This window comes from Cuculus canorus, chromosome W, assembly GCF_017976375.1.
Source record: "Cuculus canorus isolate bCucCan1 chromosome W, bCucCan1.pri, whole genome shotgun sequence".
NCBI classification, from domain to species: domain Eukaryota; kingdom Metazoa; phylum Chordata; class Aves; order Cuculiformes; family Cuculidae; genus Cuculus; species Cuculus canorus.
In genome coordinates, this window is record NC_071440.1 from 7,839,779 (window position 1) to 7,947,964 (window position 108,186).

At 41.5% G+C, this 108,186-nt stretch overlaps 1 protein-coding gene and 2 non-coding genes across 4 annotated transcripts; all 3 read left to right on the top strand.

Moving 5' to 3' along the window:
• Positions 1-24,591: 24,591 nt before the first annotated feature.
• LOC128850258 (ubiquitin-associated protein 2-like) lies at positions 24,592-103,433 on the top strand. Of its 2 annotated transcripts, none has more exons than XM_054053261.1 (27): positions 24,592-24,690; positions 40,182-40,259; positions 41,883-41,993; positions 45,769-45,922; positions 47,667-47,744; positions 56,302-56,356; positions 57,533-57,636; positions 63,045-63,097; positions 68,543-68,610; positions 70,385-70,574; positions 71,289-71,502; positions 72,387-72,661; positions 73,801-73,973; positions 75,054-75,261; positions 76,404-76,443; positions 81,634-81,817; positions 84,328-84,394; positions 85,716-85,911; positions 87,166-87,257; positions 88,139-88,186; positions 91,315-91,393; positions 96,080-96,294; positions 97,671-97,770; positions 97,854-97,961; positions 99,392-99,459; positions 101,114-101,305; positions 103,338-103,433. In XM_054053261.1, the coding sequence occupies exons 1-27, from the start codon at positions 24,592-24,594 to the stop codon at positions 103,431-103,433; spliced, it is 3,345 nt and encodes a 1,114-aa protein (XP_053909236.1). The 2 variants fall into 2 exon arrangements, with proteins under 2 accessions (XP_053909236.1, XP_053909238.1); XM_054053263.1 differs by having other exon boundaries at positions 81,646-81,817.
• LOC128850311 (small nucleolar RNA SNORD121A) lies at positions 70,894-70,976 on the top strand. The gene has a single exon (XR_008447609.1). It is a non-coding gene; the product is annotated as a small nucleolar RNA SNORD121A (small nucleolar RNA).
• LOC128850310 (small nucleolar RNA SNORD121A) lies at positions 73,408-73,489 on the top strand. The gene has a single exon (XR_008447608.1). It is a non-coding gene; the product is annotated as a small nucleolar RNA SNORD121A (small nucleolar RNA).
• Positions 103,434-108,186: the final 4,753 nt, after the last annotated feature.

Consider the following 108,186-nt stretch of genomic DNA (forward strand, 5'->3'; position numbering starts at 1 on the left):
GGCAGATACAAAGTTCTGGTCGGCTTCACGACACGACTCTTCGGGACTTTCCAGCGCTGAGTTCCGCATTCTTGTATTCTGCTCCCTTTTAGCTTTATCTCAAGGTCAGGCCTAGCCACAGACAGCAAACCCTGGATTGTTCACTGCTATTAAATCATGCCCTCGTTCACCAAGCCATTCTTCCACAGTGGCAGGTCAATAATTCCCTGAATTCTCTCAGGATTTATTCTACGCCTTCCCTCTGAAATAGGGCGTCCCAAATACTTGACTTCTTTTTCTACATGCTGAAGCTTTGGTTTTGATACTTGCAGGCCCTGTTTCCCTAAAAAGTTTAAAAGCAGATCTGTGGCTTTTTTTACTGTTTTTTGTTCTGCTCTGGAAAATAAAAGGTCATCTACATACTGTAACAACAGAACCCCTGAGGGTGGTTTAAATTGCTCTAGAATTCCCTCTAACACTTGCCCAAATAGATTAGGTGATTCAGTAAACCCTTGGGGTAGGACAGTCCATCTAAGTTTTGCTTGTCTCTGCCTGAGAGTCCTCCCATTCAAAAGCAAACAATTCTCTGCTCTCTGGGTCTAGGGGGCCGGCCCAGAAAGCATCCTTAAGGTCTATAACACTGAACCATCTATGCTCATGTGGTATTTTGCTCATTGATGTATATGGGTTAGGAACTACAGGGTGTCAGATTTTTACAATTTTATCGATTTTCCGTAAATCTTGCACTAGTTGATAGGATCCATCTGATTTCCATATGGGCAAAATGGGCATATTAAAAGGGACATACAGGGCTCTAGTATTTTATCTAAGTAAAGTTTCGATTCCTGACTGAAGACCCCTCTGCCCTTTGACAGAGATAGGGTACTGGTTTTGACTTACTACTTCATGTTCTTCCTGCAAATCTATCTTCAAAGTGGCCTCATCGATTACCCTCTCTGACCCACACTACAGGGTCTATGTCCATTTCATCCTTTTCCGTTAGTACATTCATGATAATTGTCATACGTTCTGTGCGAGTCTTAATTTGTAGCCCTAGTTGTATAATCAAGTCCCTACCCAATAGATTACTGCCTGCTTCAGGTATGTACAGCAACTGTCCTTGAACATTCTTGTCTCCAAGTTTCGACACTGTAACCTTAAAGACAGGGACTGTAAATTCTTCTCCTTCTGTTCCTGAAACTGACACTCATTGTTTGGATAATTCTAATCCTAAAGGAATATAGTTTAGGGAGGTCCTAGCAGCTCCTGTATATACTAAAAAGACAACATTCTCTTCTTGGGGTCCCACCTTTATGTTTATCAAGGGCTCTGGGTGGGACCGATAGTTAAAGAACCCCTGGCCCCCCTATTCCAGACCTTCAAAATTCATTATCGGAATCACCCTCTCCTTCCTCCTTAAGCGTGGACATTCTCTTTTAAAATGTCCCAGCTTGCCTCAGTTATAGCACTGTCACACCCCGAGGAAGACAGAGTAGGACCCAGAACTGCATTTAAAAATTTAGTTTATTACCTATAATGTTACAATTCTAAGTCAAGAATATAAGCTTAAGTCTAGACCAATATTAGCATCCTATGAGGGTTTGTGAGGGACTATACGACCTGTCTGGAGTTCAGTGATAAAGTCTTTTTAGATGTTTCCACAAAGTTGCTGCACGTGAAGTTTTGCAGATTCTCCAGTGCTTGGAGGGATTGGATCCATGATGTTAATGTTGACGTCGGTGGGGGTCTCGGACCAGCTGAGAGGGAGCTCCGATTAAGGCTTGCTCCTCTCATTCTCTTATAGTCCATTCTGGAGTGAGAACATCTAGGGTATCAGTCAGCCCAGCTCCTTATCTTCTTTACTTTTGGCCAGTGGTGCCGCTGGTAAGGGACACAGCAGGTTGCTTTAGTCCCCCTGCCAGTGCAACCTCCACCAATGCGTAGGTATCGGAAAAACTCCAGGATCATACATCAAGCCATTTCCAACACACAAAACTCACGGTTTCCACATCCATAAGTCATCCAAGTACGACATATATTAGTTTCTATTCATAAATCATATTAATATTTCTGTGTTCGTGATCATCTCTCATTCTTTGTTCTGTGGCTATGGTGTAACTCTACATACCTACGTTGATATGCGGGAGGGGGTGACCAGGGGCCAATTTGGTCATCCTGATAGGCAAACGAGTGGTGGAGACATAATGGCTAGCTCATTCTCCCGGACTCATCCTTGCTCCTCTCCACCCTGCAACTCAGCAAAGCAGCAGCCCTCTTCAGCAGCTTCAAGGAGGGGAGGGATATGTCAAGCACCCAGCTGACGGAGGATGAGTGGATGACCCTTGACATGGTTGTCCCTTATCCCATCCCATGGTTCTCCCTCTCACTCCTCATCCTCCCCTCCCCTGGCCTAGACTCCAGTCCCCCTGTCTTTGTTGCATTATTGATTTACCTACAGACCATAATTTTAACTTTCTACTTCTGCTTTTCTTCTTCCCTCTTCACATACACCTTCTGGGCTTCTCGAAATAAGTCCTCTATTGGTCTTTCACTTCAACCTTCTATCTTTTGTATGTTTTTCTGAATATCTGGCCAAGCTTTGGTGACAAAATGCACCTTTAACAACAATAGTCCTATTAACCATTCGGCATCCTACTTTGATTTCTCCTCTTACAGTCCCCTGAAGTTGCCAAATCCCCTGTTCTCTATCTGCATTCCATTCTTGCCTTACATATACTTGATTTTCATGCATAACCACAGTTGATAGATTTAAACCCTTTCGATCAGAATATTTCCCAGGGCTCCAGTATATTCAATAAAAGCTTGGGACCAAGGCTGCTCAGTATTCTTTTGGCTAGAGGTGCTCTCCCCTCCCTGGATTATAACTATGATCGTGAGAAAAATAATTTTCGTGGTTGGATTTGCGTGACCCTCCATGGAGATTTATGTGCCTTTTTCACTCAGGTGCGATGGATCCATGCACTCTGCTCCTTGATTTTGATTGCTATGAAGGAGGTAAGGAGCACCTGGAATGGTCATTCCCACTGTGGTTCCAGAGTCCTCTCTGCAAGGGACTTTACATATACATAATCTCCAGATTGTATATTATGCACAGGTTCATCCAAAACCCTACTTCGCATCTCAACCATGTGTTTTTCAATCTTTTTTGAGTTCTTTCTCCAATGCCACCGTGTAGGAGGTCATGAATTTATACCCAAGTAGTGACTGATCTGTTGTACTACTTTTGAGATAAAATGTGGTCCCCTATCAGGAGACATGGATGCTGGAACCACAAAGTGTGGTATTTTCTCCTATATTAATGTTCTGGTTATCTCCTGAGCCTTAGCTGTTCTAGTAGGGAATGCCTTCGGCCAACCTGAAAATGTACCAGTTAATACCAATAAGTATCAATATCTCCCTCCTTTTCTTGGGAGTTCCAAAAAATCAATCTGCCATTGTTGCCCAGGCCCGTTGCCTCTTCCAATTTGGCCCATTTCTGGCAGGGGTAATTTTGGGATTAGTCTGGAGGCAAAGGTCACATTGCTGAGTCACTTGTCTCACAGTGGTGTATAAATTTCTTGCTGCAATATACAGTAAATTACCATAAAAGTGATTTTTTGTCAATTTTTTTGCGTTGTCTGAGACCAATACATAACAAGGGGTAAGGGAGAAGGATGCACCTAAATTAAAGGTGGCTTAAGTGCTTATTGAATCAAAGGATAAGCAACAAATGCTTAAAAAGAAGCATTTAAAGAAATAAATGTGAGAGTTCCATTTCAGGATGTGAAATCAGTGCCAGTTCTACACCAATGCCACCATCTCACCTCTCCCACGGCCACGTTTCCCACGGTCTGAAGGTCTGTCTCCTTGACTGTTGTCCACGCCATTCTCTTCAGCTCTGACTGTGGAGAGAGGACGGCTTAAGAGAAACTTTAGAGACTCGTACATGAGACAATATAATAGCCATCTGCTTAACCTGAACCCCTCCAAAAAAGGCAAGATTGTAAAGTGGGCTTGTCAAAACACCTCAGTCATACCTCTTCTTTGGGGGCCTAGTTAAAAGCAAGTAATGTTTACTTTGCACTGGACAATTAAGAAGCAAAATATCTTATAAGAGGTTTTTTTGTTTTTGTTCAAAAAGTGCAGTGTTTCTCAGCCTACACTATTAAATTATCGACTCACCTCTTTAGCAAGGTTGGAAATACAGCTGCCTCATACTACACTTTCTTGGTAACGCACTGGGTGGCAACAGTGAAAGAATAAGGAATAACCAAGAACACCAACTCTTCTCCTGTCTGCCCATACCACATCCCTGTACAACCAGGGAAACTTAAAATGACTCTCCTCTGTATTTAAATCAGAAGGGATGACAGCTGGGTAAAGGTGAGGCATTAGAAAGGCACTGCAACTTAACTGTTGTGTGGAAAACTCCTGAGAAGGCACTCTGAAAGATGGATGGCTCCTTGAAGAAAAAAAAAATAAATATATAAAATAAAAAAATGACTGGCCACTTAAAATGCTGCTGAGATTTTGTACTGCACAACTTCTCCTAATGGCAGCAAGAAAATCATTAACGCTTGGACATACAGCTGGAAAGAGAATATCCAGATATGGTAACCATCTGAAAAATCTTTAATTCCAGTTTACAAAAAGAGATAAGCAGCATCTGGCTCTGGCAAAAATTTTTCCCTTCACTTTCATTTTGATGGATCTGATTTCAATTTGTTCTAAGCACAGCTGCAAGTTTTATCGGTATTTTTTCCTGTCTTGACGTTACTCTGTTCTAAAAAGATTCACAATGTCTTCACTGGCACAATATTTGAATATACTCCAATAATGAATTCGAAGAGCTGGCTAATATTGTAAATATTTTTCCTGCTTGTAAGTAAAAAGTTAAACATATTTTTTTCATTCTGGTTTCTCTGCTCATCTATAGGTGTTGTCTATGGCCCTTACAGGCAATGTATACAGCTTTGATACTGCTCATAAAACTTAGAGGAAAAAAAGCAATGTATATCAAATGGTGACCTAATGTGATGCTACCAAACTTCGAAATATCAGTTTGCTTTTGCACAATGTATTATTGCATCTGTATAAACTGCAGCAAATTTTCAAATGTTTCAACTCACAAAGAATTATCTCTGTTGTAGAAACTCACCTTTGGTTGGCTTATGTGAGTAATATATGCTAGAGGTTAAGAATGATCCCAGTCTTTTCATTCCCCTTATGAGAAGATGAGAACACCTTCAGGTTCTCCCACTCATAAAAGGAGATGGGAGTCAAAGATGGATATTTTGTTCATTAAAAGAAACAAAAAAGTGTATCAGCTGTGCAGCGACGTACTTGCTCTCAAGACCCAATTCTGAAACTTACATAAAGAACAGCAATTTGTACAAGATCAATTAATCAAAAAGGACAGAAATTTAAATTATATTGAGTGTCTCTGAACAAGAACAGCACAGACCATCTCAAAACCAAGTCACGTAGACAGATCAAGCATACCTGTCACACAAAGAAGTTATGATCCCTTCAGCACTGAGCTATAGCTCAGATACGCTTAATGGAGTAAAGTCTTCACTCTCAACTCACTCAGTTTCAGTGGCAAGAAAAGTGTCTGAATCTTTAAAAATTAATCCCTGTACATACACTCTCGGCCATGGCTGCCTCCTCTTCCCCGTCTGTTGGAACTTCCCCGTCCGCGACTCACTTCTCTGTCCCCTCGTTTTTCTCTGTTTTCTTTGTTTTCTGAACTTTCCTTTCCAAGGCTTTTCTTCTTTCCCCCTACAGTCTCCCAAGAAGTCTATTTGGGTAGAAAAGAATTAGATGCAAAAGTGAAAAAGGAAGAGACAGCTCTCAATGCATACTTCCACCTCACATCCCTCCAGTTTGTGGAAAAAGAAAAGGTATTTGCATAACGTAATATAATGCCTACTGTAACCACACTGAAACAAATGGAAATGCAGGCTGTTATTTTTTGGGGAAGAGATGAGAAAGAAAAAGTTTTAGAAGTTGGATTGTCTTATGGAATGTGAGAATTGCAAATATTCTGGCTATAATGGGTTTTCACAAGTTCAAGGAAGCCTAGATATGACCACAACACAGAAAATCTGTGAAGCAAGCAATAGTTTTCCTCTCAACTACTTCCATAAATCTAGCAAGGAAGCATGTACAGAGTTATCTTTTTCTCCCAAAGAAATGAAAAAAAAAATACTTATAAGCATCATCAATCAAGAGACTGATGAGAATAAATATGTGGCCTAAGGGGAGGGAAGAAGAAAACATTATCCACACGTACTAGAACTCAAGCATCGAAAGAGAATGGCAGAACAACAACTGGGAAACTGGGGCCGTGATAAGCCAGACCATCCACTCTTAACAGCTACGGCTCATCACACACAACAAAATGCAGGAAAAAACTATGTTTAAACAAGACAAGGGATCAAAGTCCAAACATCAGGCTTCAGCTTTAAGGTTAAACTCCATCTTTAAAATAAATTCAGGGATCATAGCGGCTCCATATCCATATCCATAGGAGTTGAAATTGCTTTTCAATACCATCTCCAGTATAAAAGACTACACTGCCTTAAGCCAACTTAGGTGAAGCACAGACAGCGCTCATTAGAAGTACAAAACTACACTTTGAGCAACACCATGTTATTTGTGCAACAGAAAAAATAGTTGTCTCCAGTAACTATTGCATGGCTTCACCTGCCATAGCCTGTGTAACTACATTACACACTAAACCACTCCTAGAGCTTTAGAGACATTTCATAGGAGGAAAGATAACTGCACTGACAACTGAAGAACCAAGTCTATATAGTTCAGAATGCACTATTTCACTGATGGGCATGGTGCCAAAAGATCTTTGACCATTTTAAGAAATACCCAAAACTGGATGATCCTGCAAACCTTAAGAGGAAGCAGTCTCTCCTTAGTAAGGTTTTACATGACTTTGAAAGAATCAGTAAAAGGACAACAATGAAAGCATCAGATCCATGCTTTCCCACAATATAACTTTGAGGAAAGCCTTGAGAAGTTGGGCGTGTCCTTAAAGATAGAGGATGGTGCTACCTCCGGGCATGTGAATCTATCACAGACTATCAGTTACCTTTTTTTGTAAAGGAGCTAACTGATTACAGTTTCAGCTGAGGATGCCTGCTGAGGCAATCCAAAACACAGTTGTGGGCCTGACCTTCAAAAACAGGTAAAAGAAGCCTTTTTGCTAACCTGCTCTTAGATGAAAAGAAGAATAATCTGAAAGGTCCCCTTCGTTCTATCTTCAGAGGTTTAGGAAGTAAAACATGGTCAGGCCTAAAATGAATCTTAAGCCTGTAGGAAGTTAAATGAATAGAAGTCTTGGGCAAAGAACCATGCCCTTCTCTACTTTCATGCATAAGCCTCTAACTATCCAAAGTCAGACTGTCACAACTGTTGCAAGTGAAACGTCTTCATAGAGACTAACAGTCATACAGCATAAAGCCTTAAGGATCATAGCATTATAAAAAAAAAAGAAAAAAAAAGAAAAAAAAAGAAAAAAAAAGAAAAAAAAAGAAAAAAAAAGAAAAAAAAGGCAAAACTGACAGAGCCTCAACGAAATTATCATAGAACAGTTTGGATTGGAAGGGACCTTAAAGATCATCCAGTTCCAACCCTCCTGCCATGGGCAGGGGCACCTCCCATTGGATCAGGCTGCTCAAGGCCCCATCCAACCTGGGGGAGATCCACAACTTCCCTGGGCAACCTGTTCCAGTGCCTCACCACCCTCATGGTGAAGAAATTCCTCCTTATGTCTAAGTCTAAATCTGCCCCTCTCCAATTTAAAGCCATTGCCCCTCATCCTATCACTACATGCCCTTGTAAAAAGTCCCTCCCCAGCTTTCTTGTAGGCCCCCTTCAGGTGCAGGAAGGTCACTATAAGGTGTCCTCGGAGCCTTCTCTTCTCCAGGCTGAACAACCCCAACTCTCTCAGCCTCTCCTCATAGCAGAGGTGCCCTCTGATCATCTTTGTGGCCCTCCTCTGGACCCATTCCAACAGCTCCATATCCTTCTTATGTTGAGGATTCCAGAACTGGGCACAATACCCCAGGTGAGGTTTCACAAGAGAGGAGCAGAGGGGCAGAATCACCTCCCTTGCCCTGCTGGCCATGCTTCTTTTGATGCAGTCCAGGATACAGTTGGCCTTCTGGGCTGCGAGCACACATTGCTGGCTCATGTCAAGCTTCTCATCGAGCAGCACCCCCAAGTCCTCTGCAGGGCTGCTCTCAACCACGTCATCCTCCAGCCTGTGTAAACCACAGATTGCCCAGACCCAGGTGTAGGACCTTCCACTTGGCCTTGTTGAACCTCATGAGGTTTACACAGGCCCACTTCTCCAGCTTGTCCAGGTCCCTCTGGATGACGACCCAGAAAACTGTCAACCAGAAAACTATTTTGAACTAGAAAATGGCAAATACGAGAAGTACAAGAGAACACAAAACCAGCACATTACCAAGACAGATGTAATCAAGGTGAGATGCTCTCTTCTACTCCCAACTTGCCAGCTTGTTCAGTATTATATACTTCTGTGTTTTAGATGACCTCATCTCTTATAAACAAACAGGGAATAGAAAATAAAGTCCCCTCAGTCAGAATGGTATGTGTCCTAGATTTAGGGGTGGGGTGGGTTGTGAGTTTCCTCATTAACAATAAGTCAAGAGTACACATCCTGACAAATCACAGGAAATATTGTATGTTCAGCATTAAGAAAGGAAGTCCAGGTTTCTTTCCCAATTTAGATGAGATGTAATCTAGTTTACTGCCTTGGATAAACTGTAAAAAGTCCCTCCAGCAAAAACTTCAATCAGAACAAGCCATATTTTGCTGATATAGAATCACAGAATTGTTTAGGTTGGAAAAGACCTTAAGATCCTCAAGCCCATATCTCTTGGGATAAAAAAAGTGCTCCATGCAACATTATAAGAGACATTATTTGTTGTTATATACACATTGTTTAGTCATCTCTTTCTATTTTTCAATAAAGTCATGCAAATAAGCAACACGGTGAAAGGAGCAACTACTTGCTGTATCCTCTTCTGCCATTAGTAGTGTTGCCAAGGTAACTTTCAGATGTGGAAACCTCCTCCAACTTAAATACCGGCAGTGCACACCTACAGAAATTGCATGACTTCAAATATCTGTCTGCCCTTCAGGTTTATAAAGATTGCCCTTCATAGCAAACATTTAGACACAAGTCTCAGGGTTGTGGAGGTGCTACAGGGTAACTACAAACTCTGAAGCAAAAACCAGGCCTGTGTTCGACAGAGCACTGCTGCAGTTAAAATTGCTGCATATAAATGTAAGCCAGAAGACTCTGCAAGAGACCAGCTGAACACCCACAACATTTTCAAGGTTCAGCCTACTCTAAGATATGCATGCAGTAGAGAAGCTGCCCCAGTCTCCATTTCCTTCAAAAGAATTTGAATGGAGACATGGAAATCAAACACTTCCAAAATATGACTTTCCCAACCACTTCTTAGAAGTAGAAAGATGCAGCAAACGTAAAGAGTGGTTTAATATGAAAGTAAAACCTTACCGTGTCTGAACTTCCTTCCAGCAGTATGTTGATTGCTCTGTTCACGTCCCCATTACAATCATGTAGTGCCACTATGCACTCATCCTGGTTTTTCCCCGTCACTTCCATAAGCTGGCAGTAAAAGTCAGACATGTTAAAATATCTAAATTATCATCATAAGAGAAAAAGAGTTAGTATCACCACAGATTGCAAGAAAGTGCATAACTACTATGTCAGAGCAAACTAAAATCCTAGATAAAGGTATCTGCATTTTACACATCTGCTTGGATTTAAACGAGTGACAGGATGAAACACAAATTAAATGGTAAACAAGAAAGCACTCATGCCTTTTTTTTCCTTTATTGTTGCAGCAAATGCTGTCACCCCAGAGACAGCAGTATATGAGGGTACAGTTGTAAAAAGACCAGGATGACTCTAGTATTGTCCTCTTTCCCTCCCTCCCTCCCCATCAAACATCTCCCTCTTTATCCCACTGTGTGAAAACAGACATAAGATAAGCCACAGCAGAGAACAGATCCACCTGGAAAAACATCCAGACTAAGAAAAAGGTTATTTTTCAGCCAGATCAGCTCCCTCAATCCATTTCAGCATAAGGCCGCACAAAAGGCATAAGTGATGGCTGATTAAGGAGATCTAGTACTCAATTATGTTCCGTGGACCTGCAGTGCACTTCCTGAGGAGTGTGGGATGGAAATAATCACAGTCTGTCATGGGACACATCCAGCAACTTCACTCAAAGAAAAAAACCTACATGAGCTAGAAATACACATGCACAATATAAAATATTGGAGATTTCCTATACAGAATTTAATTCTTATCCTTCCCATCAGCAGAGCTACAGGCACTACTGATGAGGGTCCTTTGGCTTCAGGAAGTACAGGACCTCACCTCTGGCACACCAACAGAACAAGTTTATAACAAGAACAACAAAAAGCACTTAACGATGCTCCAGAGGAGGTTTCACAACAGAAAAGAAATCAAGAAATCTGTATTAATGCATTCATGCTAATTGTTTTCTCCTTATGGGTTCTCCATGAGTTATAGTGTCTTCACTACGACATAATCACTGATACCCACAGCAGAACAGGGACTCAGATTCTCAGTACTGCTCAAATTAATGGTCTTGGCTATAACTCAGTAATGGAAGCTCAAGTATCTACACTCGAAACTCAGCATGGTAGAGGAAATGGTATGAGATTTCATTTTCACAGTGTAATTCTATCATTTTTATGCATACACAGATCCAGGAGGTCAGATTATTATTTTTTTTTTTTTAATAACACTTCAATTCACCTTTAAGCTATTAGATTTTTACTTTCACTGAAAAACAGCCAAGATAAGAAAATTCAGTTTACACAGGTGACATATTTTTCCCATGTACATGTGCACATGGACAAGTTGAATGCAATCTGTATTCTGACAATCATTAAGCATCAGGACCATACTAGAGAAAGATATAGCCTAGAAGAGACATCAGCACAGATGAGCTTTGGCTTAAAGGCTTGTCTACAAAGGAAAATATATTGGTGTAACTACGCAGCCAGAGCTGTATTACCACAGTTTCTTGAAAACAGACTTTACAGTGCAATAAGAGCACCTTTTCCTAGTTAAGCTTACGTCCTTCTGAAAAAGGTTACATCTAAATCAGAAAAAGGCACTCTAGCTCCAAGGTATAAACCAGCTTTAGAGCACTTTATTGCAGGGCATAACAACTCCATACTGTAAGAAACATACTTGTTTCACTTTATCTTCAAAATCTGCGTCGTTCTTATCGTAGATCATCTGAGCAAGTCGAATCTGTTCTGCTGTTGCCTGAAAAACGCAAACATCCAATAAAATGCACAAAAGGCAGCAATATATTTTTTAAAAGTATCGCCAAGTGTCACTATATTTTTGTCTCCAGATTCTCAAAAAGGACATACAAAACAAGCACAGAGGTGCTATGGGGAAGGGATTAACATTTCCTACATGCCCATTTTATAGTTAAAAAGTTAGCTAGGACAGAAGCAATTTCGACCCATTCTAATCTGTTTGAATATGTGGATAGAGTGTGAAGAGCTGTCTTTGAAGAGTAGCCACGAACAGGTTGAAAGTTTGTGGCCACAAGGCATTTTTAATGTTTTTTTGGGTGCATGCAGAGGGCCTGACCAGGATAGGATCAAGTCTTGCTATAGTGGATACTAGGAAAACAAAATGTGAAACTTCACATTTTACCTATGTTATAATGGTGCATGGCTGCTGAAAGGCAAGTTCCCTCTTTCCTCATGAATTTGATCCCTATCCCTCATGTCAGATTCAGCAGTTATATAACCACATAGTTTTCCACTGGATAAGCTTATTCAACTGACTCACCATTTTTTTTTTTTTTTCAGAGCGTTTAGTCTGCTCTTGGTTCAGCTCATTGAACTGACTCCCTCTGCAGCTGCGCAATCGTTAGCCTGATTGATGGGAAGCAGCAATATTATGTGGTTAAGGAGTAGGGGAGCAGGAATGCCATTTCTGGTGGCAACTCGCAGTTATGTGGTATTAGATGTGAGCTGAAACTTGATTGTAATGGAATAAACTGGGTTCTACTTGCCCTATGAACTGAATGTTGAATGGATATACAACCAGATCCCAAATGGGAACTAAAAATCTAGTCATGTTTTTTTTTTTTGTCCCAAACTCTGCTCAGCCATCCTCAGCTGAAATAAACAGTTCCTTTTTGTGAAGTACTAGGTAATGATATTTACAAGCCTCCTAGTTAATGCATTGTATGATTCACTCTGAGTATTTGTTGCAGGGGGTGACAAGGCTCTAGTTCTGTTAGCTGCTGCTTTTTTTTGGAAGTTGAGGACACTAGTGTCCTTTCACTATATGCTAGTGAGGAAATCTTAGGAGGGAAAACACTGTTTTTCTTTGATTGTTCCATTTTTGCGCGAGAGATGAACCCAGAGGAACAGGTATGAAGAGAAGATTTGCAGTACTGATGGTTCTTCACCACTGAATGTAGCAGTGATGGAATAAACAGTGAGTATACTGTGTATTGACTTGGCTAGTATTTTCTTTTATCTCCTTCGGCTCAAAAATAAGAGAGCAGAGGACTTGGTAATGGAGGTGTTCCTTTCCTCCCATAGCAAGAGGAAGTAGAGTGTGTGCTTGGCTATGCAAGCACCAGGAACCACCTCTGAGCCACTGTGGTGTCTGTATGCTTCCTGACCTGAGATACTGAGCCAGTTGACAGTTCAGAATGGCATACAGTGTGGTCAGTGCTGAAAATACTTTCACTCTTTTACTTTGGTAGCTTTTAGAAGGAGGGTTTGCATGATAAAAGCTTTTTCTATGACAGAGGGCCTTTCCATCAAAGATGACAGGAACACATATGTATTTTTTCCTTCGGGTCTTAGACTATCAGGACAGGCCAGAGTTTTTCTTATAATATTCTTCAGCAGAGAAACAAACTTTTTTTTTTTTTTTTTTTTGTCTAGTTCATGGCAACAACTGTGACCTGGCCTGCATTATGGTCCAGTAAGGTCCTCTAGTTCTCATATTCCTGAGGATGGCGCTTAGACAGAAAATAATATGCAGTTAGTCCAACTGGATCTCTTTTACTTAAAGTTTCATTACAGTCATTGGTAAGTGCTGGTAACCAGTGCATTTTGCAGGTCCTTGCAAATGTGGGGCTTATAATTAGTTAGGACAGGGAGCAGGACTTTATTCTTTTTGCATGTGGAAGTCCAGCCAGTTGCTATCTAAAATAGTAGTGTTCTTGGAGGAAGGCAGCAAAAGATGAGCATAGTGTCTCTGTAGGTACTGATGTCTGAAACATAAAGTCAGGTCCTCTGAATATTCTAGGACATTTGCTGCCTTTTGATTGTCCAGAATCACTTGGGAATGTTGTCTTCTGACAGCAGCAGAGCTGGGTGGGTTTTGCTAGCCAAGTTTCTAGCAGTCTGAAGATTGCCTTGGTTGTGTGAAAAATAAAGCCCTAGGTAGAAGTCAGTTAGGCTTCTCTGTTTGCAGTGCAATTATCTTTATCTTTATCTAATACCAGGGAAAGTTGAATTTGGGCTAATTTTGATTCCTCCTTCAGAAATTTCTGTATGAGTAAGGGCACTTGTTGGAGGGGGCGCAGTTGCGGGGGGAGCTGTCTCTGTGCTCAGGAGGTGAGTTCAGTTGGTGAGAGGGAGCCCAGCTATGGTGTCCACTTCCAACTCAAACCATTCTATGACTTTATGATTCTAATATTTAGAAAGAAAAGATGATGGCAAGTCCATTGGATGTTTATTGGGTGTAGTTGGCAGTTTTTTATTAAAGTTAGGATAATCACCATTATATACTCAAATGTAAAACATGTCTGTTAGGCAGAGACACTGGGTTAATGGCAAAGGTAGATTTTGTTTGATCAGAAGATATTTTTTAAATTACGTTAGTGGTATTACTTAACTTTCATAACTGAAATCTGCTCTACTAGTGGGAAACATGCACCTTTCAGTCCCCCTTCTACATCATGCTTTTGAGTGGGGCTCTGGATATGTGACCAGCCTTTGCCCAACTCCATCTTTAAAGGACTGAACATTTCTTTCTCTTCCAAAACAATGGTGTATTTTCTTTTATTTGTGAGGTCTATTTGCATATTTCTTTGTCTTCCTTTGTATAACATTTGCTTAGGAATACTAATTCTTGAAATGAGCTTTCAGATTGACTTGTCAGAATAATAATTTCAACTAACAACTCAGTGGGTTTTAAGTAAGTTGAGTAAGAGTATTCACTTGTTTATTCAGTACACTTTGCTAGCACAACTGGAATAATATATATTAGTTTATGTTTGTGCTGGTACTCGGGCTACTCCCAGTAGTCCTCTTTTCTTGGTAAAACATAGGAGCATACAGATAGTAAAATTTGTCTCTTCTGTGGTGTCTTGCCAGTGATGCAAATCTACTTCTGTCCATCAATATTTTTTCTTTTTACTGTAGAAGACTAAGATGAGACATGAATCCTCCCCAGATCTATAAGCTCAGGTTGTGTATTGTAGGCTTGGGGCAGTACAGACACTGAGTAGCCATCACTGCTTGTTGGGGGAGGGGAGCCCCGGAGTCAAAGAAGGAGTCCTCCTAGAGGTATGAATCAATGCTCGTTTATTCTAACATCTGAGGGTCTATTTATACAGATAATCAGAGTGCATGTTTCCATGGAATCAGAATATTTACAACATATTCTAATCGTAAAGTCACACTGTTGAACTACACACCCGGTTCCCATGCCTGGTTCTGACTTTATCAAGCCAGCCTCCTCATTCTCATGAGACAGCAAAGCTCTCAGAAAACATCACAACCTTGAAACCTTATACTAAGGCTTTGTATCTAAGAACTGACTATAGGCCTTTGTGTCTAAACATTGATACTTTAGCACATTCCTTTCTACTGATCGTCATAGGCAGGCTTGTGCAAGCAGGCTTCTAGGATTACAGCATGTCCAGTTTGTTCCGATATATTTTCTACAACTGCTCCTGAGGAACATCTGACTCTTGCAAACTCTTTTCCCCTTTCAAGCAGTAATAAAGGTGGTTAGATTCTTTCAACAACAGCACTTGAGGGAAATGCATTGCATCAATGCTTTGCGCACATAATTTTTTTTTCCTCCACTCTTTTTCCTCATGCTCATGTCACTCTACTGCCATTGCAGTAAAATCTAGACTCATTGTACATGTTTAGTAGTCATGCCATCATGAAGGAGTGTCCTGCAGCCTTTTCCCAGCGGTGTTATTGTGAGAAATCCTTGACTGAGTAGCTTTGTGATTAGAATATGAAAAAGCAATCACACTTTTAAGATGTTCACAGAGATTTCTGCACAGTGTTCTTTATCACAGCTCTTTGTCGAGAAAGCAAGAAAATAACTTTATTGAGACTGCCTCTGGAAAAGAATTGAAACTGCAAATGTTTTGTTCAGCCTATAGAAGTGAATATTTAACTTCAGAAATATTCTTGAAAGTCAGGTGGTATTGCAGTGCATGGTCTTTCCCTGGAAGTTCAGCAATAGATTAGCTGTGTCAAGTTGATTTGTATTCTGTATATCTCCAGCTTTTCTGATTTCTTTGAGTCTTAAAAAGAAGTAGGCTTCTTGCCAAAGAAAAGTGGAACAAAATATCAAAGAAAGCATTGTAATCATTATGATAGCTTGTAAAACCTGCTTTTTGTGTTGATATGCATTCAATTACTCTTCAGTTCTTTGCTTTCCTCTTTTCCTTCTAAAATCTAAAGCAAAAACCAAACTATGTGTTGAATAAGACTTAAGATATGGAGACTTAGGAGGGGATGAGATTTGGTCTCTTTGGGAAAGTTCGATGTTGAGATACCAATACTTAGGTACTGCATTTGGAAACTAGAACAATTGTTGCCATTCAATCACCATTCTGGTGACAGTTTATTATACAATACTGTACCTGCTGTTGTAGTGTAGGTCCTTAGGCTAAACTTGCTGTACAGACAGAAACAGTAAAGCAAGCCAAACACTGAGATTTGGTATGACTGTCCTCTTAAATGCCTCTGCTTTCCATTTTTAAGTAATTTGCTTTATGAGAGCATGCTGAAATTTGAATTCCTTAGTACTTGAGAAGCTAAGCATACTTGAAATGAGCAATTTTCTCTACTACTGATTAAGGGGTTTTTTTTTGTTTTGCTTGGATTTTTGGGTTTTTTTTGGTTTTTTTTTTTTGAAGTAGAAGTAGACAACCTTCCCCTGGAGGTACCAGACTATGTCAGTGAGAAAAGATTTACAGCAAACCTGTGATTCTTTTTTTTGTCATGAAAGAAAGTATGACCACCTTATTAACACAACAGTTTTGGGAAGTCCAGTCTCTTTCTTTAATGCTTTCTCCTCCTTTTTAGCTAGTGCTCTGGGGAGCATTCATTTAATGTGTATCTATTTCTTCAAAATACAGCTGTTTTGGCTGCTTACTAGAGTTGCAATTTGTCTACAAGATCAAGTATCAACTGTTCTTGAGGGACTTATGCACTGAGCCAGACCCTGACATGGAAAGTGAAACATATGATTGCCTGAATTTATTTTTTTTTAACTTCATTAAATAGATTTTAATTAAGAGTTGTCCTCCAGTTTCAAGTCTTCTTTCTAATACCAAGGAAAGTTGAATTTGGGCTAATTTTGAATCCTCCTTCAGAAATTTCTGTATGAGTAAGGGCACTTGTTGCCTATGATGTTTGAATCAGTGTCACATGGCAGCAGACACTGTAAGTGCTGCTGCCAGGCGCTAGATCTCTGTGGAGCGAGGGAACCCCCCCAACAGGGAGCAAGGAGTGGGCGGCTCCTGACCCTCGGTCGCACCAGTCTCCATGCTCAGGAGGCAAGTTCAGTTGGTGAGAGAGCCCAGCCATGGTGTCCACCCGGCGAGAGGCTGCATCCTCTGCACCTGCCGGAAGGGATGCATCAGTTCAGACTGAGCGCCCAGGAAAACACACAGCTCTCCAGGTTTCAGGCTGCAGGGAGTGCCATCAGCTTGCACTGGAAACAGAGGGCAGCAGGGGCAAGAGCTGTGTGAGGTGTGAGCAGGTGGAAGGTCTCCTCAGCCTGGTGGCAGAGCTGTGAGAGGAAGCAGAGAGGCTAAGGAGCATCAGGGAGCCTGAGCAAGAGATAGACTGGTGGAACCACACCCTGAGCTCCCTGATACAGGAACAGAGATAGCCACTAGAAAAAGTGCCTGATCAAAGGGATTCAGTATCCTCGCCCCACCGGGATGTAGGCAGGGACTTAAAGGGATTTAGTGAGTGGAAGCACGGCGAGCTATAAGCAATCCAGGAGGCTCCTAGAGTGCATTGGAGGTAATTTCTTAACCCAGCTAATAAAGAATCCCACCCGAGGGGATGTGATACTGGACCTGATGATCACCAATACGAGTGAGCTTATCACTGACGTCAAGATCAGAGGCAGCCTGGGCTGCAGTGATCGTGCACTGTTGGAGACAGGCGAGGAGTATAGTCAGGACACTAAATTTCAGAAAAGCAGACTTCCATCTCTTCAAGGAGTTACTCAGTAGGACCCCCTGCGACATGGTCCTTGGGAACAAGGGAGCAGAACAGAGCTGGCGAATATTTAAAGATTCTTTCCATAAAGTGCAAGAGCGCTCAGTCCCCAGATGTAGAAAACAAGGCAGGAAAGGGAAGAGACCAGCATGGCTGAGTTGAGACCTGCTGGTCAAACTGAAGGTCAAGAGTGAACTGCACAGGCAGTGCAAGCAGGGACAGGGAGTCTGGGAAGTGTATAGGGACACTGCCCGGTTGTGTAGGGATGTGGTCAGGAAGGCCAAGGCACAGCTGGAGCCGAACTTGGCAAGGAAAGTAAAGACTAACAAGAAAGGTCTCTACGGGTACGTCAAATAGAAGACAAAGGTTAAAGAGAACGTACCCCCACTGATGGTTGGGAATGGTGACCTCGTATCAACAGATGAGGAGAAGGCTGAGGTACTTAACTTTTTTGCCTCAGTCTTCACTGATAAACTCTCTCCTCACCTCTCCTGGGTAATGGGACAATAAGATGAAGCCCAAGGGGATAAAGTCCCTCCCACTGTAAAGGAGGATCAGGTTCATGATCACCTGAGGAACCTGAACATTTATAAGTCTGTGGGACCTAATGAGATGCATCCCAGAGTCCTGAGGGAATTGACAGACGTGGTGGCCAAGCCACTCTCCATATTTGAAAAGACATGGCAGTCAGAAGTCCCTGGTGACTGGAAGAAGGGTAACATTGTCCCCATTTTTTAAAAGGGTAGAAAAGATGACCCTGGGAACTATCAACCTGTCAGCCTCACCTCTGTGCCTGGGAAGATCATGGAACACATCCTCCTAGAAGCCATGCTAAAGCACATGGAGGACAGGGAGGTGATTAATGGCAGCCAGCATGGCTTCACCCGGGGCAAATCCTGTATGACCAACTTAGTGGTTTTCTGTGATGGGGTAACCATAGTGGTGGACATGGGAAAACTGATGGATGTGATCTATCTGGACTTCTGTAAAGCCTTTGACATGGTCGCCCACAACATCCTCCTCTCTAAATTGGAGAGACATGGATTTGATGGGTGGACAGTTTGGTGGATAAAGAACTGGTTGGATGGTCACATTCAGAGGGTAGTGGTCAATGGCTCGAAGTCCAAATGGAGATCCATGATGAGTGGTGTCCCTCAGGGGTCCGTACCAGGACCAGTGCTGTTCAATATCTTCATCAATGATATAGACAGTGAGATTGAGTGCACCCTCAGCAAGTTTGCAGATGACACCAAGCTGAGTGGTGCAGTTGTCACACCAGAAGGATGGGATGTCATCCAGAGGGACCTGGACAAACTGGAGAAGTGGGCATGTGAGAACCTCATGACATTCAACAAGGCCAAGTGTAAGGTCCTACACCTGGGTCTGGGCAATCTGCAGTTTCAGTACAGACTGGGGGATCATGTGATTGAGAGCAGCCCTGCAGAGAAGAACTTGGGGGTGCTGGTCGATGAGAAGCTTGACATGAGCCAGCAATGTGTGCCTGCAGCCTAGAAGGCCAACCGTATCCTGGGCTGCATCAAAAGAAGCATGGCCAGCAGGGCAAGGGAGGTGATTCTGCCCCTCTGCTCCTCTCTTGTGAGACCTCACCTGGAGTATTGTGTCCAGTTCTGGAATCCTCAACATAAGAAGGATATGGAGCTGTTGGAATGGGTCCAGAGGAGGGCCATGAAGATGATCAGAGGGCTGGAGCACCTCTGCTATGAGGACAGGCTGAGAGAATTGGGGGTTGTTCAGCCTGGAGAAGAGAAGGCTCCAAGGAGACCTTATAGCAACCTTCCTGTACCTGTAGGGGGCCTACAAGAAAGCTGGGGAGGGACTTTTTACTAGGGCATGTAGTGATAGGAAGAGGGGGAATGGCTTTCAATTGGAAGGGGGAAGATTTAAACTAGACATTAGGAAGAAATTCTTCAACATGAGGGTGGTGAGGCATTGGAACAGGTTGCTCAGGGAAGTGGTGTCCACCCCCACCAGAAAAAGTGCCTGATCAAAGGGCCCCTGATCATTCACTTAAGGCTTAAATTGTAGTCACTATGGTAATTTGAAGGTAGTGGCTATCTGTGTCCCTTCTGCCTGCTGCTTGAGTACTCTAAAGAGTAGGTGTGGAAGGCTGCAAAGCCTCAGTCCGATGTTGTGAAGGCATGCCCATCCCCAGGAGGTGCACCTTTTCCCTGGTCGGTGCACCGTCAGCAATACAGGAGAGCTCTTCAGCTGAGCTGCTTGCTGTGTCTGGACACTGCCTGTAGATAGTGGGAGCCAGCAAAGAGGAAAAGAATAGCTTTATTTTGAAAGCTCTCTGTATCAAGCTGCTAATTGTGCTTTTAAAAAGGCTTGATGGTGTCTGAAATGGATTATAACTTGTCCCTGTTGGCTTGATGGGGAATGTCAGACCGAGGATGTGTTTCCACACTTCTCTGAAGCAAATACAATTCCATACCGCTGCCAAGAAGAGTCTCTTGCCTTTGCTGTTTTTCTGCTTCAAACCTGTTGCGAAATTGTGCTGCTCATGGACTTACACAGTTGGCAAGATGAGGGTCTTCTCTAAAGATCCCATTATACTGCTGAGGTTGTTTGGCTCTGTTCCCACCAGCAGGCTGATCTTGCTCTGCTGCTTCATCCCTCAGGAGTGTTTAAAACATTTGTGTGCCTGCCTTTTTTCTTCAAGTATCCATTCATCCTGAAAAACAAACATGACAGGCAGCTGTGGCACAGAGGCACTGTAAAATACACATTAGGAAAGGAAGAACAGACACGGTCTTCTTCAGGTACCTGGCTATCAGAAGTGTAGGCTATAGATTAGCTTGTGCTTTACAATCTGAAAACTCTTTGTTTTGATGTGTGTGTACTGCTGTCATATCCAAATCATGGATTGCAAGATTTTGAGTAGCTTTGGTGCAATTAGAGAAAATAGCAGTGAAACATATGTCAGAATTTCTAGGCACCAGAATATGTGTGAGCATGATGTTAATACAGAAATGATGAACAGATTGAGACCCAATGGCGTTATAATTTCTCAAAATTACCTTAAATCATCGTGGACTAATTACAACCATATTTGAAACTATTAGCTTGTCTTTCAGAGAGGTTAGTGCTCTCTGTCGTGTTCTCTGTTCAGGGCTTTTTCTCATTGCTTATTGTGCTAAGTTCAAATTGTTTGGCATTATTAGTATATATTATCATAAGTTTTTGGACATTGGCAGTGCAATCAGCAAGGCTTATAAAAGCAGATTTTGATGTGAAGAGCAAAAGTAGTTTTTTTACTGCAAACTTAACTGAAGACTGTTCCTGATGTGTTTGAAATATCAGTGGATAGCCATGACCAGATAGTCATGAATAATATGATAATAATAATATGAGAATAACCTCTGTTATAACTGTATCTGGCTCTTAGGGTGTCAAGGGCAGAGCTCTGAAAGCCTGTGTGTTCCAGGGCTTAGAAGACAATGAAGTTAGACTACCTTAAGAGGCTGGGAAACTGGTTGGCTTTGGTGAATATATTCATAAAACTGGTGAAATACAGTGTTCCAGTTTGACTGATACTGCAGTCACTTCCTTGTAAAGGCAGGCCTTTTGTTAAATATGTAAGAATATATGGAAATATACTTTCTCCTCAGACTTAATTGAATGCACAATTGAATTTTAGCACATAAAGAAGTTCAATGTCAGGGTTCAATTTTGGCCAACAAAAATGTATTTCTAAAATGAAGAAGATATTTAGATGATAATGAGGTTGTCTTTTTTATTCTAGATGAGGCTCCTGAGCATAGTGAATCAATGTTTAAACTGAAGCATCTCATTGCAACTTTAATTGTTGAGTGCCCATTACTTGTTAATGCTAGTGAGCAGTTGGATATTGAACAGATTGTCGTCCATGCAATCACAGCAGTTTGCTCAGTTTTCATCTGAGCATTATTGTGCATTAAACATTTTGCTAGCTGTCTTGTACCAAAGCTGCTGCCTTGATAAGTTGCATGCTGAGGCATGTTCATACATTGGGGCTGCACTAAAAGCACTTTGCTGCTTGTTTGCACGTTATTCCATTTGTGGTCCTTGTGGAATCAAGGACAGACGACATGGGAGGACTACAGAGATGCTGTTTGCCACTGTAGGGAAGAAATTTGTGTGCCCAAAGCTCAATTAGAGTTGAAACTGGCCAGCACTGTGAAGGAAAATAAAAATAGCTTTTTAAAATATGTTAATAACAAAAGGCAGGCCAGAAATAACATTGGCCCATTACTTGATGACCATTGACACCTCACAAACGGGGGGTACAGACAAAGCAGAGATGTTTAATGCTTTTTTCGCCTCTGTCTTCAACACTGATGCTGGGCTCAGTCATCCCCAGAGCCCTGGGCTAGAGGGCCAAGATTGTGCAAATGATAAACTCCTGATCAACCCCGAACTTGTGCAGGATTTGCTGCTCCAGCTGGATCCCTATAAGTTGATGCGGCCTGATGGGATTCATCTGAGCATGCTTAAAGACCTGGCTGATGCCATAGTGAGACATCTCAATGATTTTCCAGTGCTCTTGGGAATCTGGAGAGGTACCAGTTGACTGGAAGCTGGCAAATGTTGCCCCAGTCTTCAAGAAGGGGAGCAGGAATGACACTGGTAACTACAGTCCAGTTAGTCTCACTTCAGTGCCTGGTAAGATCATGGAGAAGATTATTCTGGGAGCTACTGAAAAACACCTGAAAGACAACACAGTCAGTGGTCCCAGCCAGCATGGGTTCATAAGGGAAACTCCTGCCTGACAAACTTAATTTCTTTCTATGTCAAGGTTACCCACCTAGTTGACCAAGGGAAACCAGTTGATGTAATCTTTCTGGATTTCAGCAAAGCCTTCAATACTGTCTCTCACAGTATCTCTCTGGACAAAATGTCCAGCATTCAGCTGTATAAACACATAATGCAGTAGGTGAACAGTTGGCTGACGGGCTGGGCTCAAAGGGTCATAGTGAATGGGGTTACATCAGGCTGGCGACCAGTCACTAGTGGGGTTCCACAGGGATCCATCTTAGGACCAGTACTCTTTAATATCTTCATAAATGACCTGGATGCAGGACTTGAAGGTTTACTAACCAGATTCACTAATGACACAAGAGTGGAGGGAGCCGTTGACACTCTTGAGGGCAGAGAGGCCCTGCAGAGGGATCTGGACAAATTGGAGAGCTGGGCAATCGCCGGTCACATGAAGTTTAACAAGGGCAAGTGCCAGGTTTTGCACCTGGGACACGGCAACCCTGGATATACATACAGACTTGGGAGTGAGAGGCTGGAGAGCAGCCCTGTGGAAAGGGATCTGGAGGTTCTGGTTGACAACAAGTTGAACATAAGCCAATGGTGTGCCCTGGCAGCCAAGAGGGCCAGCTGTGTCCTGGGGTGCATCAAGCACGGCACTGTTAGCCAGCTGATCAAGAGAGGTGATTGCCCTGCTCTGTTCTGCACTGGTGCGGATCCACCTTGAGTATTGTGTGCAGTTTTGAGTGCCACAGTATAAAAAGGATATCAAGCTACTGGAGAGTGTCCAGAGGAGGCCACAAAGTTGGTGAAGGGTTTAGAGGGGAAGCCATATGAGGAGCGGCTGAAGTCACTTGGTCTGTTCAGTCTGGAGAAGAGGAGACTGAGGGGTGTCCTCATAGCAGTTCATCGCTTCCTCACAAGGGGAGGAAGAGGAGCAGACGCTGATCTCTTCTCTCTGGTGACCAATGATAGGACCTGAGGGAATGGCAGGAAGATGTGCCAGGAGAGGTTTAGGTTGGATATTAGGAAAAGGTTCTTGACTCAGAGGGTGGTGGAGCACTGGAATAGTCTCCCCAGGTCATGGTGCCAAGCCTGACAATATTCAAGAAGCATTTGGATAATGCCCTCAGACACATGGTGTGAATTTTGGGGTTGCCCTATGCAGGGACAGGAGCTGGACTCAATGATCCTTGTGGGTCCATTCCAACTCAGGACATTCTGTGATTATCTTCTGCCCAGAAGAAGACAGCCCACTTGCACGTTGTCCTTAGTTTCCTAAATCTGCAGTTTTACTTCCCAGTGTCATGGGAACAGAAATCGGGCAGTTGACTGTGACTGTTCTGACCAGTTGAGAGATCTGTTTCCAATTATTATAGCTACTTTAAACTATGCTCATCAATTAGCGGTGTTAGATGCTGTATAAATACAGGGGAAATAAATTCCTTGTTTCAAAGTACAATAATTTGAATGCTGGAGGATGAATGAGAATGAAACTTGACTGCTGCAAATGAGATAGCAGTGATGTGCATGTGTGTGGTTTGGGTTTTCTTTTAGATTTCTTTGTCATACAACAAAGAGATGTTTCAAGCAGAGTAACAGGTAATTTTGTAAATAATTCCTGTAAGTATGAGGGAGAAAAAACCCAAAAATACTGGCTACAGAGGTTGGATTTAAAGGCAAGGATCACCATTCCTCTTACAAATGAGAGGTGAAAAGTAGAGTGGGTATTGGCCATGACTTCCATATATATACAGGAAAGCAGTTTAATGATAGACGAGAGTAACTGCCTAGTTTGTGAATGTGATTTTTGTGTTAGCTTTCTGAGTGCGTATGAGAGTGGTTAAATTCCAGGCATCAAAACAAGAGAACAGATGTTACAGAAATTCAAGGAGTAATACAGCTGGAGCTGAAATTTCAGCCGAGTAGCAGATAAAGTCTCTATGTTAAATAACTGGAAAAATACTGCGAGATTTAGATGTTGCCTGGAAGTACAGATCTAGACAGATCCCAATCAGCTCACAAAAATACTTTTTATCCATTGCATTTTCCCTTTACTGTAAAGACTGCGATAAATCCAGTAATAGTGTATTATAGCTGCTTCCTCAGGAATTGTCTATATAGAATTCATGGTAAAGGCAGGAGGAGTTCAAGCTGCTGCAGTTGTATATTATCTGGTTATTGAATCAATACCCTGCCTTAACTAATGCTTTTTCTTTTCTTGCAGATTTTCTGTTTTGTATATACACTGTTTTGTATATACTGTATATGATGACTTCAGTGGGCAGTGAACGTACTCGGGGCACTCGGGACAAAACACAACTTTCAGCCACGCAGCCAACACAACTACAGAAACAAGTAGTACAGGTATGTGCTACTATACGATCTTCTTTGAGTTGAAAGTGAGTGTGTAATGATATGCATTTCTTCCCTTAGTCAGTAAATACAGAAAAGACAGGAGCAAAACTGGTCTGTTTTGGAAAAGTATGTTTGATATCTCACCTTAATTACTCAGTAATCCAGCACAGCATTAACTTGTTCCTGTATTCCTGTCTCTAAAGGAGCTTTGTGTTCTTTAGCAACTTTCCATCAGTGAGGAATTCAGTGTCTATGCCTGTGTCAGGATTTCTGCCCTGTGAACTTGGTGTCCTCAGATCTTAGCTTTTCCATATGTCAGCCTCCTGATGCTGGAAGATTTCTGGTTGATAGAGAGGACTTTGTGTGGGTGGGAGAAGCTTTGTTCGATGCATGCTGTCTTCTACAGTATGATTCAGCATATCTGTAAGTCACAATCCTAAACTTCTTGTGCAGTGTCCCGACAAAGTCAAACGAAGATGGTTGTCCACTAATAGACTACAATTATTTTGAGTATCTGTGAGACTGAAATTAAGCTCTTGACTGCTCCGCTGCTGAGAATCAAGACAGTGGGTTAAGTTGTGTTACAGAGAGAGCAAAATGTTTCTGCTCTTGGCAACTCATTATTCTCTTGTCAGGTATTTCTCAAAATTAGACTCAATTCAAGAATTGCTTCAGTTGCTGGCAGAGAGTGCATCAATCTAGAGGTGCTCCCCTGGGAACTTGTCTTTTATTGTTTTCTAGAACAATCTTTAACATGGAGGGGGTCTTGTTCTTTTTTGTATAGTATTAATTATAGAAGCTCAAGCTCTTATCTCCTTGCACTGCAGCACTTTGCATAGTGGTGATTCATGCTAATGTGTTGTTTTGTGGAATCAAATCCTATAACCCAAAATGAGTTATAAAGCAGGTATGTTTATTTCCAGTGCTGAGGTATAACTTAACAAGCAGCTACTTATAGTGTAAAGATATGCATAGGTATAAGTGCCTACTACATAGTCATAACCTTTCCCCACTTTGTATTATAATTAGATCTGGAAAGTTCACTCCAGTCTTGTGCCTGCGTAGTGCCTCCTGATGGTCGTGGGCCGGGGTCTTAGGGATGAAGTAGGAAGTCTTCCTTGGGATGAATATATTTCTTTTTGAACTTTGCGCAGACTCAGTCTCCTCTGGCTGTTTTCAAATGCCTGAGGCAAATGCAGCCAGCTTTCTGCATTCCAATGCCTACTTATCAGTAAACTTCTAGCTGGCTCCTTCATTATCAACTTCCAAGGTCTTCAAGGCGAACAATGCCAAGCTGTAACGAACGCTCCCAGCCCCCCTTGTCTGTTTTCTCACATCAGCGTGAACTTAGAAAGTGACTTTAAACAGTTGAATTTGGTTTTGTTTTATAACAAATAAGACTGCAGGAATATAGTGAGCAGGTTGACAGAAGTGGTGGTTTCCTCTTTTTTGACATTTGCAATGCAGTAGTGGAGTACTCTGCCCAGTTTTGGGTTTCCTGGCACAAGACAGACATTGGAGATGGGAACAAGTACAGCAAAGAGCTGTGAAGATGGCTGAGAGGCTGGAGCACGGGATGAATGAGGTGTGGCTGAGGGAGCTGGATTTGTTCAGCCCTAAGAAGGCAAGGCAAGGTTGTATCTTCTATTCAGATACATCATGAAAGGATATTGAAAAGGTGAAGCTAGACTCTTCTCAGAGACACAATGGCACAAGTTGGAACACTGGAAATTCCAGCTGTTAAAAGGAAAAAAAAAATGTTTACCAGGAACATGACCATGAATTAGAGATGTTGTAGGATCTCTGTCTGGTCCCAAGTAGCCCCTCTGATGGGAAATGCTTTCAGTGGGAGGTTGCACTGAGTATCACTGGAGGACCCTTCCAACCTGTGATTCATTGATTTTAGGTGTTAGGTCTTATTGACCTTTTTCTGCATTTTGTCATTTATTCTACTTCTTGCATAGTAGATACTGGTTTGGTCAATTCAGTGGAAAGCATGTTTATTTAATATATAGCAATTATGTTTTAGTGCACCATTTTTTTTTATTGTTTAGCTATCAGATGGACCTTCCTGCTTAGTCAGGCTTTATAGATCAACAGAAATGTGTGGGATTTTACTGTTTAATCACTACTATTTCATTTTTCTGAACGTAGAATAATGTTGACTTCCCAAATGAAGATTTCATCTTCATAATATTACATTGATCATCATTTAAGTTATTTAAGAAATTACATCACAGTTCTTTTGCATTGCTTCTGAATAATAAATATACCATTTTATTATAAGATCTGAGCCTGTTACTGTCACTTAATTTTGTGTTTTGCACACTTCTGTTTTCTGGTAGTTCAAAGTACTTAATTAAAAATTTCTTTCAATATTATGCTGCAGTGATAATATTACGTTGGTGCAAAAATAATTGCTGTTTTTAACCATCAACTTTAAAGCTGTATGTCTCAGGTTAGAAAAAATTTATTAAATGAAATAAGAACCATTAGAATCTATGGATTTTTGCCAACAAGAAACAAGTCTGTTCCAGTAGCACAGAATTCTGGAACTGATGAATTCTTCAAAGGCATTTTGAGCTGCTGCTTGGTTGTGGAAAACCTTCTCTCATAGGAAGCTGTTGAGCTGCTTGAAAATGTGGTAATCGGTGAGAGAGAGATCTGATGAGGAAGCTGGTTGAGGTAGTATTTCATAGCCAGTTCGTGCAGCTTCTGCTGAGTCATTTGTGAAACATGCTGTGAGAGACTAATTCTGTGATGGAAAAGGTATGCCTTAAACCAATAGTTTCAGTCCGTTTATCTGCAGAAAGAAGCAAGTCATGTGGAGGTGGGGTAGTACCTCTGTCTGTGCCAGCTTCCCTGTCTTGCAGGCAGCACAGCTGCGCCTGCATGTCGAAAAAGGTCATACTGTGGTCCTGCCGGTAGAGGGAGCAAGAAGATCGCCTAAGACCCCAGACTCATTTCCAGAATCTCCAGAACCTCCCAGAAAGGGCGCTGTGCAAGTGCACCAAAGCTCCTGCCATGAAGGACCCTCATTTATAAATAACACTCTCGAGATAGTGCACCTGCCATTCTGGGATCCTGGAAGACAACGCTGGAACCTGGGGTGGTGATATCTTACTCTTTTCTCTCCTCCTCTCCTTTCCTTGCTACAGATTAAACAAGCCAATGTCTATCTTATTCCTAGGACCTTACCTGTGTAAATACATTTTTTTAAAGTCAATTGTTTGGTGTCACTTTACCCTAATTTAGCCTGAGGGGAATCCACAAATTTTAGAGGCTCAGGCCCCTCCCAAGTGACGCCTGGACAGTCCAGTTTGGGTCATAATACATATGGTCAGGTGTTGGATGTAAACGTTGCAGTTCTTGGTGCATTTTGTTGATTTCCTGGCAATACTTCTCTGCTGTGATGATTTTGTCAGGATTCAAGAAGTTGTAGTGGATGATCGCACTTCACCACCACCAGTGACCATAGCCTTCTTTTGATACAACTTTGGTTTGGGGAAGTGTCTTGGTGCTTCACCTTGGTCCAGATACTGCGCAGAGCGCCATCAGTTGTCATATAGCATCCATTTTTCATCACATGTCACAATGTGATCAAGAAATGTATCAGTTTCATTGTGCAAAAAAAAAACAGAGCAGGCTTCGTAACAGTGATTTTTTTTTGTTTTTTCTTCAGCTCATGTGGCGTCTATTTGTCAAGCTTTTTTGCTTTTCCAATGTAATGCAAATGTTGAACAACTGTTGAATGGTCAACATTTAGTTCTTCTGCAACCTCTCACTGTTTTACATGGGTCCACTTCAATACTATCCCTTAATTGGCCGTCACAGAAGGACATCTGCAGCCCTCCTCATCTTCAAGGCTATCATTTCCATTACAAAATTCTTGGAACCAATGTCGAGCTGAGCTGTACGTTCATTGATGGTCCCCATGCCAAATTCTTGTTTGATATTGCTGGCAGTTTCTGCTGCTTGACATGTCGTCGTCCCCCATTTTTTTACAAGAGAATTGCTTGAATTTGCTTTTTTCCATCTTTAATTTGACAGTGTAATACAAAAAAAGAACAAATGGTGAAAACAAAACCATTAGCATAAATTAGTAGAGTGAATTTCATGCTTTAAAATGCTGTACTACATGAACACAATTAAATAAAAATTTAATCCAAAATAAGCATCTCTGTTATTAATGAGAAAAATGGCAATTAATTTTGCACCAACCTAATATATCTTGTAAGGTTAAGTAAAGTTTTAGCTGTCTTCAGATACAACTATTTTCTTAGTTGCAGTTAAAACTTAACTATGTTCTTTTATAGAACATAGTTCTATATGTTTTTATATGTTCTACAATGTTACTCGTAATAATGATGCCTTAAAAATAAAGAACTACCTGTTGCTGGGGAAAAAACCAAAACTTTTTGTGGCACTGATTTGGTGTTTGTGTAGTAAACACATCTTTGTTTTGTTGGTTTTTCTTCTGAATTTCACTTCTACCTAGGTGTGATCCACTGGCATAAATATTAACAATATTGCACCTACTTCTGTTTCTTATCTCTCTGCTTACACAGGGAAACTGAAGATACGCTCACATGTGATATTGTTATAAAAGTGGTATATTTTTGTTTAATTCATGGAAAAAAATAACCTTAATGCCTTCCTCTTTCTGGTCAAATATGCTGACATGTCTCTACAGAAATTACATTGAATGTTTTTACTCTGGATATCTCTAAAGGAAATCTCTTCACTAGCTTAAAAATTGTAGTGGGCCTGAGGAGGCTGGAGTCAGAGCAAGAAGATGGATCAACAAGGCTTAATTCCTGAAACAAGCAGACCTTTTGTTTTTGCTCTCTGCTGAGCTCTCGGCAGACACCAAAGTGAGCTCCTTTGCACGGAGCACTGCACTGACTGGAAGGCTTTCATGGAGGGTGGCACCAGGGCTGGCAGGAGAAATTCCAGAGTAGGCTCTCCTCTGTTATTGACTGATGTATTAAGCTGTCAGCGTGACACTTTGAAAATGTGAAGTAGCGCAGAGTACTTAACTCTGTTACAACTTGGAATGTTGCCTCTCTTGCTTCCCTCAAGAAACTGGGATAGCTGCAGTAACCTCTCAGAAAATAAGCAGCTGGTGGTAGGTATATAGTGGAGTAATTTTTAGGCTCTTCTCAGCATTTACACTTGGCAACCTCCTCTAGAGCTTGTATTTGTGTTAAACTCCAAAAATGAAGCCGTTTGAGGCTAATAAAGTCTGAACTTGTGAGGCACAACATTACATCTGGGTATCCTGTGACGTGTGACTTTGAAAGGTGAGCTTCAACCAGCTGCCCAGGATGAATCCTTTCAGTCAAAAATTTCAGGAGATGAGGTGGTCTCCTCAATGTATGAGTTTTTTGCAGCACATCAACTTGCATTTTGGGTCCTGGCTGTCTTCAGTATCAGCCTTCTCCAGCATGAGATGGAAGCCTCTTCTGTTTGAGCAGAAATCAAATTAGGATCAGAACCACGTAGCATAGAGTTATCTTTGGTATATTCATGGGAGTGCAGTTCAGGTAGGCTGCAAATGCCACACTATGAAGAGTTGCCTGTGTAATGCAGCACTAGTGTTCTTGAGTTACTTTCTCTCTGAGGCAGCCACAGCCTATTTGGATTTATGGCATTTTACTGCATCCATTCATTTTAGTCTTTCAGCTTTTGGAGAAGTTGCCAGCATGGATTTGTGGTCCAGAAACGTTACAGAAGCACCAAATATTTCATCAATAGAAAGATCCTTTAGCAGTTTTCAGAGACCACTATTTACTTATGAAGGAAAGTGCAGCTGTTCAGAGGTAAAATCTTGAGACATGACTCAGTCTCTTTTGAAGTGCTCAGAGTCAGGTTGTTGGGCAAGTCGTGGAAGGCGATGTGAACAGGAATCATCAGAGATGTGGTAATTTAGAAATACTGTTGCCAGTTTGTTACAATAAAACTCTAACTCTGGAGTGTCAGTGTAGTGGGTTGACCCTGGCTGGATACTAGGTGCCCACCAAAGCTGCTCTATCACCTCCCTCCTCAGCTGGAGAGAAAATACAATGAAAGACTTGTGGGTTGAGATAAGGATAGGGAGAGATAATTCACTAATTATTGTCATGTGCAAAACAGACTAGACTTTAGTATTAAATTAAACTAATTTCACTATCAAATTGGAGTATGATAATGAGAAATAAAAACAAACCTTAAAAACACCTTCCCACTGCTCTTCAATTTCAGTCCTGATTTCTCTACTTCCTTCCCAACAGCAGTGCAGGGAATGGGAAATGGGGATTGTGGTCAGTTCATCACATGTTTGTGCTGCTGCTTCCTCCTCCGGGGGAGGACTTCTCATGATCTTCCCATGCTCCACATGATGTCCCTCCCATGAGAGACAGTCTTCTATGAACTTCTCCAATGTGAGTCCTTCCTGCGGGCTTCAGTTCTTCATGAACTACTTCAGCATGGGTCCTTTCCAATAGGTGCCATCCTTCAGGAACAGACTGCTCCAGCATAGGTTCCCTGCAGGGTCACAGGTCCTGCCAGGAGCCTGCTCCAGTGTGGGGTTCCCATGGGGTCACAGCCTCCTTTGAGCGTCCATCTGCTACAGTGTGGGGCGCTCCATGGGCTGCAAATGAATATCTGCTCCACCATTAACCTCCATGGGCTGCAGGGGGATAACCTGCCTCACCATGGTCTTCACCACAGGCTGCAGGAGAATCTCTCCTCTGGTGTCTGGAGTACCTCCTCCCTCTCTTTCCCTGACCTTGATGTCTGCATAGTTGTTTCTTTCACATATTCTCACTCCTCTCTCTGACTACTCTTGCTGTTGTGGCAGCAACTTCTTTCCTCCTTCTTAAATAAGTTGTACCAGAGGCACTAGCACCATTCCTGATGGGCTTGGCCTTGGCCAGCAGCAGATCCGTCTTGGATGCGACTGGCACTGGCTCTATCAGACATAGGGGAAGCTTCTAGCAACTTCTAACAGAAGCCACTCCATAGCCTCCTGCTGCTAAAACCTGGCCACGCAAATCTAATATAGATAGTTATTAAATTAAAGTAGGAATAATAATAATGAAGTGTAGGCTTCTACGGTAAATTCTATTTTATTATATGGTTTTCTTGTGTATGTGGCGACCTTTAACTATGCTTCAAACACATTAGAATACATTGAAACTGCTTCTTTCGTAGAATCATACAATGGTTTGAGTTGGAAGGGACCTCAAAGATCATCTAGTTCCAACCCCCCTGCCATGGGCAGGGACACTTTCAACAACATCGAACCTGGCCTTGAACACTGCCAGGGAGGGGGTGGACACCACTTCCCTGAGCAACCTGTTCCAATGCCTCACCACCCTCATGTTGAAGAATTTCTTCCTAATGTCTAGTTTAAATCTTCCCCCTTCCAATTGAAAGCCATTCCCCCTCTTCCTATCACTACAAGCCTTTGTGAACAGTCCCTCCCCAGCTTTCTTGTAGGCCCCCTACAGGTACAGGAAGGTTGCTATAAGGTCTCCTTGGAGCCTTCTCTTCTCCAGGCTGAACAACCCCCAATTCTCTCAGCCTGTCCTCATAGCAGAGGTGCTCCAGCCCTCTGATCATCTTCATGGCCCTCCTCTAGACCCATTCCAACAGCTCCATATCCTTCTTATGTTGAGGATTCCAGAACTGGACACAATACTCCAGGTGAGGTCTCACAAGAGAGGAGCAGAGGGGCAGAATCACCTCCCTTGCCCTGCTGGCCATGCTTCTTTTGATGCAGCCCAGGATACGGTTGGCCTTCTAGGCTGCAGGCACACATTGCTGGCTCATGTCAAGCTTCTCATCGACCAGCACCCCCAAGTTCTTCTCTGCAGGGCTGCTCTCAATCACATGATCCCCCAGTCTGTACTGAAACTGCAGATTGCCCAGACCCAGGTGTAGGACCTTACACTTGGCCTTGTTGAATGTCATGAGGTTCTCACATGCCCACTTCTCCAGTTTGTCCAGGTCCCTCTGGATGACATCCCATCCTTCTGGTGTGACAACTGCACCACTCAGCTTGGTGTCATCTGCAAACTTGCTGAGGGTGCACTCAATCTCACTGTCTATATCATTGATGAAGATATTGAACAGCACTGGTCCTGGTACGGACCCCTGAGGGACACCACTCATCATGGATCTCCATTTGGACTTCGAGCCATTGACCACTACCCTCTGAATGTGACCATCCAACCAGTTCTTTATCCACCAAACTGTCCACCCATCAAATCCATGTCTCTCCAATTTAGAGAGGAGGATGTTGTGGGCGACCATGTCAAAGGCTTTACAGAAGTCCAGATAGATCACATCCATCAGTTTTCCCATGTCCACCACTATGGTTACCCCATCACAGAAAACCACTAAGTTGGTCATACAGGATTTGCCCCGGGTGAAGCCATGCTGGCTGCCATTAATCACCTCCCTGTCCTCCATGTGCTTTAGCATGGCTTCTAGGAGGATGTGTTCCATGATCTTCCCAGGCACAGAGGTGAGGCTGACAGGTTGATAGTTCCCAGGGTCATCTTTTCTACCCTTTTAAAAAATGGGGACAATGTTACCCTTCTTCCAGTCACCAGGGACTTCTGACTGCCATGTCTTTTCAAATATGGAGAGTGGCTTGGCCACCACGTCTGTCAATTCCCTCAGGACTCTGGGATGCATCTCATTAGGTCCCACAGACTTATAAATGTTCAGGTTCCTCAGGTGATCATGAACCTGATCCTCCTTTACAGTGGGAGGGACTTTATCCCCTTGGGCTTCATCTTATTGTCCCATTACCCAGGAGAGGTGAGGAGAGAGTTTATCAGTGAAGACTGAGGCAAAAAAGTTAAGTACCTCAGCCTTCTCCTCATCTGTTGATACGAGGTCACCATTCCCAACCATCAGTGGGGGTACGTTCTCTTTAACCTTTGTCTTCTATTTGACGTACCCGTAGAGACCTTTCTTGTTAGTCTTTACTTTCCTTGCCAAGTTCGGCTCCAGCTGTGCCTTGGCCTTCCTGACTCCATCCCTACACAATCGGGCAGTGTCCCTATAAACTTCCCAGGTTTCCTGTCCGTGCTTGCACTGCCTGTGCAGTTGCCTCTTGTTCTTGCGTTTGACCAGCAGGTCTCAACTCAGCCATGCTGTTCTCTTTCCTTCCCTGCATTGTTTTCTACATCTGGGGACTGAGCGCTCTTGCACTTTATGGAAAGAATCTTTAAATATTCGCCAGCTCTGTTCTGCTCCCTTGTTCCCAAGGACCATGTCGCAGGGGGTCCTACTGAGTAACTCCTTGAAGAGATGGAAGTCTGCTTTTCTGAAATTTAGTGTCCTGACTATACTCCTCGCCTGTCTCCAACAGTGCACGATCACTGCAGCCCAGGCTGCCTCTGATCTTGACGTCAGTGATAAGCTCACTCGTATTGGTGATCATCAGGTCCAGTATCACATCCCCTCGGGTGGGATTCTTTATTAGCTGGGTTAAGAAATTACCTCCAATGCACTCTAGGAGCCTCCTGGATTGCTTATAGCTCGCCGTGCTTCCACTCACTAAATCCCTTTAAGTCCCTGCCTACATCCCGGTGGGGCGAGGATACTGAATCCCTTTGATCAGGCACTTTTTCTAGTGGCTATCTCTGTTCCTGTATCAGGGAGCTCAGGGTGTGGTTCCACCAGTCTATCTCTTGCTCAGGCTCCCTGATGCTCCTTAGCCTCTCTGCTTCCTCTCACAGCTCTGCCACCAGGCTGAGGAGACCTTCCACCTGCTCACACCTCACACAGCTCTTGCCCCTGCTGCCCTCTGTTTCCAGTGCAAGCTGATGGCACTCCCTGCAGCCTGAAACCTGGAGAGCTGTGTGTTTTCCTGGGCGCTCAGTCTGAACTGATGCATCCCTTCCGGCAGGTGCAGAGGATGCAGCCTCTCGCCGGGTGGACACCATGGCTGGGCTCTCTCACCAACTGAACTTGCCTCCTGAGCATGGAGACTGGTGCGACCGAGGGTCAGGAGCCGCCCACTCCTTGCTCCCTGTTGGGGGGGTTCCCTCGCTCCACAGAGATCTAGCGCCTGGCAGCAGCACTTACAGTGTCTGCTGCCATGTGACACTGATTCAAACATCATAGGCAACAAGTGCCCTTACTCATACAGAAATTTCTGAAGGAGGATTCAAAATTAGCCCAAATTCAACTTTCCTTGGTATTAGAAAGAAGACTTGAAACTGGAGGACAACTCTTAATTAAAATCTATTTAATGAAGTTAAAAAAAAATAAATTCAGGCAATCATATGTTTCACTTTCCATGTCAGGGTCTGGCTCAGTGCATAAGTCCCTCAAGAACAGTTGATACTTGATCTTGTAGACAAATTGCAACTCTAGTAAGCAGCCAAAACAGCTGTATTTTGAAGAAATAGATACACATTAAATGAATGCTCCCCAGAGCACTAGCTAAAAAGGAGGAGAAAGCATTAAAGAAAGAGACTGGACTTCCCAAAACTGTTGTGTTAATAAGGTGGTCATACTTTCTTTCATGACAAAAAAAAGAATCACAGGTTTGCTGTAAATCTTTTCTCACTGACATAGTCTGGTACCTCCAGGGGAAGGTTGTCTACTTCTACTTCAAAAAAAAAAAACCAAAAAAAACCCAAAAATCCAAGCAAAACAAAAAAAAACCCCTTAATCAGTAGTAGAGAAAATTGCTCATTTCAAGTATGCTTAGCTTCTCAAGTACTAAGGAATTCAAATTTCAGCATGCTCTCATAAAGCAAATTACTTAAAAATGGAAAGCAGAGGCATTTAAGAGGACAGTCATACCAAATCTCAGTGTTTGGCTTGCTTTACTGTTTCTGTCTGTACAGCAAGTTTAGCCTAAGGACCTACACTACAACAGCAGGTACAGTATTGTATAATAAACTGTCACCAGAATGGTGATTGAATGGCAACAATTGTTCTAGTTTCCAAATGCAGTACCTAAGTATTGGTATCTCAACATCGAACTTTCCCAAAGAGACCAAATCTCATCCCCTCCTAAGTCTCCATATCTTAAGTCTTATTCAACACATAGTTTGGTTTTTGCTTTAGATTTTAGAAGGAAAAGAGGAAAGCAAAGAACTGAAGAGTAATTGAATGCATATCAACACAAAAAGCAGGTTTTACAAGCTATCATAATGATTACAATGCTTTCTTTGATATTTTGTTCCACTTTTCTTTGGCAAGAAGCCTACTTCTTTTTAAGACTCAAAGAAATCAGAAAAGCTGGAGATATACAGAATACAAATCAACTTGACACAGCTAATCTATTGCTGAACTTCCAGGGAAAGACCATGCACTGCAATACCACCTGACTTTCAAGAATATTTCTGAAGTTAAATATTCACTTCTATAGGCTGAACAAAACATTTGCAGTTTCAATTCTTTTCCAGAGGCAGTCTCAATAAAGTTATTTTCTTGCTTTCTCGACAAAGAGCTGTGATAAAGAACACTGTGCAGAAATCTCTGTGAACATCTTAAAAGTGTGATTGCTTTTTCATATTCTAATCACAAAGCTACTCAGTCAAGGATTTCTCACAATAACACCGCTGGGAAAAGGCTGCAGGACACTCCTTCATGATGGCATGACTACTAAACATGTACAATGAGTCTAGATTTTACTGCAATGGCAGTAGAGTGACATGAGCATGAGGAAAAAGAGTGGAGGAAAAAAAAATTATGTGCGCAAAGCATTGATGCAATGCATTTCCCTCAAGTGCTGTTGTTGAAAGAATCTAACCACCTTTATTACTGCTTGAAAGGGGAAAAGAGTTTGCAAGAGTCAGATGTTCCTCAGGAGCAGTTGTAGAAAATATATCGGAACAAACTGGACATGCTGTAATCCTAGAAGCCTGCTTGCACAAGCCTGCCTATGACGATCAGTAGAAAGGAATGTGCTGAAGTATCAATGTTTAGACACAAAGGCCTATAGTCAGTTCTTAGATACAAAGCCTTAGTATAAGGTTTCAAGGTTGTGATGTTTTCTGAGAGCTTTGCTGTCTCATGAGAATGAGGAGGCTGGCTTGATAAAGTCAGAACCAGGCATGGGAACCGGGTGTGTAGTTCAACAGTGTGACTTTACGATTAGAATATGTTGTAAATATTCTGATTCCATGGAAACATGCACTCTGATTATCTGTATAAATAGACCCTCAGATGTTAGAATAAACGAGCATTGATTCATACCTCTAGGAGGACTCCTTCTTTGACTCCGGGGCTCCCCTCCCCCAACAAGCAGTGATGGCTACTCAGTGTCTGTACTGCCCCAAGCCTACAATACACAACCTGAGCTTATAGATCTGGGGAGGATTCATGTCTCATCTTAGTCTTCTACAGTAAAAAGAAAAAATATTGATGGACAGAAGTAGATTTGCATCACTGGCAAGACACCACAGAAGAGACAAATTTTACTATCTGTATGCTCCTATGTTTTACCAAGAAAAGAGGACTACTGGGAGTAGCCCGAGTACCAGCACAAACATAAACTAATATATATTATTCCAGTTGTGCTAGCAAAGTGTACTGAATAAACAAGTGAATACTCTTACTCAACTTACTTAAAACCCACTGAGTTGTTAGTTGAAATTATTATTCTGACAAGTCAATCTGAAAGCTCATTTCAAGAATTAGTATTCCTAAGCAAATGTTATACAAAGGAAGACAAAGAAATATGCAAATAGACCTCACAAATAAAAGAAAATACACCATTGTTTTGGAAGAGAAAGAAATGTTCAGTCCTTTAAAGATGGAGTTGGGCAAAGGCTGGTCACATATCCAGAGCCCCACTCAAAAGCATGATGTAGAAGGGGGACTGAAAGGTGCATGTTTCCCACTAGTAGAGCAGATTTCAGTTATGAAAGTTAAGTAATACCACTAACGTAATTTAAAAAATATCTTCTGATCAAACAAAATCTACCTTTGCCATTAACCCAGTGTCTCTGCCTAACAGACATGTTTTACATTTGAGTATATAATGGTGATTATCCTAACTTTAATAAAAAACTGCCAACTACACCCAATAAACATCCAATGGACTTGCCATCATCTTTTCTTTCTAAATATTAGAATCATAAAGTCATAGAATGGTTTGAGTTGGAAGTGGACACCATAGCTGGGCTCCCTCTCACCAACTGAACTCACCTCCTGAGCACAGAGACAGCTCCCCCCGCAACTGCGCCCCCTCCAACAAGTGCCCTTACTCATACAGAAATTTCTGAAGGAGGAATCAAAATTAGCCCAAATTCAACTTTCCCTGGTATTAGATAAAGATAAAGATAATTGCACTGCAAACAGAGAAGCCTAACTGACTTCTACCTAGGGCTTTATTTTTCACACAACCAAGGCAATCTTCAGACTGCTAGAAACTTGGCTAGCAAAACCCACCCAGCTCTGCTGCTGTCAGAAGACAACATTCCCAAGTGATTCTGGACAATCAAAAGGCAGCAAATGTCCTAGAATATTCAGAGGACCTGACTTTATGTTTCAGACATCAGTACCTACAGAGACACTATGCTCATCTTTTGCTGCCTTCCTCCAAGAACACTACTATTTTAGATAGCAACTGGCTGGACTTCCACATGCAAAAAGAATAAAGTCCTGCTCCCTGTCCTAACTAATTATAAGCCCCACATTTGCAAGGACCTGCAAAATGCACTGGTTACCAGCACTTACCAATGACTGTAATGAAACTTTAAGTAAAAGAGATCCAGTTGGACTAACTGCATATTATTTTCTGTCTAAGCGCCATCCTCAGGAATATGAGAACTAGAGGACCTTACTGGACCATAATGCAGGCCAGGTCACAGTTGTTGCCATGAACTAGACAAAAAAAAAAAAAAAAAAAGTTTGTTTCTCTGCTGAAGAATATTATAAGAAAAACTCTGGCCTGTCCTGATAGTCTAAGACCCGAAGGAAAAAATACATATGTGTTCCTGTCATCTTTGATGGAAAGGCCCTCTGTCATAGAAAAAGCTTTTATCATGCAAACCCTCCTTCTAAAAGCTACCAAAGTAAAAGAGTGAAAGTATTTTCAGCACTGACCACACTGTATGCCATTCTGAACTGTCAACTGGCTCAGTATCTCAGGTCAGGAAGCATACAGACACCACAGTGGCTCAGAGGTGGTTCCTGGTGCTTGCATAGCCAAGCACACACTCTACTTCCTCTTGCTATGGGAGGAAAGGAACACCTCCATTACCAAGTCCTCTGCTCTCTTATTTTTGAGCCGAAGGAGATAAAAGAAAATACTAGCCAAGTCAATACACAGTATACTCACTGTTTATTCCATCACTGCTACATTCAGTGGTGAAGAACCATCAGTACTGCAAATCTTCTCTTCATACCTGTTCCTCTGGGTTCATCTCTCGCGCAAAAATGGAACAATCAAAGAAAAACAGTGTTTTCCCTCCTAAGATTTCCTCACTAGCATATAGTGAAAGGACACTAGTGTCCTCAACTTCCAAAAAAAAAGCAGCAGCTAACAGAACTAGAGCCTTGTCACCCCCTGCAACAAATACTCAGAGTGAATCATACAATGCATTAACTAGGAGGCTTGTAAATATCATTACCTAGTACTTCACAAAAAGGAACTGTTTATTTCAGCTGAGGATGGCTGAGCAGAGTTTGGGACAAAAAAAAAAAACATGACTAGATTTTTAGTTCCCATTTGGGATCTGGTTGTATATCCATTCAACATTCAGTTCATAGGGCAAGTAGAACCCAGTTTATTCCATTACAATCAAGTTTCAGCTCACATCTAATACCACATAACTGCGAGTTGCCACCAGAAATGGCATTCCTGCTCCCCTACTCCTTAACCACATAATATTGCTGCTTCCCATCAATCAGGCTAACGATTGCGCAGCTGCAGAGGGAGTCAGTTCAATGAGCTGAACCAAGAGCAGACTAAACGCTCTGAAAAAAAAAAAAAAATGGTGAGTCAGTTGAATAAGCTTATCCAGTGGAAAACTATGTGGTTATATAACTGCTGAATCTGACATGAGGGATAGGGATCAAATTCATGAGGAAAGAGGGAACTTGCCTTTCAGCAGCCATGCACCATTATAACATAGGTAAAATGTGAAGTTTCACATTTTGTTTTCCTAGTATCCACTATAGCAAGACTTGATCCTATCCTGGTCAGGCCCTCTGCATGCACCCAAAAAAACATTAAAAATGCCTTGTGGCCACAAACTTTCAACCTGTTCGTGGCTACTCTTCAAAGACAGCTCTTCACACTCTATCCACATATTCAAACAGATTAGAATGGGTCGAAATTGCTTCTGTCCTAGCTAACTTTTTAACTATAAAATGGGCATGTAGGAAATGTTAATCCCTTCCCCATAGCACCTCTGTGCTTGTTTTGTATGTCCTTTTTGAGAATCTGGAGACAAAAATATAGTGACACTTGGCGATACTTTTAAAAAATATATTGCTGCCTTTTGTGCATTTTATTGGATGTTTGCGTTTTTCAGGCAACAGCAGAACAGATTCGACTTGCTCAGATGATCTACGATAAGAACGACGCAGATTTTGAAGATAAAGTGAAACAAGTATGTTTCTTACAGTATGGAGTTGTTATGCCCTGCAATAAAGTGCTCTAAAGCTGGTTTATACCTTGGAGCTAGAGTGCCTTTTTCTGATTTAGATGTAACCTTTTTCAGAAGGACGTAAGCTTAACTAGGAAAAGGTGCTCTTATTGCACTGTAAAGTCTGTTTTCAAGAAACTGTGGTAATACAGCTCTGGCTGCGTAGTTACACCAATATATTTTCCTTTGTAGACAAGCCTTTAAGCCAAAGCTCATCTGTGCTGATGTCTCTTCTAGGCTATATCTTTCTCTAGTATGGTCCTGATGCTTAATGATTGTCAGAATACAGATTGCATTCAACTTGTCCATGTGCACATGTACATGGGAAAAATATGTCACCTGTGTAAACTGAATTTTCTTATCTTGGCTGTTTTTCAGTGAAAGTAAAAATCTAATAGCTTAAAGGTGAATTGAAGTGTTATTAAAAAAAAAAAAATAATAATCTGACCTCCTGGATCTGTGTATGCATAAAAATGATAGAATTACACTGTGAAAATGAAATCTCATACCATTTCCTCTACCATGCTGAGTTTCGAGTGTAGATACTTGAGCTTCCATTACTGAGTTATAGCCAAGACCATTAATTTGAGCAGTACTGAGAATCTGAGTCCCTGTTCTGCTGTGGGTATCAGTGATTATGTCGTAGTGAAGACACTATAACTCATGGAGAACCCATAAGGAGAAAACAATTAGCATGAATGCATTAATACAGATTTCTTGATTTCTTTTCTGTTGTGAAACCTCCTCTGGAGCATCGTTAAGTGCTTTTTGTTGTTCTTGTTATAAACTTGTTCTGTTGGTGTGCCAGAGGTGAGGTCCTGTACTTCCTGAAGCCAAAGGACCCTCATCAGTAGTGCCTGTAGCTCTGCTGATGGGAAGGATAAGAATTAAATTCTGTATAGGAAATCTCCAATATTTTATATTGTGCATGTGTATTTCTAGCTCATGTAGGTTTTTTTCTTTGAGTGAAGTTGCTGGATGTGTCCCATGACAGACTGTGATTATTTCCATCCCACACTCCTCAGGAAGTGCACTGCAGGTCCACGGAACATAATTGAGTACTAGATCTCCTTAATCAGCCATCACTTATGCCTTTTGTGCGGCCTTATGCTGAAATGGATTGAGGGAGCTGATCTGGCTGAAAAATAACCTTTTTCTTAGTCTGGATGTTTTTCCAGGTGGATCTGTTCTCTGCTGTGGCTTATCTTATGTCTGTTTTCACACAGTGGGATAAAGAGGGAGATGTTTGATGGGGAGGGAGGGAGGGAAAGAGGACAATACTAGAGTCATCCTGGTCTTTTTACAACTGTACCCTCATATACTGCTGTCTCTGGGGTGACAGCATTTGCTGCAACAATAAAGGAAAAAAAAGGCATGAGTGCTTTCTTGTTTACCATTTAATTTGTGTTTCATCCTGTCACTCGTTTAAATCCAAGCAGATGTGTAAAATGCAGATACCTTTATCTAGGATTTTAGTTTGCTCTGACATAGTAGTTATGCACTTTCTTGCAATCTGTGGTGATACTAACTCTTTTTCTCTTATGATGATAATTTAGATATTTTAACATGTCTGACTTTTACTGCCAGCTTATGGAAGTGACGGGGAAAAACCAGGATGAGTGCATAGTGGCACTACATGATTGTAATGGGGACGTGAACAGAGCAATCAACATACTGCTGGAAGGAAGTTCAGACACGGTAAGGTTTTACTTTCATATTAAACCACTCTTTACGTTTGCTGCATCTTTCTACTTCTAAGAAGTGGTTGGGAAAGTCATATTTTGGAAGTGTTTGATTTCCATGTCTCCATTCAAATTCTTTTGAAGGAAATGGAGACTGGGGCAGCTTCTCTACTGCATGCATATCTTAGAGTAGGCTGAACCTTGAAAATGTTGTGGGTGTTCAGCTGGTCTCTTGCAGAGTCTTCTGGCTTACATTTATATGCAGCAATTTTAACTGCAGCAGTGCTCTGTCGAACACAGGCCTGGTTTTTGCTTCAGAGTTTGTAGTTACCCTGTAGCACCTCCACAACCCTGAGACTTGTGTCTAAATGTTTGCTATGAAGGGCAATCTTTATAAACCTGAAGGGCAGACAGATATTTGAAGTCATGCAATTTCTGTAGGTGTGCACTGCCGGTATTTAAGTTGGAGGAGGTTTCCACATCTGAAAGTTACCTTGGCAACACTACTAATGGCAGAAGAGGATACAGCAAGTAGTTGCTCCTTTCACCGTGTTGCTTATTTGCATGACTTTATTGAAAAATAGAAAGAGATGACTAAACAATGTGTATATAACAACAAATAATGTCTCTTATAATGTTGCATGGAGCACTTTTTTTATCCCAAGAGATATGGGCTTGAGGATCTTAAGGTCTTTTCCAACCTAAACAATTCTGTGATTCTATATCAGCAAAATATGGCTTGTTCTGATTGAAGTTTTTGCTGGAGGGACTTTTTACAGTTTATCCAAGGCAGTAAACTAGATTACATCTCATCTAAATTGGGAAAGAAACCTGGACTTCCTTTCTTAATGCTGAACATACAATATTTCCTGTGATTTGTCAGGATGTGTACTCTTGACTTATTGTTAATGAGGAAACTCACAACCCACCCCACCCCTAAATCTAGGACACATACCATTCTGACTGAGGGGACTTTATTTTCTATTCCCTGTTTGTTTATAAGAGATGAGGTCATCTAAAACACAGAAGTATATAATACTGAACAAGCTGGCAAGTTGGGAGTAGAAGAGAGCATCTCACCTTGATTACATCTGTCTTGGTAATGTGCTGGTTTTGTGTTCTCTTGTACTTCTCGTATTTGCCATTTTCTAGTTCAAAATAGTTTTCTGGTTGACAGTTTTCTGGGTCGTCATCCAGAGGGACCTGGACAAGCTGGAGAAGTGGGCCTGTGTAAACCTCATGAGGTTCAACAAGGCCAAGTGGAAGGTCCTACACCTGGGTCTGGGCAATCTGTGGTTTACACAGGCTGGAGGATGACGTGGTTGAGAGCAGCCCTGCAGAGGACTTGGGGGTGCTGCTCGATGAGAAGCTTGACATGAGCCAGCAATGTGTGCTCGCAGCCCAGAAGGCCAACTGTATCCTGGACTGCATCAAAAGAAGCATGGCCAGCAGGGCAAGGGAGGTGATTCTGCCCCTCTGCTCCTCTCTTGTGAAACCTCACCTGGGGTATTGTGCCCAGTTCTGGAATCCTCAACATAAGAAGGATATGGAGCTGTTGGAATGGGTCCAGAGGAGGGCCACAAAGATGATCAGAGGGCACCTCTGCTATGAGGAGAGGCTGAGAGAGTTGGGGTTGTTCAGCCTGGAGAAGAGAAGGCTCCGAGGACACCTTATAGTGACCTTCCTGCACCTGAAGGGGGCCTACAAGAAAGCTGGGGAGGGACTTTTTACAAGGGCATGTAGTGATAGGATGAGGGGCAATGGCTTTAAATTGGAGAGGGGCAGATTTAGACTTAGACATAAGGAGGAATTTCTTCACCATGAGGGTGGTGAGGCACTGGAACAGGTTGCCCAGGGAAGTTGTGGATCTCCCCCAGGTTGGATGGGGCCTTGAGCAGCCTGATCCAATGGGAGGTGCCCCTGCCCATGGCAGGAGGGTTGGAACTGGATGATCTTTAAGGTCCCTTCCAATCCAAACTGTTCTATGATAATTTCGTTGAGGCTCTGTCAGTTTTGCCTTTTTTTTCTTTTTTTTTTCTTTTTTTTTTCTTTTTTTTTTCTTTTTTTTTTCTTTTTTTTTCTTTTTTTTTTATAATGCTATGATCCTTAAGGCTTTATGCTGTATGACTGTTAGTCTCTATGAAGACGTTTCACTTGCAACAGTTGTGACAGTCTGACTTTGGATAGTTAGAGGCTTATGCATGAAAGTAGAGAAGGGCATGGTTCTTTGCCCAAGACTTCTATTCATTTAACTTCCTACAGGCTTAAGATTCATTTTAGGCCTGACCATGTTTTACTTCCTAAACCTCTGAAGATAGAACGAAGGGGACCTTTCAGATTATTCTTCTTTTCATCTAAGAGCAGGTTAGCAAAAAGGCTTCTTTTACCTGTTTTTGAAGGTCAGGCCCACAACTGTGTTTTGGATTGCCTCAGCAGGCATCCTCAGCTGAAACTGTAATCAGTTAGCTCCTTTACAAAAAAAGGTAACTGATAGTCTGTGATAGATTCACATGCCCGGAGGTAGCACCATCCTCTATCTTTAAGGACACGCCCAACTTCTCAAGGCTTTCCTCAAAGTTATATTGTGGGAAAGCATGGATCTGATGCTTTCATTGTTGTCCTTTTACTGATTCTTTCAAAGTCATGTAAAACCTTACTAAGGAGAGACTGCTTCCTCTTAAGGTTTGCAGGATCATCCAGTTTTGGGTATTTCTTAAAATGGTCAAAGATCTTTTGGCACCATGCCCATCAGTGAAATAGTGCATTCTGAACTATATAGACTTGGTTCTTCAGTTGTCAGTGCAGTTATCTTTCCTCCTATGAAATGTCTCTAAAGCTCTAGGAGTGGTTTAGTGTGTAATGTAGTTACACAGGCTATGGCAGGTGAAGCCATGCAATAGTTACTGGAGACAACTATTTTTTCTGTTGCACAAATAACATGGTGTTGCTCAAAGTGTAGTTTTGTACTTCTAATGAGCGCTGTCTGTGCTTCACCTAAGTTGGCTTAAGGCAGTGTAGTCTTTTATACTGGAGATGGTATTGAAAAGCAATTTCAACTCCTATGGATATGGATATGGAGCCGCTATGATCCCTGAATTTATTTTAAAGATGGAGTTTAACCTTAAAGCTGAAGCCTGATGTTTGGACTTTGATCCCTTGTCTTGTTTAAACATAGTTTTTTCCTGCATTTTGTTGTGTGTGATGAGCCGTAGCTGTTAAGAGTGGATGGTCTGGCTTATCACGGCCCCAGTTTCCCAGTTGTTGTTCTGCCATTCTCTTTCGATGCTTGAGTTCTAGTACGTGTGGATAATGTTTTCTTCTTCCCTCCCCTTAGGCCACATATTTATTCTCATCAGTCTCTTGATTGATGATGCTTATAAGTATTTTTTTTTTCATTTCTTTGGGAGAAAAAGATAACTCTGTACATGCTTCCTTGCTAGATTTATGGAAGTAGTTGAGAGGAAAACTATTGCTTGCTTCACAGATTTTCTGTGTTGTGGTCATATCTAGGCTTCCTTGAACTTGTGAAAACCCATTATAGCCAGAATATTTGCAATTCTCACATTCCATAAGACAATCCAACTTCTAAAACTTTTTCTTTCTCATCTCTTCCCCAAAAAATAACAGCCTGCATTTCCATTTGTTTCAGTGTGGTTACAGTAGGCATTATATTACGTTATGCAAATACCTTTTCTTTTTCCACAAACTGGAGGGATGTGAGGTGGAAGTATGCATTGAGAGCTGTCTCTTCCTTTTTCACTTTTGCATCTAATTCTTTTCTACCCAAATAGACTTCTTGGGAGACTGTAGGGGGAAAGAAGAAAAGCCTTGGAAAGGAAAGTTCAGAAAACAAAGAAAACAGAGAAAAACGAGGGGACAGAGAAGTGAGTCGCGGACGGGGAAGTTCCAACAGACGGGGAAGAGGAGGCAGCCATGGCCGAGAGTGTATGTACAGGGATTAATTTTTAAAGATTCAGACACTTTTCTTGCCACTGAAACTGAGTGAGTTGAGAGTGAAGACTTTACTCCATTAAGCGTATCTGAGCTATAGCTCAGTGCTGAAGGGATCATAACTTCTTTGTGTGACAGGTATGCTTGATCTGTCTACGTGACTTGGTTTTGAGATGGTCTGTGCTGTTCTTGTTCAGAGACACTCAATATAATTTAAATTTCTGTCCTTTTTGATTAATTGATCTTGTACAAATTGCTGTTCTTTATGTAAGTTTCAGAATTGGGTCTTGAGAGCAAGTACGTCGCTGCACAGCTGATACACTTTTTTGTTTCTTTTAATGAACAAAATATCCATCTTTGACTCCCATCTCCTTTTATGAGTGGGAGAACCTGAAGGTGTTCTCATCTTCTCATAAGGGGAATGAAAAGACTGGGATCATTCTTAACCTCTAGCATATATTACTCACATAAGCCAACCAAAGGTGAGTTTCTACAACAGAGATAATTCTTTGTGAGTTGAAACATTTGAAAATTTGCTGCAGTTTATACAGATGCAATAATACATTGTGCAAAAGCAAACTGATATTTCGAAGTTTGGTAGCATCACATTAGGTCACCATTTGATATACATTGCTTTTTTTCCTCTAAGTTTTATGAGCAGTATCAAAGCTGTATACATTGCCTGTAAGGGCCATAGACAACACCTATAGATGAGCAGAGAAACCAGAATGAAAAAAATATGTTTAACTTTTTACTTACAAGCAGGAAAAATATTTACAATATTAGCCAGCTCTTCGAATTCATTATTGGAGTATATTCAAATATTGTGCCAGTGAAGACATTGTGAATCTTTTTAGAACAGAGTAACGTCAAGACAGGAAAAAATACCGATAAAACTTGCAGCTGTGCTTAGAACAAATTGAAATCAGATCCATCAAAATGAAAGTGAAGGGAAAAATTTTTGCCAGAGCCAGATGCTGCTTATCTCTTTTTGTAAACTGGAATTAAAGATTTTTCAGATGGTTACCATATCTGGATATTCTCTTTCCAGCTGTATGTCCAAGCGTTAATGATTTTCTTGCTGCCATTAGGAGAAGTTGTGCAGTACAAAATCTCAGCAGCATTTTAAGTGGCCAGTCATTTTTTTATTTTATATATTTATTTTTTTTTTCTTCAAGGAGCCATCCATCTTTCAGAGTGCCTTCTCAGGAGTTTTCCACACAACAGTTAAGTTGCAGTGCCTTTCTAATGCCTCACCTTTACCCAGCTGTCATCCCTTCTGATTTAAATACAGAGGAGAGTCATTTTAAGTTTCCCTGGTTGTACAGGGATGTGGTATGGGCAGACAGGAGAAGAGTTGGTGTTCTTGGTTATTCCTTATTCTTTCACTGTTGCCACCCAGTGCGTTACCAAGAAAGTGTAGTATGAGGCAGCTGTATTTCCAACCTTGCTAAAGAGGTGAGTCGATAATTTAATAGTGTAGGCTGAGAAACACTGCACTTTTTGAACAAAAACAAAAAAACCTCTTATAAGATATTTTGCTTCTTAATTGTCCAGTGCAAAGTAAACATTACTTGCTTTTAACTAGGCCCCCAAAGAAGAGGTATGACTGAGGTGTTTTGACAAGCCCACTTTACAATCTTGCCTTTTTTGGAGGGGTTCAGGTTAAGCAGATGGCTATTATATTGTCTCATGTACGAGTCTCTAAAGTTTCTCTTAAGCCGTCCTCTCTCCACAGTCAGAGCTGAAGAGAATGGCGTGGACAACAGTCAAGGAGACAGACCTTCAGACCGTGGGAAACGTGGCCGTGGGAGAGGTGAGATGGTGGCATTGGTGTAGAACTGGCACTGATTTCACATCCTGAAATGGAACTCTCACATTTATTTCTTTAAATGCTTCTTTTTAAGCATTTGTTGCTTATCCTTTGATTCAATAAGCACTTAAGCCACCTTTAATTTAGGTGCATCCTTCTCCCTTACCCCTTGTTATGTATTGGTCTCAGACAACGCAAAAAAATTGACAAAAAATCACTTTTATGGTAATTTACTGTATATTGCAGCAAGAAATTTATACACCACTGTGAGACAAGTGACTCAGCAATGTGACCTTTGCCTCCAGACTAATCCCAAAATTACCCCTGCCAGAAATGGGCCAAATTGGAAGAGGCAACGGGCCTGGGCAACAATGGCAGATTGATTTTTTGGAACTCCCAAGAAAAGGAGGGAGATATTGATACTTATTGGTATTAACTGGTACATTTTAATTTAGGTGCATCCTTCTCCCTTACCCCTTGTTATGTATTGGTCTCAGACAACGCAAAAAAATTGACAAAAAATCACCTTTATGGTAATTTCCTGTGTAGCAGGCTGGTGTCATCTGGCTATGGAGAGCTGTTTTCCCAGAGTGACTCATGCCAGCCTCCTGTTAGTGGGAATGCACTAAGCTCCTCCAGATATACTATGGCAGCAGGAGAGTTCAAGATTCCAGCTGTAGGGCTCCTGGGGAGGAATTTGATGTGTACTCATGCCGTTTCTTTGAGGTGGATCAGGGATCCAGGTTTGCATTCTGGTTTTGGTACCCAGTCAAAGAAAGTACAAGCCACTTTAGAGGCTTTATGGTAAGAAAAGGAATTTGGCATGGAAGAAAGGTGAATACTGTAGAGTCTTTGGTACAACTCTGATCCTATTGTGTAGAAGAGATAGGAAAGATGTTGATGATGGATTTGATGTAGAATCAAGGGATGTTTGGTTGGTTTGGATTTTTACAAGTTGGAGTGGGAAGAGTCTTGTTTTTTCTTAGAGAAGGAGGAATGACAATGAGTAAAATAAATACAGCACAGATTGTGTGGGGAAGTGGATATTAAATGAGTTAAATTGAGAAGTGCACAGCAGAGCTAATGTACTTCGTAAGTAATGTCTGACTTGTAGAAAATTCTGCCTTCAGAAGACTTTCTTCTCTTTGGAATATCCAGTAATGAAGCATTCAGAGGCAGGCACATCCAACTTTATTGTCTCCAAATCTGCATCTTGAAGGAGTGGAAAGATGCAAAGACATGTAGCTTCCAGAGGGTCCAAGAATGACTTGGTTGTGCATGTGAATCAGCAAATACCAAATGGTGTGTGCAGACAGGTTAATTTCAAATGCAGTCTATTTTTTTTGCTTTGTAACCTTATGAGAAATACACCGCTTTTCTTGTCAGTCCTGTAGGCCTCTTGTCTGAAAAGTTGGATTCGTTACCCAGTGTGCAATAAGCCAATAACTACATCGCAAAGAGAGAAATTGTTTATTCAGATTTGTGTAAATCCCAGGTGCTTGGAGGTTTTTCCTCAAATCAAGCACGACTCAAGGGGTTGATTGCCTTCATTTATACACAACATTACACAAAGCCATGCGTTATTTATCATGCATGTGATCACATACTTACATGTAATTATAATAAATGCCAAATCATTCCTTGCACCTTCTGGGCATAATCCAAGGGAGTCTTTAGGGGTGTCTGGTGGTCAGTACCCCACAGATTACCTGCCAAATTCACCCATGGGCCGACTCCTCCAAATCTCCTCCCAATCTCCTCCCAGTTATTGGCTGATTATGTCCATACTGCTGGCTTGGAACTTTTTAATTTGCTTAAGTTCCCAATTCTCCATTCAAAATTCATGCTAATAAATTGCACTATTATTTCCCAAAGCCTAGTCTCTCTTATCTATAGAAAACCATATGGCCGAACAGACTTTAGTCCTATACCACAGAAATTACAAAAGATAATCATTAACTGGGACCCATCTTATATATGTCTCCTGCCTGTCTGATGATCCTAAGATATTTTTAAGATATTAAAATAATTATGGGCTTTTACCAACACTCTAAATGAATATCATATGTCTGAAGCCAAAGCACTTAATCATCAGATCAAACTGACATATCTGACTGAAGAAATGGGAACAACTTCAACCAATTTATATTCACTGGCTTAGCATACATAGTATTACTGTATCTCTCTATCAAATATTTTAGACTGTTGATTCATGTGAACAAAGTATATTAATGAAGTTTTCTCAACTGTCTGTGATAAACCCATTGAACAACTTCAGGATCATTATAACTGTATGTATTTTGTGGCAGGAAATACCTAATTTAATTTTATAACACAAGCCCTTGAAATCTGCAGGGACTTGTATAAAGCTGTGCAATTCGCTTCTCAGTATTTCAGGGATGCATGACCTTCTTTCTTTGGATATTAGTAGAAATAATTAAAAAAAGCTTTCTGCCATTTCATTCAGTAGTCTTTTCTGTTATACAGAATAGTCAAATGTGGGATCAAGTACTTCAGCTGAAAGTAAATAGATTGCTGGTAATCACCACCGAACTCTTAGAAATGTTTTGTGCAGTGTGTTTGTAGGAATCTAGGCACTGGATGCAAAAATAGGAGTCAGCTAATATCTGAGCAATGCACTCTCTCTATTTTAAGCTACCCTCTTAGGCTGGAGTTATCTTACTGGCTGTTTTCTAGGGGATGTTTTGCTGGGCCATTGTATTACTGCTTCAGTGTAGAACAGCCTAATTTTAAGAAATTATATGCGCTGAAAACAGCAGAAATGGGATTGACACTGGAGTGATAATGTGCTGTTTACTGAGGGGGAAAACCCCTGATACTGAGTATTTCAGCCTTGATGCTGTAGACACTAGCTTCCTTGTACAGTAGATCTTCCATTAATGACTGTGTGACATTCCTTGCAACTTTATAGTGTAGTAGGTATACAGTGTACAAACACCACTGGTTGATGGTTTGCAGGAGATCAGGGATTTGAAGTAGATATGCATTATTGTCTGATTAACAGAAAGCAAGAACGCATCACGGGATGTGTTTCAGGACATGTCCCAGCTGGAATTGCTCTGCCCTTAATCTTTGTTTGCTAAACTGAGGGTGCAAACTTTGGCTTGGAAAGGAGTCAAGGAATTCCCATCCACCTTTCTTTTCAGAACTGAATTTCTTGAATGAGCTTAATTTAGATATCAAAAATGCTGTAATGGTGATGGAGAGTAATTGCATCAAAGTGATTATATTTGTGTAGTCAATATTGCAAGGGTTTTTAACTGTCTGGAATAGAATCTTGTGAAGTAATTATAGAGAAAGATGGTTATGTCTTTAGGATTGTCATCTCTAGAAACGTTTCTTCATTTGTGCTTTAATCAGCTGCAGTGTTATAGACAAATTGACAAACGTTACAGGCACACTTTTTTTGTGCTGCTGTACAGTTTTGTACTGTTCTCACATCTTCAGTTTTGAAGTGCAGGTCTGGTTCTCCCACTGTCTTCAACCCCATGTTGAAAAGGATGTGGTAGAGCTAGAAAAGGCTTTTGAAGGTACTGGATAGACTGCATTTATGAGGTGTGAAGAACAAGCAGAGTAGGATTTCTCCACCTGTAAAAGAGAGGGCCAAGTGGGTGTATGGTAGAGATCTGTAAAATTTTTTTAGGGAAGGCTCTGTGGGGAAATCAATTCATTGCTTCAAGCAAGTATACAAATAAGGGAGTATTAAATGAAATCAGTAGGTTCAAAATTAACTTACAGAGGTGGTTCGTCATACATGTAGTTAACCTGAGGAGTTCCTTTCAATAAGATGTTGTGGGTGCTGAAAATTTACACAGAGAAGACTTGACAATTTCATCCTGAAGAAGAACCACGTCAAGGAAATGAAAAACCACTGAGAGTTTTGATGTATATAAATTATCTTTGGCTGAGGAAGCCTGAGCCACAAATGGCTAAAGATCAGGAGTGTCCAGAGAAACTGTGCTGTGGTTTCAGTTCTTGGTACTCTTCCTTAGATATCTATTTGACCATAGCTGATAATGAGGTAGCAGGTAGATGAACTTTGGGACTTGATTCAACATAGAAATTGTTACAGATTCATGTGTAGCAATTCTCCTGGTTTGCAAAGTGAAAACGGATTTATCCCTTTTACTTCTGTTGCTCTGTTCTCTTCCTCTCCATTGTTCCAGAGCAACACGAGCATGCCATAAATGTGGAAGCTGACAATTTTTTTTTTTTCTAGCAAAACAGAGATAAAAATAAAGGAGAAAAACATTATGTTTTAATTTTGGACGTAAACATCGTGACAAGGAGCCTTTCAAACTTCTTTGTTTTTTCTTCTGGCTGTATAAAAAAACAAAGAAGCTTACCCTTTTTGTAAATATATGACTATAGTCCAGCTTGTATTCTTGTTTTTTAGATAAGAAGTATGCTTTCCTTGAAAAAAATTGAGCTTCTGTAGCCAGAATTGCTTGTCTAAACATTTTCTTGTTTCAAAAGCTTAGCACAGTTGACACAGGGTATATTTTGGATTTCCTTTTCTGGAATAAGTAAGGATCTTGATTTTTCTAAAATGTGAATGTAGAGCAGACCTTCTGGAGGTCACAATCTAAAGTCTGTTTAATTTTGCTGTAGTTGGTTCTGCATTAGTTAAGAAGCTGTAAATTTTTTTTTGAGATTACTCAGAACTTAACTTTAACATAAGTTACTTATTTTCTTTTAAACATAACTTTAGAGTTGAAAGTTTTCTGCACGTACTTCTAAAAGTGCTTACTAGAGTACATGCAGTATATAAAACGGATCCAATGCTGCTAGCTTTATGATGACTAGTAAGACAAAACTGATTTGAATTATTAAATATAACTTCAGTGTTAGATTTGGTAGTGTGGAATACCTAGAATACAAATTTTTTATACTTAGCCTCCTTATCTCTTCATAAGACCTAAGCCTCTGTCACCTTGGTGTCTGCTGGGAGGCTGGCTGGCTCTGCATTTCCAGAGTTATGTTACAAGGCTTTATATGAGGCAGGGCAGTAATTTTGTTCTTTGCCTGATCTCCATCATTTGCTTTTGTGCTCAACATGCTGACTGATTGCAAGAAAATCTATTCCTTTAGACTCACTAGAAGATTTAATGAGTTACTGCCAAGTAATTTGTTCTCTTTTTCTGGGTAGGTAAAAATGTAGACAGTAGAATTGCTGATTGTGAATTACCACAGGAAAAATATTTAAACATTGACCATTACAATCTAAACCACATATACACATCTTTTTAGAGTAGTGTTAAAGCTATACTTTTTACATTACAAGCATGACCTGGCATTGCTACTGGGAGGAACTGGTCCTGTCTGTCTCTTGGTGCATTTTAACTGTATCAGAAGATTAATCAAAGTTGAAAACTAACCAAGACAAAAAAGGAAAAAGGGAGCAGGCAGCATGGTAGCTGGAGACAACAGGCATTTTTGGTTCCTTATCCTGATGTAAAGGTGACTAGTTTTCTGGCATTTAACAAACAGGCAACTGGTTCAGAGAGCCGATTCAACAGTGAACAAATAATTTTGTTTTCTGATGGTGGTTTTGTGCTCACTCACTGGTACGTGCAAAACTGTAAGTGCAGGAAAGAGAGCAGAGTTTGTGGTCACTGATGAGGAAGACCTCGGTTGTAGTAGTTCTGATTTAAATGGGTATAAGTTACTATGGGATTGCATGCTCAGAATTTGGGTCCCTGATCTGAATTACAGTGTGAGGCTCCATTTGCTCACTGACCTTTTAGTCACTGGTAAAAAGCATCAAAAGTTTGCAAATACCTAATGGGCATTCATAGTTACTTCATGACTAACTTCTCTGTGTTAGAAGACCATGCCTTCTAATTGTTTTAAGGCCATGTTTTAGTTCTCACAACTGAGAGAGGTAACTTTTTTAGCATGAGAACTTCAGAATATATTAGTGACCCGATTGTGTCACTAATCACGATTGTGATTAAACTTAATTTAATTCAATTTTGACAGAAAGCATACACACAGTTTTATGAAGTTAAGGGAATCTACTTGAAATTCAAGTTCAGGATTAACTTTCAAAGTGATCTGGTATAAAAAAACACCTTGCTGGCTAGGAGTCAGCAAGACTGTGTGTGGAACTTCAGGATCAACATGATTTCTTTCTAGCAATTTCTAAAATTTTTAGAGGTTCTTACTGCTGGTTTTAGCCAGTAGTTTATTGTGTCCATACTGGTATGGCATCTTACATGTGCCTCACTTGCTAAAACTTCAACTGTTTAATATGCTAGGGTTATTCTTTCAGGCTTTTGTACTTGGGAGGCGGGGGGGGACTTACCTTCTTTTCTAAAATCTATTTGTATTTTCATGCTAGCTGTTCCAGCTAATCTCTCTGTACATAATGTCCGCCTCGCTCAAAAATATTTCTGCTTGACTGTTTCTGCCATTTGCAGCTCCAAATTAGTCTTGTATCTGAGCTTGCAAAAAAACCCTGTTGATCTCTCTTCTGTGCATCATTAGTAAATGGTGTTTAATGCTGTATTGATAGCTGTAGGAAGTAAATTTATTACATATATGGCCCGTACAGTGTCCCCAAGTAAACTTGTTTAGCTGGTTCTACTCTTAAAGAAAATAATTTACTAGGTGGAAAGATAATGATAATCTGGAGTGCACTGATTTCTGTACATCTGAGAGATGTGACCTCGTTATGCTGTGGATCAGCTTCCCAGATTGGGGATTTTAGGTGGGTGAAGGAGAAAAGAGCAGTAGAATAGGTAGACTGAGCAAGAAGGTTCAGAGGCCAAGTTACAATCAGTTGGGTACAGCAGGGTCTGGAGCACTGTTTTTAATGGCAGAGCAAAGAGTGCAGCTCGATGTGTGGGCTCAGTGAAGAAGGGTGGCGATTGCTGGGTTGCAGCTGCTGTTACCCCTTTCCTAACCTCTGTCTGTCTTTTCTCCAACTGATTGTGAAAAGAGAGCAAAGAGGGGAAAATGTAGAGATATAGCAGGCCTGGCCTAGTGTCAGACTTCAGTTCTTCTGTGTTCTTGTTCCACCAAAATTCTTCATGTTGCTGGATGGGAATCCTTTCTCTGCAGGTTTCCATGGTTCCTTTGTAACTAGCAGTTGTCAGCTTATGTAAGATATGGGTAAACTCTTTGATAAAAATGTGGGTAAAGCTATCCTGCTATTTTAATGTTTCTAAGAAGATCTTGGAAATGTATGCAGTACATACATTTCCATTTTAGAGGTTCAGAAATTCTTTTAAAACTTGGACAGTGAACTAGGGCAAAGGGAAGAATGCATGCTGAGGTCGGGGGGGGGGGGGGGGGGGGGGGGGAAGAAAGTCATTAAAATAGGAATTTCCTAAACTGGTTTTACCAAGTCCTAGAGGTACTGCTCTTACTCAGTTTAGATGGTCCCCTGAAAATAAGGGATAATTTTGATCCAAATTGGAACAGCCTATTGTAGGTAACTATGATATTTGGACAACCAGTGTATTGGTGTTTTAGGATTATAACTTTTGTGCTCTGGTAATCTTGTAGTTGCTTGCTGACTTAGAATTACCACGTAGTTTTGTCATTAAAATAAACATTACTTTGTTCTCAGTCTGCAGCTCTTGACCTCCTCCTGTTCTTGTAATACAAAATAATATTCATAGTCTTCCTTAAAAAACCCCAACAAACTGGAAAAGCCTTAGATATTGAGGTCCTAAGAAAGGAAAAAAAAATCTATGTAGAAATATGCTGCATGTAAGAAATAGTTTTTAACAGTTCATGAAGACGTGCTTTATGGATGGTTAAGTAATAAAAAATTTTTCACACCTTGTTGGTGCTATGCAACCTGCAAAGTAAAGCCATTTACTGTTTCAAGAAGCTTGTAAACTGAAGCTGGTAACCAAAACTGGAGGCAACGATTATTTGTTGTTAAAATAGAAATTAATATTCTTGTGGGTGATAACAAGGAAGTTGTTTGAGTAATTTGAATTGGATAATTTTCATGTCAGTAACTATGATTAAGGAGGAAGCAGAAGGAATAAGTGGTCACAGGTTGGCAAAAGCAGAGGAGGGTAGAGGTGGACAGGTGGGCTGAGTCAGAGAAGGAAACAACTGGAGTATTTAAACTTCCTTCTCACAGACAAGGAGTGACAGGGAATTTTTTGAGAGATTGGGGTATGTAGGAGGCTGGGATTCTAGAGCATCTTAGGCAAAAGTGAGAAAGTAAAGAAAAAAAATTTTGAATGATTTCTAATGATTTGGCAATAGTAGTCTTGGGGGATGGGTCTTTAGATAAGTTGATAAGTCCTTTTCTTGGCATTTGGGGCCACTTCACTAGATACAGAAAAGATGGCAAAGAATTGCAAGTTGTACTGAAACATAAAGTCTTAGATAAACTGTAGCTTACTTGTGTGTTTTAGGGAAACAAATTATCCTGTGAGGAAATCTGGGAAGTAAAGAATATTTAACTTTAACTATGGTAGTTTTCTTCTTCAACAAAGGTATTTTCTAATGTGACAGACTAGTGATTGGTGGCTCCTCTGCTGTTGCTGTTAAAAGGTGTTTTCTCTCCTAGGGTTTGGACGTGGCAGAGGGAGAGGAGCAGGGAGGTTTTCAGTCCAAGGCATGGGGTAAGAAACATGCAGAGCACAGATTTTTGGCAAGGATCAAACTCAGTGGCAATATTAATTGACAATATTAAAGTATTAATATTACTTTATACTTGATAAACCAATATGGATGCAAAAATTCACAGGTCTGTTACATGATTAATGGTTATTTTTGTCTTAAACCAGTATTTCTAACTAGACACCCCTATACAAACCTAATGTAAGTTCCCTTTATGTTAATTTCTCAAACTTGGAGAAGCTATTTGTACTTATCAGTAGCAGAAATATAGTGCCTGGGAGGCTGAAAGTTCTGTGTGGTGTGTATAGTCCTAGGTCAATTTAAATATAGACTTGTTTTGGTGTAATGCAGAACGTGCAAGTTCTATATAAAACCAGAAAGACCAGTGCTTATTAAGTTTCTCCCACTTCTGAGGTTTCATGCTTTAGCTGTTTGGATATACACGGACCATAAAACAGAATCAAAAGAAATTACTCAGCAGTTCTAAAGTTTGTTCTCAGCTTTGTTGGAATAACTTGCTTCATAGGTGTAGCCTCCACTACTTTCACTCATTGTTTACCTTTAATGACTTTTCACGTAATATTAGTGATTTCACGATGAACAGAAGGCTCATTCTACTTCTCTAATAATCCTTCTTGTTCATACTTGATAAACTGAAAAGAGGTTTTTCTTCAGTAGTCCTTTTTTACCTTTTAGCTGCATCTATGTGTTCTGGCATTGGTGTCAGGAGTGAGTGCGTTCTGAAATCTTATGGATGTTCTGACTCCTGTCCTGCACGGTTCTGGTGCTCTGAAAGGATGTGATACTCATTTCTCATCAGTCAGCCACCTGCTGAGAAACTATCAGCTGAAAGGGGCTTATCATTGTGCATATAAACTAATGCTTTATAAGACTGGGAAGAGTAGGTATGCTGATAACTGCTTTTTCAGGAACTGCTGTTTTGGTTCAGTTTCTCTACATTAATGTTTTTTTCATTGTCCTCACTTTTTCTTCTCTTACTTCTTTTCTCCCGTTTTATCTGCTCATAGAGGAAAAAATTTTGAAACCAAAACTATCAAGATAAATTATATGGAAATTGAGATGTTAAATCTAATACAACTTCAGCTAAAAATTATGACGCTTGTGTTCATTGAATGACCCATGTGTTCTCTTCCATTTCTTAACTTTTAAAACTCTAGGACATTTAACCCTGCAGACTATAAGGAGTCTTCTGCCACAGATGGCTTTGGGACAAAATCAGATATTTGGGAGACTGGTCAGAATGATGCAGATGATGGAACGGGTAAGATACTTCAAGAAGTGGAAGGATTGGAATGAAGACCTGTTGCAAATTGCAGTTAAAATAACCATTCTGTTAGTGTTCAGTTAAGTTCTGAAAATGTGGGTACATCTCACATGACACATTAGTTTATTTTTATATCTTAACTGCTACTAATGTGCAGAGTATATGTTGTAGCCTGAATGACTATATGGTTAGAATGAAGGGAAGGCAATTTGCAACTTTTTTTTAGTACTAACAATCCCTTGAGAGACAAAGTTACTGGAAGAACCTTGTATGTGAAGAACTGTTTAGATATCTAAAGTACTGCTTAAGAGCTCACCTAATGTAGTTAAAGAGTAGAAGCCCACAGGCATTGGGCATTAGGGTGTGACTCTCTAAGTAGAATAAGAAAAATAAAAGAAAAACTTTACAAATATTAATCCACTCGGTGACACTGGGGTGGCTTTAGAAACCCCAGCTGTGTGGTGAAGGAATGTAAGGATGAGAGTCTCTGGGATGGAGAAGAGTTCCAAGATCTGCCACCTTTGAAGAGAAAAACTATTAACTAAGGCATGAGTAGGCATTTGAATGGAAGCCAAAAGAGCAGTCTACCTCTCTGAAGATAGAGGCAGCTCTGAGTTTCTTTATGAAGTCTCAGGTGTGAAATATGGCCTGTCAGCTAAAAGCAAGAGACAGATCTAGTTTGGAAATGAACTGCTTACAGTGGTCTCATGGTGATTAAGACATGAAGAATGTGACCTGCTTGTCTATGATTGGGAAAACAGGTTATCTTGCTGCTTCCAATATTCTGTGACAGGAGGTGAAGGCAAAGGAAACCCAGGGTTAAGATGTCCACTATTGTCCATACTTGGGAACCACTGAGTGATAGGACAGATTTCTTTTATTTTTTTTTAACTCCAGCAAAGGGAATTCTTAATGATATCTTCATTGCTGAAGCCTGCTCAGATGACTTTTTTCATAAACACCTGTGTCAGGTGTGGAAGGAATAGACTGATTCTGGAGGCTAGGGTGTGCTTCGCTGAGCTCTGCTGTGAGCTCCTTGAGATGCAGCTTTCTAAATGTCATACAAGTAATTTTCCTCTTAATCAGAGAAGACAGTAACAGGCTCAGAGTTTAGGATGGCTTACTAGGCAGCTGTCTAGTCACTCTGAGTGCCTTCTAGTCCACTGTGGGAGAGTGACACTGAGTGTATTAATGGTTATTGAAAGGGAGCTCTTTTGCCAAAGATGTTATCTTTCCAAGGAATTACTTTTGAAATTACTTAGTGCTATAGTGCAAACAGTAATTTGCCTTTTACTCATTATTTTTTCAAATAAGTTTATCAGATAATGATTTAGAAGGACACCTAATGATTTGAAAATTCCCCTAGGAATACTGATACTGTTGCTTGCTATATGGTAGCAGAGGGCAGGGTATGTTGTCACAAGTGTTGCAGAAGCAATAAGGTTAACTAACTAAAGAAAGAAGACATAAAAGAAAGACATGAGGAGACTGGACCAGAGGTAGAAAATTCACTGGTTGTTATTACTGAATGCAACTGTAAGGCTTTGGCTTACGAATGACTTTGACTTGTGCTCTGCTTCCCAAGAGAGCTTGAATGTTTTGTGACTCTCCCTACTAACTCTGGGTAGCCTTCATGTGCCTCCCCTGTGGCAACCTCTGTTCCTTCTTGTAGGCATCTCCTCAGTTTTCGGCAATGGAAGAATTCTGCATAAGAATAAGAGTAGCTTGATGTGGCTAAACAGATCCCCATAAGAGTGCAAATGTGTTTTACGTGAGAGGTTTGCTGCTGGGCAATCAGATTGGAGGGAGTTCAAAGTGTACTAGTTGATGTGTGGAGCTTCTTTTTGGATGCCAAGTGTGTTTTTGCAGTTAGGCTGTGCATGTTACTGACAACTGCACTGAACTTCTGTAACGCAACTTAAGGCATGTCTGTGAAAGCTGAGGACCATGGTATGGAGAAGAAGGCGAGAGAAAGCATTTGGGAGTTTTCCCTGACCTTGTTAGATTAATGTTTATTAAGGGTATGGATAAGTGAGTGTCAGTGTGGGGAGTTCCTGCAAAATAATTTGGCTGGTGGAAATTCAAAGTAAAGGAGTTAAGTGTGAATGTTCTTTTTGGGTGTTTTTATTGCTAATCTTAATTTACTTCCAGTGCAAATGGAAAAGGCACCATAACTGACAAAAAATATGCCTCCATATAGGAAGTGTGCTTCATTTTACAGTGCTTCTTTAGACAAGCCATAGGAAAATCAAAAACAAGTCCCAGAGCCAAAAGAAGAGATCTCTCTAAAATTAGTAGGATTTAAAATGGAATAATTTAGTTTTGTCCAAGTGGGAAGCACTTTCAACTTTGTGATGGAAAGCATCTTGAGGGTTGGTTATTAGAAGAGGCTGTGGCTGGGCTGGTAGTTTTAAAACAGGAGAGTGCTGGGAAGGAAGATGGAAGCAGTGATAGGGGGAAGGAGTGGCCAACAGGTATGGGGCTGGAAGCAGGTTGTACAAAGTTGAGCTGTTGTTTTGGCTTGTTAATCACAAATATTAGTTTTCAGTTGTTTTTTTTCCCCTTAATTTACAGCGCTATTACGTTAGTTACAAATCAACAGTCCCGGTAATAAATTACCAATGTGCAGTTACTAAAGATGTGAACGAGGCTGATGTATATGTATGGAAATCCATAAAGCCTGCAGTGGGCTAGTGAAGGATGTTGGATAAGAGTATACACAGAGGAAGCGCAGGATGGAAATCCTTCTCTTTATTCCTCATTACTCAGTCCCATTTCTTCTTTCATCTGAAAACAAAGGAAAAATTAGCTCTTACTAGCTACTTGGAAAATTAGTGTCTTTCATCTACAGTTAAGTTAAGAAGGAGGTAACTGGGCAACTGCCTGGAGAAACAAAACCAGTTTTGATTATCAAAATGTTTCCTGAAGACATCATGCAAATACTAACTCTCTGTGGAGTTCTGAGTATTTACTAAGTATTTCCACTTTAAGCGTTGCTAGGGAAGGATCAACATCAACCTTTTCAATTAGAAAGAAATGCACTATTTGTTTCCAAAATGTAGTTACCCCCTATGTGCTTTGAAAGCCTGAATGAAAGGTCTTTCTAGGTGCACTGTTGTGTAATTCTATAGAAAAGCTAGCTGATTCTGTGGAGGTAAAATTTAGTGTTGCCAATTGAAATAAAAACAGAGTAAAGGGTGAATCTTTGATACTTCATAACATTTAAGTGTAATTGTATTCCAAATAATTCGGTTTTACTGCATACTAATTTTTGTAGAAGTAACGTACAACTGAAAGGCAAAGAGTAGAGAGCATGTGGGAAGAATCAAAATGACCAGTCCTCATCCAAAAGGGAATAAACTTGAACAGTATGATTGATATTTTACAGGTGTGCTGAGTATTTGTTCTTACCTTTTTTGTAACGTACAAGGTGGTGGGAGATCCCGAACAACAAATTGCAGTAGTTCTTATAAATAAATTATATTGGAAGTGGTCACTTCTCAAAAAGTGAATGAATGACAAGAAATGACAGTGTAACTGTCAAGGGGGAAGAAGGGAATTGTGTAGCTTGGAATTTAAAAGGAAGTTTTGGGTTTTTTTGGGGGTTTTTTGATTTTTATTTTTTTTTTAAAGAATGTTGTAAGAGTCAGAAAGTTTTAAGGAAACCTCAGGTCATTCTAGAATACGAATGTAATCCAGAAGGAAAGGAATAGTACATAAGTTTGGGACAGACAAAAATAAAATTATTTGGGGGCTAATATCTATGGCTAATTTTTCAAAACAACAACAAAAAAATCAAATAGTGTGACAGGAAGTGAGGAATTGGAGGAAAATAGCTGAAGATTTACCCAAAACATATAGTAAGTTTTTTATTGGCTTTATAACTTTCAAAAACTGAACTTGTTACAAAGGGAAATGGGAAAGAGTCACAGATAGCCACCTAGGTTGAAGTTGCTATGACAAGAATCCTTGAAAACAAAGATAATTTTGGTGGTAAGCAGAGAAATCTTAAATTGAGGTATTTTGAAAGGCATGAAGGTAAAGGTTGGGAAGAGGATATATGGAGTTGCAATACCACCAAGGTGGTTTTTGGACTAAAAAGAAATTTTTGCAGTGTGTAGAAACCTCCTGGTTAAGGGACTGTTTGGTAAAACATGAGCACGAGATGTTTCTGGCAACTCTATACTGCTACACAGAGCCAACACAGAGCAGATGTTACCTTGCTCAGGACCTGCCAAATAATTTTGAATTACAAGGTATAAATCCCCTCTCCTCCCCACCATGTGTTTATCTCCACGGTAGGCCTGTTTGCCTCGCTGGATTAGTGCCATTCAACCCTCCTCTGCCCAAGATGCTGCTTTGTAAAGGTTTACGAAGGAATGCACTAATGTAGTGATGGCATTAGTTAAAACTGGATTTGATGCTGTCTTCAGGAGGCTTGTTTCTGGATGAATGTCTCGAAGGGTTCCTGGTTAAGTAAAAGGAGATGATTAAAGCAGTAGTTCTTTTGCTTTTGTACTTGATCAAAGGTGATGATAGTAGGAACTTTACTGCTGGTGTTTTCTTTGCTTGCAGTTATGTAGTTTAAATGAGAGCTCTGGTTGTTGCTGGGTTAACCTTCCCTATGCTTATGGTGGGCAGGGCCTTCCATGTATTGCACTTGCATGTCTCTGCCTGGTGTTACTTATGGAATAGATCAGGTTTTTGCATCTGTAGGATTATTTCCTGTAGGTTTCCCATTGATGCATGCTGTGGACTGCATGCTGTACTCCAGTGTTTGCCAAATAAACTCTGCCACAAGTTACAGGAAGAAATGTTTTGCAGCTACACTGGAAGCTTATTGACTCTTCTGCTGCCATTATATGAATTATATATATTTTAAAATTCCTCTATCAGGGCAAGGGATTGGGGTTGTTCTGTCCCAAGGAGAGAGGTTGGAAAAGAGCATCCAGAGGCATTGCTTGGGTCTTGAGTTTGTATGTTGCAAATAGGATTATGAATGTGGGAGCAGGTGTAGTGATTGTATTGTTCAGGCTCTGTATGAATCTGTGCATGAAACTGGGAGATCCCACGGGAGGATTGAGTAACCTCTCACTATTATTGGGGATATAGGAGGAAGTTCTTCCAGTGTTTGGGATTAGTCACTGGTTGCAGAGATGCATTGGTACAAATGATGTCTGGTACTGTAGTGGGCAAGAAATTAGGAATTAAAGGGGGGGAGGGAAGCTTCCAAAATTTTAAATCTGCAGACCAGTTTTCTAGAGCTTCCCATGTTTCCAGTTGCCATCTCCTTGCTTTGTGTTCTGCTAATAATGAAAGCATGATTGCTTATAAAACAGAAGAGTTTAAATGATATCATGCTTTTATCTTGTAACCGTTGTCTTTCCTTCCCCAAATTACAATAGGAGCATGGAAAAACTCAATAGAAGAATGGACAGCAGAAGACTGGAATGAAGATGTAAGTGTACTTTGTCGGATAGACCAATTGCTTATTTACACTTTCCAGAGTTTCTGTTGTATCTTCAAAAACTGTTTGAAGTACTACTTTGCTGTATGCATGCAATTATATTTTTATATTTCTTACTGTCTCTCTTGCTGTAATTCCTGTTTAAAATATATCTATTTAGATAAGCTTATGTTTTAAATAAAATTGAATATTAATTTATTTTGCTGGGTGAACAATACATAGATAATAAAATTTTAAGTTCTATCCCAAATTAAGTATTTTGCTCCATGCTGATGAGTGTTAACCACATACTTCCCCCTATTATTGTGTGGGGTTTCAAAACCATATTATCTCAAGACTTTTATGTAACTAAGTGATGAAGCTTACTATCAACTTTAGACTCCTCATTTGATGTGTTTTGTTTAAAATCTGCATAAATGTTCAACTTAGTCTACTTTGTGCTCATAATATTAAAAAGAGGAGCTGGTAGTATGCTGAAGTTAACATTTAATTGCTTCATTCTTGTTGTTTCATCATGATTGTGTTGTCTGAAGTACTACAACAATTTTGATTCTCATTCTTTACCAGGCAAGGGATTTCTTCATTTCTGCAAAATATTTGGCATTTGTGATCATTTTAAGTTTTCAGTCATTGTATTAAAGCTTAAGCAGTTCAGAAAACAAATGAGGTAGCAAGAAATATGGAAAGGAAAACTTGGCTTTTAAGAAGTTTTTCATCTTTTATAGGAATATCCATTATTTCAAGTTTATTTTCAGAAGAGTAAGAGGTTGTCTCAGAAGTCATCCCTTTTGCCTCCTCCTGTAGGACAGCATGATACTGTTATCCATAGAAATGTGTGAATGTGTCATGTAACAGATATGTATCATTTGCTGCCATCAAAAGTTGACTTTTTTTTAAATCTGTCCTCTATTTCTGCAGTATATGCTAGAGGTGGACTAAGGGCTAAGGATAGTGAAAACTTCTGTCTTGTTTCTCACCCCTGTTTGATGCTGGTATGATACAACATTTGTAGTACAGGAGGGGTGTTGAGCAATGCTGACTATGGATAGAATTTTTAAAAATTAATTATTAAACCTGAGTAATTGCACATGAATCTTGAAAGAGGAGCAGGTGAAATCTCTAGCTTGTTGTTAATTTTTATTAATTCTGGAGCACTGGAAAAATCCCTGTAACCTAGGAAAAAGTTGTTCATGTGCCAGTGTTCAGAGTGAATGAAATGTTGAGCTGCAGACAAGTTGGACCAAAATGTCTAGGGGGGAAAAATAAAGGAAAAATCGAATCAACTGATTTAAAAAAAGATAGATGTATAAGAATACAGTTTGTGCTATTTAGTGTAGTTTTATGGAAAATAGGTCCACTTCAAATAAACCTGATCTTGATCTCTAATTAGAAGTTAACTGTGAAGATAGAATATGTCCTTGTAAGAGACTTGTTCTCTGTCTTTTTTTCTAAAAATAATTACATGCTGACACAAAGCATATAAAGTGGATTAAAATCTGCCTTGCATATTTCAGCAAATCTTTTGCAGGAGGACCCTTACTGAATGTGGGGATTTCTAGGAGGGCTGTAAAGGAATCCAGTCCCAGGCCAGATGCCATCTATTGTCTTTATCAATGATTTGAAAGTAAAGATAAAATCACTGATGGATTTTCCACACATTTTATTCAAAAGTTATTGGAATGGCAATTAAAAGTAAGACAGTCAGTCATGCAGAGAAATCTGGACCTCTACTAGACTTGACCTGTTCAAATGGAAAATGCCAAGTGCCCATTTGTTTTATAGGAATAAAGGCACACCTCCAGAACAAGGGGCTGTTTCCTGGAAAGCAGCAGCTGAACATTTTTCAGGATTGTAGTGGATGATGAAAAAAGAACAGCTCGGCATGATCTCCTAAAGGGCTGATGCTGTAGCCAAAACCAAAAAAAAAGCTATCTTAGTATTTTTGTCTGTAGGCACTCTTCTCTGTCTCTTGATCATTCTTGATTTATATTCTATGTGTGGACTCTCCTGAACTTGATTCTGAAGTGCTGTATCCAATTATTCATTGCTTTTACAAAACAAAAGTTGTGGAAAATTGCTGAAAAGTATTTACTCATAGAAGAGGTGCTCGAGAGTGAGATTTTTAGTGTACTGAATCTGAAAAGATTACTTTATTAGCATATAATGGGCTCTGGTTTTAGTCTAGCAGACAGGCATAATGTGAACCTGTAGTTGGAAAACGGAGCCGCAGATTTCAATGCATAATAAACAATTCTAGTAGCATGATTAAAACAGCCAAGGAAGCTGATGTATTTGCTGTCTGCAGATGAAGACCAGGTGTTTTTCTGAAGAATATTTTTGTTTAAATGTGGTGTTCTCTAGTCAGATGCAAGTTACTAGCAGGTGAGTGAAATTTAATGTTGTTTGACCCGAGAAGGATTAGATTTCTTTGATCTAATAGTCCTGTCTGGTGTTTATCTTTAGTAGTGAGTATTGAGCAAGTATAGTAGGTCATCAGCATGCTCTTAGAGTGGAAACTAGTTGCATTGAAAATATATTTTGTTAAAGGGGGATATTCAGGGCATGGACAATGAAAAAACAGACAAACGTTGAGGCTCTGGGTTTTCCTGTTAAAATTGTGATAATATTCTCCTGGCTAAAGAAAATAAAGTTTAACTACAGAAATTATCAGAAGGAGAGAAATAGAATACATACAAATTGGTAGAAAATGGATGAAGACAAACATTTTCTGTACAATATTGGTAGTCTTAGTTTTTATTTGAAACAACAGCAACACTTTAAAACAAACAGGCAAACAAAAATATATTTTAGTGGGAGTATTTCCTTTACCAGGAAGCAGTGTGAGAACTTGTTTTAATTTCTTTAACTTCAGTACATCGTATCAAGACAGTAACAAGGCTTCATTATTTCTGATTTGTTTATGTTGTGTTTTTATGAGGATACTGAAGTATATTTTCCTGTTCTCCTCGCCTGTCAACTGGCTGTAGGAGCTGGTATCTAGTTGCTATATATATTGTCTGTTTGGTGACTGGAGAATGATTTTTATCATAAGAACAGGAGCTGAAAAGCACAAGCATTTCGCTACAGATGGAGGAAATACCCTTGTGAGGCTGACATTTGCAAATGGTTCATAACCGTTCATTCAGTTCTGGAAAAATGCCAGAGCCTCAGTGAAAGATTTGAGTGTAGTGTACAGTGAGCACTTTCTTAGGAGCCGATAATACTCCTAAGAAATGCTAAATATATCTGTGTAATAAAACTTTCCAGCTGCTGCTGCACAAAGTATATGTTTTGACAAATGCAGTAATCCCAGCAGACTCCTGAATTAGGTGCTTGATTGGAGCTTATGGTGTGGAGTTTGCCACAGGGTGTAGTGTAAAATTCAGTGTAGCCAAGCTGGTAGCTGGAGATTTGGTTTGCATGTTGGCTCACTTGAAGAGAACATTTCTTCTCTCATACATCAAGCATGGTTTTGTGTTGTCACAAACTTCCACAGGCTCCTTGATTTGCTTAAGTTTTCAGGATTCATCAGCATTTTGGCCACAGCTAGCCATATCCTGGGTTATGTGAGCATAAGAAACTGCTGACATTACAAAGAATTTGATATTTAACTAAGGGATTGCAGACCACAGGCTGCTGCTCGTGCCATTAGCTGACCTCCTTGTTGCCTTATAATGCAGGAGTCTCATAACACTACAAAAAGTATAGTACATGTTATTCTGTATGGTGGGGGAAAGGATGAACAATAGGGAAACAGCTGTTTTAATTGGAAATATGCTTGAGTTGAATCTTCTTTATTAGTTTTGGTCAGTACATAGAGTTGTGGGCTGGCAGCGTTACACACAGGACAGAGTTGCGTTCCAGGAAGATGGGATTAAAATACATTGCATTGGCAGCAAGGGGAGGGAAGAACTGTGGTGGTACTTATTTTTTCATGACGCAGTGTGTTGCATATAACTGGGTGCTAGGAGAGTACATGAAAAATTTGAACTTATACTCTGAGTGGTAAGTGATTGCTCCCTGTCAGCCCTTCTGCATCCTGCTTAAATGTTTCATAGGAGAATCCCAGTCAGATCACCATATCCAGAGATATACATGGTTTCAGTAGAGCTACCCATGGGATGGCAGGTGAAATTGGCTCATGTCTGTGATGTCCTTTAAACTGGGCTGCTAGCAATGTATGCAATTAAAAATACATAGTTTCCTGGAGGTGCTGTATTCAAATGTCACGTTCTAAAGGGTCAGTGAGTATTTGAATAGGTCAGTTATTATTTAGTCTAAATACAAAGCTACACTGAAGTAGTTAAGTGTGATTGTGTGCAAATTTAATTTAAAGTATAGCCATTATACGTGCATGTCTTTATCTTGTTAAACCTGACCTGTACTGGCTTAAGGCCTGCTCTGGTTTGCAAGTATTCTTGTCAATAGTAAGTTGTAGCTGGTTAACTACTGCTGTTTAAAAAGTAAAGCTATTTTAAAACCAACAACCAACATACCCCCCCCTGCAATTAATCAACCTTCCTACAAAGCAAAATCACCCTCTTCCTCCCCCCCCCAAACCCCAACCAACCAGCTCCCCCTCCCCAGCTACCTGTGCAAGTATCTATCTTTATTGTAACAGTATGGTGAAAGCAGTACAGTTTTCTGAGTTTGACACACAGCTGCATATGATACTGCCAACGTTCAAAGCAATTCCGCAGATCATTTTCTGAAAGGCTGTTGAGGATCTCCATCATTTTTCCTTTCACATCTTCTACTGACAAAAAATTAGTTCCTTTGAGCACCAACTTGATCTTTGGGAAGAGGTAGACATAGCAGGGAGCCAGGTCTGGCAAATAGGGTGGGTGCTCAAGCACAGCAATGTTGTTATTGGCTAAAAACTGCTTCACAAACATAATGTTGCGGGCTGACATATTGTCTTAATGTTAACTCACTGTTCACTCTTGCACACCGATGTTTTCTGACAGAGGGTAAGGAAACGTCTATATCTGAACACGTGTCCACTCATACTGAGTGAAGCGATTGAGCTGAGCCTTGTCTCACTGTGACAGGTTAGAACATGTTCTGTAACCATCTCTTTGTCTCTCCCTTCCCACTCTTGGTTCCTAAACTATAGAGTTAGTCTTAGGTTTTTTGTGTCGGACCTTGTATTTTTCTGTTAAACTATTGCTCAAACTGATGTAGTCACACTGGTAGATCGTTGTGTGTGTTCAGTAGATCAAATTTCTGAACGCTAATTAAATTGGTACTTGATTCTGTGAAGAATTCTATAATGAATTTTGACTGTTTTTGTCTTTTTAAGCAGAGCCGCAACATAACTGGTTGTAATGCTAGTTTGACTTTACTTTTATCTTGAAAGTGCATGACCAAGGTGGAATTTCTGCAGATGTCACAGCAGTGCATGATTAAAATACCTCCCCACCGCCTTTTTTTCAGCTTTCTGAAACAAAAGTCTTCACTGCTTCCTCTGTTCCAGCTGAGAATCATGTGATTCCTGGGCAAAGGTAAGCTCTTATTCCATATTTTCCCTATACCTTAAAAACCTTCTGCTTGGTGAAGCCATGTTAGCTTGCACACATAAAATATTGAATAAAACACAGGACAGCCCTGGTCAGAGTTTGGTCAAGCTAATTTCAAAATAACAAAAGCCTTGCTTGCAAATTGTTGGTTTGGTGGGTTCCTGCGTTACCTATTATTGACTACAGAAGCAGAGCCACGCTTACCAAATCCACAAGCATAAAACTGTGAAGACCCTGTCTTCTGCACAAATACTGCTTACAGGCAGGAACAAAAGTAGCTAGGAAGAAAAGTTTTCTGCTGTTGAAAAGGAAGCTCTGTCTTTGTTGTCTAGAAAATGGAAAGCTTGCCCCTATAGATACAGAAAGTGTTCAGCATGTAATGCTTTGACAAATGTCTTTAACAGAAAAGCTTGTGTTGGCAAGAAGGTGAATTTCCTGGTAAGCATCACAATTACTTGCCTTAACTGATGATATAGGGCTCAGACAGAGAACCAAAAATATGGCAGTTGCTGCCTTCCTTTGTCTTCACCGAACGCCTGGTCTATGATGTTGTGGAATCAGTTGCCTGCATAAGCCTCAGGTGCCAGGAAAGAGGATTAAAGTTGTGTGATGAAGACTTTGGTAGTTGGATAGCATGAGATCTGAAAACCTAGATGGCCTAATGGTTCCAAACATACTGATATAGCTGTGCTGCTGTACTCCAGACTGCAGCAAAGTTTTTCCTATAACATGGATGCAATCTGAAGGAAGCATGGTGTCAGTTTACCTAGTTTATATTCCTTTCCTTCTTAAAGGTGATATGCTCACATGTTCATTGTTCTAATGCAAATATTCTTCCAGTGGATGTTCCTCAAATTATGTTAGAAAATATTTTAGTTCAACTCCAAAAGGGTGGGGGTTTTTTTGTAGTGTGGAGGTTTTTTGTGGCTTTTTTTTTTCCTATTTGCCACAAGAAAAGTTTGGGTATTCAGAAATCTATGCTAATTAGTGCTGGAAGCAGCTCTTCAGCCCAAGTCTGCAGTATATTTAGGATAAACTTAAGTCAGAGTTTTTGGAGTAGATTTATTTTATTGTCTGAATGCTTTGCTTTTCCTTGGATAAACGTGTGATAAATGTGGTAGGGGTTAGTAAGCCATGCTAAATATAAGAAAATTTGTTTCTTATCCTGTTTAGGTATGTGTGGTAGAGTAATTTTTGATATGTGCCTAATATCTGAGAAACTTTGCTTTTATTTCTGCTGCTCTTGTGACTTCCCTGTCGTTACATATTTGCTCAGTTGCTGCATGTGTGACTTTATTTTTTTATCATCCTCATACCCACCCTATACAGATGTAGAACTTTCATCCCTTGCCCTTCTAAAGGGATAGCACAATATACAGAAAATGTGGATTATCAATATATATATAAAATAGGCTTGCAGGCAGGATCCACTTAAACAAAATGTGTCTTTTATGACTTGTCTCTGGTTACTTGGTTATATTAATCATATAGGTTATTTATGTGATACATGATGTTATAAATTCGTTAATGTTTGAAAAGAGTGCAAAGATATTTATATTCTAACTGTAGTGGAAGGTTTCAGCTAGCAGAATATTACTTTCTACAAAAAGCTTTATCCTACCTCTTTCTGTATGGCAGGCAAGCAATCTTTGAAAAGACTGTTAGTAATAATTCTGTTGCTGGTACAGCAACTTTAGTACTAGTTTAGCGCAGCCTAATCATCATGTTTATTCCAACCAAATCTTGCCGTTTCTTGCAGCATCAATTTGGTAACACTGCTTCAAAAGCCTGTGACTTCTCCCCAAGAGGCAGAAGGCAACTCATTTGAGACTCCCCAGCAACAGACCTTTGGCCAAGCCCTAGTCTTCATAAATTCTCAGCACAGCATCCAGGTGATGTCAGGAACTGGCAACTCCAGTGCTGTAAACTCTTATTCTTCTCCAAGTCTGGTAAAATTATCTTATGCTCTCTAAATATACTTCATGAGTAAATATTTAATTTTAAACAACTTTTCCAGTACTGATAATTTCATGCTGTGTTTCAGTATTTGCAAAATTCAGGTTCCAAATGTTGAAGGAATGGAGTTAAAAATTTAATTCCTTCCATTCACACACATGCACAAACAAAAAGTTTGCTTTTTTTCCAGTTTTGCTAAGTAGTTATTTCTCAGTTTACGTTAAGTACTTGTATTAATTTTTAGTAGATAGCAGATGCATTTAATGCATGCTGATTTAGAATTAAATAATTTGTTTATGGTGAGGAGTTCTATGCCAGAAAACTGTGTTGTATTATTTCCAAGCACGTATCTGACTGCTTTTTGTGGAAACCTGTCTATTTCTGAGTCTTGGGCACTTATATTTATTCTCTGAAAATCGATTCAACTGTTACTAAATATATGCTATTTTGAGACTCTTGGATTCAAGTAAATCAGTATTGTTGCAATCACAGTGGTGAAAGTTGTATCGGTGATAATCAGAGGATCTGGCCTTATGCTACAACTGCTGATTTTTTTTTTCATTAGTCATTTGTTATTAATCAGGGGCTGAAGAGGTTTTAGTTGCTGCCAAATAGCAGATGTAGGCATTGACCCTATAGTTATGTTCAAATTAATTATTAAATACTTAACTCCACTCCTTCCCCTCTTCTTTTGTGTCTCTTGGTAGTCTGCAGTTCTTTGTTCTGGCTTTGGAGAACTTGGATCCTCTAAATTGGCAAACTCTACTGGATCCCAAATCTTGGACCAGTTGAAATCTCCAGGGTTGGGTCAGTTTACGTCCCAACAAAACAATAGTAGCTCTGCCACCACTACCACAATGACCACATCATCCTGGGATTTAAACCCACCCATTACTCAATCCTCAGTTCTTAGTCAGTTTGGTAAGTGCTTTGACATAGCTTTCTCTTTCTCTATTAACCCGTGAGAAACAAACTTGGTTTTTGCAGTGTAGTTCCTAGAAGTATTCTCACTGTGAAGAGTGATAGCTCTTGTATCTATCTTGTGTGTATGGGTAGTTTTCCAGATAGATAAACAACGTATTTGGTAGCAGTTATAATCTTTTACACAGAGCAACTGAAAAAAATGTTTGCATAACTTTTTAAGTTGCTTTCTATTGCGCTTTAGCAACTGAATAAAAAAAAAAAACCTTCATGTTTCAAATGCTATGGATCTCTTATGGTTGTTGACCAGTGCTCTGAGCCACTGGGTAGCCTTCAGCATCTGAAAAATATGAAAGGGGGGAAAAAACTGTCAGCATTCAGTGACTCTTGACCTTCAGCCAGATTGAGATGGTAGATGACTTCCCACTTCTGTTGAAAACCTCCTTTGTAGGGGCAGAAAATCCTAACTCCTAATACTGCAAAATTGCAACTCCAGACTTTTTGGAAGTAATCATGTTTATCGGCACAGTTAATTGCAGTGAAACTTGCAGTCTTTGATTAAAATCTGTAACAGTTTTTGAGGACTAATGTGTGATAGTATTATGTAACTGTATAGATAGGTTTGTTTTCATATTTTTGAAGAAAGCTAAATAATGCTTGCCTACGACTCTTTCTTTAAAGTAGAGAATATCAAATGTTGGCCTTATTGCAGTGGTAATGTTCAATATGAAACTTATGTGATGTCTGAAAGACTTGCACGCACTGTAAAATCATAGCTGTCAAGTATGTCAAGTCACCCAGATTCCTTCAAAAAGAATAGAAGCGTGAAGAGCAGAGTTAATTTTGCTTTAATTTTGATATTTCTTTTTCCCAACACTGATCAGACTTTAAATCCCAGCCTGAACCATCCCCGGTTCAGAGCCAGCTGACCCAGCGACAGCAACAACAAACACAGGCAATTCCTGTTCTTCCTCCTGGGCTGGAGTCCTTCTCCTCCCAGGTAAAACTCCGAGAGCCATCGCCAGTAGACATCTCCACGGCTGTTAGTAAAACGTTACAGCTCCCCACTATATCTGTGGATAACCAAGCAGTGACTGCCCATCAAATCCAGCAGAAACAGATAAAACCACCAAAACGGAGGATAACTCCAGCATCCAAGGTGGGTAATTGAGTGGCTTGTCCTTAGTAAATGTAAAGATATACAAAATTTTGTGTTAGAAATAGCGTGGCCAGCAGGAGTTAGGTAAGTGATCATCCTCCTGTACTTGGCACTGGCGAGGCTGCACCTCAAATCCTGTGTTCAGTTTTGGGCCCCTCACTAGAAGAAAGACATTGAGGTCCTGGAGTACATATAGAGAAGGGCAGTGAAGCTGGTGAAGGGGCTAGAAAACAAGTCTTACAAGGAGCAGCTGAGGGAACTGGGAATGTTTAGCCTGGAGAAGAGTAGGCCAAGGGGGAGACCTTATCACTGTCTACAACTACCTAAAAGAAGGTTGTAGTGAGGTGGGTGTTGGTCTCTTCTCCCAAGTAACAAGTGATAGGACGAGGGGAAATGGCCTCAAGTTGCGCCAGGATAGGTTTAAACTGGATATTAGGAAAAAATATTTCACTGAAAGGCTTGTCAAGCACTGGAACAGGCTTCTCAGGGAAGTTATGGAGTCACCATCCCTGGACGTATTTAAAAGACTGGTAGATGTGGTGCTTAGGGACGTGGTTTAGTGGTGGACTTGGCAGTGATAGATTTATGGTTAGACTTGATGATCTTAAAGGTCTCTTCCAACCTAAATGATTCTGTGATTCTGTTTTATATATATATATATATGTTGCTGGGTGGAAGGAGAGCCGAGACTATCATATATTTCCTGTTTATAAAGCAGGAAACTCTAAGCTGAACTGTTTTTTTGGTCCAAAAATACAGTGATATTCTTTTCCAAGCACATATCTGATTGCTCTGTGTAGAAAATGACTGTTGCTGTGTGATTTTGGATTTGCTTAGTAGCCACAAGATGAATGTTGTCTGAAGGAGGATGGACATGGATCACACTTTTATATTGTAGAACAGTATGGCTTACTCTTTCAGCTCCAGATCAGGGCACAGAATCAATTAATTAATTAATTTCAGAATGTTGTTAGTTTATGTGATGTAAAATGGGAGGTAGTCACAGATCTAGTTAGCAGCAGAGGCTGAGGCAGTAATTGAAGTCTGTAGTTAAGGGAGGAGAGGGTGTCAGTTACTGATACCTTTAATACAGACAGTGCATGCAAATAAATTATGGCTTTTTTTTTTTCTCATTTAAGATTCCTGCCTCTGCAGTGGAGATGCCTGGATCAGCAGATGTAACAGGGTTAAATGTTCAGTTTGGAGCTCTGGAGTTTGGATCAGAGCCTGTGCTCCCAGAGTTCGGATCAACTTCAAGCAGTGAGAATACCAGCCAGGGGACCAACAATAGCTTGTACTCAAAATCTGTAAAGTATGTGAGATTTCCCCTTGTGCATTCTTACATGTCTTCTTTAGGGTGGTCAAGTTTGTGCTAAAAACATCAAGGCACAGTTACCGTGTAATGGAAGGGGGGGAGGAATATGATGACTTGTATGTCTAAGTGTTTTCTGTGGATGGCATCTTAAAGGAGAAATTTCTAATGACAATCAAAGTCTCCCTGGGTGGGCCAATGAAGCTGGAGATGACATGAATGTAAATAACCTTATCATAAGATACGCTTTATAGAATTGCTTTCTCATGTTTAATTGTCCTGACTTTCAAATTTGTTTGAGGATTTGTTCACACAACCCAAATTTTTCTGCTTTTGATCCAGGAGAGGTGATCCTTGTACCATATATGTGATTGGCACCAGATTACAGATCTGATGCTCCTATGGGATGAGAAAAGCCACCAGGCTTTCAGTATGCAGAAACTCTTACTGAAATGCCAAAATAGCCAATAATAAATGCTAACGTACCAGTAATCCGTTTTTTTCCTTCCTTATTCATTCAAAAATTGGCTTCAGTGAAAAGCTTCCTGAAGTTAATTCTAGCTAATCCTGAAGTGAAATACTAGCAAAAATGAACTTTCATATTAATTTCTAGTTCTAGAAATTATTTAAGCTGTTTAGAGAATAAAACACTCCTGCATGTTTTTAAAGTGTTTTCTCCTCTGCATAGTTCATTCTATTAAGACTGCTACTGTAACATTAGAATTCTATTGTAAAAAGGGACTGGATGTTTCTCATCATATACCAGGGTTTATGTATCTAGTTGTTTAGAAAAGAGTTTATGTTCATTAATTTATCCTTTCAAATGTGGAAATTACACACAAGCACTTTTCAGTCATCTTAACTCTTGTTTTGGTTGGGCTGGCAGGAGGAAGGTGAATGGTGCTAAGTGCAGCTGATGGTTTTGAAGCAGTGATTACTGGGGACCAAAGCAAAATTATGTTTTTTTTTTTTCATGATTAGATTAAGGTAGTTCTAGATAACCGTACAGGAGCCGATATATTCATGAAGGTGTTTGAGATGTTGTTTACCAAGGTGATAAATAATTTTTACTTTTTCCAGTGATCCTTTGAATACCTCTTTGCCAATATCCAATACAGTACAGGAGTCCACCTACACAACCTCTCCCATTACCTCTTCCAGTCTGCCCTGCTCATCCCAGAGCACTAGCCCAGTAACAACTTCCTCCTATGACCAGACTTCTGTGCATAATAGGATAGCATACCAAAGCTCCATGGCTCTGCCTGAATCAACACCTGTTGCAGTTACGGTGAGTGAATTTCAGACCTTAAAGGTGAAATATTCTTATCCATGTTAGACTTGCTATGTTAATACTTTTAACCAAGCCAAGTGATATTTTGTATTCCCAAGCCCACCCTGTTATTTGTTTTTGATTTTCCTATTGTATAGCCACTTTTGGAATTTTTGTGTATTTGTGATATAAGAGCCTCTAATTTTGTGGGTTTTGACATCTTAAAATGCTGTTGACCTTTTTTCTTAGTAACATTTAACATTCTACTTCCTTGAAGCTTAGCTTTTAAAAAAAGGAACTATCTCTGTATGTAAATATTAGTCATGTTTTGCCATAACTTGACAGGTTTTATCCAAAGGTATATTCTTTATTAAATGTATATGGCACCTAGCAAATGGATCCCAAACTGTTTGTGACCGACCCCTCCAGCATTACTCTTGTTGGATTTAAACCCCAGTGGGAATTTTTTTCATGTTTTATTTAAAAAAGCATAGGGAGAGGTCTAATGTAGGCCAGAGAGGATCTCTCTTGGGAGATTCAAAAAGCACCTACTCTCTTTAGATACAGAATGTAGGTTTGTTTTAAGAGAATGTAATTTATTAAATGTTTAAGGAAATTGTGAGGGTTTGTAAGTTTATTTACTTTTGGCCTTTCTTATATAATGGCTCAGTCACACTTGTCTTCTGCGCTAGCTCGTATGTACTGGTGAGGATCAAGCACAGACAATCCATTTCTGTACTCCAGTGTTAACCAAAAAAACTGATGCTTCTCAAGTCTTATCTTTCAATGGGAAAAAATTTGGTATCTCTGTGTAACTTGGATAATTTAAAATTGTGAGTTGCATTCAATCAAAAGCACAACCATTTCCTATATGTTAATGCAATTCTTTGTTTCATATCGATGTGAACCTGAAGTTTGTTGTATATGGTACATGGGTGTAGTATGGGCAGTTTATGGGATTCTGTATGTTCAGGACACCTTGCATGTGGTACAACTATTATGTGGTTTTACTAAAGGCAGTAAAAAGTTCATTTTCTGCCTTTTTTTTGTCTTTCAATTTAGAGTGAATATAGAATTTTGCATGAAGCATGTTCAGTGTGTGATTCAGTCTGAAAATTTAATATACGTCTATGATTTATTCATTTCCCCTTTATTTACAGAATGGGCACAGCGGTGTTAGAACACAGGCAACTCTTGACAGTAAGTTTACAAAGCTTGATTGTGCACAGGACTTGTTGATCATAGAATCATAGAATAGTTTGGGTTGGAAGGGACCTTAAAGATCATCTAGTTCCAACCCCCCTGACATGGACAGGGACATCCCACTAGATCAGGCTGCCCAAGGCCCCATCCAGCCTGGCCTTGAACACCTCTAGGGATGGGGCAGCCACAACCTCCCTTGGCAACCTGTTCCAATGTCTCATGACTCTCATGGTGAAGAAATTCTTCCTTAAGTCCAGCCTAAATCTGCCCCTCTTCAGTTTATACCTGTTCCTCCTCGTCCTATCACCACAAGCCTTTATGAACAGTCCCTTCCCAGCTTTCTTGTAGGCCCCTTTCAGGTACTGGAGGTTGCTATAAGATCTCCTCTGAGACTTCTCCAGGCTGCATAAGCCCAACTCTCTCAGCCTGTCCTTGTATGGAAGGTGCTCCAGCCCTTTGATCATCTTCATGGCCCTCCTCTGGACCCATTCCAACAGCTCCATATCCTTATTTTTAAGGATACCAGAACTGGACACAATACTCCAGGTGAGGTCTCACAAGAGAGGAGCAGAGGGGTAGAATCGCCTCCCTTGCCCTGCTGGCTGCGCTTCTTTTGATGCAGCCCAGGATACGGTTGGCCTTCTGGGCTGTGAGCGCACATTGCTGGCTCATGTCAAGCTTCACATAGACCAGCACTCCCAAGTTCTTCTCTGCAGGGCTGCTCTCAATCACATGATCCCCCAGTCTGTACTGAAACTGCAGATTGCCCAGACCCAGGTGTAGGACCTTACACTTGGCCTTGTTGAATGTCATGAGGTTCTCAGAGGCCCACTTCTCCAGCCTGTCCAGGTCCCTCTGGCAGACATCCCATCCTTCTGGTGTGACAACTGCACCATTCAGCTTGGTGTCATCTGCAAACTTGCTGAGGGGTGCACTTGATCTCACTGTCAATATCATTGATGAAGATATTGAACAGCACTGGTCCCAGTACGGACCCCTGAGGGACGTCACTTGTCACAGATCTCCATCTGGACATTGAGCCATTGACCACTGCTCTCTGAATATGACCATCCAACCAGTTTCATAACTACTGAACAGTCCACCCATCAAATCCATATCTCTCCAATTTAGAGAGGAGGATGTTGTGGGGGACTGTGTCAAAGGCTTTACCAAAGTCTAGATAGATCACATCAGTCGGTTTACCTGTGTCTGCTGCTGCTGTTAACCCATCATAGAAAGCCACCAAGTTGGTCAGACAGGACTTGCCCCTGGTGAAGCCATGCTGGCTGCCATTAATCACCTCCCTGCCCTCCATGTGCTTTAGCATAGCTTCTAGGAGGATCTGTTCCATGATCTTCCCAGACACAGAGGTGAGGCTGACAGGTTGATAGTTCCCAGGGTCATCTTTTCTGCCCTTTTTAATAATGGGCACAACGTTACCTTTCTTCCAGTCACCAGGGACTTCTTCTGACTGCCATTTCTTTTCAAATATCATGGAGAGTGGCTTGGCAACCACATCTGTCAATTCCCTCAGGACTCTGGGATGCATCTCATCAGGGTCCATAGACTTATATATGTTCACCCCTCCATGACCCAGGAGTGGTGAGGAGAGCGGTTATCAGTGAAGACTTATATATGTTCAGGTTCCTCAGGTGGTCATGAACCTGATCCTCCTCTACTGTGGGAGGGGGTTTACCTCCCTGGTCACCATCTTGCTGTCCCATGACCCAGGAGGGGCGAGGAGAGAAGTTATTGGTGAAGACTGAGGCAAAAAAGTTAAGTACCTCAGCCTTCTCATCTATTGATATAGATCACCAGTCTCATCCATCGGTGGGGGTACGTTCTCTTTAACCTTCCTCTTCTGATTGGCATACCTGTAGAAACCCTTCTTGTTGTCTTTACTTCCCTTGACAAGTTCAGCTCCAGCTGTGCCTTGGCCTTCCTGACTTCATCCCTACACAACCGGGCAGCTTCTCTATACACTTCCCAGACTCCCTGTCCCTGCTTGCACTGCCTGTGCAGTTCCCGCTTGTCCTTCAGTTTAACCAGCCTGTCTTGACTCAGCCATGCTGGTCTCTTCCCTTTCCTGCCCAATTTTCTACATCTGGGGACTGAGCGCTCTTGTGCTTTATGGAAAGAATCCTTAAATATTTTCCAGCTCTGTTCCGCTCCCTTGTTCCCATGTCCCAGGGGGTCCTACTGAGTAATTCCTTGAAGAGCTGGAAGTCTGCTTTTCTGAAATTTAGCGTCCTGACTATACTCCTCACCTGTCCCATATCCCTCTGGACCTTGAACTCCACCAGTGCATGATCACTGCAGCCCAGGCTGCCATCGATCCTAATGTCGCTGATGAGTTTGCTTGTATTGGTGACCATAAGGTCCAGTATTGCATCCCCTCGGGTGGGGGTCTCTATCAGCTGGACTAAGAAATTATCTTCGATGCACTCAAGGAGTCTCCTGGATTGCCTACAGCTTGCCATGCTACTTTTCCAGCTTATGTCAGGGTCGTTGAGGTCCCTGAGTAGGATGATCCTTCCTTACCATTTGCTGTGCACACACTGTAGCAATGACATCTGATTTAAGGTTTTATATTGTTCTCACTGGCTAAATTTTGGCTGACCCATTTGAGTTTATTTTGTACTTGCATAGGGTATACTGCTTGCTTCTTGACTAAAACTGAAGTATGAAAGCAGCCCTATTAAATCTACAAACCTAAACAGTCTTGGAATTGGAGAAGCTACTTTGTTGCTTTATTTCCTTTTGAATGTATCTGCCAAAAATTCTTTAATATAAAATTAAAATAAAGTAGAAAATTAAAAATTAATATGAAATTTCTTAGCAATTCTTCCAGTTCTCAGTTAGGAACCTGCAAATAGCATTTAGTTGTAATGAAACAAAGTCACATTCTTTGAATGCGCTTCTGAGTGGGTGTAGTACTACTTATGCCCATGGGGAATAAGAGTGACCAACGTGTTCCCTCTGCCAGGTAGCTTGTTGCTGTGCAGTAGAGTAACAGTAATGTAGTACTGGCTCTGATATAGGTGTTACTGTTATCTTCATCTTGGCCTGTTTCTAACATGGTATTTTGCTTGTTGCACTTCTACAGCTCTTCCTGGCGTTAAAATAGAGTAGTCACTCTTCTGACATTTATGAGCTGTTCTGTGGATGTTTTCAAGGGCAGCATTGTGAATTAACAATTTTTGAAATTCCAACGCTTCAATTTTAGGTCTATCCATAACTTATTTTCACGTAGGTCATTAGTGGGGCAACCTTTTTTTTTCCCTATACTTCTGAGTAGAAAGAAGTTGAGTATTCAGACCTGTAAACAGTGTTTTGTTAGTGCCAAGTTCAATTTAAATGATCGGGAGGAATGTATATGCCCAAAGAGTTACCACTTAAAAGATTCTTATATGTGAAGACAACTTTTTAAGTTGAAAATTTTCTTACAGTTGTGTACAGGATTAACAGTTTATGAAATTCACTGCATGACTTGTCTTTTTGCTATGGAAAACAAGGATTTGAGAATGCCTAGTATTTTTATAATTATTCTATAATAGCTTTATTAGTCCCTTTTTCTATGTCAGTTCTCTTCTGAGACCACTTTTTTTTTTTTCTCCCCCGTATCTCAAGCACATAGCCTGGAATCAGTCTTATTCTGTGTATCTGTTTCATGCATCCAAACAATTTTGAAATTCTCTTAACTTTTGAAAGTACTGACCTTTTCCCTTTTCTCTGTGCTGATAATGTTCTTAGTTGTTCATCTATCATCTTTGCTGCTGTTGTCCTTTAATATTCAGATGTCATGCTTCCTGAACCCTTAGTTCAAAGCGTGACTGGTGTGTTACAATTCTGACTATCCTACTTGTCTCCTGGTTTTCTTTGTCTTGCGCGTTGTATTCAGACATCTTGTAAGGAATCTTAATGAAGATGGTGATTCTGTCCCTTGTATTGAGGACATTGAGAAGGGAACCCTGCTCTAAATGTATCGAGATCTGTAAATGTTATTTACTTATTTTTATGTGATTCTTGCCAGGAGGTGTCAGGTGATATAGTTGCCACCATCATAACTGTTTGTCACTTGAATTTCCTTCTCTGTTGTCAGTTGCCCTCATACTTATTGCCAACCCCAAGACCTCTTGATTTTTTGTTTGCATAGCACCCAATCCACCAACCTGACTTGGGTCATTTAGCAAGGAAACCAAATCAATAATGTGAACAAACTGTGATGTGTAACTTCCAAGCATGTATCTGACTTCTGTTTGGTGACTGTTCTAAAACTATCTTCACAAGCATTGTAAGTTAGTGATGATCCACTGGGTAGTGGTCTCTGGTATGGTATGGAAGCATGGCCCAGACAGAAGGCAGAGCTCAACTCTCTCTGAGTTTTATTGGTGAGTGAGTGCCTCTAATTCTATTTATTATCTTTGCAGGATAAGAGATAAGTGTAGAATCAATTGGGAATTATGTTGGGCAGCAGAATTATTCAGTGTCTTATTACAGTGTACTGTTCCTTTGGAAAGGCACATCTGTGGTAAACAAGTTTTACTCTGTGTAGCCTAAAAAGTAATATCAAAGCTAAACACTTTTTGTTATCTAGTTCAAATAAAGTAAGTTGATATGTGACAATGCTTAATGCTGTGTTCAATTGTGGCCTTTTATTGTAGCTTCTTTTATTCTACTACATTATGCATTTGACAGAGTACTCCAGACTGATAAGTTAATATGTGCCCTTGTATTCCAGCAATCTCTGTCTTAATCATCAATGGTGCTGTGTAGTTTGGAATGAAGAAACAGAGCTGTAGGTAAAAGTAGATTTGTACAGTGCCTTGAAAAGCACAAATGACTCGTTTGTGGAACCAAATGCAAGGAATTTTAAAATGAGGTTTGACTTGTGAGCAAAAGCGAGTAATCCTAGATAGTGGTAGGTGAAGTGCAGAAGACTGTAGTTTACTACATGTGTGGCAGTGAAAGTAATAAATCTTATTGTAGGTGAAGAGCTTAAAGGAAAAAAATTATCTGTTGCTGTTTGAATTTTCCTTAATAGCCAGATTGCTTGATAACTGTTACTTATTCTTAATGGTCAGGTTTTTGTAAACTAATGGGAGAATACTACTGTGTTCCTGAATCCAGGCTTGGATGTTGGGTATGCTGGAATTTGTCTTTGAATGTCTCTTTAACTTGTTGCAGCTACTTCGTCAGTTTCAATGCCTAAGATAGAGCCTTCTCCTCCACTACCTTCTGCTGGTTCTCTGCCTACTGTGGTATCCACCACTGCTTCGCTTCTGCCTTCAACATCGCAACACATGACAACGTTGCCCAGCTTGCCTCAGTCCAGTGATTTGGCTAGCAGCTCACTTTCCCAGTTAAGCAGGTACAGTAGGAGTTGTGATAAACTGTAAGAGGTTCAAATGTGGGGAAAGGGCAAACATAAAGGTGATTGTGTATGGGGACTGTCAGACACTAAGGTCACCTTTTTTGACATTAACTAGAATTAGGAGAGAGATTAAGAAGAGAACAGGATATTTCTGATTGCAAAGCTCTGGGCTTGCCTCTTAATGAGGGCAACTGCTGCCCTCAAGTTTTCGTGGTATATAAACAACTTTGTTTCAAGGGGATCTTGCTTCAGTCATGCCAGCTAACTTGGCTAAATTGATTTCCCCAGTTTGTTTTTCCTACTTCGTCCACATTGTCTGCTGTTTGTTTAGTGTCGTTATGTTTGAAATAATTCCTTAACAATTTACTTCCTGGCTAATTTCGAAATATTGTAGTTTCATTTATATTTGTATTTCTTAGAATTAAAAACTAGAAATAATTCCACAGGGAAAATGTGTGGTTTTTTCTTTTTCTAAGACATTTCCTTAAGACACTTTAAAATATCAGATTGATATTCCTGGAAGTGCATTCAGTACGGTTTAGCTCATTTGCACTATCTGTCTGATTTTTCTCAGTGCCTGTTACTTGAGCAGGTGACATCCTGAAGCTATACTGGTGGAGTTATATTTTTAATACTCACCTTTGTACTGTATTTGTTAAAGTAAGAAACTGATTTGATGAGACGTCAGATTTCTTTTTTCCTGTTTCACAGCTAGGACATGGTTGATTCTCTTTCAATACGCTAGTGTTTTCTGTTGAATAAAATGATAAATATGTAAAATAACAAGAATTATTCCATTCACATTAGGAACATCATCTCCCAACGTTTGTTTGTTTAAAAGCCATGTACATTGGTAGAAATTTTAGTTGGAGGGTTGATGCTGTGCTGTTGGGTAGATACCAAGTGCTGTGAAAAGATGATGCCTGAATTCCAAGCATGTCTGACTTGGTTATGCTAATGGCTCTTTTCTGTTTCTCTACTATAGGTTAGATGGTGAATTAAGTCTTATTAGAAGAGCTGGGGAGAGTGGGCAAGGGAGTGGTTTAAAACTGTATATTGAACTGAACTATTTCTTTCCTTGCTGCCTGAAGTGGTGTCATTGTAATTCCTGCAGATGGGGAACAGTTTTAAAGAATCGAAGTAAAATTAATCTATGAAACTACCAAGTTTTATTCAGGTCCCACACCTCGAAGAGTTGCCAGAAGTGTTTGCCCTTAAATTAGGGCATATAATTTAGCCTGCAGATTTGTTATGAAAACTGCTATAATTTTTTGTGGCTATTTCCATAGAGAATACTAAAGTATTTGTTAGGTTATTATCTCTCTTGCTTCTGATTTCATACAAGGAGGGTTTTTTTGAGCACCAAACCATACATATTTTTATGGCTTTGTTTTGTTTGCCTTTGTTCAGTGTTCATGCCGTTTGTTCCATACCATACTGTAAGTTATGTTCTTCATCTCGAATGTCGTGTATAATTTTTGTCATTGTAAATGTTTAAGAACCAGTTTCAGTTGCCTTTCAGGGACACATTTACAGATCTTTGGAATACTTTTTACTACCAAAAGTTCACAAGCCTGGTCAGCTAGTGAAAAAAGATGGTGCTAAAGCAGAGTTGCTTCCTAAAATGAAGTTATCTGCAGATGTTTTTCAATGGGGGATTCTTTATTTTCGTATTTTACAGTGTATGTATAAAACTGAACTGATAGTTCTGATCCATCTTTTCTGAATGGCAATGGCTTTTGGTGAGTTGTAGTGGTATGAACTGGCCTTGATTAAATTGTCAAATTCTGTAGTGGTATGGCTAATTTGGGGGGTTTTCACAGATCCTCTTAATTTGCTCTTTTTTTTTGAGCCCTGTCTTTTGAGAGTGTGCTTGGGCTTTTGACAGAGTAATGGGACAAATATCCTGCAGTTTTAATTGGTTGAACTAATGTTATGCAGGTTAAAATGTGAGAAATATCGTAGTGAGTCAAGCCAAAGTACTGCCTCACCTAATTGATACCTGTGCCCTGTGCAGGCAGCAGCAACTGCTCAGGAAAAGAATGAAAAACAAGTCATGTGTTACTTGAACCACCTTCTGGTTTTGAACTTTGTGTCTTGGAGTCATTGCTACGTAATTCCTGAAGCAACTATTGTCTTTCTAAAAATATAGTAAATTAATAAATACAAATGAATGGTGGTTTAGATGTTGTTAGTAATAGTTGTCTGTACTTCATTTTTTTTTTACATTAAACGGTATCAGGATATTAAAGGAAAAAATGCCTGTAGGAGTGTGCGTATATATACACACACATACCTGTGTATGTGTATATGTATACACACATACCCCCTACAGACAATATTTTCTTTTAACTCTGTATGTGTATACATCCACCTACAGTTTTTATTCTTTAACTAATATTCTACTACCTACTTTGTGTTTGTATATGTGTATATATACCAACATATATATTAAAAATAGTTCTAGGAAAAAATAATTTTATTAATACTTTACAATTTCTTTCTAGCTCCCTTTCCAATCATCAGAGCAGCCTCTCCCCTGCCTCAGTGTTGTCTTCAAATGCATCACATGCAGTAAGTCCTGTCTGCATTTCAACAGATGTTTAGTATATAGTTTGTGATCATGAAGACCCTCCCCTAAAGTTCATTGCGTCCCAGTACACTAAGAACCTAAACAAGAGGCTTATTTCAGGGAAGAAGGACTGCCAGCCCTCTAAGTGGTAAAAAAAGCCTTTACCGCTTGTGATTTGTTACCAGATCAGGAATAGCTATTACAGAAACTTGCCAGTCACACAACTGCAGAGGAAATTTTTGTGCCAGCAAGGGAGATGGAATAAAAGGTTTTCTTGTAATAAATGTATTAAAAAAACCCCAAACACAGCAACTTTAGTAGTGGCTGTCTGAAACTGCTCCAAAATGTGGACTTGTTAGCAGTCGCCACTGGAGAGGTTAGCTGGCAAAATGCAGGTAATGGAATGATACATGTCATGACATATGCCTCATGACAGATAATTTTAGAGTTTAGCATGTGGCATTGTTGTCACCTGTGTATTTTGAGATTACAAGGCAAATGGTACTGAACACAATGCTCTAGATTAGGTTGCACAAACAAAAGTCAGAGAGACACTGCCTTGTTCTGTAGTGGGGTACTTCTGTACAATCCCAGTTGGAGTGTGCAGATAGATTACTGCTTTTCTTTATTGCCTATGTTTTGGTTTGTTATGCTTCATCCCTACTGAATATAGAACTTAAAAATTCACAGTTATAAAATGTCCTTCTTTTCTGTTGTAAGAGTTGTTTTGGCTTCTGTTTGTTGATGACGCTGTTCTGCAAGTGCAATCAGCTTACAGCTAAGGCACTGTATTGTGCTGGATTCAAAACCAGGAACTCCTTTATCCTCATGTGTTCCTGTAATGCATCTGGTCTGCATTTGAGTTTACCACGTTGACCCACGTTGTGGGGCACTACATTTTTAATCTTTTAAGTTCCATAAGTACATTGAGGAAATCATGACAGCAGTGTCCTGTATTTTGAAAACAAATAATGTCTTTTGGAAGAATATAGGAGTTTATTTTACATAACAAGTACTATCTTAAAAGAATATACAAGCAAAGGGCAAGAAATAATGCAGTGAGTGACATCTGAGTTACTGTGGTGTAATTTTGTGATGATATAGTGGCTTGTATTGAATGCTCATGTAAGAATTTTCTTTGAATACTTAAAAAATGCAAGCATGCAACTTAGTTGCTTCCTTGGTATAAAGGTAACACATATCATTTGCATGTGCTGCTGTTACTTAAGAGACTGTTGGGATTTAATTTTTTTCCTTCCCGCTAGTGTCTTCCACTGAGGTTTATTTACTCTGTGATCCTCATTCTTTTTGTCTCCTTTCTAGCACACTAGTGTTGAGAACACAACTTCGCTCCAGCCCTCAACAACTTTTTCAACTGCTTCAACCTCAGCCACTAGCGCCACCTCTTCAGTTGTCAGCATGGCAAGCAGTATGAACACTACAAATAGCCTTGGCCTGAGCGTTACCAGTGTGTCTATACCAGCTGCTACTACACGAGCAGCTCCCTTAGTGTCTTCAGGTTCGCAATATTAACAGAACACATGGATAGACAGAGGACCTCGGTCATCAGGGCTGTCGGTTGAGCATCTCACCAGCCATAACTATGTTAAGAAATCCATGCTATCGACTAGCATTTTCAGCATGCTTTATTTGCTGACTTACATAAAACCAGATAACTTTATTTTATATTTGAAATATTTGTTAGGGTGTTATGTGGCATTTATATATCATATTCCATCCCCAGGGAGCTTTATAAATAGACACAAGAGCAGTTCTGACTTTGGAAGTTTTGGGCTAGGATATTAGCCCAGTTTGTATTCCAAGTTGTGATCAGCTCTTGGCTGGGAGTTCACATTAGCTTTAATTCCAGTCTGCTCTGTGACTTAAATTCATTTGACAGTATCAAAATATACTTCAGTGTCCTCATTACATCATATGCCACATCCCTACTGCCAAAATTACAGAAATGAAAAAAGTGTCCGTCTGGGTCATTCCACAGCAAATAATGCTTCAGAAAAAGGGTCCACAGAGAGAGTAGGTGGGGAGGCTTCTTGTGCTGAAGTGGAAGCAATGCTAAGTTCTCTCTTGCTTCTCTAATCAACCTGAATTGCTAAAGGGAAATCCTAGGGAGGGAAGCGAATGATTTAAATACTAAGATCAAACTTACTTACAGAGGGATTTCTCATTCCCATAACTTGTAAATGAAGTGTCTGATGACTGGGCAAAATGCATCATTTTTTTTCTTCACTCTTCTGCTTCCTAGCACTGCTTCATGGAGGCAACTGAAACTGTTTCAGTCATCTTGTCTTTGCTATTCTCAGCTGCAGTAAGTCACTCACAAAAAGTATGCTGGCAACATTTAGTGCTTTCCAGTCTATTGCTGGCAATAAGGGGGAATGTGTTGAAAGGAGATCATTTGCTCTCTTAGACTGAGAATAATGCCTAAATTTTGCCTTCAGGAGAGGACTGAGGAAAGGAGAAATTTCTGCAATTCTTATAATCCTCTTGGACAAAGTAATTAACAAAATCTGACTGTTCTCCGATGGGACTGTTTTCAATCTTAAGTAGCTTGTGCTTTCCTTTCCTTGAAGCATGATTAAATTCTTCAGGCTATTTTGAGCATTTTCATCAACCAGCACAAAATTCTTCTGCATAGTTCTGCTCTTTACAAGCTATGACAGTGCAACTGCCAGGGCTTGTGAGCTGTCTTGTCTCAATGCTGAAGGCTTTTCTTTTCTAAAGGCGTGTTAAAGTCTGTATTTTGATTCTACAGGCAAAGCTCCCCCAAACCTGTCCCAAGGTGTACCACCCTTATTGCATAACCAGTATATTGTGGGGCCTGGAGGACTTCTGCCTGCCTACCCAGTAAGCAATTTAATTGTTTGTCCTTGATTGCTTAACCCTTGGTGCAAGTGAGCCCTCCAGACCTGCTGCTGTCTATGCCAAGGCATTTCTGTTGACATGTGTTGCACCTGGAACTCTTGTTCCAAATGCTGCAGAATATGTGAAATATATTCAGTATGGGGGGTTACAACTGCAGAACTGTTGATACAGACCGGATCTGGCTTCTGTTGAAGCTGAACATGTGTGTTACTATGGTTTTCAGTGGTATCAGGTTTTAGGCCCTTTAAGTAAAGTTACATGCATTCAGGTTTGTGTTACTGGAATAATTTACTATAGAAGGGTTGAAATGTGTCATGTGTCCTGTCCATTATACTTTGAAAGATTGCACGTAGCTTATTGATGCCTGACTGGGATCAACATATTCTTAGTTGTCTGTTGTGAATCAGAAACTTTATTCTAATCATCTTTCCGAATCACACTGAATGTGAGGAGATACCATAAGTTGCTTTGTGGTCTAGTCATCAAATCTTTAATCCTGCTAATCTTAGAAGTGATGATTGCAGAAGGTGGCTGTTGCTCTTACTCCCAAATTGTAATGCCCTGTAGGTTTTTCACAAGTTGATTAACAATGCATCTGTGAAAACAGTATTAAAGATGGGACAGTCAAACTCTCCTCAGAGGGCTGCTGTCACCAAGAAACATCATCAGAGTGACAAGCCATTTTAAGCTTAGCTTTACTAGCCTTAAAATGCAACAGTGTGCTATGATGGCACAATGCAATGTATGACTGTACAACTTGAAAATAGACTGGGCCTAAGTCAAACTCTGTTTAAAGCCCCAAACTGGTCAGCATTGGAGAAAAGTGTAATAATGATGTTGTATTTTTATCTGTCCTTAAGCAGATTTATGGTTATGATGATCTCCAGATGCTTCAATCCAGGCTGCCAATGGTAAGTAAATGGATTGGTTTACTTATTTTTAAACAAGTTATCTTCAGTGTTATTTGTGCAACACAAATTTGTTCATTTAATGGTGATTAAGAGATTATCCTTATGTTCTATATTGTTTTTTTTTAAATGTCCACTAACAGTTTCTCTAGGTGGTGTAAATTGATATAGAGCAATTGGTGCATCATGCATTCGTCCATCTGCAACTTCTGTAAATAGAAGCAAGTGTGCTCTGTGCTTTTGAGTGGAGAAATTTTTAATTATTGTAGCAACAGTATGACATCTTGTCAAATCTAGTTGAAATGTGAGCGTGAACATTTTCTTTTGCCAAGAGGTAAGGTTGAACAAGTACACAAACTGTCAGCCAGTAGGTACATCTGACAGGTTTTGGAGGTGGAGATCTTTGCGTATGCATCGTGGCACCACATGCAGGTGAGCTGCAGGAGGGAGAGTGTATGAAATTTTCTTCCTTGCCTATATCCAGAATGTAAATGCCATGTGAGAAACACTGAGGTCAGCCTAGATTGCAGAAAGGTAAAGGATTTTGTTTTCAGAAAATTAGGATAAGGGAGAAATTGGGATCCTGGGGAGAAAGTTTGGTAGTATGCAACTCAGAAAAGTCACAGGATCAAGTGATCCATAGAGGTAGAAATGGAGCAATGAGCAGTGATCTGGAAAATAAGTGTCACTGGATGAATGCCATAATTAAAGGTCCAAGTCAGTACCAGGTCTTCCATGTGGAGTCTAGGGAAAGCCAGAATCAGATAGTCAAAGGTAAGCACAGGGATGTTGAATTTGTTGTAGAAATTAGGCAACATTAGGTGTATGGGAGACAGGACCTGGTGGGAATATTTGTCTTTGACATGCCAGTTTGCTTACATCTAGAGAAGGAAAGTGGGCAGAGTCCCACTTGCAAGTCATCACTGCTTCCTGGGAAGCTTCCAGCAGTGAAGGGTACAGGTGTCTGCTCATATGGCGAGAACAGGGGTTTCTCCTGAGGTTTGAGAGGGGATTCTTTTTAATTTAACTCAATTTCTTAACATGTATGTTGTTGTTGTTGTAAATTCTTACTGTATTTTTGTGTTTGTTTTTTTTTAATTTTTGTGTATTAGGTTGGGATATGGTATCTTTTCTGTTAGCCTGTTGCAAGCTGCCTGTATAGCAGGGATGTTATAAATGCCTTAGTTGGTGTGCATGGTACCTAGTGAGCTGCTTGGTGGAACTTAAATCTATTAAGTGTGATCGCTTATCATTTTCCAGTCCTTTTCTGTCTTGCTTTTTAGGTATGTTCCTGATATTTCTGTTTTGACATTACACACCTTCTGTAGGTCAGGAAATATCAGTGTTTGAAGAGCAGGGTCTCTCTTCCGATGTTTTCCTATGGGTGGGCATGGAGTGCAAAGGGTAACTGGTTTGCACTCATATTTTCTAATGATTTTTTTGTTTGTTTGAATGTGTGTATACACAGGTGTGTTGGATAGGGATATGCAGCACTGATAGTTTTTCTCCCACCCAAGAGGCAATGGGAATAATTGCAATCCGTAGATGCTGTTCTCGTGTCGATTTGGTTATATTTTTTCCAGTTTATATAGGGGAAAATGCTAGTGTGTCACTTCCAGTACATATCCACCGAATCCTGTTTAGATTTCTTCTGCAAATCTACTTTGTGGCGTTTTCCTTGGAAGAAGATGGGAGCATTGCTTTTGAGTAACCTGCTAAGACTTTTAATGTAAATGTGGCTCTTTTGTTAAGTGACTCATGCCAGAGTTGATAAGGTAGAATTGCCTGTGAAGGAAAGGATGGTGAAATATGGCACCATTTCAAGTTATCAAAAGTGCCTGCAATACTAAATCTTTGCCGGATTATTTAATGTTCAGTGATGAAGGATTGGGTGTAGGAAATAGAGGGGTGATCCACAGAAATGCAGCAAGGTGCTGTCAACTCAAAGAAAGCATTTGAGGTGCTGTGGAATTTACAGAGAGGGGTATGAAGAAGGAGAATGTTTTTCCAGTGTTAGAGTATGTGTGGAAATGCATGTGTCAGTGGTTAAAGCATTAATGCTTGATGGATTGGAGGTGGTGAGGAGTAAACCATGAGTATTAGGAGGAAAACCACTTAGAGTGCCAGCCTCACATGTGTAGTTCACCCAGAGAGGGAAAGAGCAAAATTTTCTCCTTTTCTCCAAAACTGAAGACAAAATGCTGCTTTGGTTTTGCCTATGTGTCCTGTCATTTTGGAGTGTGAGCTTTCTAGGATGAGGACTGTCTTGACTCCCTGTAGAGGACCTAGAAGAATGATCTAAGGCAGTGGTCTCCACCTTTTTTAGTCACACATCTCATCAGTAAAAAAATTGTGAGTGCTTACCCCCAATATGTTTTTATTTCTGAATTATATACATATACTACTGTATTTAATATGTATGTTACAAAGCATATGCAAAAATAAAAATAAAAAAAAGGATGAGAGAGAGGTTAAACAAGCACTATTTTAATTTTTTTTAAATTTTATTTATTAATAGTACCAAAACCATTTTCTTCATGCACCCCAACGGGTTGTCTTGCATGCCACACTTTGGAGACCTGATCTGAGGTCTCCTGTAACGTAGTTTAAATAATTTTTCCAGTCTTCAGGTAGTAAACTCTTAGGTTTGTGTGTGGTGTTTTTTTTTTTTTTACATATGTGCTGCTTTCCTAGCTGACACTTCCACTTTTAGAAAACAGTAGTACAACAGTAAAAAAATTAGACTACATCCACATTGTGATTACAGTCCTGGCCTGACAGTCTTTGGCCTCTGATAGTCTGTTGTTCTTTCATGTGCAGTCTCGCTGGAAGATGACAGTTCAGAGATGAATACTGGGAGGGGAAAGCATTTACTTGTTGCCTTTAACTTACTATTAAGAGATGAAGTATTTGCATATAATATTAAAAATGTTTATAAAGTATTTTTATTTTGAAGTTGAGGATCTAGGTAAATCTTCAGCTCTGCTGTAAGCAATAAGGTCAGCTTCTGCCCATACTTCCTTTAGTTCTTCCTTTTAAAATTTTCTTATGCATATAATATGGGGTTCATAAGAGCTATCCAGCTCTGTTACACTTTCAACTATTAATAAACAATGTTGTCCCTTTCCAAGGATTACTATGGAATTACATTCCCTGCTCCTGCAACCTTGACAGGCAGAGATGGGAGCCTTGCTAACAACCCATACTCAGGTGAGTGCTATTTAAAGACGAGGATGTTAAGTGAGATGTGGTTTCTAAATGCAGGTCATCCTGCTGTTGCTGTAAAAGCAATCACTTTTCCCTTCTGTAAGCAGTTAAACCTATCAGTCCAAACTAGTCCAAACAAAAGCAAGCATCTCCCTCTCAACCCCAACATTGATGTTTCTTCATGGTTTTGATCAGTAATTCATACATAACTTCTTCTTGGGAGTAAGTTGGATAGCCCTTGAGAATAAGTGCAAAACTGTTACAAACGTAAAAGGCAGTGTCATCTAGTACCCTTCCCAAGCACATACAGGTGCTTGAAAAATATTCCAAAAATCATTCTTCTCAAAATTCAACTGACTCTCTTTCCTTTTTTGGAAATAGACTGGAATAGACCCTACCTCAGCATCTCCTCATACTTTGTTACTGTTATTTTAGCACTTGTATGTTTCCAGCAGGAGCTGCATCTAGCAGGCTCTCCCTCATCCTCCCAAAATCTAATGGACTTCATTCCCAAAAGCATACTAAGAATCCCTTCCTCGTTCCTGCTCTTGCTCTTCAGTTATCATCATGCAAAGATGACATTAATGTCATCAAGGATTTCAGCCAGTGGTTCTCTTCCACTGCCATCTGATTACAGCTTAAAACCGTTAGTCATAGGAGTTACAAGTCCTATAATCATAGAAACATAGAATCGCCATATTGGAAAAGACCTTTTGGATCATAGAGTCCGACCATTCACAGAATCACAGAATCACAAGGTTGGAAAGGACCCATTGGATCATCGAGTCCAACCATTCCTAACACTCCCTAAACCATGTCCCTAAGTACTTCATCCACCCGTTCCTTAAACACCTCCAGGGAAGGCGACTCGACCACCTCCTTGGGCAGCCTGTTCCAGTGCCCAATGACTCTTACTGTGAAGAATTTTTTTCTGATATCCAACCTGAACCTCCCCTGACGGAGCTTCAGGCCATTCCCTCTTGTCTTGTCCCCTGTCACTTGGGAGAAGAGGCCAGCTCCCTCCTCTCCACAACCTCCTTTCAGGTAGTTGTAGAGAGTAATAAGGTCTCCCCTCAGCCTCCTCTTCTCAAGGCTAAACAACCCCAGCTCTCTCAGCCGCTCCTCATAAGACTTGTTCTCCAGCCCCTCACCAGCTTTGTTGCTCTTCTCTGGACACGCTCCAGAGCCTCTACATCCTTCTTGTGGTGAGGGGCCCAGAACTGAACACAGTACTCGAGATGCGGTCTCACCAGTGCTGAGTACAGAGGGAGAATAACCTCCCTGGACCTGCTGGTCACCCCATTTCTGATACAAGCCAAGATGCCATTGGCCTTCTTGGCCACCTGGGCACACTGCTGGCTCATGTTCAGTCGGCTGTCAACCAGCACCCCCAGGTCCTTCTCTTCTGTGCAGCTCTCCAGCCATTCTTCCCCCAGTCTGTAGCGCTGCATAGGGTTGTTGTGCCCCAAGTGCAGGACCCGGCATTTGGCCTTGTTAAACCTCATGCCATTGGTCTCGGCCCAGCAGTCCAGCCTGTTCAGATCCCTTTGCAGAGCCTCCCTACCCTCCAGCAGGTCGACACTTCCTCCCAGCTTAGTGTCATCTGCAAACTTGCTAAGGGTGCACTCGATGCCTTCATCCAGGTCATTGATAAAGACATTGAACAGAGCTGGACCCAGTACTGAGCCCTGAGGAACTCCACTTGTGACTGGCCTCCAGCTGGAGTTAACTCCGTTGACCACCACTCTCTGGGCCCGGCCATCCAACCAGTTTTCAACCCAGGAGAGTGTGCGCCTGTCCAGGCCAGAGGCTGACAGTTTCTGCAGCAGAATGCTGTGAGAAACTGTGTCAAAGGCCTTACTGAAGTCCAAGAAGACTACATCCACAGCCTTTCCCCCATCCAGTAGTTGAGTGATTTTGTCATAGAAGGTGATCAGGTTAGTTTGGCAAGATCTGCCTTTTGTAAACCCATGTTGACTGGGCCTGATCACCCGGTTCTCTTGCGTGTGCTTCATGATAGCACTCAAGATTACCTGTTCCATGACTTTCCCTGGCACTGAGGTCAGACTGACAGGCCTGTAGTTCCCCGGATCCTCTCTGCAACCCTTCTTGTATATGGGCACAACATCAGCCAGCCTCCAGTCTAGTGGAACTTCCCCAGTCAGCCAGGACCTCTGGAAGATGATGGATAGGGGTTTGGAAAGGACATCCGCCAGCTCCTTCAATACTCTTGGGTGGATCCCATCCGGCCCCATAGACTTGTGGACGTCTAGCTGGGCAAGCAAGTCTCTAACCGCCTCCTCTTGGATCACGGGAGCCTCAATCTGCCCCTCTAACTCTTGGATTTGTAAACAGAAGGAACAACTTCCTTTGTTATTAAAGACTGAGGCGAAGAAGGCATTAAGTACCTCAGCCTTGTCCTTATCCCCTGTCACTGTTATTCCTTCTGCATCCACTAGAGACTGGATATTCTCCCTCGTCCTCCTTTTCCTGTTAATGTACTTGTAGAATGACTTTTTGTTGTCTTTCACAGACTTAGCGAGTTTTAATTCTAGTTGGGCCTTGGCCCTCCTGATTTTTTCCCTGCACGATCTCACTTCATCCCTGTAGTCCACCCAAGATGCCTGTCCTTTCCTCCAGAGCACATAGAGCTTCTTCTTCTTATTGACGCATCTTGAGATCTCCCTGCTCCACCAAGCTGGCTTTTCCCCCCGCCGGCTCCTTTTCCAGAACACAGGGATGGCCTGCTCTTGAGCTGCTAGGATTTCATTTTTCAAGAGCGCCCAACCCTCATGGGCTCCCTTGCCCTGAATTCCTATCTGCCATGTCCCTGAGCACCTTGTCTACCCATCTTTTAAATACCTCCAGGAATAGTGACTCAACCACCTCCCTGGGCAGCCTGTTCCAGTGCCCAATGACCCTTTCTGTGAAAATTTTTTTTTCCTGATATCCAGTCTGAACCTCCCCTGGCGCAGCTTGAGGCCATTCCCCCTTGTCCTATCACCTGTCACCTGGGAGAAGAGGCCAGCACCCACCTCTCTACAACCTCCTTTCAGGTAGTTGTAGAGAGCAATAAGGTCTCCCCTCAGCCTCCTCTTCTCCAGGCTAAACAACCCCAGCTCTCTCAGATGCTCCTCGTAAGACTTGTTCTCCAGCCCCCTCACCAGCTTCATTGCTCTTCTCTGGACGTGCTCCAGGGCCTCAACATCCTTCTTGTGGTGAGGGGCCCAGAACTGAACATAGTATTCAAGGCGTGGTCTCACCAGAGCCGAGTACAGGGGCAGAATAACCTCCCTGGACCTGCTGGCCATGCTGTTTCTGATACAAGCCAAGATGCCATTGGCCTTCTTGGCCACCTGGGCACACTGCTGGCTCATGTTCAGACAGCTGTCAATCATCACTCCCAGGTCCTCCTCCAGGCAGTTTTCTAGCTACTCTTCCCCTAGTCTGTAGCACTGCACAGGATTGTTGTGCCCCAAGTGCAGGACCCGGCATATGGCCTTGTTGAACCTCATGCCATTGGTCTCAGTCCATCGGTCCAGATCCCTTTGCAGAGCCTCCCTACTCTCAAGCAGATCGACGCTTCCACCCAGCTTAGTGTCATCTGCAAACTTGCTAAGGGTGCACTCAATGCCTTCATCCAGGTCATTGATAAAGACGTTGAACAGGACTGGACCCAGCACTGAACCCTAGGAGACACCACTTGTGACCGGCCTCCAGCTGGAGTTAACTCCATTGACTACCACTCTCTGGGCCCGGCCATCCAACCAGTTTTCAACTCAGGAGAGTGTGCGCCTGTCCAGGCCAGAGGCTGACAGTTTCCTAAGCAGAATACTGTGAGAAACTGTGTCAAAGACTTTACTGAAGTTCAAGACTATATCCACAGCCTTTCCCTCATCCAGTAAGCGGGTCAATGATAATGATAGTATTAAGTGCTGTCATACTTTTTGGTAACCAAAATAAAGGAATACTGGTTGGGAATGAGATAGATGTATAAGATAGATGTGATTGATATACACCATCTCCCTAAAAAACGTGTGAACATGCTGGTCTGTAAGCTGCCAGAAAATGCAAGTGTTCGGGAGTTTTCTGCTTTGTAAGCACATCTCTTGGGAGGCTGCTTTTGGGTTAATAACCAAATTTCCCTTCTTCAATAAGAATGGCCCATGATGAAAGCCTTGTTTTTCTGACCTTCAGCTTCTGTCTCCAGAACTCTCGTGGTGTGAGGAATCGGACATCTAACTAGTCATGCTTGACAAATAAATAGGTATTGACCAAAATATGCCCATTGCTGCCTGTAAATCCTAACTTGCTTTCAGCTAATCAGTTTAACTTCCAGGAGAGTCACACTTTAACCCACAATCATTTACTCTTTGGCTGTTTACGATACTTCTGTTTTTAGCATGTTTTATTGCAATGATCTGATAGCAATGAATCTACTCAGATCATGTGAGATAGGTAAGTATTGGTATCTCCATTGTCTTGGTGGATTACCCATGGCAGGGAACTGTGTCATGAACAGGCAATGTCCCTGTGGCTGTCAGGATCAGCACTTCCCATGAGCAACTGCAGGCTTTCAAGTGTAGGATGTGCTCTCTTGTGTAGCTGTCTACTTGTATTCAGAGGATTTGAATCCTCCACTTTTGGAGTAGCTTTGATAGCTTTTCTGATTGGTTCTTTCTTTTGCAGGTGACGTTACCAAATTTGGCCGTGGGGATTCTGCCTCCCCTGCTCCTGCTACTACGCTTGCCCAGCCGCAGCAGAACCAGACGCAGACTCACCATACGACTCAGCAGCCCTTCCTCAACCCGACCCTGCCCCCAGGGTACAGCTACACTGGGTTACCTTATTATGCTGGTGTGCCTGGTGTACCCAGTGCATTCCAGTATGGGCCAACCATGTTTGTAAGTGTGACAGCCTAAACTGTAACCCTCTCTTTGTGCATCTCTGGTTTTGCTCTCTCCAGCACAAACCTTCTACATCTTGGAATTACAAGATGGTTTGAGTTGGAAGGGACCTTCAAAGATCGTCCAGTTCCAACCCCCTGCCATGGGCAGGGACACCTCCCACTAAATCAGGTTGCTCAAAGCCCCATCCAACCTGACCTTGAACACTTCTAGGGATGGGGCACCTCCAAATTCTCTGGGCAACCTGTTCCAGTGTCTCACCATCCTTATCTTAAAACATTTCTTCCTCATATCCAATCTAAACCTACCCTCTTTCAGTTTAAAACTGTTGCCCTTTGTCCTATTGCTACAGGCCCTACTAAAAAGTCTGTCTCCATCTTTTTTGGAAGCCCCCTTAAAGTATTGAAAGGCTGCAATAATGTCTCCCTGGAGCCTTCTCTTCTCCAGGTTGAACAACCTCAACTTTCAGCCTTTCTTCATATGGGAGGTGCTCCAGCCCTCTGATCATTTTTTGCGGCCCTCCTCTGGACCCACTCCAACAGGTCCTTGTCTTTCTCATGCTGGGGACCCCAGAGCTGGATGCAGTCCTCCAGGTGGGGTCTCAGAAAAACAGAGTAGTGTCGTCTTTCCTAATCTGCAAGGGATCTCCAAAAATGTGCAAGCATGAGAAAATAGCTGCAGTCCCCTTCCCCAAGAAATTGGGAAATTTAAAGGCCAGCACTCGGGGACTCCTGCACGGGTTACTGTAAACAGGCAGCTGCAGCTCATGGACTCAGTGTTCCTGAAAGCCCTTACCAGTCTCTGGAGAGTCAAGGGGAGACCCGAAGCGGATTCAGTGAGCTGAGAGTGTCTAGGAAATCCTTTTGAGAATGGGGTCTCTTCCATCAAGTCCAGAGAGCAGCATTGGTAGTCTTGGAAGGAAGAAGGTCACTTGGGAACAGGTGATGCTCCAGGGCAGAAGGGCAGATGAGTCCGTTTTAGGGCCCTTATAGGACTGTTTCATGAAACAGCCTCAGGCAGGAGTTGATTCCTGGAGGGAGAGCACTGTGGTTGCTCCTTCAGTTTGTGAGTAAGAATTTGCTGTTTATAGTTAGTATATGAAAGAAATATGCAGTCTGTTCTGAGACAGGCTTGCACTGCAATCAGAGGGGCAACTCTAGCAGAAAACTTGAGGCTTACACAAAGCCATTACAGCAAGCTACTGCTGGAAGCATGAGTGCCATGCCCCATGCCATCCCAGTGCTCTGAACTCCAGATTAAATTTCCCACATGAGGTGGAAGTGCCTTCCTACTAGATAGATGGCAGAGGGAAGCTTGTGGTTTGTATGCTGTTCCCCAGTTGACAGCACCTTTTGTTCCCTTCCTTTGTCCAGGTACCTCCAGCATCTGCTAAACAGCATGGAGTCAACCTAAACACTGCCTCGACTCCTTTCCAGCAAGCGAGTGGCTATGGGCAGCATGGCTATGGAGCAGGTATGCTTACCACTGTGTTTTCCATGTGAGCATCTGCAGAGCTGCTTGCACACTGTAACATCTTGTCTTGTACGCACTGGCAGGCTATGATGACTTAACACAGGGAACAGCAGCTGGAGATTACAGCAAAGGAGGCTACAGTGGGTCATCTCAAGCACAAAATAAATCTGCTGGCACTGGACCTGGGAAAGGTAACACATGAGACTTAAACTTGCTCCTGAGAGGGATTTAGTAGGGCAAACTGGTATTGCTGGTGCTGTGCAGTCAACACAGCAGCCAGCTCTAAACAGGGTCACGATCCAAGCTGTTTCTCCATCTCCCATATACAAAATGCTTTTTTAATGGCCCAAGTGTTCCTTCTAAACCTCATGGCTGAACTTTGCAGAAGGATTTGTATGGCTGATGCGCAGCTTTGTCCACAGTTATACATGGGAGAAATGGTGAACTGTTTCTTCTGCCAAAGATTTGCTGAAGAATAGTGGTCCTGCAGCAGTGCTGTGTTTTTAAAGCCTAAGCAGTTGAATGCTGCTGCTGAAATGGTCCTCTGCCAAATGATGACTAGATTTTGAGTTTGTTGGTAGGCACTGGAGATAGCCATGTGTTAGGAGTGAGCAGGGCAGTTCACACATCTCGGGTCTGTTCTTTCAGCTGTTGTCCGTACACCCTGTAACTCATTGCATTGTTTCATGCCTGGAAATGTTTCTTTTGTGACTGTAAAGACAGAAGAATTTATAGAGCTTATATGAAAGCTTTATTTTGTACATGCTGGTTAGACCTGAGAAGTTTATACTGAACTGCTTAGCACTAACTAGTTCATCCTTGAGCAAATACCAAGCATTTGCTGTGCATTTGAAACACCAACTAGATCGTCTTCAGCCAAGAGCTGATCAACACTCTCCTCTGTGGAGGAGCAATCCAAAAAGAAGTGATACCCTAAGAAGGGCACAACCTTAAAGCAGTACACACTCTCTGAGTCAAGTCCTCTGATTCACTGGCCAAAGGAACTGCTGGTTTTATTCTGATCCAAATGAAATGATTAGAGCCAGTCTTTATAAGATACTGAATAAGTGGCTGGTTTGAGAGTTGCCTCACTGGCAAGTGAGTGTTTTGAGCCTGCTGTGTTACCATCTGGTTCAGCTGGAAGCCAGCCTGAATCAGTGATATCACTTCTCTCGGGGCAGAGGAGCATTGCAGACCTCACCCTACTACAGGGCCTGAAAGGACAAGGGCTCAAATGTGTAGCGGGTGCTGAGTCTCATCACTCAGCTCACTACTGGAAAGCTCTTGAATGCTGCAGTAGAGCCAAATTCTAGGGGAAAGCTGGCTTTTTGTGAGCTTAAATGGGCCACCTGCTGACTGGCAAAGGCATTTGAATCCAAGTAGTAACTTCTGGGTTGTGGATGTGGGTGAATTTATCCCAGTGGGCTGGTTTCCCCCTTTGCAGTGTGAGCAAGGAACCAAGTCCTTTCTTCTGTTCCTGCGTGGTGTGCCATGGGTCTGAGAGCACAGAGAACCTTGCCAGGCTGGCCGGCAGCAGCAGGACTTGTGGACTGAGGCCACTGGAGGTGCCAAGAGCAAAGCATGGGGCTCATGCTTGGGTGGTGGCTTTTCTGTTTTCCAGGTGTTTCTGTGACCTCAAGTAACACAGGTGTGCCTGATATAAGTGGCTCAGTCTATAACAAGACTCAGGTGAGCATGGCTGGACCCTCTTCCCTCATGGCCTCAGGTCATGCTGATGGCTTCCCTGTTGTTTCCAGTTGGTCTCAGGGTCAGCAGGCTGTGGCATTTCTTATGCTGGCTCTGTTTGCTGTCAGAGTCTCACCCTCTGTCCCACCACTTCTGCCATGTTAGCTCCTGAGGGTAGCTGCTGGCACAGCACTCCACACTGCTGCACGCTGCCCATGCTGTTCCATGTGCGCTGTGTTCTGGGTGCAAATAAAATGTGGTGGTACTATTTTTTTTAGTCAAAATAGCCCTGAAAGCAGGTGAGTTGAGAGGTTGTTTGCTTTTCACTAGAGAGACCAGTCAGTAGTGCCCACCCCTAACACTGAGGGTCCCTGTCCCATGCTCTACTCTGGCTGTTGCTCAGCATGCAGCTTCCCAGGGAAAGCAGAAAGTGCTTTGACAAGCTATGGTGTGCAGTGGGCTTATGTCCAGATCTTGTTTTCTCCTTCTTGCTGCTGGGGGAATCAATGTCTGGCTATGATCCATGCTTACAGGTAGGAAGCCTGCTCTCAGGTATATGCTTTAGTGTTAGGGGTCAAGCTTTGGTCAGGGAGAGGGAAGTCTTATTGCAAGTTCTTCCTGCATTTTTGTTGGGCCTCCCTGGGTAGGTTGAGTAATTCTAGGCTGAACTCCCACAATGTGTGAAAGACTGATTTCATGCAGCTGCTGCCATCCCATGTCTAACTGAGTAAAAAGTATTCGGGGGGGGAAAAATGGAGCACAGTAGCTGTGTGTCAGGGCCTACTCCCAAGACTCCACCAGTGTTCAGGCCCCCTCTGACCTGCATGATCAAAGAGGGAGGGTTGTTTGATATCTGCACAGCAACTCAGAGCAACAAGTATCTTGGGGTAAAACCAAATGCAGATACTTGGGTGCACTCTGAGAAGCAACTTCCCAAAGTTGCAAAACTAAATCTTGATCTGGTCAGATTACAATCTGATACCAGCATGGCAGTTTCTCTGGAACACGTGGTCCATCTGACAGCAGCTCCAGCAGCAATTCTTCAGGGACACGTGGTCTGGTAGTTCTTCCCATCTGGTTCTATGGGGTGGTGGGTGCAGCTGCATGCCTTCTTGCAAGTTTTTATAAGGCAAGTCCGTGCACCATTAGCATGAGGGGTGGTCTTTCTGTGCATGTGCAGAAGCTCCTTCAGGAGGGTCTGGGGGCTCAAGGGCAGTCAGCCTGCTGCTGTACCTCCTCCCCACTCTGTAGCAGCCGGCCCAGGACCGTGAGCCCATTGCAGGCAAGGGGAGGGGAGAGGAGCTCCTAGACCTCCCCCTCCCATTGAACCCTGAGCCACAGACAAAGCCCTCAAGCGCCAGCAGACAGCCCTGCACTCAGACAATATTTAAGACAACAGTAGACAAGTAAATAACTTGGTCTTTACACTATGTAAATAAAAATAAAATAAAATGTTAGAGGCATTAGTACAGAATATGGGTGAGAACAGGAACTGAAACTCACCTGCTGAACTGCTCACAGGTATTCAGTGTGACTTGGCTTGCTTATGGGATTGGTGAAAGGTGCAGGTGATTGTCTGGGCCACTCTTGTTCCTCTCTGGTCACTGTGGGGCTGCTCACACGGTCTCTGACACTGTCTTCCTCACCTCCTGTACAGACGTTTGACAAGCAGGGATTCCATGCTGGCACACCACCTCCTTTCAGCCTGCCTTCTGCTCTTGGATCAACTGGGCCCCTGAACCCTGGTGCTGCTCCAGGTTATGCTCCAGCCCCGTTTCTCCATATCCTGCCTACACATCAGCAGCCTCATTCCCAGATGTTGCATCACCATCTTCAGCAAGATGGGCAAGTGAGTCAGCCCCTTCTTCCTCTGCAGCATGCCAGAGGGCAGATTGTGCCCATCCACATCCCAGCAGAGTCTTGAGGGTTTTTGCTTTCTTCTGGTTTTTGTTTTGCTCATTTGGAAAAAAGGACCTTGACAGGGACTGCAGACTGACAGACTATTGCCATTGACCAGCTTGGGGAGGGAATCTCATGAAGTTCAGCAAGGGGAAGTGCAAAGTCCTGCCCCTGGGGAGGAACAACCCCACCAGTACATGCTGGGGGGCCAAAGCAACTTGGCAGAAAAGGCTTGGGGGGGGTCCCTGTGGACACCAAGTTGACTATGAGCCAGCAATGTGCCCTTGCCACAAAGGTGATTAAAAGAATGGAATTTCCAAGCCCCCTTGCTTTCTAACACTTCTCACCGAAGTGGGAGGCTAGGTGCGGCTGAGCAAAGATTCTGAGATAACAACTCAATAACAACTGGATGGTCATTATTAAGGAGGTATTCTCAATATTTGCAGCACTGGGTGCATGGGGGAATTGCTCCTCCAAAAACATGCACGCCAAGCAAGAAAACCACACGTCTTTTATGTTACAGATCTATGCATACTCATTTCATCTCCTGGAAATGCATTATCTATTCATTCTTTTTTGAGAAATCATTAACATATCTCCATACCTTGTTCGCATGCACAGTTGGTCTTCTGAGTGGTTGTGAGGACCCCTTCTGGGGTCCAAAGATGAATGCTAGAAGTCTTCCTCATTGGTAAACTTCTGACCTTAAGGAGGGGGTGCAGCCCAAACTTTGAGAAAAACAGTCCTTTTCTGCAGCGAAGGCAGTGTGGATTCTAGGCTTCCTTGTCTTATCTTGGGGATGCCTGTTCCTTGCACAATGGGTTCCGCTTTAGAGAAACATCTCTCAAGGCACATAACACTATAGGATTATACAAGCTTAGACAATTGCTATAGATCAATACACAAGCTTAAACATTTGCCACTTATCAAAGGCTAATGGTACCCTGGGCCACACCTGGAGTCCTGTGTCCAGTTCTGCGCTCCCCAGTACAAGAGAGACATGGACGTAATGGAGAGTCCCACCGAAGAGCCACAAAGATGATGGACTAGAGCATTTCTCCTTTGAGGCAAGGCTGTGAGAGAGCTGGGACTGGTTAGCCTGGAGAAGAGAAGGTTCAGGGGGGAGCTCATCAATGTATATAAATACCTGAAGGGAGGGTGTAAAGAAGATGGAGCCAGGCTCTTGTCAGCAGTGCCCAGTGACAGGATGAAAGGCAATCACAGGAGGTCCCCTTGGAATATCAGGAAACACATTTATACTGGGAATGGTGACCAAGCATTGGCACAGGTTGCCCAGGGAGGTTGTGGAGCCTCCATCCTTGGAGCTGTCTGGACATTGTCCTGGGCAACTGGCTCTAGGTGACCCTGCTTGAGCAGAGGGATTGGATAAAATACCTTGAGACATCCCTGCCAGCCTCAGCCAGCCTGTGATTCTGTGAAGAGGCCGTCCTGACATGGGGAGTGGAGAGATGGGCTGTGAGGTGTGAAGCCAAGGCAGGTGCTGCTGTCCCATGTCTGTGACAGGAGAGCAGGATCTGAGTGCTTTTACTGTAATTCTGGGGAAAAAATGAAGCATCCCCTTGCAGGTTGCATGTCAACTCCAATTTCTGATTTGGTTTCACTAGCCCATGCATTTCCTTTCCTCGCTATAAATGTTCCTGAAAAAAAACAGTGTTCTGCCTTAGAGTCCAGAAATAGGAAATTATTTCTCTCTCTGAATGTGTGACATCCTTGGCTGGTGCACTGTCTCCCTTCACCCTGAGAGAGCTTCTTTGTTGTCCCCAGTCCTGCTCCTCTCCTTCCTTGTGCTCGAACCTGTCAGTGAGATGGTGCATCCTTGCTCTCCTGCTTGATGTCCCTGTGGCTGTTTGTCCTGGATTGTGAGACACAGAAATGTTGCAGAGCAGAAGCCCATCTGTTTGAGGGGGGAGCATTGCTACGTTGCTGGGTGCTGATGCCTGCTAATCCTTTCCAATTTCTAGGGTGGATCTGGCCAACGCAACCAGCCCAGCACCATGCAGCAAAAGTCTCAGGCTACAAAAACTGCCTATGGTACTTCTCCATACTGGACAAACTAAATCCAAAACTGGGGAGGAGGGAGAGAATGAAAGGAGAGGAGGAGAAAAAAAAATACCCAAAATAAAAGAGAAAAAAGAAACAAAGCTGAAGTCCATTCCTGGAATTGTTAAGAGAAGTAACTGTTCAGCTAAACATCTGTGCAAGAACTGCAGCCATCCATCCTCTGTGTGACTCACCTGCTTCCTCTTTGAGTTGCTGCTGTATGTAATATATTTATGTATGTATTTGTAAATGTAATAGAGCCTAAATGTGGTTTTCTGCACCTTTGCAGTCTGCTTTATTTTTTTTTTGTAGGAAAAGTAGTTATTGATTTGCCATCTGCACTAGGGCATCCTTTTTTTTTTTTTAAGCTCTTTTAAGGCTTTATAATGGTCAAAGACAAACTGTGCCATTTTTAGAGCTGGAGCCTATTTATTTAATGCAGTTCTAAATTAAAGTAAATAAGGAGGCCTGCCCCTGTCAAGATGTGTCCTGTTGCTTTGATTTCTGCCTCCAGCCCCTAATATAGGTGTTAATTTAAAGAGGGGAAGGAAAAGAATTGTTTTGTAGGCCTTCCCCTCTCTTGCTTCCTCTTCCTTCTTACTGTGGAAGATGAACTTTTGTGGGCAGTTTGGTCACTGTGGCCCTGAGCTGCAAGCCTTGCCTTTTTATTTTTCAATTTTTGAATAATAATAAAAAAGACAGAATCTTCTTTCTTTGTGGTTGGTTGGTTGTCTCTCTAGCATGAGATTTTGGATGGCTCAGTGTGTCCTGGAACCTCCTTTGCATCATTTGAGGCAAAAGCAATGTAGCAGTTTCTTAAATAAAAGTATAAGCTGTGTCTTGTACCTCTTTTTGCCCTGAGCCGCCCTGCCCAGGAAAGCCAAAGCTACTTGATGGAAATGTCACTTGTCCCTCCCCACGTTTTAAAAACTAAGACCCTGGAGGCAACTCCTGGTCCTTCTTGTCCTACACCTGTATGGTGAATGTTTTAGGAGTTTTATTTCTTTTTAGTCCTTCTTCCACCTAATAAAGACCAGACCATATCATTGGTGTTTGTCTGCATTTTCAAAGATTGCAAGGTTTTACAACCTGTCCCTTTCCACCTGTTCCTGCAACAAAGGCTGAGCTGGGGAGGGTAAGAACAGATGCGTCAGCCAGGGACACAGAGTACCATGACAAAGGTGAGTGCACCTTAGTGTTGAGAGGTGTTGAGTTCCTGTGGGGCAGCTGGGATAGGTAAGGAAGGAGGGAGCACAGCTGCAACACTGCCTGCCCTTGCTTTGCCCATGAGGTCTACGGCCTCAACCAGGACAGTCAGTGGTGAGGGTTCCCGAGGGACAGCTCCTGGCCCAGGCTCACAGTCACAGCGTGGTCCTGTGCAGTAGAGAGGAGTAAATAAATGTGAAGCTGTATGTGTCCATGCAGCAGGTGAGGTGCTTTTCTTTGCACTTCCTCGTTCTGCTTCAAGACCCCCAAGGTTCTACTATAAGAAAGAAAAGTGGTTCTCAGTCACACTTTCACCAGCTCTTATGTCCTGTGAGACCCAGTTGGTTTGGAAGAAGTTAGTGTGTCACCCAGCCCTCCCCCTACCTCCGAGCAGCACAATAGGAACTGCACTGGCATTCTTCTGTCTCATTGCCACTGGCTTTGGGGTCCGAATGTCAAGGAGGGCAAAAGTGTTTCTGCAGGTTGGAGTCTTACTGTCAGCTTGTACAAGGGCTGCACCAGCAGCTGCTCCCACAGGTCTCACAGCAATGATAATTCATTTATCTGCAGTTAGAGCTGCTGCCTCACAGGAACTGAACTTTTTTTGGTTGAAAAACCAAACTTCTTCCAAAGTCATATTCACATGCAGTGGATTTCTACAAACAAGAAGCTCCTGCCTTGTAGCTGTGTGTCAGGGTCCAGAAACAGTTGCAAGTAGCAAAAGGCAACACGTGAGCATTGTTGCCAGCATGTAGCACCCCCCTGAGACTTAGGTTTGTTGCAGAGTAGCTGCAAGGAAGCCAGTGCTGCTTTGCTGTCCCCAGCTGCACAACTTTCATCCTCAGCAGTGAATGTGGGCATGGAAGTGCTTCCACACCTGGAGGCAAGGGACTGTATTGGCACCCTCTTCTCCAGCAGAAGGCAGCAAAGGCAACTCCAGCACCTTCCCAACTGCTCTGAGGTCCTACCTGCAAGCAGCACAGTGCAGTCGGCCACAGGCAGTCTCCTCTCTTCTCTAGGCAAGACTAACCAAAATGTTTTCCCATTTTGCTATGCAGAAGAGCCCTGCTGGAACTGATGGCACCAATGTCCTTTTTAATCCTCTGTGCCATAGTCTGATGGTAGAGCCACATGGGGGGGGACGGACCTGCACAAGTGGCAGCCAAGTGGGCTGGAGTGTTTGTCCTGCCTTTGGTACTACAACTGCTGGATGAAGCAGCTACTGACAGCTCTTGGTAGCCCAGTGCCATAGGAGCCAGGCAGGACATGAGATACAAGCAAGCCTAATCCAAGCTAGCACCATCCACCTCAGTCCCATTCCCCAATATGGAGACTCCTCTAGGAAGGCAGCTCTGAAATGTCACCATTCCTGCAGCATGGTTGTGAATCAGAAGCACTCAGGCCACAACCACAGTTAAATGAGAGTTGGTGTGCCATAAATGATGCCAACTGCCACTTGGCAGCCACTGATTTTAGCTTGACTGCAGCAGGGCACTATACAAACAAACTCACATAAACCACCCCAAATTTCTCCCCTGAAGGATCTGCAGTGATGACCTACATTCCTCTGCCAGTCTTCTCCATGAGGTCAAAGCCTCCAGCCCCAGCAATCAAGCTGGTGGGGCGGCTTGTCTGACTATTTCAGGCATGCCCAAGCCCTGCTGCAGTCATGTGAAACCACGAACCAACTTCCCACTGGTTTCCCTCTCCTGGAAGTCTCCTTAGGAAAACTAAATACCACAGCAAATGCCATGGCCTTTTGCCAAAGTACTTCTCTAAATCAGTTTGTTCTTTAGTCTTGGGTTCAGGCAGGCAGCTGTGGAACAGTTGCTCTATTTTCCAATAACTTTCTAGATATTTATGTGTAGGCATTGATACTGAAGCAGCATTGAAATTGTGAATAGCTGATATTCAAAGCTTTAAGTAACCCATGCAAACAAACCAGCTCAATTAACAGGGAAGTAACAGTACAGGGATATTTTCATTTCACATTTTTATTAGTAGACAGATGTACAGAAAAGACAATATAACTACCGAAGGGGAAGACAACACAAAAAAATGTATCAGTTAATTCTTTATGGTAAATTATACTGAAGAAAAGAAGGAAAACATATCAGGATTTCAGCTAAGAAACCTACTAAGAAATCTAGTGTACCCTGCTGGTTTCAGAATGGTTGAAAACTGCATTTGAAGGGGCTTGTACTTGCAAGCGTAAACACTAATATTGGCTGAGACAGGAGAAAAGGGTCAAGAAAAAAAAAATTGAATACACAGAGCAGGTAAACATTTTTCCACGATCTCTTAAATAGTTTCAGAATTACCCTCATATTTCAGTTTGTATCTCAAAAAAAGGAAGCCTGCAAGTCAACAAGCAATGACATTGCATTGGACAGTGGGGAAGAGAAATTAGCCTGGTTGATAAAGGAGCTCTCAAAATAGATTGCCTTTTGACTTTAAAAAAGGGTAACAGAAGATAACGCGTCTTGCAACACCAGGATTGAAAATACACATTACTGGAGAGTATACAGTGAAAATGGTCAGAATTACAAGGGAAATCCTGAAAGATGCAGTATCCTCATTTCAAATCGTCATCAGTACAGCCAGCATTGCCATACTCTGCTCCTTCACCCCCCCAACAGCCCCCCACAAAAGCTAGAGGTTGGTGTCCCTGTCCCAATGCAGCCCCCAGACCAGACCTGCAACCAGGAGAGGATGCCCAGGGACCCATTTGCCAGCACCAGTGCTGCCCTTGTCAGGCTGGAGTGAAGCCGAGGGTGCCCCACAGCATCATTAGATGCAGGGGAGTGCCGCTGCCAGCTCCAAAAAGCACCAGGGACTGAGTCAGTCCTTGCTGGAAGGACGAGCTGAAGCAAGCAGCCCATAGGGGACAATTCAGGAGGGGTCCAGCTGCCTCCTCGGATAACATGCAAGCAGGAGGGGAGCTGTGGGACAAGGTATCACCACTTGGGCTGACTTTACATCCTGGTGGCAGAAAAGCAGAGACTGTTCCTGCTGCAACAATCCCAGCCAAGCAACATTTAAAAAACACATCTGCCTTGCTCACTTCAGAGCCTCACCAGCTTTCCTCCCCTTCCCAAGCACTGCCTTCCCCTCTTAGCAACACACTTGGAGCTTGCTCACTCTCATCTCATGCTTCGCCCTAGGACACAGCAACCAAGCTGATTGCAGAACAAAGTTAACTTCCACCAAAGCACCCCTCAAGGGACCATAGCTGATGACCTACCACTGAAAACCCTGAGAAATACAAAGGAGAGGTGTAAGCTCACATCAAAGCCCACAGCTCTTGTCAGGGTAACTGATTCTGTACCTGTGGGAGTGAAGGGTCTTGCCCAAGCAGGATCTCCTCCTGGAGGTGCCAGGGCTCAGCACAGGAGGATAGGGCTGGCTGCTGATCAAGGGATCACGTGAAAGTTGAATTCATGCCACTGCATCACAGGCAAACAAGAGCAGCACACTGAAATGGGCTGAGGATGCTGAGGGACCAAGGAAGAAGGTTCTGCAGAGACAAGCATGCAAGATCCCCCCTGCCTGCAAGGGAAGACC

What these genes read in the sequence shown, in the direction of transcription:
- LOC128850258 (XM_054053261.1), top strand. Translation starts at nt 24,592, where the DNA reads ATGATGACTTCAGTGGGCAGTGAACGTACTCGGGGCACTCGGGACAAA. An exon ending in CTTATTCTTCTCCAAGTCTG is followed by an intron (nt 70,575 to 71,288) that starts GTAAAATTATCT and finishes GTCTCTTGGTAG; the next exon opens with TCTGCAGTTCTTTGTTCTGG. An exon ending in AGCTCCCTTAGTGTCTTCAG is followed by an intron (nt 85,912 to 87,165) that starts GTTCGCAATATT and finishes TTGATTCTACAG; the next exon opens with GCAAAGCTCCCCCAAACCTG.